A 143424-nucleotide genomic window follows, 5' to 3' on the forward strand; every position below is an offset into this window, starting at 1 on the left:
CATTCACATCGTCCAGCTTGTCTTCGGGTTTCCGGTGATTTGGCACTTCGGTGCTCCGGTGCGTGTGTGCGTTCCGGTTTGGGCACTTGGTGCTGAAAAGATTCGCCATCACTGGTGTAGGGTACCTTCGAGACCGACTTCTGCCACCAATAGCCTCCCACCGGTCAGTTCGCTCCCACAGAGAGGGTCTCCTCAGGGTGCCATCGGCCAAGTTATGTCGGCTGGCGACACCCAGGGGCAGGGCCTTCTCTGTGGGAGCCCCAGCCCTGTGGAATGAACTGCCCCCAGAAATGCGTAAGATCTCCGACCTCCGGGTGTTTCGCTGTGCACTCAAGACCCTGTTGTTCCGCCAGGCCGGGCTATCAACATAACAATTTTAAATTGGGTTTTAAATTCCTGGGGTTTTAAATTGAGCTGAATTCATTTAATAATTTTAAACTATTTTAACTGATGTTGTCTTGTGTTTTTAATAGGCTGTACACCGCCCTGAGTCCTTCGGGAGAAGGGCGGTATAGAAATAAAATTATTTATTTATTTATTTAGGGTGAGCTCCACCTACTTCACTAATTTACGGACTTGCTGTCAAAACCAGACTATCGTTGTATCTACTAACTAGGCTTAGCATGTATGAATGAAGCCCATGTCCGACTCTCTCCAGGCTCTAAATGAGTAGTTTTCAAACTTGGCATCTTTAAGATGTGTGGACTTCAACTCCCAGAATACCCCAGCCAGCATGCTTTGCAGCTCAGTGATGTTTAGAACTTGAAGGGTCCACTCAACAGTCTTGATGGGCTCACGTATCCCACTAACCCATGGCTAGACTCATACCCACTCCTATACAAAGTATTTGTACACTGTTGTGGTCTGCCAGCAGCCTGAGGAGCTGGCATCGGAGTCGGACAGCGATGAGGCTGAGGAAGAACATGGGCCAGTCCTGGAGGCTGGGGAAGGCCCGGATGAGGGCTCTGCGTCAGAGGCAGAGATGGGGCCAGGGCCATCGGGGAGTGATGTGCGGACTCCGGAGCCTCCAGAGGCTGACAGCAGAGAGGCACAGGAACAGAGGAGCCTGTTCCTAGTGCACGCATGAGAAGAGCTGCCAGAAGGCAGGAGCAGCTAAAGCAGAGAGGACGACTCGGGAGTAGGGCCAAGAGATGATTGGCCCCTCCCATAAGGCTTAAAAGACCAGCAATGGTTCTTGGCCTCTTTGCCTGAAAACAACCATTGAGAGAATTGCTTCTTGTTTGGCTGTAGTTATTTCTTCTGTTCCTGAACTTTTGCCAAGAAAAGCCTTTGGCAGTTTGCCTAATTATCCCAAGGTCAGAGATAAACTAAAGACTGGTGTTTTGAGGACTTTGCTTTCATTTCATTTGGAATACGCTGAGAATGAGTTAATTCTCAGCTGTTTTAATAAAATCTGTTTGTTTTTTGGAACTGTTTGGCATTTAATATCAACTACGTGGGCCTGGATCACAACATACACCTTCAAAAGCGAGCGCAGAGACTTCCGGTGATCGAGGCAACATCGTGTCACATTGCAGGTATGTAAAGCTCGTGTCCTGATCCACCCGGTACAGGATCATCTTGCTACCTGCTCCATCCTCGTGTCTTAGGTAGATGTGTGGGAGGGGAAGATTTTGCAGGATGTAGGTTCAGCTTAGATGAGTTTTTAATTCCTTCTCTCTCACTTTGGGCTTTTCAAACTTGGACAAACCACTGCATTGTGGATGCCAGAATGAGTGCAGGTATCTTACTCCTAGAACATAGCCCTAAAACACCTTTGTAATATTTTCTAAGCGAAATGGAAAACAGGTTTGGACCAGAGCATTAGTAGATCCGTGATTCATTTTGTTACCCTTGTTCCTATGTGGTTATATCCACCCCCCACTTTAATCTATTGAATTAAGTGATCCGCTCAGTACAAGGTATCAAGAAATACCGAAATGATTCTTCAGGTTTTATATTTTAATCCAAGTTACTAATTTGAAGTCAAATTATTGATTGATTTCAAGTATACTTTGGAATCTGGAACCCCTTCTGCATTTGAAGCTCAAAGCAATTGTCCTATGGTGAAGGTTATCCTGCCTGTCCTGGGAGAACCCCCATAATCCCCACTCTCTGTTAGCACTGATGGTGTTCCCTAGTTGGGTCATGAAATGTCTGCAAGAAAACAACCAACTTTAACAAGATCGCCAATGACTTCGCAGTTCAGTCCCGAGCTGCAAATATTCTCTTCTGTCAGTCTTCATCATTGTTTAGAAAGCAGAAAGGGTCAGAGTTCTTTGTAGCTCTTTACTGCCCTCTAGTGTGATTGTTGGGATTTTTCCAGCTACAATATAGCATGGTCACGGTCTGCCCTCCATTAAAAAAAAAAAGGAAGACTTCAATTGGAAGTGTTGATAAAATAGTCCAAGGACTGCATTAATTGCAAGTGCAGAAATTTATTAATCTGTTTATGTTAAAATTACAGGGGTTGGTAGCATTGAATTGAGACCTCTTGCAAAGTTTTCTTGTTAATCAATAGAAGGCAACCTGTGGCTCGTAGAAGGTCCCCATCTTCCCATTTACACCTCTCCCAGCACCCTGAGATCATGCCACTGGATATTGGCAGCAAAATAGTGACACTGCAGTGACAAGAAGGGTGCAGGGTACTGATCAAGGATCTGTGTGCCGAAAGGCAGGGCATTCACACTCAGTGACACACACACACATACAAACACACATACACATACAGATCCGGCTCCCTCATTCGCAAACCAGGATGCCTCAATGTCACACTTTACCTAAAATTTTAGGTATACAAAGTTTTCCCCCCTCCTTTGAAAGAAATCCTGAAAGCAGGGCTGAAAAGCCATCTGAATTAGCCTCCCTGAGTCTCCGGAGAAAGGCGGCATATAAATTGAACTAATAAATGAATTGATCAACAATTTTTTTGGGAGCGGGTGGGTGGGAAGAATGCAGAATTATCCAGTCCAGCCTCATTTCCCTCCCCGGCAAAGAGCTAGCTCAAATAAAAACAACGACAACAACCCTTATAGCATGAGATCCAACTCAGCTTTACTTCTTCAAGAAACAGATCCCTTCTGATTGGCTTCATCACTCTTCTTTCCAGGGCTGCTATGGCAACTTTATTTCAACTCCCAGAATTTCTGAGCCAACATAGACTTCTACTCCCAGAATTCCTGAACTAGCACAGATTTCAACTCCCAGAATTTCTGAACAAGCATGGACTTCTACTCCCAGAATTTCTGAGCTAGAATGGATTTCAACTCCCAGAATTTCTGAGCCAGGATGGATTTCAACTCCCAGAATTTCTGAGCCTGGATGGATTTCAACTCCCAGAATTTCTGAGCCTGGATGGATTTCAACTCCCAGAATTTCTGAGCCAACATAGACTTCTACTCCCAGAATTCCTGAACTAGCACGGATTTCAACTCCCAGAATTTCTGAGCAAGCATGGACTTCTACTCCCAGAATTCCTGAACTAGCACGGATTTCAACTCCCAGAATTTCTGAGCCAGGATGGATTTCAACTCCCAGAATTTCTGAGCCAGGATGGATTTCAACTCCCAGAATTTCTGAGCCAGGATGGATTTCAACTCCCAGAATTTCTGAGCCTGGATGGATTTCAACTCCCAGAATTTCTGAGCCAGGATGGATTTCAACTCCCAGAATTTCTGAGCCTGGATGGATTTCAAATCCCAGAATTTCTGAGCTAGAATGGATTTCAACTCCCAGAATTTCTGAGCTAGGATGAACTTAAACTCCCATAATTTCTGAGCCTGGATGGATTTCAACTCCCAGAATTTCTGAGCAAGCATGGACTTCTACTCCCAGAATTTCTGAGCTAGGATGGACTTAAACTCCCAGAATTTCTGAGCCAGGATGGATTTCAACTCCCAGAATTTCTGAGCCAGGATGGACTTCAACTCCCAGAATTTCTGAACCCGCATGAACTTCTACTCTCAGAATTTCTGAGCTAACATAGATATCAACTCCCAGAATTCCTGAGCAAGCCTGGCTGGGTCAGGAATTCTGGGAGTTGAAGTCCACAAATTGTAAAGTTGCCATCGTTGCCCACTCCTGATCTTCTCCACCACGTAGCACTGCAAAGCTTGGAAAGTGGAGGAACGCAACTGGAGCAGAGAGACGTGGCTCTAAATGAAGCCACACCTGGAGAATAAAGTTGAGTTCCTATCCCTCACAAAGGAAGTGGTGAAACTGACTGGACCGTTCGAGACATTTTTACCGTCCAGTCAACTGCAACTTCTCCTGGAAGTGTACTAAAAGAAAAAAAAAATGAAACCATAGGCAGCCCTTGACTTACAATCATTTAGCGACCGTTCAGAGTTATGACAGCATTGAAAAAACTGACCTATGACTAGTCCTCACACTTACAACCTCTGCAACATCTCCCATGATCAAAATCCGGGTGCTTGGCAGCCCGTAGGTATTTATGACGGTTGCCGGGTCCCAGGGTCGTGCCATCTGCAACCTTCCGTGTCAGTTTCCCTACAGGCAAAGTCAACAGGGGAAAGCAGGATTTGCTTAATGACTGCTCGATTCACTTAACGACCATGGCAAAAAGGCTTGTACAATCAGGCACAGCTCACTTACCAACCTCTCCTTGCTTAGCAACGGTCCCAATTATGACCGTAAGTCGAGGGCTATCTACATGCACCAGGAAGGAAGGAAGGAAGATGTCTATACGACGAGATTGAAGGCTGAGCCTCCATCCCTTCTCGCACCTAAAACAAATATTTCTGAAGCTTTTGCAAACAGCTTCTCAAGGGCTCTAGATAGGGAGCTTCTGAAGCGGTAAAACACGTGACTTCCTCAGGGCAATTGTCCCGGAGAAGCCCCGAGGCCAATTCTTAAATTTCCTCCTTGCATCTGAAGCATTGTGCATGAAAAGCCAGCCACCTAACTGGGATTTGCCGAGAAGCAAGGTGGAAGGCCTTTTGTGCAAGACCTATACACCCCCGAGTACAGCTTATTCTACAACCCCCATCCTCCCAGAACACTAGAAAAGCAAATGCTTTTGGTGGTGTGTGTGTGGGGTCTAAAACCTCCACATTCCTGCCCTGCAGGAATCCCAGAATCCCAATGGGCCATCCCTTGGAAGCCTAGAAGATGTCCCATCTGTTTGTTTCCACCCTGTTGCTTCTCAACCTCACCTGAGCTACGGATTCTCACCCTGATAGACCTGCAGAATGAACAATCCCTTCCCCCCGACCCATCCGGGGTGAAATCCAGCAGGTTCTGACAGGTTCTGGAGAACCGGTAGCAGAAATTTTGAATAGTTCAGAGAAATATACAGAGCAAATATTCGGAGCAAATACCACCTCTGGTTGGCCCCAGAGTGGGGTGGAAATGGAGATTTTTGCAGTATCCTTTCCCTGGAGTGGGCTGGGAATGGGGATTTTGCAATATCCTTCCCCTGGAGTTGGGTGGGAATGAAGATTTTGCAGTATCCTTCCCCTGGAGTGGGCTGGGAATGGGGATTTTGCAGTATCCTTCCCCTGCAGTGGGGAGGGAATGGGGATTTTGCAGTATCCTTCCCCTGCAGTGGGGAGGGAATGGGGATTTTGCAGTATCCTTCCCCTGGAGTGGGGAGGGAATGCAGATTTTGCAATATCCTTTCACTGGAGTGGGGAGGGAATGCAGATTTTGCAGCATCCTTCCCCTGCCACGCCCACCAAGCCATGCCTACAGAACCGGTAGTAAAAAAAAAAAAATCGGATTTCACCACTGCCCAGAATCCCAATGGGCCATCCTTTGGAAGCCTAGAAGATGTCCCATCCGTTTGTTTCCGTCCTGTTGCTTCTCAACCTCAACCTGAGCTACGGATTCTCACCCTGATAGACCTGCAGAACGAACAACCCCATACCCCCCACCCCCACCCCTTGCTAAAAAAAAAATGCACTTCAAAATGTTGAGTAGATAACATTAGATGCCACCTCACACTGACAAAGGGCCGTCATCGAAGAGGAACAAGGGGTTCCAAGAGGAACGTTCAATCCTTTCAAATGAAATAATTTGGCCAACCTTGGCTCAGATTAGGGAATCCTTGGACCAAAAGGGACATCTTTTCTGCAGAAGATGCTGGCAAGCTGGTGGGCTTTATACAAGGGACACCACACACCGCCCCCTCTCTTTCGGGCCGAGGGAGAGAGAGAGAGACCCGTTGTAGCTCAAGTCTCTTTGAGAGTTCGGTTTGCATCGGTCGACGGGAAAATTTGGCCTCGCCCAAAGTCATCTGTGCCAATGTGCCAAACGTTTGCTCTTAAGAAACATCTCCCGGAGGAGTCGTGCATGGAAAGAAGTGACGTCTCTCCCAATTTTTCTTTTCTTTTCTTTTTTTTTTCTTTTTGTCTAGAGAGGAAAAAAAAAAAAACAAACACAGGGAGCTCTGGATAGTCTTCCTGAGTGATGCTTTAATGGAGGTAAGTAGGCTGATTCCATCGGTACCATGATCTGAAAGACACAAAGGCAACAATAAATTGCAAAAAAAAGGAAAGAAAGGCAAAAATAAATATAACACATACATCCTGGACATAAGATGCTTCAGTTATTGTCCTTGTCTGCGTCATTACTCTGAAATCTTGTCTTGCTACCAACCTGCCTTCCATGGAGGACCTGTATCCTGCACGAGTCAAAAAGAGGGCTGTGAAAATATTTACAGACTCCTCGCATCCTGGACATCAACTGTCTCAACTCCTACCCTCAAAATGACGCTATAGAGCACTGCACACCAGAACAACTATTTATTTATTTATTTATTTTAATTTTTATTCATTTTTATATGCCGCCCTTCTCCGGAGACTCAGGGTGGCTTACAATGCGCTAAGTGATAGCCTTCATACTTTTGTATATTTTATACCAAGTCAGCTTATTGCCCCCACAAACCGGGTCCTCAATTTACCCACCTTAGAAAGGATGGAAGGCTGAGTCAACCTTGAGCCTGGTGAGAATTGAACTCGCAGTAATTGCAGGCAGCTGGATGTTAAATGCTGCCTTAGTAGGAGGCATTAGCCTCCTACGCCACTCAGGCTCCACTAGACACAAGGACAGTTTTTTCCCGAACGCCATCACTCTGCTAAACAAATAATCCCCACAACACTATCAAACTATTCACTAAGTCTGCACTACTATTACTATTAATCTTCTCATCATTCCTATCACCCATCTCCTCCCACTTATGACTGTATGACTGTAACCTTGTTGCTGGTATCTTTACGATTTATATTGATATTGATTGTTTCCTGATTGCTTATTTGTACCCTATGACTATCATTAAGTGTTTTACCTTATGACTCTTGATGAATGTATCTTTTCTTTTATGTACACTGAGAGGGTATGTACCAAGGACAAATTCCTTGTGTGTCCAATCACACTTGGCCAATAAAAAATTCTATTCTATTCTATTCTATTCTATTCTATTCTATTCTATTCTATTCTATTCTATTCTATTCTACTCAACCCTACTCAACCCTACCCAACCCAACCCTACCCTACCCTACATTCCAATATTCTATTCTATTCTATTCTATTCTATTCTATTCTATTCTATTCTATTCTATTCTATTCTATTCTATTCTATTCTATTCTATTCTTTGTTTTCTCAGGAAGGTGGGCACCTCAAGGGGCAAGATGGAAGAGAACTGAGTGGGCGATGATGCCTGCTGTGGGATGGTCAAGTGTTTTCCCCCTCAAGAAAAAACGTTAGTACTGAATCACTCAACGGCAGGGGAACGAATTCAGAAGGGTGAGCTATAATTTGTGCCTTCCTATTTATTGGTTTGCTTGGACAATGATCTCCTGATCTTCGTTCAAGGAAATATCAACATTCTTCTCCAAGACTCTGCAAATTTCCTCAGAGTGGGGGGGGGGGAGGATGAATTTAGCATTTCAGTGGTTGTCTATAGTAATCATAAACCTTAATATAATTATATATTAATTCCAATATATAATTAATATTGGAAGACTATTGCATTTTTTAAGAGGTAGCTGTCAGTTTGGTCTAGGTACCAGTCTAGAAACTGGAAGATGGTGAGTTCTAGTTCTGCCTTATATGTGAAAGCTGGCTGACTGACTTTGGGCCAATCACCAGGAGACTGGGAGTTCTAGTCCTGCCTTAGACATCTGCCACCTGGGTAACTGAGCCAATCACCAGGAGACTGGGAGTTCTAGTCCTGCCTTAGACATGGAAACTGGCTGGGTGACTTTGGGCCATTCACCAGGAGAGTGGGAGTTCTAGTCCTGCCTTAGACATGGAAGCCACCTGGGTGACTTTGGGCCATTCATCAGGAGACTGGGAGTTCTAGTCCTGTCTTAGACATGGAAGCCACCTGGGTGGCTTTGGGCCATTCACCAGGAGACTGGGAGTTCTAGTCCTGCCTTAGACATGGAAACTGGCTGGGTGACTTTGGGCCATTCACCAGGAGAGTGGGAGTTCTAGTCCTGCCTTAGACATGGAAGCCACCTGGGTGACTTTGGGCCATTCATCAGGAGACTGGGAGTTCTAGTCCTGCCTTAGACATGGAAGCCACCTGGGTGACTTTGGGCCGTTCATCAGGAAACTGGGAGTTCTAGTCCTGCCTTAGACATCTGCCACCTGGGTAACTGAGCCAATCACCAGGAGACTGGGAGTTCTAGTCCTGCCTTAGACATGGAAACTGGCTGGGTGACTTTGGGCCATTCACCAGGAGAGTGGGAGTTCTAGTCCTGCCTTAGACATGGAAACTGGCTGGGTGACTTTGGGCCATTCACCAGGAGAGTGGGAGTTCTAGTCCTGTCTTAGACATGGAAGCCACCTGGGTGACTTTGGACCGTTCATCAGGAGACTGGGAGTTCTAGTCCTGTTTTAGTCATGGAAACCAGCTGGGTGACTTTGGGCCGTTCACCAGGAGACTGGGAGTTCTAGTCCTGCCTTAGACATGGAAGCCACCTGGGTGACTTTGGGCCGTTCATCAGGAGACTGGGAGTTCTAGTCCTGTCTTAGACATGAAGTTGGGTGACCTTGGACCAGCTACCCTCTTGCAGCCTAACCCACCTCACAGTTATTGTTATGTGAAAAATAGGAGGAGGAAGGGCGGTTAAATATGTTCACTGCCTTGAGCTGTTTATAAAAATAATAAAAGTGGAATATAAATAAATAAATTTGAGATAAACATTGGACTGGACATTATCTTGGACGTGTTCCAGTGGTGGGCTGCTCCCGGTTCGGTCCGGTTCTATAGAACTGGTAGTAAAACTGGTGGGAGGCTCCGCCCACCCAGCACGATGTCATCATGGGTGATCTGTGCATGTGCAGAAGCTTCTGCACATGCACAGAAGCGCACACACATATGCGAGCAAAGCAAACATGCGTGCGCGGTCCCATTACAAACCAGTAGTAAAGGTAAGTAGAACCCACCCCTGATGTGTTCCCTGGGAGCAACTGGCAAGTTTCTTGCTCATCCCTCTTGTCTCTCTTGGTCTTACCGAGAATCCTCTTGTCCCACAGAATAACAAAATAACAACGTCCATCCTTACCCAGAAGAGTTGAAACTGGATGAATTGATGGCTACTTTAGAGTTACTCTGAGGCATGCTGGGATTGTTGGTGTGAAGTCCTGCGCCGGGCGATGAGGACCGGCTGGCATGGCCAGGAGAACAGGAGGAAGACACTAGGAAGTAGAGAAGAACATCAAGAAAAGTCAGGAAGCACAAGAGAGGTGGGCTGTGTGTCTGTGTATGTCAGTGGATGTTTGGAACTTTAAGATGTGAGTTTTCCCTCTCACACTCACTTTAATTTTGCACATGAAAAGTACATTTACTACTTTGGAGTCCTCATAACTGCTGAAGTCCTGCAGCCAGAGACTTATAATAGCTGTTTTAACTTCACAGGGGTCATTCATTCATTCATTCATTCATCCATCCATCCATCCATCCATCCATCCATCCATCCATCCATCCAATTCATATGTTGCCCATCTCACTATACAAAGCAAAATTTTGTTGGCAGGGTTAAGATGGCATCAAGATGGAGTTTGCAACTGCCTCACTTAGGCCCTGCCTCTTTTTTTGAAATTGTATGTCAAAAATAATTTGTCAAGGCTTTGATGATACAATCAGAATTGTCCTGTGGAGTTTTCAGTTCATGCCCCTGGTGTTTGATGCTAAATCAGTGAAGACCTCAGAATCTGGGGCTACTAAGATGTTGAGAGATACTGTTCTCCAAGCTCAAAATGCCTGAAGAATTCCAAGTGGTTTCTTTTGATGACACAGTGTACAGATGTTTTGAAAACAAAGATAGAAAACGACTCCAGGCTTACACAAATGCAGCAAAGCAAAAATAAATAAATAAACAAATAAAAATAGACCCATTCTTGGTAGAACTTACCTGCACCATGCATGGAACTGTGAGCAGAGAGGGGACCCAAAGATCCTGAGGTAGAAACCTGCAAAAGAGGTGGAGGTAAATCTGGTTGGTTGACTCTTAGAAGTTCTGGGCTCTAAAGGTTGCCCGGTCCTGAGCTTCACACATGGCCCTTGAGAAGAAGTCATGACTTCCTTGTCATCTAAGGCCAACCAGAGACTTGTAACCCAAACAGAACTGTTCTAGAGCAAACGTTTGAACCACATTATTGTGGTCCGCCAGCAGCCTGCGGAGCTGGCAGCGGAGTCGGACAGTGAGGAGGCTGCGGAGGACCATGGGCCAGTCCTGGAGTCTGGGGAAGGCTCGGACGAGGGCTCTGTGTTGGAGGCAGAGATGGGGCCAGGATCATCTGGGAGCAATGCGCGGACTCTGGAGTCTCCAGAGGCGGATAGCAGAGAGGCAGAGGAACAGGAGGAGCCTGTTCCTAGTGCACACATGCGAAGAGCTGCCAGAAGGCAAGAGCAGCTAAAGCAAAAAGGACGACTCAGGAGTAAGGCCAGGAGATGATTGGTCCCTCTCAGAAGGCTTAAAAGGCCAGCAACGGCTCTTGGGATTTTTGTAGGAAAGCAACATTGCTACATTTGTTTCTTGTCGGCATCTCGTGCTTCTGAACTTTTGCCAAGAAAAGCCTTTGGCAGGGTGCCAAAGAAGACAAAGGTTGGTGATAAGGCCGAAGGACTGTTTACTAAGGATTTGTTTTGGACTTAATTTGAACTAAGCTGAGAATGAAGTAATTCTCAGCTGTTCTAATAAAATATGTATGTTTAGGACTTATTCTGTCTGGTAATACCTACTGCATTGTTGACATTGAAGCTGGAACGGTTGGTTTTGCTTAGATGCCCAACTCTTAAACTCTTAGAAGACGGGACAGGAAGCATCAGGCATGAGTCACTGGAAGATGCCATTGCCAGTGACTCAGGAAAAAAAGGTTCCAGATCTTCTAGTGACTCAGAGCCAACATGGAGCCCTTCTTGCTGGCAACCTGTTGAGGAATCTAAGACAAGGAGCCATGCTGGCTGGGGAACTCATATCACACCTGGAACAGGTAAGGGGGGGGGGACAGGACAGGGGGAACTCCCTTCCGGTCTATCAAGTTCTGCTCTTGATCACAGTTTCACTTGGATGCCAGTCCTTTCCTTAAAGTCATCCTCATCGCCGCTGCACAATCTTTGGAACAGGAATGTTGCAGGTGGGATGAGTTCCTGGTTGGCTGGCTGGCTGGCTGGCGACAGATGTGGCCTCTCTCCCAGCTGTTTGGCTGAATGAAAACGCCGGGCATTTGTCCTAGAGGCTGCTGGGAATTGTAGTGTGACAGCTTGGAAGATGGGGAATCAGAGGTTTCCACCACTTCACGAGGAAAATGTACAGAATTGTTCCAACTACAAATGTCGAAGGGGAAGGGAAAAAATGATGGAGGGCTTTGTTTATGGGCGGTGTAGCTGATCAGGAACCTTCTGGTGTGAAGCATCTGCACTGACCATGGCAGAACCACAACTAAGAAGGAACATTCCCTCTTCTCCTTAAACCCCTGATGGGGGCCTTCATCTCATTCCCAGCTTATGATGAGTTAGGTTGAGATTGTCCTGAGCTGGTCTCTGATCTTGAACGGACTTCCTTCCTTCCTTCCTTCCTTCCTTCCTTCCTTCCTTCCTTCCTTCCTTTCTTCCTTCCTTCCTTCCTTCCTTCCTTCCTTCCTTCCTTCCTTCCTTCCCTCCCTCCCTCCCTCCCTCCCTCCCTCCCATTATCTTTCATTTTTCTTTCTTGCCTTCCCTTCCCTCCCCTCCCTCTCTTCCTCCCTCTCTCCTTCCATTATCTTTTTTCTTTCTTGCCTTCCTTCCCCTCCCTCCCCTCCCTTCCTCTCCCTCTCTTCCTCCCTCCCTCCTCCCTCTCTCCTTCCCTCCCATTATCTTTTCTTTTTCTTTCTTGCCTTTCCTTCCCTCCCTCTCTCTCTTCCTCCCTCTCTCCTTCCATTATCTTTTCTTTTTCTTTCTTCTTTCCCCTCCCTCCCCTCCCTCCCTCCTCCCTCTCTCCTTCCCTCCCATTATCTTTTCTTTTTCCTTTCTTGCCTCCCGTCCCTCCCTCCCTCTCTTCCTCCCTCCCATCTCCCTCTCTCCTTCCCTCCCATTATCTTTTCTCTTTCTTTCTTGCTTTCCCTTCCTCTCTCTCTTCCTCCCATCTCCCTCTCTCCTTCCCTCCCATTACCTTTTCTTTTTTTTCTTGCTTTTCTTTCCTCTCTCTCTCCCTTCCTCCCTCCCTCCTCCCTCCCTTCTTCCCTCCCATTATCTTTTCTTTTTCTTTCTTGTCTTCCCTCTCTCCTTCCTAGAGAAAAAGGAGCCTTCCTTACCAGTCTGGAGTTGTAGAGGGGTGACTTTATGGGGGAGGGCATCGGACAGCTGATTCTTTTTTCCTTCTGCCTTCGGTTGCAGAACCAAACACGGACCACTTCTTTCTCCATGGCCAACTGCTCTGCAATCAGGGCTATCTCCTCCGAGCTGGGCTTGGGGTTCTGCTGAGACAAAGTCATCAGTAAGAGAACTGATGGAAGGATAAAAGGTAAAGGTAAAGGTTCCCCTCACACATGTGCTAGTCGTTCCTGACTCTAGGGGGCAGTGCTCACCTCCATTTCAAAGCCGAAGAGCCAGCGCTGTCCGAAGACGTCTCCGTGGTCATGTGGCCGGCATGACTCAATGCCAAAGGTGCACGGAACGCTGTTCCCTTCCCACCAAAGGTGGTCCCTATTTTTCTACTTGCATTTTTTACGTGCTTTCGAACTGCTAGGTTGGCAGAAGCTGGGACAAGTCATGGGAACTCACTCCCTGTTACGCGGCACTAGGGATTCGAACCGCTGAACTGCCGACCTTTCGATCGACAAGCTCAGCGTCTTAATGGATAGCCATGCTTACGTCCTGGAACCGTTTCTCCAGCGTGGAGCGAATGTTGGTCTCGATGCTGGTTCGTTTTTTCCTCTTCCGCCCAAACATCTCGCTTACGGAGGGGTAGGAACTCGGGCTGCTGACGGAGGAGTCCAAGGGGGAGGATTCTGTGGGGAGGGGAGGGGAGAAGAGTTAAGCCAATTTTTATTTTTTTTGCAATTCACTTAAAACCTTGGCTAGGTGGCTCAGTGGCTAAGATGCTGAGCTTGTCGATCAGAAAGGTTGGCAGTTCAGTGGTTCGAATCCCTAGTATAGCTCTCCTGTGTGAGCAGGGGGTTGGATTAGATGGCCTCCAAAGTCCCTTCCAACTCTGTTACTGTTATATACTTGATGTAATTTTATTGGAAAGAGCCTCTCCGTTCCATCCAAATGTTATAAAGGGCAGATCTGAGTCTGTCATTGTGTATTTTTTTTCTGGACTGTTAAAACATGATATTTCAGCAAGAGTCCTAAAAATTACGAAAGCGGGCACCTTCTATGATTTTCTGGTTGAATATTCCCATATTTCCTTTCGTTTGTCTGTATTTTGGGACATAAGAGTGTATTTTCAACACTCTTTTCTGACCCCTAGTGGCTCATTATGTTCATCACAGTCACACAATCCAGTTTGCCTTAAACACAACTGCAAACTTTTCATTGTCCACTAGGAGACTTTGAATATTTACCCTGTTTCCCCAAAAATAAGACCTCCCCTGATAATAAGCCCAATCGGGCTTTTGAGTGCATGCGCTAAAATAAGCCCCCCTGAAAATAAGCCCTCCCCAAAAATAAGCCCTCCCTGAAAATATTTAAACACATGCACAGCCGGTCTCCACCATTTCCTCTGGTTAGGGTTAGGGAGACAGAGCTGGAAATCAGGTAAGATGGCAAGGGGAGCCCTGTCTTGCTCCATGAGCTCCAAAATAATAAGACATCCCCGAAAATAAGGCCAAACGCTTATTTCAGGGTTCAAAAAAATATAAGATAGGGTCTTATTTTTGGGGAAACACGGTAAGTGCATTGAATGGGAATGAGTTGATAAGGCAGTTCTGTAGGGCATTGAAAATATGCTTCCCTCCTCCCACTCCAACCCCCCCCCCCAAATATTTCAAAAATAATTGAAAATGTCCAATGAACAAAGAGTTAGAAATGGAAGAAGGAAGGCAGAACTTTTTCTTTCCTTTTAAAGACCCTGTAATCCCTTGCATTGGGGTGGAGTTGGGGGGCAACTGAATGGAGATGAGCATTTGCTGGCCGGATTCCCTTCCTGGCACCTATGTGGAGCTCACAGCAAATATATTCTCTTTGCTCCCAGAGGGAGAAATATCTACCACTACCTAGGATTGAACTCTGGGCCATATTTGCTGTGAGCTCTGCGTAGGTGTCAGGAAGGGCATCCGGCCAGTAAATGCCGCTCTGAAGAAGGTGGGACATTACTGACTCCCTTAAATATAATCGTACCTGCATCACTCAACCACTTCTCCAGGAGTGGTTTTAGCTTACACATGTTCTTGAAACTCAGGTTGAGAGCTTCGAAGCGAGAAATGGTGGTTTGGCTGAAGTCATTTCCGTAGAGTTTCCCCATAGCCAGACCCACATCGCCCTACGGAGAAGAGAAGATGTCAGAAACCTGAGAGCGTGAGACCATGGATTTATTGGCTGAATATTGCCCAGGGTTCTTCTCTGTGCTTATCCTGTTCCTTTTTGCAGGAGAATCGTCTTAAATCCATGGCCATCTCCATTTTGAGTACATTAAATATTAGTTATACTGTAACACATACGGTAATTGTAATAGAATGATGTAATAGGGTTAACTACGGTCTGCTAATTATACTCGCTATTATAATACTGTAAAGCCACAATTGTCTTTCTAAGGAGCATGTGGCTACAAATTAGAAAAAACAACTAAATCAGTGCAAAATTAATTAGAATTAACCAATTATATATTTGCTGTAAAAAAAAAAGCTCTTTGTTGATTAATCCACAGGTCGTTTACAAGAGCAAGGAAAGGAAGGAAGAAAAAGAGGAAGGAAGGAAAGAAAAGGAGGGAGGGAGTAAGGAAGGAAGGAAAGAAAAGATAGGCAAGAGAGAAAAGGAAGGAAGGAAGGAAGGAAGGAAGGAAGGAAGGAAGGAAGGAAGGAAGGAAGGAAAGAAAAGATAGGCAAGAGAGAAAAGGAAGGAAGGAAGGAAGGAAGGAAGGAAGGAAGGAAGGAAAGAAAAGATAGGCAAGAGAGAAAAGGAAGGAAGGAAGGAAGGAAGGAAGGAAGGAAGGAAGGAAGGAAGGAAGGAAGGAAGGAAATGTGCAGGACTCAATTCAAGCAGAGTCAAAGGCTTGGGCCAATGGCATCTACAGAGAAGTTCCAAAAAATCAAGATTGTGGGTGCACCTCTGTGAGTGGAACTTTGGCCCTCTTTTCCATGCCCTATACATGTGTGTTTTACTGGTATCGAATAGAATAGAATAGAATAGAATAGAATAGAATAGAATAGAATAGAATAGAATAGAATAGAATAGAATAGAATAGGATGGGATGGGATGGGATGGGATGGGATGGGATGGGATGGGATGGGATGGGATGGGATGGGATGGGATGGGATGGGATGGAAGAAGTGAGGAGAGGAGAGAGGAGAGGGGAAGAGGGAAGGGAAGAGAAGAGAAGAATAAGTAGAAGGGAAGGGAAGGGAAGGGAAGAGAAGAACAAGTAGAATGGAAGGGAAGAGAAGAGAGGAGAGGAGAGGAGAAGAGAAGAGAAGAATAAGTAGAATGGAAGGGAAGAGAAGAGGAGAAGAGAAGAGAAGAGAAGAGAAGAGAAGAGAAGAGAAGAGAAGAATAAGTAGAAGGGAAGGGAAGAGAAGAACAAGTAGAATGGAAGGGAAGAGAAGAGAGGAGAGGAGAAGAGAAGAGAAGAGAAGAATAAGTAGAAGGGAAGGGAAGAACAAGTAGAATGGAAGGGAAGAGAAGAGAGGAGAAGAGAAGAGAAGAATAAGTAGAAGGGAAAGGAAGAACAAGTAGAATGGAAGGGAAGAGAAGAGAGGAGAAGAGAAGAGAAGAATAAGTAGAAGGGAAAGGAAAGGAAGAGAAGAGAAGAGAAGAACAAGTAGAATGGAAGGGAAGGGAAGGGAAGGGAAGGGAAGGGAAGGGAAGAGAAGAGAAGAGAAGAGAAGAGAAGAGAAGAGAAGAGAAGAGAAGAGAAGAGAAGAGAGAATAACAGAGTTTATTCCTCTAAGAAAGGAACTGAAAGTCTTCCTCCTGGTGCCACTGCACTGCCTGAGTTGGGAGCAGAAAGGTTCCCCCCACCCCGTAGCTGAAGGTCCATGAATTGTCCAGCTGGTCTGAGATCCCTCTCACCTGCGTGAACCCCAGTTTGATGCGCCTCTGCTTAAAAGTCTTGGCAAATTTTTCCAGCTCTTCCAAATCATTGGCTTCATCTGTTGCCATGGAGGATGGCAAGTGTTTGGCCACTTGTAAGTGCTGTGGGGCTTCCAGGTGAGGCTCCAACGATGACCCAGGGTGTCCAGGACGTCCCACTGCCTGTTAAAATGCAAGCCGTGGTGGAATTGTCATCACATTGCAGCCCCATCTCATTCATCTCCAACCCCTTGACAACCTGTTCCAGAATTCCCAGCCGCATGCACCCAGCCACATCTGGAAGAGCACCCCATTAGCAGAGCATCATGGGATCTATAGTGGTAGGCCAAACCACAGAGACATAAAGCTTCTGATGTTCCCACAAACCAACTATTACTTTTCAGTCTCTCTTGTTCATAGATGATGCCATCATGGACATTCAGCAAGGCTGGATCTCAATAGGATTAGGAGATCTATGAAGATTCTCAATCATCCAGGTCATGGTTGTCCCAAAGGTCCTTTTTCCAAAATGCAACTGGACTTCCTTGGGTTTTTTTTCCTTGAAAGCATTTCACTTCTCATCCAAGAAGAACCGAAGAAGCTTCTTGGATGAGAAACTAAACATTTACAAAGAAAAAACCAAGAAAGTCCAATTGAATTTAGAAAAGCACCTTTGGAATAGAATTAGGAGGGCGTCTATCCTCCTTCCTGGGGAGGAAAGCTATGGCAAATCTAGATATCTTACTAAAAAGCAGAGACATCACCCTGCCAACAAAAGTGCGTATAGTCAAGGCTATGGTTTTCCCAGTTGCAATGTGTGGCTGTGAAAGTTGGACCATAAGGAAGGCTGAGGGCCAAAGAATGGAGGCCTTTGAACGTTGGTGCTGGAGAAGATTCCGGTGAGTCCCTTGGACTGCAAGGCCATCAAACCGGTCAGTCCTAGAGGAGACCAACCCTGACTGCTCTTTAGAAGGCCAGATCCTGAAGAGGAAACACAAATGCTTTGGCCACCTAATGAGGAGGAAGGACTCCCTGGAGAAGAGCCTAATTCTGGGAATGATTGAGGGCAAAAGAAGAAGGGGATGGCAGAGAACGAGGTGGCTGGATGGAGTCACTGAAGCAGTCGGCATGAGATTAAATGGACTCCAGAGGATGGTAGAGGACAAGAAGGCCTGGAGGAACGTTGTCCATGGGGTCGCGATGGGTCGGACACGACTTTGCAACTAACAACTATCAGGAAACCTCAGGTTAAGTAGGATAGATTGAACAGCTGAAAAAGATCCCAGAAAGAGTAAACCCATTTAAATAATATTGCCAAGAAAACTCCTTGAACGGCTGCCTACAGTCACCAGGCATCCAAGTTAAAGAAGACTTTTCTTTGAGTTCAATGATCTTAATCCTCCGGGCATTTTAATGAGCTCTGTGGAATTTCAGAAGCAGAGACAGACGCTGAGAGAGACAGAGCGAGGGAGACAGAGACAATGCCTTTAAACGGCGAGCAGGAAAGTGGTTGTGTCAACCCCGGCTTGGCAACACCAGGATTACGAACCTGCAAGGTGAAAGATTTCATCACGGGCAATTCTTCTAGGATTGGGGATACGCTTATTGAATTTTGAAATTTTGAAATCCCATACGGACCTCTTCAAAATACGGGCTGGAACTGCGGATTGAATTTGGTTTAGAATAGCTCTGGATAACAGGGGTGGAAGGATTTGGATACGGCTAGTCTAGATCAAAAAAGTACTAGGTGTTGAGTGTGTATATATTTACGAAGTTTTCTCTCTGGCAACGCTGTACTCCAAACTAGGGCGTATAAAGCCTCCAAGGTCCCTTCCAGCTTTATCCTGAATTTCAAATTTAGGAAAGGACATTGGAAGTCTTCTAGACTGACCACTTGCTCAAGCAGGAGACCCTGTTCCATTTCAGAAAAAATAGTCGTTCAATCTCTTCTTAAAAACCTCCAGTGATGGAGTACCCACAATGTCTGGAGACAACCCGTTCCATGGATTCGTTGTTCTCCCTTCAGGAAATTCCTCCTTAGTTCTAGGTCGGTTCTCAAGTTTAACGGAGTTTCAGCAAATGACAACTCATAGGTACTAAGACCACTCTATAAAGCCTTAGTAAGACCACACCTAGAAATACTGCATCCAGTTTTGGTCACCACACTATAAAAAAAGATGTTGAGACTCTAGAAAGAGTGCAGAGAAGAGCAACCAGGATGATGAGGGGACTGGAGACTAAAACATATGAGGAACGGTTGCAGAAACTGGGCATGGCTAGTCTAGTGAAGAGAAGGACCAGGGGAGGCATGATAGCATCTTCTAATATTTGAGGGTCTCCCACAGAGAGGAGGGGGTCAAGCTATTCTCCAGAGCACCTGAAGGCCAGACAAGGAATCATGGATGGAAACTGAACAAGGAGAGATTCAACCTGGAAATAAGGAGGAACTTTCTGACAATGAGAACAATCAACCCATGGAACAGAAGTTGCCTTCAGAAGTTGTGGGAGCTTCATCCCTGGAAGCTTTCAAGAAGAGACTGGACTGTCGTCTGTCAGAAATGGTGTAGGGTCTCCTGCTTGGGCAGGAGGTTGGACTAGATGACCTCCAAGGTCCCTTCCAACTCTGTTAATCTGCTAATATAATGACAACAGCAGCCAGTCAGTTGATGGGACTTACCTGAGATGCTAAGCCGTGTCCATGCTGTGGGAGGAGAAGTCCACTCTGCTGCTGAGGAAAGGAGAGAAGGTTTGATTGAAGAGCTGAAAGAGACGGAGAAAAATTCGGTCAGATACTTTGGTTCCACCGAGCCCAACGATGCCCAGATGCCGGTCGTTGACCCACATCCCAAATTTCACAGTCACCAAAGACACCCCCCCACCCCCACCCCCACTCTTCTCCCCCTATTCCATTCTCTTGGTGACAAGTTGTCTCTTGCCATCTCTTTCTCCATTGCAGCATTTCACAACTTGGTTAGTCATCTAGAGAGAGAGAGAGATGCAAATTAACCCGTCTTCCCCCAGATCACTAACGTGCTACAAGTAGGAATTGCTGGAAAAGGGGAAAGGGGGTGTGTGTGAATTTAGTAAAATGAAAAAGTAATTGAAAAGAAAGTAAAAATCGGGATTTCTCAAATACCACCTTGGAAAATACTAAATTGAAAATGAATTCAAGAATAGAGAGCGAATGGAGAGGGATAGAGGAGAGGAGAGAGGACGGACAGAGAAGGAAAGAAGAAAGGGAAAAGGAGAGGAAGAAAGAGAGGGGAAACAAGAGTAGGAGAGAAGGTTAGAAGGGAGGAAGAAGGGAGGTGTGGGGTTAAGGAAGGGGAAGGAGAGGAGGAAAGAAGAAAGTAGAAGAGTAGATGGAAGAAGGGAGGGAAAGGAAAGAGAGGAGAGGGAGAAGAAGGATTGTTTGTAAAACAAGGGAGATGAAATGGTAGAAGAGCAACCCCGAATTTAATTAAACTGTTTAGGATGAAGATTGTATTAGTATGAAAGTTAAAAGGAAATATGTACGTTAGATAAGAAATTGTACATTTAAGATATGTTTATGAGAAAAATAAAAAAACTTTTTCAAAGGAAGAAAGAAAGTAGGAATTGTTTGAAATGAAAAAAAAACAGAGCGAAGAGATCAGTTGTGATTCTGGGGGCCGGAAAACCTAAATGTCAGAACAGAGAATCACTCTTGACCTCCTGACCCCATCCCATCCCATTGTTTTAAATTCAGAAGTAAAGTTTGTTACGTCTTGACGAACTTAAGAACTTCGTCTTCGGAATATGACCTAGAATTACAGGCTAGTTCTCCACTTACGACAATCCATTTAGGGACCATCAGAAGTTGCAACGGCACTGAAAAAGGGACGCACGACCCCTTTTCACACTTACAACGGTGACAGCGTCCCCGTGGTCACGTCAACAAAATTCAGACGCTTGGAAACGGATTCATATTTATGACGGTCGCAGCGTCCCGGGGACACACAATTCCCTTTTGTGACCTTCTGACGAGCAAAGCCAACGGGCAAACAAGATTCATTTAACAACCCTGTGACTAGCTTAACAACAGCTGTGATGAGGTAGGTCATAAAATGGTGCAAAACTCAATGTCTCCCTTAGCGACAAAGATTTGGGGCTCCATTGAGGTTCTAAGTCAAGGACTACCTATGTATAGCATCTACCCACCCCACAGGTTGCATCACAATCTCCTATCCCTCTCAGCCAGGTTGGGGCAAGTCAAGTCAAATGCCGCCACCCTTGTCTTACAGGCGCGTGGCTGGGACAAGAAGACAATTCACTGGAGGCGACTCGACAACACAGGTGAGGCAACAGCTCCTGAAGTCATCCAGGCTTTGAATTGCCTGCCACCAAACAGACAAATGGTGTCCTCCTTCTCCTCTATTCAGGTCGGGAATTGTTGCGTGAGGTAAAAACAGGTTGGGTGATTTTTACCGAGATGCATTTTGTGTTTCGGGAGGCTCGTTCAATTTCATTGTACACATGTTGTGCGTTGAAGTTTGATTTGATTTGATTCAAACGAAAAAGGGCAGCACAGCAGAAACGTCAGCCAAGATTCTGAACCAGAGGTGAAGTGCTCCCGGTTTGGCAGAATCGGTAGCGATGGCGGCCGGTGATTCGGAAAACCGGTAGCGATAGTGGTGCGAGGCTTCACCCACCCGCTCGGTCGTTGTTACTTCCTGGTTTTAATCAGGAAGTAATCTGTTTTTTACCCTCTGCTCATGTGCAGAAGGGTTTGCGCATGTGCAAAGGATCCACGCGCGCACTTCCGAACCGGTTGGGAAGGTAAGTAGATTTCACCCCTGGCCTGAACTCTTCTGGTTGCACAACATGTCTGGCAAGTCGAGATGGTTGCAGACCCACATTTCAGCTGCGTTTCGGCAGGCGCCGTTGCTCGTACTTTTTCACCCAACTCATCTCCTTCAGAATAACAGAGTTGGAAGGGACCTTGGAGGTCTTCTAGTCCAACCCCCTGCTCAAGCAGAAGACCGGCCTATACCATTTCAGACAAAGGGCTGTCCAAACTCTCCTTAAACACTTCCAGTGATGCAGCACCCACGATGTCTGGAGACAAGTCGTTCCGCCGATTAATTGTTCTCACTGTTAGGAAATTTCTCCTTAGTTCTGGGTTACTTCTCTCCTTGATTGGGCTGAGACGCTTTCTCAAATTACGTTTCTGCCCTGGATTCCGTTTCTCTTATCCGACAGCTGTCTTGCTAGCAATTCTTCCTCCTGTTTCTCAAAGCTATTCCTTCTACCGTTTAGAGAGGTGAAAACCGAGCCAAGCATTATGCAATACACCGGTGTGTGGAAAGTGTATAACAGAGTAACAGAAGGGACCTTGGAGGTCTTCTAGTCCAACCTCCTGCTCAAGCCAGAGACCTTATACCAGTGATGGTTAACCTTTTCGGCACCGAATGCCAAAACCGGAGCACCTGCCAGCGCACCAGATCCCAGAAGACAGCCGCTGGCCAGTGTGCATGGGCCAGCTGCTCTTCCAGGTTTCTTCCTGCACATGTGTGCCACACCGATGCTCTCTTCCAGGTTCCGAAATTTGTGCAAAAACCAGTGCGCGCCGGAATCTGGAAGAGAGCAGCTGCCCGGTTTGCATGCGCACAACGGAACTTAGAAGACCAGCTGGCGATGGCACACATGCCCACAGAGAGGGCTCTGTGTGCCACCTCTGGCACTCGTGCCATAGGTTTGCCATCACGGCCCTATACCATTGCAGACAAATGGTTATCCAATCTCTTCTTAAAAACTTCCAGTGTTGGAGAATTCACAGCTTCTGGTGGCAAGTTGTTCCACTGGTTAATTGTTCTCACCGTCAGGAAATTCCTCCTTAGTTCTAAGTTGCTTTCTCTCCTTGATTAGTTTCCATCCATTGCTTCTTGTCCTGCTCTCAGGGGCTTTGGAGAATAACAGAGTTGGGAGGGACCTTGGAGGTCTTCTAGTCCAACCCCCTGCTTAGGTCAGGAAACCCTATACCATTTCCGACGAATGGTTATCCAATCTCTTCTTAAAAACTTCCAAAAACTTTACAACTTCTGGAGCCAAGTTGTTCCACTGATTAATTGTTCTCACTGTCAGGAAATTTCTCCTTAATTCCAGGTTGCTTCTCTCCTTGATTAGTTTCCACCCATTGCTTCTTGTCCTGCCTTCAGGTGCTTTGGAGAATAGCTTGACTCCCTCTTCTTTGTGGCAGCCCCTGAGATACTGGAAGTTAATTGCTCTCACTGTCAGGAAATTTCTCCTTAGCTCTAGGTTGCTTCTCTCCTTGTTTCTGCTCATGCCTGTCACCGAAAACTGAGTCACCACGAATTACCTTTGAGTTGCTACTCCTGGCCTGCGTAATCCCGATCTTGTGCTTCCTTCAGCAAAACCCTCACTTCGCTCCTCCTGATGTCACGTCTCCAGAGGGAAAGGAAACAAAACAGAACTGTTGAAAGCACCACAGGGCAGGAACTGGCTCGAGTTTCAGCTGCCTGGAAAGTTGCAAATCAGGGCCACGCTTGTCAACACAATTAGACTCGCACAAGCCCTGCGTGGCTCTGGAAAGGCTTGGCGACTGCCTCACACTGTGGTTTAATAATTTTACAACCTTCGAGCCAGATAAGATCTTAAATGAGCCAGACGTAAAAATAAAATAAAATAAAATTAGCCCCATGGCTTTGCTTCCTAGCTGTACGGAGGCTGATTCGGCCTACCTGGGTAACTTAAAAGGGTATTCAAAACCTTTGCCAGACCAATTCTTGAATACAGCTCGTCTGCCTGGAATCCACACTGTATATTGGACATTAATACGATTGAGCGGGTCCAGAGGTATTTCACGAGAAGAGTCCTCCACTCCTCTGCTCACAACAGAATCCCTTATGCCACCAGGTTCGAAATTTTGGACAATCTGGAACTGCACCGCCTGTGGTCTGATCTAAGCATAGTACGCAAAATTGTCTGCTACAACGTCCTACCTGTCAACGACTACTTCAGCTTCAACCTCAATAACACTCAGGCAAACAATAAATGCAAACTCAATGTAAACCGCTTCAACCTCGATTGCAGGAAATACGACTTCAGCAACAGAGTGGTCAACGCCTGGAATGCTCTACCTGAATCTGTTGTTACGTCCTCTAACCCAGCCAGCAGGTTCTGACAGGTTCTTGAGAACTGGTAGCGGAAATTTTGAGCACTTCGGAGAACCGGTAGCGGAAATTATGAGCAGTTCGCAGAACCGGCAAATACCACCTCTAGCTGGCTCCAGTGTGGGGTGGGAATGGAGATTTTGCAATATCCTTCCACCAGGAGTAAAGTGAGAAGGGATCTTTTGCAATATCCTTCCCCTGGAGTGGGGTGGAAATGGAGATTTTGCAATATCCTTTCCCTGGAGTGGGGAGGGAATGGGGATTTTGCAGTATCCTTCCCCTGGAGTGGGGAGGGAATGGAGATTTTGCAGTATCCTTCCCCTGGAGTGGGGTGGGAATGGAGATTTTGCAATATCCTTCCCCTGGAGTGGGGAGGGAATGGGGATTTTGCAGTATCCTTCCCCTGGAGTGGGGTGGGAATGGGGATTTTGCAGTATCCTTCCCCTGGAGTGGGGTTCGAATGGGGATTTTGCAGTATCCTTCCCCTGCCACGCCCAACAAGCCATGCCCACGAAGCCACGCCCACAGAACCAGTACTAAAAAAATTGGATTTCACCACTGCTCTAACCCCCACAGCTTCAACCTCAAACTGTCTACCGTGGACCTCACCCCATTCCTAAGAGGTCCGTAAAGGGGGCGTGCATAAGCGCACCAGCGTGCCTTCCGTCCCTGTCCTACTGTCCCCGTTTATTTGTACTCCTTTCCCATGTTCATGTCCATGTTTATACTTATACCTGTTATCTTGTACATGTTTGATAAGTAAATAAATACTAAAACCTCTTCCTGTGGGATGGGGAAGGTTTGGGCAGGAAAAGGTGAGTGCCGATATCATCCATTCCCCAAAGGAGAAGATTGACAGGTGGCTTATGGAACCGTGACTCCGTGGCTCCAGCCATCCCAGTAGACTTATTCTGAACTTTGACTCCGAAACCATTTCCTTTTTTCAAGTCATCGGAGATACCAGGAAGCAGAAGAAACAACCATGCTGAGCTGGCCACTCCAGGGTAGGACAAATGAGCTCTTTGCTGTCTCACCCAAGTTCTTGGTCTTGGTGAGCTGGATTGCTGGTGATCTTGGATTCCGAAATGCCAGATCTGTTCATGATAAGACCACGTTCATCCCTAACCTGATAGTGGATGAGCAAGTACAGCTGTTGTGTTATCAAACATCTGGTTGGCTAAGGGGGCCATGTTGTCCTCGTGGGAATAAGACCTCCTGAACTTCAGGTCCTTCGGTAGTCTTGAGATGAAGGTTGGGTAGAAGGTGTCCACCTGGGACCAAGAATTCTGCTGTTTAGGCACGAATTACAATAGTTTGTTGAGTTTTTTTTGAAGGGTGGATGGAACAAGCTGGTGTAGCTGTCTTGGTATCCAGAAGAATCCGTTGAGAGGTCTGAGCAAGAAGCTGCTAGCAACCATCACTGGAGCAGCCCCACTTTCTCCTTCCTGCTGCCAGGAAGCTCCTGGAAGGACCAAAAGGCTTTAGAAGCAAGAATTAAGAATCTCCTGGACAAGGTTGCTCAGCTGTTGTCTGGAGGAAACCTTGGACACTTAGACCTCTGAAAAAGGAGAAGGAGCTCAAAGAAGTAGTTCCTGACTTCAGGAACTCGTGGTATGTCTCAGGACTAGGGAACAACATCTACACCAGGGTTTCTCAACCTTGGCAACTCTAAGGTGCATGGACTTGAACTCTCAGACTTTAAGAAGTCCACACCTCTTAGTGGCCAAGGTTGAGAAACACTGACCTTATAAGACATCAGACACAGACATTATAGAAATCAACCAACATCTGGAGAACTTCACCTTACCTTGTTGTCCTGCTGGGCCTTGAGAAAGCAAGAACAGCGGGACAGACTGCATAGGCCCCGGGACTTGCACGAGTTGCTGCAAAGTATGAAGAGAATTCACATTCTGAAGGAGAAGAAGACAAGTCAGATACTAGGACACCTTTCCACAACCAGCCCATCACTGGGCAACTGTCCCTCTTCTGCTTCAGATGCACCCTCCTGATTTCTGCTTTCTCCTCTTTCCTAAATAATAACACATTTGCAAATGTGTGGCCATGGTCAGCTTTTAGCTTGAGGAGGAGGGCAGTGGTGGGTTTCAAATTTTTTTACTACCCGTTCTGTGGGTGTGACTTGATGGGCATGGCATGGCTTGGTGGGCATGGCTCAGTGGGCATGGCAGGAGAAGGATACTGTGAAATCTCCATTCCCTCCCCAATCCAGGGGAAGGTTACTGCAAAATCCCCATTTCCTCCCAATCAGCAGAGAATAGATGGGGGCGGGGCCAGTCAGAACTTTTACTACCAGTTCTCCGAACGACTCAAAATTTCCGCTACCGGTTCTCCAGAAATGGTCAGAACCTGCTGAAACCCAGCTCTGGAGCAGGGGTGAAATCCAGCAGGTTCTGACAGGTTCTGGAGAACCAGTAGCAGAAATTTTGAGTAGTTCAGAGAACCAGCAAATACCACCTCTGGCTGGCCCCAGAGTGGGGTGGGAATGGAGATTTTGCAGTATCCTTCCCCCAGGAGTGGGGAGGGAATGGGGATTTTGCAGTATCCTTCCCCCAAGAATGGGGAGGGAATGGAGATTTTGCAGTATCCTTTCCCCAGGAGTGGGGAGGGAATGGGGATTTTGCAGTATCCTTCCCCCAAGAATGGGGAGGGAATGGGGATTTTGCAGTATCCTTCCCCTAAGGATGGGAAGGGAATGGAGATTTTGCAGTATCCTTCCCCCAGGAGTGGGGAGGGAATGGCGATTTTGCAGTATCCTTCCCCCAGGAGTGGGGAGGGAATGGCGATTTTGCAGTATCCTTCCTCCAGGAGTGGGGAGGGAATGGGGATTTTGCAGTATCCTTCCCCCAGGAGTGGGATGGGAATGGGGATTTTGCAGTATTCTTCCCTTGCCGCTCCCACCAAGCCACACCACGCCCATCAAGCCACACCCACAGAATCGGTAGTAAAAAAAATTTGAATTCCACCACTGTTGAGGAGCAAGAGTGGAAGCCCAGGCCATACCGCCGTCATTGAATTAAGCCATTATTTGTTTAACCAAGGTCTTTTTCTTTTGGGATCACACCTTCTTCCCAATCCCCGACCAGGTTCAGACTAATACCCAAAATCCAATAAATAAATAAATAAATAAATAAATAAATAAATAAATAAATAAATAAATAAATAAATAAATAAATAAATAAATCAGCAATGCTCTTTGCATGAATGCCTGGGCTTCTCTATTGGTGTGGCTTTCTCCAAAAGGCGTGGCCCGAAGTGTGAGTCTTAATGTGACACAAGGAGTGGAAACATTAAGGCATCATTAAACATGACTGGAGAGTCATCATCTTTACTCGCTTGAATTTTAATTAAATTTAAATATAAATGAAAGCAGACTAAATTTAGTTCTCTGGTCCCGCCTTGTTTTGAGGGAGGGCGTCCCTTTGCCACACAAAAGCTCCTCAGGCAGTGAAGACCTTGGACCAGAAAAGGTGCTCCAGACTGCTCCAGAGTTAGGAAACTAACCAAGTTAGTTAGGTTCCCCTCGCACATGTGTGCTACTCGTTCCTGACTCTAGGGGGCGGTGCTCATCTCCGTTTCAAAGCCGAAGAGCCAGTGCTGTCCGAAGACGTCTCCGTGGTCATGTGGCCGGCATGACTCAATGCCAAAGGCGCACAGAACGCTGTTACCTTCCCACCAAAGGTGGTCCCTATTTTTCTACTCGCATTTTTTACGTGCTTTCGAACTGCTAGGTTGGCAGAAGCTGGGACAAGTCACGGGAGCTCACCCCGTTACTTGGCACTCGGGATTCGAACCGCTGAACTGCCAACCTTTCAATCGACAAGCTCAGCATCTTATTTACTGAGCCACCGTGCCATGCATATAACCCCCCCCCCCTTTAAGTACATAGCTAAATGTCTATGGAGATTCTCAGCCATCCAAGTCATGATTGTCCCAAATATTTTTTTTCCAAGAGGCAACTGGACTTTCTGGTTTTTCTTTGAAGATGTTTTGCTTTTCATCCAAGAAGCTTCTTCAGCTTTGACTGGATGGTGGGGAAGGAACGAAGGAAGTGAGAAAGAGAAGGAGGGAGGGAGGGGGGAAGGAAGGAAAGGTAGCTAGCTAGCTAGCTAGGAAGGAAGGAAGGAAGGAAGGAAGGAAGGAAGGAAGGAAGGACAAGAGGGAAGGAGAAGGAAAAGTGAGGGAGGGAGGGAAGAAGGAAGGAAGGACAAGAGGAAGGAAGAAAGGAAGGACAAGAGGGAAGGAGAAGGAAAAGTGAGAGGGAGGGAGGGAAGAAGGAAGGAAGGACAAGAGGAAGGAAGAAAGGAAGGACAAGAGGGAAGGAGAAGGAAAAGTGAGAGGGAGGGAGGGAAGAAGGAAGGAAGGACAAGAGGAAGGAAGAAAGGAAGGACAAGAGGGAAGGAGAAGGAAAAGTGAGAGGGAGGGAGGGAAGAAGGAAGGAAGGACAAGAGGAAGGAAGGAAGGACAAGAGGGAAGGAGAAGAAAAAGTGGGAGGGAGGGAGGGAAGAAGGAAGGAAGGACAAGAGGAAGGAAGGAAGGACAAGAGGGAAAGAGAAGGAAAAGTGAGAGGGAGGAAGGGAAGAAGGAAGGAAGGACAAGAAGAAGGAAGGAAGGACAAGAGGGAAGGAGAAGGAAAAGTGGGAGGGAGGGATGGAGGGAGGGAGGGAAGGAAGGAAGGAAGGAGAGGGAGAGGAAAGAAGGAAGAAACAGAAGTCTATGGAGATTCTTAGTCATCCAGGTTGTCCCAAAGATGCTTTTTCAAAAGGCAACTGGACTTTTTTGTTTCTCCTTGAAGACTTTTCACTTCTCATCCAAGAAGCTTCTTCAGCTCTGTTGAAAAAACACCCTTGAGACAATCCTTCTTAAGTGACAAATCCTCAAGAAAAGATTCCATCGCTAGGCATTTTCTTCTACTTATATAACTAGAATGTCCTTCCTGCCATCCATGTTAAGACGACACAACCGATTTTATTCCAACGTGGGTCAGAGTCGAAACTATCTTAGTCTGAAGTGCTCCAAGGGTCTCCAGAACAGACCCCCTAGAAAACGCCCCTCCTAGTCTCGAACTTGCCATCTGTGCTTGAATGTGTGAAGAGTGCCATCTCTTACCCCAGGAATTTGTCCTCCAGGCATCATGGAAGATCCCTGGGCTAAGTGACTTGATCTAGAAGAGAGGGACGTTTGCAAGGACTCGCTGAGGTCTTCTGTTTTAATCTGCAAGGGTGAACAAAAGAAGCCATGATGAAAAGAAACCAACATCGAACATCTCTCGAAAAGCATCCAGTTGGAGAATATTATCTGACGGCTTCAACTGACTTGCTGTGGGATTGCAGGATAGTCAAAGTGATTGGATTGAGCCAGTGCTGAAATCCAATTTTTTTTACTACCGGTTCTGTGGGCATGGCTTGGTGGACGTGGTGTGGCTTGGTGGGCGTGGCTTGGTGGGCATGGTAGGGGAAGGATACTGCAAAATCCCCATTCCCACCTCACTCTGGGGCCAGCCAGAGGTGGTATTTGCCGGTTCTCCGAACTACTCAAAATTTCTGCTACCGGTTCTCCAGAAACTGCTGGATTTCACCCCTGGATTGAGCCAGCTGTGTGCAGCGGCAGCCAAAAAAGCCAATGCAATCCTAAATTGCATGAACAGAGGGATACAATCAAGATCAAGGGAGGTACTAATGCCACTCTATAAAGCCTTAGTAAGACTACACCTAGAGTACTGCATCCAGTTTCGGTCACCACACTATAAAAAAAGATGTTGAGACTCTAGAAAGAGTGCAGAGAAGAGCAACCAGGATGATGAGGGGACTGGAGGCTAAAACATATGAAGAACGGTTACATGAACTGGGCATGGCTAGTCTAGTGAAGAGAAGGACCAGGGGAGACAGGATAGCAGTTTTCCAATATTTGAGGGTCTCCCACAGAGAGGAGGAGGTCAAGCTATTTCCCAAAGCACCTGAAGGCCAGACAAGGAATAATGGATGGAAACTGATCAAAGAGAGATTCAACCTAGAAATAAGGAGAAATTTTCTGACAGTGAGAACAATCAACTCATGGAACAGAAGTTGCCTTCGGAAGTTGTGGGAGCTTCATCACTTGAGACTTTCGAGAAAAGATTGGACTGCCATTTGTTAGAAATGGGGTAGGGTCTCCTGCTTGAGTGGGGGGTTGGACTAGATGACCTATAAGGTTCCTTCCAACTCTGTTAATCTGATTGCTCTTCAATTTACATCGGGACAATTTATAAAGCAGGAGAAAAAAAAACCACCAGGGAAGAGAGATTTTATGCCTACATTTTCATGGAGATCTTGTTTTTTTCCAGACTGTTTTCTAAGGAAATATTTGAACGTTCAACTCAAGAGATTCCCAGCCAACTCTCTTCACAGAACCACTCTTCTTATGAGAGACTTCAAATGCCATTTATGTCTTTATAAAAAAGCAATTCCAATATTTTGCTCCTTAAGCTAACATGAGTTGGAAGAGCACTTGCAATCCTGACTCCGAAGTAATATCCCGTCCATCAGGATGTCCTCCCGCCAATGACATGAATAGTCATAACATTTGAGTAATGACATCCTGATGCACATCATAGCTTGTGCCAGACAGGTCTGTATCAGCCACTTGGTATAATCTCTTTGGAAACAAAGTCAAATGTTTGTCTAATGATGAATGCATTGATAAACAGAGGAAGGAAAAGACAACAGTCGTCTGAAGCATTTGAGATGCCTCCAGAAATTGTGGGTGCTCCAACATTGGAGGTTTTTTTAAAGAAGAGATTGGACAACCATTTGTCTGCTTGAACAAGGGTCGGACTAGAAGACCTCCAAAGGTCCCTTCCAACTCTGTTATTCTGAGTTCGGTTGGGTTCAGATTCATGAGCCAAACACAAAACAACCTTCTCCCCATGTCCCCCATCCAACACGTTGGATGGAACATTTGCACATGGAAACCAAGCCCTAGGAATCCAGTTGTTTTGTCCTTGATATTGGATGATAAACTATGACTAATTATCATTGAACAATAGATGGAGAACCGAGGTAAATTGGAACCAGAAACTGTTTATGTACAACAAGAAGATTGGTGCAGTTTCTCAAACTGCCTTCCCCTGCGTTGGTTTTCTTCGACCACTCTCCTTACGTCCTACACGTTTTTCTTCGAAGAATCCATGTAGTTAAAATTTTACTCCTTCCAGATTCCTCTGGAGAAGGAAAAGAATGATCACAACTTAACTCTCTCCCAATAAGGGAGCAAGATGTCTCCAACTAGTATTATGGAAGAGAAGGTACTTCAACCTCCTTTGACCTACTCTAGCCTCGTTGACAAAGAATGACGCAAAGGAGGACAGGAGTTAGTCTCCTGCAGCAAAACCCAGCTAAGATGTTTGTGGTTGTGCCTTAAAGAATGAAAAGAACAAAGCAATTTTTTTAAAAAATTGGTGAGCCTTTAAGATGCCATCAAGCTTGTTTCTCTGTGTGTTTGGCTCACAGCGTTTTCTCTTGTCATCCTACCTAAGCATATGGTGCTCAAGGCGACCAGCAGTGAATCCGAAGACCAAACAAGCAAGTTGAAAGCTCAATTAAACAATCATCCACTTAAAACCTGAAACAATAATTATACAATAAAACCATCATCAAAACCACCTAAAAGGATAAACTGGCAAGGATTGCACCTCGATATCCTTTCTGAAGGTCTGGCCCGATGAAACAGTTGTTGATAAAAGCTTACAACTAATTCTGAATATAAGTGCGGTTACTTTGCTGGGGCATACTTCTCGTGGCCAAATAAGTGTTTCATATCTATATAATAAGTCTCCAAACGTCGTCTGATATTTTGAGGGAAACCTTTTTTTTTTTTAAATTTGATTTATATGCCGCCCTTCTCCGGAGACTCAGGGCGGCTTACAATGCGTTAAGCAATAGCCTTCATACTTTTGTATATTTATACAAAGTCAGCTTATTGCCCCCACAAACCGGGTCCTCAATTTACCTACCTTAGAAAGGATAGAAGGCTGAGTCAACATTGAGCCTGGCGAGATTTGAACCAGCAGTAATTGCAGGCAGCTGTGTTAATAACAGGGTGCTTAGACCACTGTACTATCAAGGCTCTTTGATTCAACCTTGATTCAAGTGAGAATATTCTGGCTATTTTATAGGATGTTATTTCTTTAGTATATCAAATTACATTCTGGAGCAAAATTTAAAAGCCCTTCGATTTAGTATTTTCAGTTGAAAGCTTGAGGAGCCCACTTAGAATTCCGTCAGTGGTATCTACCGTGTTTCCCCAAAAATAAGACCCTGTCTTATATTTTTTTTTGAACCCCGAAATAAGCGCTTGACCTTATTTTCGGGGAGGTCTTATTATTTTGGGGCGCATGAAGGAAACCAGAGGAAATGGTGGGGACCGTCTGTGCATGCGTTTAAATATTTTCGGGGAGGGCTTATTTTAGTGCATATGCTCAAAAGCCCGATTGGGCTTATTATCAGGGGATGTCTTATTTTCGGGGAAAGGGTATATGTATGTATATATAAATAGAATAGAATAGAATAGAATAATAGAGTTGGAAGGGACCTTGGAGGTCTTCTAGTCCAACCCCCTGCCCAGGCAGGAAACCCTACACCACTTCAGACAAATGGTTATCCAACATCTTCTTAAAACTTTCCAGTGTTGGAGCATTCACAACTTCTGCAGGCAAGTTGTTCCACTTATTAATTGTTCTGACTGTCAGGAAATTTCTCCTTAGTTCTAGGTTGCTTCTCTCCTTGCTTAGTTTCCATCCATTGCTTCTAGTCCTGCCTCAGGGGCTTTGGAGAATAGCTTGACTCCCTCTTCTTTGTGGCAACCCCTGAGATATTGGAAGACTGCCATCATGTCTCCCCTAGTCCTTCTTTTCATCAAACTAGACATACCCAGTTCCTGCAACCGTTCTTCATATGTTTTAGCCTCCAGTCCCCTAATCATCTTTCTTGTTCTTCTCTGCACTCTTTGTGTGTCTGTGTCTCTGTGTGTATAGATGTGTATGTGTGTCTGAATGTTTGCACACACTGTGTGTATAGACATGTGTGTGTGTGTATAGACATGTGTGTGTGTGTGTATAGACATGTGTGTGTGTGTGTGTGTATACACACAGACATATATACATATACACTAATTTTTAGGCTACTCTTTAGGAAGGCTTTCTTAAAAAATATCTATTTTCCCTCTCTACCCAACAGCGTTGGGTAAAAATAGCTAAAAGAATCAACACGCACAATCTACTTAAAATATCCAGAAACGTCAGAAATAAAAGACGCAAGATGATGGAGCAGGTTCTGCTAAGGAAATGGAGAACTTAAGTAAACACTGTTATTCAATCAAATCTTCAGCTCTTCTGAAGTGATTAATGAACCCCGCTTCATCCGAAAAGAAGCACGGAAGCATTGGATGGGATTAGAGGACTTCATGATCAGATACTTCAGCTCCCAAGGTCTTTCGCCTTGCCCCCCCTCCCCCCGGCCCAGATCATCATTTTGTTTTTTTCATCCCGTCATTAGTCTAGGATGATTTTCTTCAGTCGGTCTGAGTCAGCAGGACTCAGCAAGTTTATCCATCATTGCAAAACGATAAAAGATGAAATATGCAGCCCTCCTCCTTTTCAGCAAATTGCAAAGTCATCTTTCCTAGAGGGGATTGTTCGTTATATTCAGCTTTATTCTCAGTCCCGTATGAATGTATTTCATTTGTAATCGGCAGAAAGATTTTTTATTCACCTAAAATGACTGAAGCCTACCATTGCCCCAAATTGTCTTTCACTTGTTTTTTTTTTTTGGTAAATGATTTTTTTTTGGGTTATTATACAATTAATATTTAAGCTGGGTCAGCCACCTGGGAGAAGGCTCACATGCCCTTTAGATAAAATAATAATAATAATAATCCTATAATAGAGTGGAATGGAATGGAATGGAGTGGAGTGGAATGGAATGGAGTGAAAGAGAAGAGAAGAGAAGAGAAGAGAAGAGAAGAGAAGAGAAGAGAAGAGAAGAGAGATTGGAATAAATAAAGAATAAAATGGAATGGAACGAAATGGAATGGAACGGAACGGAACAGAACAGAACAGAATGGAACAGAACGGAACAGAATGGAACAGAATAATGAAATAAGAATAGAAGGGAAGGGAAGGGAAGGGAAGGGAAGGGGAGGGAAGGGGAGGGGAGAGGAGAGGGAGAGAGGAGAGGAGAGAAGAGAAAAGAAGAGAGGAGAGGAGAGGAGAAGAGAAGAGAAGAGAGATTGGAATAAATAGAGAATGGAATGGAACGGAACGGAACGGAACGGAACGGAACAGAACAGAACAGAACAGAACAGAACAGAACAGAACAGAGTAGAGTAGAGTAGAGTAGAGTAGAGTAGAGTAGAGTAGAGTAGAATAGAATAATGGATAGAATAGAATAGTGGATAGGATAAGATAAGATAGGATAAGATAGGATAGGATAGGATAGGATAGGATAGGATAGGATAGGATAGGATAGGATAGGATAGGATAGGATAGGATAGGATAGGATAGAATTCTATATTGGCCAAGTGTGATTGGACACACAAGGCCTTTGTCTTCAGTGTGCATAAAAAGTACATCCATCCTACTGCCAAGCATGCTTTCCAATGGCTTCCTTCCCCATTGTTGCAAGCTAACACACATTTGGAAACAAAGGATAAGTGTGCCTTTATCCAACCAACATTTGCAAAGTTATACTACTGTCAGAGAGAGAAAAAAGAAAAAAACTTATAGTTCAGATCAGAGGCTGACACCGAATAAAACAGCCCAACTGTGTAAGTATTATTTATTAGATTTCAAATCCCTCCAGTGACACATGTACTTGGGATGGATGATGCAAGGAAAAAAAAAATTGCTTGCTCAGATTCCAGGGCAGGCCTGCCTCCTGCCAGCTCCCTGAAAAAGCGTGCTGCGGACCCAGAAATCTGGCGCTCCAGAAAAGTAAAAAAACCTGACCCCCAAAACAGAGAAAAAGCATCATCCCATGCCATTAGTGCAATATACACCCTGAGGCCAGCAGAGGGCGAGAAGAGTTTTGATTGAGTCTAGAGTAGACCATTGGCAAAGAAAAGAGATAATTAAATTCTACCAGGGATTTGACTGTAGAATGTTCAGCATGCTAAAAAACAAAAAACAAAAAACAAAAAACCACCCTGTAAAACATGGAGAAAGGCACTTTTATGGCGGGGAGGATACATTGCAAGAGAAAAAGAGAAAGAAAGAGAAAGAGGAGAAAGAAAAAGAGAAAGAGGAAAAAGAAAGAGGAGAAAGAAAAAGAGGAGAAAAGAGAGAAAGAGGAGAAAGAAAAAGAGGAGAAAGAAAAAGAAAGAGGAGAAAGAAAAAGAAAGAGGAGAAAGAAAAAGAGAAAGGAGAAAGAAAGAGGAGAAAGAAAAAGAAAGGAGAAAGAAAGGAGAAAGAAAAAGAAAGGAGAAAGAAAGAAAGGAGAAAGAAAGAGAAAGAGGAGAAAGAAAGAAAGAGGAGAAAAAAGAAAGAAAGAGAAAGAGGAGAAAGAAAGAAAGAAAGAGGAGAAAAAAGAAAGAAAGAGAAAGAAAGAAAAAAGAAAGAAAGAGAAAGAGGAAATAAAAAGAGGAAAGAGGGAGCTCTATCACTGGAGGTTTCCAAAAAAAGATTGGACAGCCATTTGTTTGAAATGGAATAGGATTTCCTGCTTGAGTAGTGGGTTAGACTAGAAGACCTCCAAGGTCCCTTCCAACTCTGTTATCCTCTTACTCTGCCTACTGGTATAGAGTTGCTTGCAGCATTTTAACCTTCACGCACGGTCTCTGGATCAGGGCATGAATGCAAATTAAAACACCTCCGAGACAAGATTGTTACGATGAAAAGGAGCGTTCATCCCCTTTGCAACTGATTCTGCTGCCCAACTGCATGATCAGTCTGACATTTTCCTAACATTATGAGATCTTTTCTCGCCCAACCTTATGAGATCTTTCATTACCCATCAATGCAGCCGGGTATTTGAGAGGGGGAGGAGGAGGAGGAGGAGGAGGAGGAGGAGGAGGAGGAGGAGGAGGAGGAGGCCCTTTCCCTGGACTAAGGATAACAAGAAAAGTTATACCTCTTATCACTTGTTCTTTCTCAGCACGTTGCCAGCAGTGTTGTTGCATCACAAATAATTGGCCCTTCTCTGCGGCCACAACTCCTGAAGGACCAAAGAAGCCAGCTGGAGATACATGTGGTCTTTTCAAGGCCAGCTCCGTTAAACCAATACCCCCCAAAATATCCAGCAGGTAGAGAGAGAGAAAGAGAGAGAGAGAGAGAGAGAGAGAGAGAGAGTCCTAGAAAAGTACTTCTTTCTTTCCCTGTTGAACAAGAGAGGCCAATGGCCCGGAGTGTGGAAGGAACGCAAGACTTTTCCAAAGTGAAATCAATTTTTTGTCCCCTGCTGCCAAAAGAGAAGAAGAGTTTGGAAGCGCTCCAAGCAGAAATATGGGCGTGTTGAAACTCTGCTCTAAACAACATGGGAAAAATAAGGTAAGGTTGGCATGAGAAAGTCGAGTCAGATCAAGATGGGCACTTCAATGCCTTTGAAGTATTGAAGCGTTGCCCCCCTTTTCTTCAGGTCCAACGTGTCCATGGAGAACCTCAACACATCTGGAGAACTTCGCATGGGCTCCGCCTGGTTTCTGCATTTTCTCCCGAAGGTTTGCTCATCCCCTCTCACCGATCAGTTCCAAAGGCAACCAAACCATCCAAGCTGGGAATGCAGAGCCAAACTTTTAACAAAACCCCAGCTGCATATGCAGATCCATAAGAAAATCGGATGCAGATTAGCAAAACAAAGACCCAAATCGTGTTAGGCTTCTTGACATCCGAGACTGAAATGTGTTAGTCAGATGAACTGAGGTGTAAAAGGAGAAGAGGTGATTCAAACTTTCCTTCGGTGTCAGCCCTAGAAATATTTCGCAGGAGAAAAACACAGGGAACCAGGAAGTACGGTGATTGTAAGGTGGTCCTTGGCTTTTAACAAAATGTAGCTCTCAAAACAAATTTCCTCATCTTTGTGGCTGCTACAGGAGGAGGCAAACTAAATTCGTGGAATTTCTTCCTGGGATTCGACGTAATGTAGGACATTTCAGGATAAGCTTCAGGGGAATGGAAAGGAACACCCCAAGAACAAGGCCCACGAACAGAACTAGGAATCACAAATACAAAACGTTAGGCACACTGTGCACAGAGCATTAAAAGATTTGGCGGTGTAGAACCCAGTTGAGTTGAGATGATGGCACCGTCAGAGTCTAGTTTTGGAGAAGGAGGGTGGAACCTTACTCAATAGGGGAACAAAAAAAACAACAACAACCAAGAAATTCTCTGCCAGGTAGCAGAGCTGATTTAACACATCTGGAAGTAGCTGAAAGTCATGCACGATAGAGATTATTAATAATCCATAGGATTACTTATTCAAAAATCTGGGTAATGGAATTGTCCCCAGATTGAATGCAGATCTTCCTTCTCTGATGTACCTCAGGTGATGTATTTTTGCTCTCTCGATCTCTCTTGATCCCTTGCTCCTGTCCTGCAACCTCCTACCCCCAGCATTATCAGCTCTTAAACCTATTCCTTTCATTTTGGAGGAATGGCGTAAGTCCTTTTGTAAATGGATTTTCATGATGTTCATCTTACTTTACGGCCAAGTTTCCACCTTGCTAGCTACTGTCATGGAGAAAGAGAGAAGGAAGAGGAGGAGGAGAAGAAGAAGAGGAGGAGGAGATGATGATGAAGGAGGAGAAGGAGGAGGAGGAGGAGGAGGAGGAGGAGGAGGAGGAGAAGAAGAAGAAGAAGAAGAAGAAGAAGAAGAGGAGGAGGAGGAGGAGGAGGAGGAGGAGGAGGAGAGGAGGAGGAGGAGAAGAAGAAGAGGAGGAGGGGGAGGAGGAGGAGGAATAGATGATGATGATGAAGGAGGAGAAGGAGGAGGAGGAGGAGGAGGAGGAGGAGGAGGAGGAGGAGGAGAAGAAGAAGAAGAAGAAGAGGAGGAGGAGGAGGAGGAGGAGGAGGAGGAGAGGAGGAGGAGGAGAAGAAGAAGAGGAGGAGGGGGAGGAGGAGGAGGAATAGATGATGATGATGAAGGAGGAGAAGGAGGAGGAGGAGAAGACAGTTATATATCAATCATGCTAAGCCACTATGCTAAACACTATGCACGTGGTAAGAATACTGCCAATTGGGTGTGCCATAAATCACAATTAAAACAAGACTGGCTAGTTAGAAATTTTCCTAAATCGTGGTTTCAAAACTTGGGGTCAGTGGGACTTTCTCTGAAGCCCATCAACTGGAAGACTAAGGGGGCTTCCCAGTGCATTTCATTGGCCTCTGTGAGAATAGACTACTGGACTAGATAGGCCAGGATTTTGGCCCAGGTTACGTTCCTACATTCAAAAGACCCTCACGTTGCTTAGCCAGAGTTTGAGACTTATTTTAGATAGCAAACCTGACCCAATTAAAAATGGTGGCGTGTAGAAGAATTTGGTTTCAAATTCATGTTGACTTCTCATGTAACAAACTCATTAAAATGTAATTTGTGCTGTGGCTTATGAACCAGATAATCTTTTATAGTAATTAGTATATTATTATGAACCTAATTTACATCTCTTTAAATGTCTTGTTTTAGGAGGAAAAAAAAAATGTTTCCTATGCTTGATGTCGGAGGCTGGAGGAGAGTACTTCCTTTCCTAAGTGCTCACAAACCAGAATGGTTTGGTTTAAACAGCAGGATCAACCCAAACCGAAGGAAAGCAAGTGATGTAATTTCCACCAACAGATTTCTCCTCCAGTTGGACTGGAAAACTGTCACCTGGCGGACGATTGTCACATGCGATAGCAATTTCCATCAATTCATTCTATTCATCCATGTTAGGCTTCTATCTCTCCTCTAGGTCAGTGATGGCGAATCTTTTCGGCACCGAGTGCCCAAACTGGAATGCATATGCATATGTATGCGTGTGTATGTGCCGGAGCACTGGAAACCCAAAGATCAGCTGGCTGACGCACACATACCTGGGGTTTTTTGGCCGTTTTTTTGGCTGTTTTTCAGGCCTTTTTCAGAATGTTTTTCTGGCCGTTTTCCTGCTGTTTTTTGGGAAATGAAAAACAGCCTTGAAAATGGACCAAAAATGGCTCGGAAACACTGGAAAACAGCCCAAAAATGGCCCAAAAAAGGCCCTGAAAACACTCCAAAAAACAGCTGGGAAAACGGCCTGAGAAAGGCCTGAAAACAGCCCCCCAAATGGTCTGTTTTTTGGCCATTTTTTTTGGCTGTTTTTCAGGCCTTTTTCAGGTAATTTTTCGGGCTGTTTTCCCACTGTTTTTTGGGAAATGAAAAACAGCCCAGAAACAGCCCAGAAAACGGACCGAAAATGGCTTGGAAACACTGGAAAACAGCCCAAAAATGGCCCCAAAAAGGCCCTGAAAACAGTCTGAAAAACAGCCGGGAAAACGGCCTGAGTAAGGCCTGAGAAAGGCCAGAAAACAGCCCCCCAAATGGTCTGTTTTTTGGCCGTTTTTTGTGCTGTTTTTCAGGCCTTTTCCAGGCCATTTTTGGGCTGTTTTCCCACTGTTTTTTGGGAAATGAAAAACAGAAAACAGCCTGAAAAAGGCTATGAAACACTGGAAAACAGCCCAAAAATGGCCCAAAAAAAGGCCCTGAAAACAGTCTGGAAAACGACCTGAGAAAAGCCTGAGAAAGGCCAGAAAACAGCCCCCAAAATGGTCTGTTTTTTGGGCTGTTTTTTTGACTGTTTTTCAGGCCTTTTTCAGGCCATTTTTCAGGCTGTTTTCCCGCTGTTTTTTGGGAAATGAAAAACAGCCCAAAAACAGCCCAGAAAACAGACCGAAAATGGCTCAGAAACACTGGAAAACAGCCCAAAAATGGCCCGAAAAAGGCCCTGAAAACAGTCTGAAAAACAGCTGGGAAAATGGCCCGAGAAAGGCCTGAGAAAGGCCAGAAAACAGCCCCAAAAATGGTCTGTTTTTTGGCCGTTTTTTGGGCTGTTTTTCAGGCCTTTTCAGGCCATTTTTCAGGCTGTTTTCCCACTTTTTTGGGAAATGAAAAACAGCCCCAAAGCAGCCCAAAAAACAGCCTGGAAAATGGCCTGAGAAAGGACTGAGAAAGGCCAGAAAACAGCCAGAAAAAATGGTCTGTTTTCGGGCATTTTTCAGGCTGTTTTTCGGTGCTCCAGTGCCCGTGGAGACGAGCTGGCTGGCATGGATGTGCGTGCCAAAAACCCACTGGCGACTGTACGCGTGCCCACAGAGAGGGCTCTGCCTGCCACCTGTGCCATCACAGCTGTAGGTTATTCACCCTAAGAAACGATCTATTTCTTTTCATGATCTACATTTTTCTTAAATCTGGGGGGAAAAAATATTCCTCCTCTTGTCTGTGACCTCTTCTATTCCAGTGGAAGCCAATGAAGTTGCAATGACAGAGTTGATATCATCTTTGGGGAAAGCAATAGAGAGCTCTATGACTCCAGAAGAATAAATGCAGACATCTTAACAACGTACAAGCTCAATGAGTTAAGACTTATGGGAATATGTATAACTGTGTAATTGGATACATCACTATGAAACAGACGCTTCAAATGATTGAATATATATAACTGTTGTATTGTATAATGTACTTTTTGTTGTTGTTGTGCTTTGTTATATATGTTTTGTGTGTGTTTTATTTATTTGTTAATGAAGTTTATAAATTAAAAAAAAAAAAAAGCTCCCCCCACCACACACACGTTAAAACACAGACGGTGGCAGAGAGGTGTTAGTTGGGAATGATGGACGTTGAGGTCCCACGTACCTATGGAGGCTACCAAATCGGGAAGAGGCACGGAATTCCTTGGGTCACTCTATAAAATGTGTCCAAACGGATGGAAGAAAACAACAACCATCAACAGCGCCTCGAACAACAGATGGAGGGAGATGGAAGACGATCAAAGCCGACTTGCATAACTCGTTTGAGGAAGGTGTTTCATAAACATTTCACAAGAATTACGAAGGGAGAACATCTCCCAACCTGCCTGTAATTATCGCTCCAGCTCGTCCTTAGCAAAAAGGTGAAATCGACAGAATACAGCTAATCATAATCGGAGGAGAAGAGTCCTCTTTGTAACCGATCCATAAACTTTTGGCAGTCAGAAAGAACTCAGGAAGACATGGGATCAACCCAGCTGTGTGAAGTTCGGCTTCACCCTGAACCAATTACGGGAACAGGAGCGATGCCTGGCCAGGCCCGAATGGGAAGGGTTGAGGAGAACTACACTGATACAGGTGTAGATAGCCAGAAGTAGGCAGATGCCTCCAGACTTGTCAAACCAACTTGAGAACTCTTATTTACTCTGCCTTCTCGTCAACATGAAGCCAACTAACTCATCTTGCTTAACAATTTTTGGAAAAAGGAAGACCTGTTGAAATTCTGATTCAAATGCTTTGGAGAAAGTTACAAGTTCTCAACGGGAAGCTCCTTAAGTTGGTTAGTGGTGGACCTGCCTGATATGGTCTACACATGGTCTCACATCCCTAAGAAGATTCTCCCTTTCCTTTCTTTCCTTCTTCCTTCCTTTCCGACATTCACATTCATCTCCTTATTCATGATTTGAGGAGTCTCCAAAGCTTTGTCTACCTTGTCTTCATTTCTTCTTCTTTTTTTTGCATAAAACTTTCTCACTGGCCAACCTACTATCCCCCAAATCTTTCTTGATTTGTCTATGTTCCTCCAAAGCTTTCCCTCATATTAATTAATCAGAATAGAGTTGGAAGGGACCTTGGAGGTCTTCTAGTCCAAGCCCCTGCTCAAGCAGGAGATCCGTTACCATTTCAGACAGATGGCTGTCCAGTCTCTTCTTAAAAGCCTCCAGTGATGCAGCACCCCCAACTTCTGGAGGCAATTTCTGTTCCACTGGTTAATTGTTCTCACTGTTTGGAAGTTTCTCCTCAATTCCAGGTTGCTTCTCTCTTTGATTAGTTTCCATCCATTATTCCTTGTCTGGCCTTCAGGTGCTTTGGAGAATAGAGATCATTAAGGCCTTCCGGATGGTTCTCAGAAAATCAGGGCTCATCATATAGACACCATAACTTCAAACAGTCCTAGCTTATAAATACGAACAGCTACGCTATTGCCACTTGTTACGTGTGTCAACTTGCACAATGATCAAGGTTTAGCAAATGCCAAAAATAGATGATGGAAGAAGACCAGGTCAGGAGTAGAGAAATCCAACCATGCTATCTCGTAATCCGCAATCTGGTAGAAATAAGATGAAATTGCAACACAGGGGAATATTTCTGCCAATATTTCTGCCTCTTCATGCATTGTTTCTATTTGGAACAACTTGAAAAATGGGTTTAGGATGTTCCATTGAGCTAAGTTGTCAAGATATTGTCCTTGCCAGTGATGGGATTCAAATAATTTAACAACTGGTTCTCCCCTAATGACCAGCTGGGTAGGCGTGGCTCGGTGGTCATGTGACCATGTGGACGTGGCCAACTCAACATTACTCACGTCGATGGGCGCTTCACCTTAGCTGTTACAATGTAACAAGGGTTAAGCAGAGAGGCAGTTTCTGTAAGCAGGGCAATAAAGATTAGGTTAGAAATAACAGCAGAATGTTTCCTTCCTGCCTTCCTTACAGGATTAGCCCTGTAAAGTGGGAGAAAAACAAAATAAGATTTCTTCCAACAACCGGTTCTCCGAACTGCTTAGAAAGTTAACAACCGGTTCTCCCGAATAGGTGCGAACTGGCTGAAGCCCACCACTGGTCCTCGCTCTGATTTGACTTTGTGATTCTATACCACCAGAAAAGATTGCATACGACAGCGTTGTACAAGTAAAATTATCCCTAATTTGTCAAATGACATAGCAGAAGAGAATAGTGAATTGTGGGGTCCGTGGTGCTTTCTGAGCTTGGTTTTTTTTCTTTCAGGTGTTTCATTACCCAACTAGGTAACATCATCAGTGCTAGAAGGGAGTAGGACAGAGAGCCAACTCTATTCAAGCCAGGTTCTATTTACCTTTACTACTTGTTCACAATGGGGCCGTGCGCACATGTGCAGAAGTGTTGGGATGACGTCGAGGTCGGTGGGTGGAGCCTCCCACCGGTTTTACTACCGGTTCTATAGAACCGGTGCGAACTGGGGGCAATCCACCACTGATTCAAGCCCTGAAGAAGTTACCTAGTTCAGTAATAAAACATCTGCAAGAAAACAACCAAGCTCAGAGAGCACCAAGGAACCTAGAGTTCAAATCCGAGTTACAAATAATCTTTTCTGCTGGTACAATGAAAACATGACACAATTAAGGGGAATGAGTAACGATTTAGCTTCCTAACCAGCCTCCAAGGAGAAAGTATTTTGCATAAGTTATTTTTTTTTTATTTTGCTGTTAAATATTCAGTCAAGGAAATGTAGCAGAAGCCCAATGAAAATATTATGTCAACGTAACCAATATTCTCTTAGGACAATCTTCATCACAGGAGCCTTCCAGATGTAGGATGGGATTTTTATCCTGCACCATCTGAGAATGACGGATACCATAATACAGCCCAACTAGAGTCTCCAATGTTTTGTGGCAAATGTGATTTGTTTGCTTTATTTATGTCCAGCAACTCTCCATGTAGACTTATGGTGGGTCCTTCAACAGTGACATATTTTCCACTTTGTTTCTTCTAAAGTCTGGAGGTTCTAAGTGGACTTATGGACAAGGACAGGATGTGGCCCAAGACGAGAACTGAGAAGGAATGTATGGGGCAATTGAGAAGAAGGACTGAGAAGAAAAGAAGGACTAGGAGTGACATGATAGCGGTGTTCCAATATCTCAGGGGCTGCCACAAAGAAGAAGAGGGGGTCAATCTATTCTCCAAAGCCCCTGAAGGCAGGACAAGAAGCAACGGATGGAAACTAATCAAGGAGAGAAGCAACCTAGAACTAAAGAGAAAGTTCCTGACAGTCAGAACAATTAATCTGTGGAAGTTGTGATGCTTCATCATTGGAGGTTTTTAAGAAGAGATTGGACAACCATTTGTCTGAAATGATATAGAGTCTTCTGCTCAAGCAGGGGTTTGGACTAGAAGACCTCCAAGATCCCTTCCAACTCTGTTCTTCAGTTAAGTCTCTCAGTTTTAGCTTTGGGTGGCCCCAGTAGAAAGGTCTCCCCACTCTCACGCTCTTGATTAGCACATTCCCATGCACTTGGCTCTTTCCCTTGGGACATGGCAGCTGGCCTTTATCAGGAGATCTTTCCAAGCACAAGAACTGGAAGAGAGAGGTTGCTCTTTTCAACCCAACCCAACCCAACATCTTTGTTGTGTAGGCAATGAAATACACCATGGTTTGCGAAGACGATAGATGTGGGTTGTAGTTCGGTTTGGAGATGGAGCATCACGAGTTGTTAAAAGCAGTGTTGGGTGTGTGGTTTTTCTCACAGGGGACAGTGGGCAGCTGAATGACCCAATCCTTCAACAACGTTGTTTGCTTGCAGAGACTGAACTCGCTTCTGCTGCGATATCACCCTCTGGATTAAGTTTTGGACCTTGTAACCATCGCCTTAGGGATGCAACGGCTCAGTGGCTAAGACGCTGAGCTTGTCGATTGAAAGGTCGGCAATTCAGCGGTTCGAATCCCTAGTGCCGCGTGATGGGGTGAGCTCCCGTTACTTGTCCCAGCTTCTGCCAACCTAGCAGTTTGAAAGCACGTAAAAAAACGCAAGTAGAAAAATAGGGACCACCTTTGGTGGGAAGGGAACAGCATTCTGTGCGCCTTTGGCGTTGAGTCATGCCAGCCACATGACCACGGAGACGTCTTTGGACAGTGCTGGCTCTTCGGCTTTGAAACAGAGATGAGCACCGCCCCCTAGAATCGGAAACGACTAGCGAGGGGAACCTTTACCTTTACCTAACCATCGCCTTGTTCCGTTGAGAATCAGCAAGGCGTTCAACACCATCAAAGCGGAAACCAGCCAGAGCATAGAAAAGTTCAAAGAATCGGTGCAAGATTCGAGAGATGAGGAGAGACTTGGCCCAAGACTCAGATATCATCAAAATGTTTTTTAAAAAAACGAAACCCAGTAGCTTCAAAGGGAGCTTGACTCCTTTCCTTCGGAAGAGAGGTTTCAAAACAAATGCATTAACATTTTTGATGCCGCTGTAACAATTTTTTTCAACATCTCTTGGCATTTCTACCCTGGTATCACTTGCTGCGCATTTAGTTTCAAAGGAAAAGGAGGAGTCAGCTCGGAGATCCCGTCAGCAAATTCTTCAGCTTTGCTTACTAGATCTCTTTTTCCAAGAGAAACCCAAGTTGAAGATCCTTTGCTTCAACATCTGTTGCCTGTCCAACATCTGCCGCACGACCTATATAATTAAGACCTTCAGGTCACACTGACTTTGGATAACCTCTCCAATTCGGATTTTATTTTGCTTTTAAAGAGGAAGCCATCCCATTCGCTAAAGCAATATAGGGCACCAGTCAGGCAAGTTTTTACAGGCCCATCCCAGCTATCTTTGATCTCAGCCACTCTTTGGCATTCTTCATGGCAGGCTACATGTTACAGGAGAAATTGCCAATGGAAATGGAAGCAACCCTTCTTCAGGTTACCCCCTTAGGTAGGGACTCAAAACAGATCTATTCTCTCAGACCTTTCTGTCTTGGTGTGCCTACTTCATATCTCTAATATTCTTTTCAAAGAAGATCTTTACAACACCTTTGCAAACACCAGTTCTCAACCGGTGGATTGTGATGTCATCACAGAGGGTCAGCGAAGGCTTAAAGAAATGTTATGATGGTCCATGGCAACCAAAGGTATATAAAAGTGAGGTACTAACTCCACTCTATAAAGCCTTAGCAAGACCACACTTGAAATCCTGCATCCAGTTTTGGTCACCACACTATAAAAAAGAGGTTGAGATTCTAGAAAAAATGCTGAGAGGAGCAACCAGGATGATTAGGGGACTGGAGACTAAAACATGCGATGGATGGTTGCAGGAACTGGGCATGGCTAGTCTAGCGAAGAGGAGGACCAGGGGAGACAGGATAGCAGTCTTCCAATATTTGAGGGGCTGCCACACAGAGGAAGGGGGTCAAGCTATTTTCCAAAGCACCCGAAGGCCAGACAAGGAATCATGGATGGAAACTGAACAAGGAGAGATTCAACCTGGAAATAAGGAGGAATTTCCTGACAGTGAGAACAATCAACCGATGGAACAGAAGTTGCCTTCAGAAGGCTTTCAAGAAGAGATTGCACTGCCATTTGTCAGAAATGGGATAGGGTCTCCTGCTTGGGCGGGCGGTTGGACTAGATGACCTACAAGGTCCCTTCCAACTCTGTTAATCTGTTATCTGTTAAAAGGGGTCCAAGGGGAAGAATAGGTTGAGAACCACTGTTGTTTTATGGTACTTTGTTGAATTCTCCAGACCTACCATCCATGACACCTGTATTTTCTGAATGCATAAGAACAGCTGGCTGGTAAACATTTAAAAATATTGCATGTTCCCACCTGGTTATCCTCCCCTCTGACCTCTTTCCAGGTGTTGCTCCTGAGATCTTTCTTTATAGCCCACTAATTTCAGGTTTCTCCTCTTTCCCATCAAAGCTTGGCACAGCCACACCTCTTCCCACCTGAGCACTTATCTTTCACCTCCTCTCCCTGATCTGACTTTTCTCCTTATCACTTTTTTTTCCCCTGAAGGTCCTCACTGTTGTTGTTCCTGATGCTGGGACAGCCCTCTTTTTCTCCTTATCACATTCTTGTTGGCTTCTGCCGTGGTAAGACTCCAATGGACCATGTCCTCAGTTGGTTATTGGATTCTTCACCCAAGGAAGAGGATCAAAACCACTCCGAGAAAGCTAAGGCAGTTACTAAGGGGAAAAAAAGTCACCTAGCAGAACTTCAATTCGGTGCCCTCCAAGTCCCAGCAATCGGATAGGATCTTCACCCCAAGGAGAATCATCTGGAGGCACCTCTGCCAAGTCAACAGGTTCCATAGACTGTCCCTTTTTCCAAACATTGAAGCTGATTTGGAGGTTCTGTCATGCGGTGGTGCAGCCAACATGTTTATCCAATGTGTTGGACCGTATTGCCATGTCTTACGGCTTAGCGTACAATGTGAGTTCCTTATACCATGTGAGATCCATCCCTACTCTCTTGGCTTTCCAAAAGGTCTTGAAAAATCTGGTTTTGCCAACTGGCTTGGAACCCCAAAGGAGACATCCCATTCTGGACATGGCTAGTAGATTACGAGAAGGTCCCACCTCTACCCATCTACACTTGGCTCCTTTTTGTCCATTGTAATCTCTTCACTTTCCGTACCCAAGGTTGAATGTTTTTCACCTTCCGTTTTATACTGCTGCTAGCTGATAACCTGGCATTGCCCAGGTATTTATTTAATAGGAATTAAATTAGTTAAAAATGTTTTCCCTGTGCCCCCAGAAGTGTCAAGTAAACTGATACCACCTTGTTGTTCTGCTAGCTGATCCATGATCATTTGGTATGCTTTTTTTCTGATCTTGATTTAGAAGTGGCTTCTTGTCCGCGATAGATGCATTAAACTGTTCGACATTGTAGTTCTTTTCTCGTATGTAATCAGCTTGAAGTACGTTGTGCGTTGGTCTCGTAATGGTGCCATACATTTGTCCTCAAGAATAATCAAAGCCTTGTTGAAAATGTCCAGACCAAACGTAATTTCTAATGTTGGATTTTCCCCCTTACCAGAGGGAGCCCCCTTGTGGAGTACTGTGAAGCCGTTACCATGGCAACTCCACTGTGCTGCACAGTAGAAGCCATTTTAAGGCAGTACAGTAGAAGCCATTTTAAGGCACAACAGGCTGTATGTTAACAGAACATGCACCCCAAGGTGTTTTAGGGGTGTCTTACCCCCACAGTATTTTTTTCCAGAAAGTAAGTCATCTGTGTACCAAGTTTGGTTGAAATTGCTCGAGGCATTCCCGAGTTATGCTGGAACATAAACACACACAACCATTTATATATATATATATATAGACATATGTATTGTAAGCCACCTAGAGTCATCTCTTGATAGTGAGATGAGCAGCATATAAATTTAATCAATAAAGAAAAAAAAATGTTGGTTATTGATTGGTCACCACTGGTCTACATATGCCAAGCTGTTTCTAAAGAACAGTGGAGAAGGAGCTGGTTCTGGCATTACAAAGGGTGTAAACCAAACTTTTGAGAGGTTCCTACTAGGAACTGCCACCTAGTTGTCCTTCAGCTAACAAACCCTTTGCTGGATTCTTCTTTAGGTTGGAATCCCATTCATTTCCATGTAATTTCAGAGTGCCGTTTTTCCGATGAAAGTTTTCTGCCATGAGTCACAAAGTTCTAAGTATGAGATGAGATTGCGGTATGTGAGTAGGTGGGGGCGGGGGTTACCGCTTTGCTCTAGGCCCCGTCGAAAGAGTCTTCGAAGTTGTCCACCAACTTTCTCACACTACCAGGATCTGATGACTTCGCCCTTTCTTGTAATTGCAGGCAGACAATTCCCTTAACTGGGATCGATATTCTAACCGATTGCGTAATTCTTACATATGCTCTTCTGCATACAATCGGCATAGCAAAAGTCTCGTTTTGCTAGCCGGACTGGGGCACTAATCACTCCCAAATCTTTTCCGGTCAACCTTCCGTGATGCCAGCTGCTGTTTTTGTGGACAGCTGTTCTCACCCTTACAAGCCTATCGTTGCAGTCAGAAGGTTTAGGAACTCATAGATTTAAACATTAAATCATCATACCATTTTATGTTCTGGTTTTATTCCTGTGAAGTGACAGAAGGTGAGCAGTTTTCCCCCGAACGCCATCACTCTGCTAAACAAATAATTCCCTCAACACTGTCAATGATTTAGTAAGTCTGCACTACTATTAATCTTCTCATCTTCTCATTGTTCCCATCACCCATCTCCTCCCCCTTATGACTGTATGACTGTAACGTTGTTGCTGGTATACTTACGATTTATATTGATATTGATTGTTTCCTGATTGCTTATTTGTTCCCTATGACTATCATTAAGTGTTGTACCTTATGATTCTTGATGAACGTATCTTTTCTTTTATGTACACTGAGAGTTTATGCACCAAGACAAATTCCTTGTGTGTCCAATCACACTTGGCCAACAAAGAAATTCTATTCTATTCTATTCTATTCTATTCTATTCTATTCTATTCTATTCTATTCTATTCTATTCTATTCTATTCTATTCTATTCTATTCTACTCTACTCTACTCTACTCTACTCTACTCTACTCTACTCTACTCTACTCTATTCATGTCAAAACTGAACTCAACTCTTGCTAACCAACATAGATACATTCATGGAGTCTCCTTGGCAAAGCTACGGCAGGAATTCGTCCTTATCTTCCCTTGAGATTTTTTAAAAAATTTATTTTTACTTCTCAGTCTAGCCTCTAGCAACTCCGTCTCCTGATGGCTTCTCACATAAGGACCACCCAGATTTCAACTTGCTTAGTTTTTAAAGATCAGCCAAGATCTGCTTAGGGGGAAAAAAAAAGGGTGTTACTCATGAACCGATTTCGTCTTTCCTAGCAGTTTTTGCAAAATGAAAAATGACGAAAACGTAAGGATTGTAGAAACTTAGCACCCATTCCTCTCCTAGAAGAATGAAAAATTTTGAGAAATATTTTAAAAGGCAGAATATTATATTTCCCTGCATGAGAAATGGAGAAACATGCTCTTGGAAAGCAGCCCCCATCTTCCTTAATAGCCCACAACAGATGTCAGCACTTAAGAGATAAAGAGACAGATAGCTCTATTCATAAGCCAATACCCTCACCCAAGATCCAACAAAGATAGGATTAGCCCTCAGCCACAATAGGAATTGCCCAACAAGCCCCTTCACTGCATCATCCTCAGAAACTTCAACCAAACGTAGTTCAGACAAACTCCTAGGATTTGTACTTTGCCTATAGAGCCAGTTATGACCCCTACATGACCTCTACAGCTTCTACCCATGGACTGTCAGACTCCTAAACACAATCACAATAACTCCACGTACATACGGAAACATATGACTTCTTTCCTCCCCCCCCAATTACTTGTATAGGGATTATTCTCTATGCTATTCATGTTGTCTTGTATTTTCTGTTATGGATTGCACCAGTAGAGGTAAACCGATTTCGTTGTATACATGATGTACAATGACAATAAAGGCTGCTGCTATTATTATTATTATTATTATTATTATTATTATTATTATTATTATTATTATTATTATTATTATTATTTACTTTATTCATTAAACATGAAACTCAGTCAACTGAACATTTAAGAATACATCACAAATACCATTGACTGGTGCTAATGGTTGATACGGGTTGCTGCCAGCGTCCTAAGTATCAACCAAGTATCTTCTTAGAATATATGATGTTCCGAGTAGCGCAGTTTTTTGCAGTTCTGCTGGTGTTATTGCAGGAAGCTGCAATTTGCTGGTTTATGTTATAAAATTCTTGGACATGGTACCAAGTGCCCCAATGACAATGGGTATCACTCTTATATGTTTCATCCATAGCCGTGTAGTTTCGATGGCCAGGTTGCAATATTTCATGATTTTTTTCCAGTTCATTTTCTTCGACTCTGGCATCTCTTGGTACCGCGATGTCAATAAATTGTACGTTTTGGTTTTTGACAACTGTGATATCTGGCGCGTTGTGTTCCAAATGACGATCCGTCTGTATTCGAAAGTCCCACAAGATCTTCACCTTCTCATTTTCTATAACTTTTTCCACTTTATGTTCCCATGACTTTTTGGATACATCATCATCATCATCATCATCATCATCATCATCATCATCATCAGTTAATCTTTAGTGAGATTCACAGCCTTTGAGGCTGGTTAATAGCTCAGCAGCTCGAGTCCTAACCAAGGACCTAGGAACTGTTAAGGTATCATCGGAGGATGTAAGCTGTTCCGAGTAAGGTGGTTTTTTGTAGAGTCAAAATGTTCAAGTCCGGCAAATTTAGAATTTCTAAATAGCGGGGTAGCTCTTTGGGTATTGCTCCAAGGGCCCCAATTATTATTATTATTATTGGTTAATCTTTAGTGAGATTCACAGCCTTTGAGGCTGGTTAATAGCTCAGCAGCTCGAGTCCTAACCAAGGACCTAGGAACTGTTAAGGTATCGTCGGAGGATGTAAGCTGTTCCGAGTAAGGTGGTTTTTTGTAGAGTCAAAATGTTCAAGTCCGGCAAATTTAGAATTTCTAAATAGCGGGGTAGCCCTTTGGGTATTGCTCCAAGGGCTCCAATTACAATCAGGACAACCCACGATTTCTTTTTCCACAGTCGCTCAACTTCAATTTGCAAATCCCGGTACTTTTGATTTTTTCTTGCTGCTTATCTTCAATCCGTGCATCACCAGGTATTGCAATGTCAATGAACCATACTTTTTTCTTTTCAACTATTGTTATGTCAGGTGTGTTGTGGACCAAGTGCCTGTCAGTCTGAATCCTAAAGTCTCACAAGATTTTGAGTTTCTCATTCTCTAAAACTTTCTCAACCTGATGTTCCCAGTGGTTTTTGCTGTACTCAAATCCAAACTTCAAATCCAAAAAATATTATTATTATTATTATTATTATTATTATTATTATTATTATTATTATTATTATTATTATTATTATTATTACATGGCCCCATGGAAGTCTGACAACAGCTAATAGAATACATGTCCTTGCCACAGGAACAGGAAGCTCAACTGCAAAGCCCAAGAGAAGGTATAAAAAAACCATTCAACCATTTTTTCCAATCATCCTCCAGCCTCCATTTTGTCTCCAGTGCCTTTTTCCCGGCTTGGAACTGAAACCAGATAGATATTTCTTCCAACTGGATCGAGTAACTAAAGATAAAATAATCAGATCTCCACAAAATATGAAAGGCAGCGAGAAAGAAACTTCTACCTACTCAAATCTATCTTCTCTCCCAATGATACGGGAAATTTTAACTTCATATTTGTACACGTTTGTGTGTTACAACCCATCTGTGAATCCTACCTTGTTGGGGTGTCATATGACAAACGACCAGACAGCTTTTGCTCTCAGCCTTATCAAGAACATCTATTGCAATATTTTTCCCGCCTCCCCCTGCTAACAACATCTGCCAAATAAGTCATCGCCAGCGCAGGTGTGTTTCGGAACAACAATCCCTTCTATCAGAGGTGTGCGTGAATCAACAAATTGATACACGTTGAGATGGGAATACCAAAGGAAACTCAAGAAAAGTTTCATTGATGATCCATCTCAGCCAGACGACTGTCTAACAAATTGGCTCCCATTTTTTTTTTGGGGGGGGGGAAGAGATAGAATCCAGATTGGGATTGGTTAGAGTTTATTTTCCAAATTTAGCAGGGGGTCAAAAATCTAAGTTTAGGGGCAGGAAGTACAGGATAATGAAAGTCATAAAATGCCGAAAAGTAATAGAAAGGAGATCAAGTATCCAACCTTCTAAATTATAGGAATTCAAGGAACTTTGTTTGCAACCTGAATTTTAGGAGAGTCGGTTGGAAATAAGGCTTACATTTTCAAAACAATGTGTAGGGGATTATGCAAATCCCGTCGCTACCAGTTTGCTCGTGGGCGCATGGGCGCTCACACACAACACTTCTGCGCATGCCGCGGCGGCTACCGGTTCACTCAATCTGGGGTGAACCGGTAGCAACCCACCACTGGACCAGATGCTCCTTATATCCCTGAAAATAATGGAACATGTAAGAGAATTGTGGGGTCCTTAATACTCTCTGAGCTTCGTTATTTTCTTGCAGACATTTCATTACCCAACTAGGTAAGATCAGTGCTGGAAGGGAGTGGGGTTTGCTCTCTGATTAAATTCAATGAACAGATCCAGCTCTTGAGCTTCAGAAGGAAGCGGTATGATCCTTCATGGACTATTTTTTTTTCTTGAACGAGAAAAATAGCAGATCAGGAAGAAGAATGTAAAGTGGAGTGTTTTTTTTTTTGATTTTGGTTTTAACTTGAAGGCATTTTTTGTACGTGCCATATTTCGATTTAAACCTTATAAACATAACACCCATCTATATGAAATATCTTGGCTGATTGTGCAAAACTAGCTCAGTCTCTTATAAACTTACAACTCCATTCTCACGCTACAACTGGAAACTGGAACTGGAAAATTGGAGACATAAGAATAGAATAGAGTAGAGTAGAGTAGAGTAGAGTAGAGTAGAGTAGAATAGAATAGAATAGAATAGAATAGAATAGAATAGAATAGAATAGAATAGAATAGAATAGTTGGAAGGGACCTTGGAGGTCTTCTAGTCCAACCCCCTGCTTAGGCAGGAAACCCTACACCACTTCAGACAAACGGTTATCCAATCTCTTCTTAAAAACTTCCAGTGTTGGAACATTCACAACTTCTGGAGGCAAGTTGTTCCACTGATTAATTGTTCTAAAACAATTAATTGTAACTGTACATAAAACCAGGACAAGGTCAAATTTTGCCCCAAGACATTAGAAGTATTCAACTGCTTGTCCCAAATCCGGTTTTCCATCAAAACATTTGTGTATTCTTTTACCTCCTTTAATATAAACCATTTTCAACTCAAGTCAATCAAAAGCATTTTCGTAAGCTTTACCTGTCGGCTGAAGTCTAAGCCATTCCGTTCATTTCCTATAAACCAAAGAGAAAAATCAGGATTAGTATTTTAGTAAAAAAAAAAAAAAAGCAAATGATTACGTTCTCAATCAAAATGCTGCTAATTTCTCTCCCCTCGTGATCTGGGTATTTCAAAGGATGTTGATAGTTCAATTTCTTCATTGATTATTTCAAGAATATTTCGAATCCTTCTCCAAGCAAAAGCTTTGATCTTGCTGTAGCATTAAAGGGACCAGATTTTGGCCTTTGTGAGCCAAACTTTTTTAAAACATACTGTGTTTCCCCAAAAATAAGACCAGGTCTTATATTAATTTTTGCTCCAAAAGACGCATTAAGGCTTATTTTCTGGTTAGGTCTTATTTTGGGGGAAAAACGGTACTAAATGCATCCATCTGGTTGACAATCTTAACTGGGGCTTATGTTGGGAGGTAGGGCTTATATTAAGAACATCCTGAAAAACCATGCTAGGACTTATTTTGTGGTTAGGTCTTATTTTGGGGGAAATACGGTACTAAATGCATCCATCTGGTTGACAATCTTAACTGGGGCTTATTTTGGGGGGTAGGGCTTATATTACGAGCATCCTGAAAAATCATGCTAGGACTTATTTTCTGGTTGGGTCTTATTTTGGGGGGAATATGGTACTAAATGCACCCATCTGGCTGACAATCTTAACTGGGGCTTATTTGGGGGGTAGGGCTTATATTAAGAACATCCTGAAAAACATGCTAGGACTTATTTTCTGGTTAGGTCTTATTTTGGGGAAAATACGGTACTAAATGCATTCATCTGGTTGACAATCTTAACTGGGACTTATTTTGGTGGGTAGGGCGTATATTACGAGCATTCTGAAAAATCATGCTAGGACTTATTTTCTGGTTGGGTCCTATTTTTGGGGAAACAGGGTATTTTCAGTCATTTCGGATCCTAGAAAACACTGGTATATCACTGAACAGATTTTTTGAAAACCTCTTTTTTTTAACCTCGAGTATGGAATTTATTTTTAAAAGAAAAAGCATGTATTAACCTTATTGACCTTGAAAAATGAAAGATAGCTACTGTTTCCCTGTTTCCCCAAAAATAAGACATCCCCTGATAATAAGCCACATCAGGCTTTTAAAAATAAGTCCTCCCCGAAAATATTTAAACACATGCGCAACCAGTCCCAGCCATTTCCTCTGGTTAGGGTTAGGGAGACAGAGCTGGAAATCAGGTAAGACGGCAAGAGGAGTCCCGTCTTGCTCCATGTGCCCCAAAATAATAAGATCTCCCCTAAAATAAGGCCAAGCGCTTATTTCGGGGTTCAAAAAATATAAGACAGGGTCTTATTTTCAGGGAAACACAGTAGTTTTAGTGCTTTGACCAGCAAATCTTAAGAGCTTAAATCATCTTCCTCAAACCTTTAGAACTTGCTAGGTACAATTTATTTACTTATTCAATTTATTGGTCACCCAGGGCAACTCTGGGCAGCTACAATCACATGTAACTGTCTCCTTTCACTCAACATTTCAGCTGATAGTGAAAGGCCTTTTTGATGCTGATTTTGGGTTTTGATGGTCCTGTATTTTACAGAGATCAGTGCACTTGTATTTACACACTTAGAATAAGTGTGCATAGAACACTGTCTTCATTTTATTTCTTTATATTTGGCTGAGGAGGGGGAAGCTGAAGAAACCATCTATTATTATTCCAGTTAAGGATAAGGTAAAGATTCCCCTCGCACATGCAACCTTCTAACCATCTCCTTCACTCTTCCGTTGAGAATCAGTGAGACGTTCAACACCATCAAAGCGGACACTAGCCAGAGCATTGAAAAGTTCAAAGAATTGGTGCAAGATCGGGAGATGAGGAGAGATCTGGCCCAAGACTTAAAGGTAAAGGCAAAGGTTCCCCTCGCACATATGTGCTAGTCGTTCCTGACTCTAGGGGGTGGTGCTCATCTCCGTTTCAAAGCCGAAGAGCCAGCGCTGTCCGAAGACGTCTCCGTGGTCATGTGGCTGGCATGACTCAATGCCAAAGGCGCACGGAACGCTGTTCCCTTCCCACCAAAGGTGGTCCCTATTTTTCTACTTGCATTTTTTACGTGCTTTTGAACTGCTAGGTTGACAGAAGCTGGGACAAGTAACGGGAGCTCACCCCATTACGCAGCACTAGGGATTCGAACCGCTGAACTGCCGACCTTTCGATCGACAAGCTCAGCATCTTAGCCACTGAGCCACCGCATCTCTTGAGCTACCACATCCCTCGGTTATGGATACACATCGCTTAATAAGCTATAGCTTTTGGGAAGGCGAACATTTGCAAAGCTGGGCCATTAGAAATCAAGAAGTTAATGGGAAATTGGATTGAATTGTACTCCTTCCCTGAATAGTGGCTTTGTTTTTCATCGTCTCTGAAGAAAATCTGATTCCCACAGATACAATCAGTGGCAAAATAATGACTATTTATCCATTCTGCAAACACTCTAGGGAACGAAGTTCTTCCTAGCCTTTATCTCCTGACAGTTTGCCAAAACATGCTTGCAAGGTATATTCTGGAGAAAGTGACTGGTACACACAAATTCCTGAGAGGAGTGACATTTTGACAAAGGAAGAATTCGAACCGACGTCTCTGTTTACCCTGTGACTGCCTTTTTGTTTCGGCGGGAAAATATATATTTATATGGGTAATCCTCAACTACATTCATACAGGGAGTCCGTTTAGTGACTGTTTGAAGTTACAACAGCACTGAAAAAAATGATTTATGACCATTTTTTCACACTTACGACCTTCACAGCATCCCCATGGCCCCGTGATCCAAATCCAGCCACTTGGAAACTGACTTCTATTTATGACGGTTGCCGTGCCCCAAAGTCACATGATCCCGTTTTGTGACCTTCTAAGAAATAGAGGCAATGGGGAAGCCAGAGTCACTTAACAATTAATTCTTATTAATTCAGGAGTCAGCAACCTGCGGCTCTGGAGCCGGATGTGGCTCTTTCAACCCTCTGCTGCGGCTCCCTGTCACTCAAAACATGTGTCACAACTGCCAATGTGCGAGACACTCACCGACACGCAATTTATTGAGCTTTTCAACCCCCGGTAGGTTGCAGACCCCCGTACTAATTTAACAACTGCAGTGATCCACTTAGCAAATGTGGCAAGAAAATGTGGCAAGAAAAGTTGTGAAAGCTGTTAAAATTCATTTTTTAAAAAAATTTGATTTATATGTCGCCCTTCTCCGAAGACTCAGGGCGGCTTACAATGTGCTAAGCAATAGCCTTCATCCTTTTGTATATTTATACAAAGTCAGCTTATTGCCCCCACAAACTGGGTCCTCATTTCACCTACCTTAGAAAGGATGGAAGGCTGAGTCAACCTTGAGCCTTGGCGAGATTCGAACCCTGCAGTAATTGCAGGCAGCTGGTCTTAATAACCAGCTTAATAACAGGGTGCCTTAAACCCCTGTACTACCAAGGCTCTTTAACAGCTCTCTCGCTTAGCAACAAGAATTTTGGACATAGGTGGAGCATTATCCGTCCGGTATTTCCAACGCAGCTTTCCAACCCACACACAAATACACACAGAGAGGCATCCTTTGCTGGTTGCAATGATTAAATATGTAGAACAATCAGATTAGAAAGGAAGATGGACCAATACAATAATTGAGGCTAGATAAGAACAAGTGTAAGTTCATCACATCTGGACGGACACCTACACGTACACCTAATTATCTACCCATCGCACCATTTCCTTGGGAATCGAGCAACATTATGCGAAGTACGTAAACCAAGTAAGAAATGATAAAGGCCAGAAATGAGGGCATGAGAAGAGGAAAAAAAAATTTGGCCAAATCTGGTTAATGCCAACATCTCCCCAAATACATGTACACATCTGAACTAGACTGCGTTGTTTCTCGATGTCATATAATATACATGGGTATGTGCATAATTTTGTATTTATTTATTTCATTTGTCATGTTTATGTAGTCAACCCTTTGAGAGCTGCATGCAACGAAATTTCATTTTAATGCATGCCAATTAGTGTACATTCAAAGCAGGGGTGAAATCCAGCAGGTTCTGACAGGTTCTGGAGAACCGGTAGCGGAAATTTTGAGTAGTTTGGAGAACTGGCAAATACCACCTCTGGCTGGCCCCAGAGTGGGGTGGGAATGGAGATTTTGCAATATCCTTCCCCCAGAAGTGGGGAGGGAATGGTGATTTTGCAATATCCTTCCCCCTGGAGTGGGGTGGGAATGGGGATTTTGCAATATCCTTCCCCTGCCATGCCCACCAAGCCACGCCCACCAAGCCACGCCCACAGAACCGGTAGTAAAAAAAATTGGATTTCACCACTGATTCAAAGTGACAATAAAAGTTATTCTAAGTTCTAATCATTCACTAAACTAGCCCAACTTTTCTAGCTGTACAAACCTTCCTTGCTTCCATCACATTCATAATTTCAGGTCAAGGACAGGCAAACTTCTAGGGAATTGACTCTTCTGGCAATCCAAGGTAGCAAAAAAAAAAGGGGGGCATATTTAGGTAGACCTATCTCAGTGTCGCCGGACGGAAATATTTTGTTCCTCCTTGCGTTTGGGGATGAGTAGGAATTGTGGGATTTTGCTGGACACGTGCAACTCTTTGATCCCTGGAACCCAAATTGTACTGGTTATCCTGAATTGTCGTAAATCTCAGCGTGAGTTGCACAGTTGATATTAGCCTTAGAGCAGTTGCCAAGACCAATAGTAGGTGTAGCGGTGGATTGGTGCTTTCTCCTTCCTTCCTTCCTTCCTTCCTTCCTTCCTTCCTTCCTTCCTTCCTTCCTTCCTTCCTTCCTTCCCTCCCCCTCCCTCCCTTATCTCTCCTTCCTTCCCTCCCTCCCTTCCTCCCTTCTTTCTTCCTTCCATCCCTCCCTCCCTCCCTCTCTCCCTTCCTTATCATTCTTTCCTTTCCTTCCTTCCCTCCCTCCCTGCCTTCTGCCTTCCTTCCTTTCCTTGCTCCCTCTCTCCCTTCCTTCCTTCCTTCCCACCCTTCCTCCCTTCTTTCTTCCTTCCATCCCTCCCTCCTTCCCTCCCTCTCTCCCTTCCTTATCTCTCCTTCTTTCCTTCCTTCCCTCCCTCCCTGCCTTCTTCCTTCCTTTCCTCTCTCCCTCTCTCCCTCCCTTCCTTCCACCAATATTCAGTTGATATATTTTTCTGCTTTAAAATCCATGAACCTAACCAAACACTGAGCCAGGTCTGTCCAGTCTCTTCTTGAGAGTGATGGAGCCCCCACAACTTCTGAAGGCAAGTCATTCCACTGCTTTATTGTTCTCACTGTCAGGACATTTCTTCTTAATTCAAGGTTGGTTCTCTACCTAATTCATTCCCACCCGTTGCTTCTTGACCTGCCTTCAGGTGCTTTGGAGAATAGGTTGACCTCCTCTTCTTTGTGGCAGCCCCTTAAATATTAAAATAACAGAGTTGGAAGAGAACTTTGAGGTCTTCTAATCAAATCCCCTGCTTAAGCAGAAGATCCTATTCCATTTTACAGAAGTTGCTGCTAAGTCTCTTCTCCAAAGTCCACACTGAGCATCCACAACTTCTGGAGGCAAGTTGTTTCACTGGTTAATTGTTCTCAATGTCAGGAAATTTCTCCTTAATTCCAGGTTGCGTCTCTCCTTGATCAATTTCCATCCGTCACTATGTCTGAAGTGGTGTAGGGTTTCCTGCCTGGGCAGGGGGTTGGACTAGAAGACCTCCAAGGTCCCTTCCAACTCTGTTATTCTCTTCTCTTCTCTTCTCTTCTCTTCTCTTCTCTTCTCTTCTCTTCTCTTCTCTTCTCTTCTCTTCTCTTCTCTTCTCTTCTCTTCTCTTCTCTTCTCTTCTCTTCTCTTCTCTTCTCTCTTCTTATCCTGCCTTCTGGTGCTTTGGAGAATAGCTTGACTCGCTCGTCTTTTTTTTTTTTTAATTTGATTTATATGCCGCCCTTCTCCGGAGACTCAGGGCGGCTTACAATGCGTTAAGCAATAGCCTTCATCCTTTTGTATATTTATACAAAGTCAGCTTATTGCCCCCACAAACTGGGTCCTCATTTCACCTACCTTAAAAAGGATGGAAGGCTGAGTCAACCTTGAGCCTTGGAGAGATTCGAACCAGCAGTAAATTGCAGGCAGCTGTGTTAATAACAGGGTACGTAGACCACTGTACTATCAAGGCTCTTGTCTTTGCAACAATCCCTCAAATATTGAAACCCTGCTATCATGTCAGTAGTGGCCCCTGCTGCTCTTGAAACCTTGGCACGCCCAAAAGGTGAGGCACACCTGTGCACCTTGTGAAAGGCAACAAGACCAGTAGCATGGCAGAAGCTGCCTTCTCATTCTCTTATCTATAAGGCATGGTCCAATCTACCACAAGTTTATAATTGCACGGTGTATATTTGTGGCGAAAACAGGCTACAGAGGTGATTTCTATATTCAGTGCTTGGTGTGTGATTCTCGGGCTCGGTTGCCCCATTGTGCAGAGCAGCAAAGGAGGGGGGGGAAATCCTGGTAAAGCAGCATTTTACTATGCCACCACATCTTCTCTCTTCTTTTCCAGTTTTCTTTTCACATAGTGCTGCTTGATGAAGCTGTCCTGCAGATTTTGTCGGTATGTTGATAGTATTTCGCTCTGAGAACTTCTGGCTGTAGGCAACTGATGGACATTATAAGGTAAAGGTTCCCCTTGCACATATGTGCTAGTCGTTCCCGATTCTAGGGGGTGGTGCTCATCTCTGTTTCAAAGCCAAAGAGCCAGCACTGTCCGAAGATGTCTCCGTGGTCATGTGGCTGGCATGACTCAATGCCAAAGGCCTTGAGTCCCAACAACTTGGTGGGAAGTTGTTACCTTCCCACCAAAGGTGGTCCCTGTTTTTCTACTTGCATTTTTTTTACGTGCTTTCGAACTGCTAGGTTGGCAGAAGCTGGGACAAGTAACGGGAGCTCACCCCATTATGCGGCACTAGGGATTTGAACCACTGAACTGCCAACATTTCAATAAACAAGCTCGGTGTCTTAGCCACTGAGCCACCACGTCCCATGAATGACATTATACAAATGGCTAAATAAACAGCACCTCTTCGGCTCACCTGGTTTGGAAAGAGGAATTTGGGGTAGATCCACAAATCTATCTCTTGGTGGACCATGTAGGTGGTAAGGAGAGAAGGAGGACATGGAGTTGACCCACACAGAAGAATGCAGAAAGATCTCCTTCAGCTTTCCCTAAGGATGTCTCTGGAGCTTCCAAGGTTCATGGATTCTCATGCCAGCTTGGAATGCTGGGAGTTGTAGTCCCTCAACCAAAGCTGCTTTTTCAAGAGGCAACTGAACTTTTTCTTTGTTTTTTCCTTGAAGGTGTTGCACTTCTAATCCAAGAAGGCTTCTTGAGTTCTGACTGAACATCTCAGACACTCACTTCCAGATGGTCAGTCTCTTTCGTCCAGCTTGCTTCTCATAGAACCAAGTTGGATGTAGCTAGCAGATTGTAAAATGGATGAACACTTGTCCACATCCTTCTGATATCTACTGAAGCCAAAGACATTCTTGGATATGTAGATCTCTTAGACCTAAAAAGGGTTCCTTCCCAAAATTACACAGTATGTCAACCAAACAAGAATTCTGTTCTTCTGGATTTGAGTAAAATGCTGCCTTCTCTTCAAACTAACACTGAGATTTGATTTCCTAAGAGAATTATTGTCGGGTGTCCAAGTAATAGACCCATAGCAAGCAAAACTCTGAGGCAGGTAGATTCCTCAAAGAATAGCTTTATTGGATAGATCATATTGGCACAGATCTGGTGAAAACTGACGGGAATCTTCAGAGTCAGTTTTCACTTAATTAAAAGTAAAAGTTTGTCACTTTCTCAAAACAATCAGTCACACTGTCCAATCACGGCTCTGTCTGGTTGCCTGGTGACATCACTCCTCCTTCCTCTGACCAGGTGTGAGAATGTCCTTGGTTCTCAAGAGAAAGTATTTTGTTTTGGCTACAAAATCCCAGCTATCTCAAATCCCCCCTCCCAGGGGTGAAATGCTACTGGTTCACTCCGGTTTGGGCAAACCTGTAGTGATAAAAACTACCGGTTTGGTCAAACCGGTAGTAAAAAAAAAGCTACTGGTTCGGGCAAACCGGTAGTTTAAAAAAGCTACCGGTTCAGGCAAACCGGTATTTCCAATGATCAGTTGTGCCGCACAGTTTGGCTTTGCTAGAAAGCAGGAAATCCTGCTTTCTAGCGAAGCTAAATCGCGCGGCACAGCTGATCCCTCCCCCCTCGCTCTCCTACTTACCTTCCCAAGCCTCCTTTTGGCGCCTACTGTGTATGCACACACGCAGCATGTGTTTGGTGTGTGCTGCACATACGTACGCAGTGCATGTTTGGCACACAGTGTGCATCTGCGGCCAACGAACCAGTAGCAAACCGGTTCGGATTTCACTACTGCCCCCTCCCTATCCCTCAGCTCCCGTGTGGCAGCACTGAAGCTTCTAAAATAGCTTTGGCCAGGTCAGTTTCAGGGTTGGATCATTATGTATCCTGTGGGATCCAGCGATGCTCCCAAAGGCATGTTTTCCCCTAACAGCAGCAGCTGTAAAATTCTACCTCGATTTCTTCCTTACCTTCTTCATAGAATGAGCATAGCCCAATGCCGAGTGCCATGTCTAGTCTTGCCCAGCTTCAGGCTGTCAGGTGCCTACAGCAGGATACATCGATGTGCTCTGGAAGGAGTCTTTGTTATTTGCAAGTCTCCAGGATTCACGAAAGCCAATGCCAGCGGCTTCTGGAGTTCATTAGAGGCCAACCTGATGGATCTCCTTTGAGCCAAAGCAACCGATGCAAGAGAAGATTTGTAGCTTAGGGTTGCACTGTGGGATCCTTGGTGCTCTCTGAGCTTGGTTGTTTTCTTGCAGATGTTTCATGACCCAACTAAGTAACACAATCAGTGTTAGAAGCGAGTGGGGTTTGAAGAGAGGAGGAGGAGGAGGAGGAGGAGGAGGAGGAGGAGGAGGAGGAGGAGGAGGAGAAGGATATCTATGGTGTCTTGGTGCTCTCTGAGCTTGGTTGTTTTCTTGCAGATGTTTCATGACCCAACTAGGTCACATCATCAGTGCTAGAAGGGAGAGGGGTGTGGGAGGAGGAGGAGAAGGAGAAGGACATCTATGGGGTCCTTGGTGCTCTCTGAGCTTGGTTGTTTTCCTGCAGATGTTTCATGACCCAACTAGGTCACATCATCAGTGCTAGAAGGGAGGGGAGTTTGCTCTCTACACCAGAGGTCTCCAACCTTGGCAACTTTAAGCCTGGAGGACTTCAACTCCCAGAATTCCCCAGCCAGCAAGTTCTCCAAGCTTAAAGTTGCCAAGATTGGAGACACCTGCTGTACACCATTCCCCCCCACCCACAAAAAAAAAGAAAAGACAATCAAAAAGCTAAAAAGGAAACAAAAGGACCAAAGCATCTCCTCGGCATGAATCAACATCCCTATAAGCATAAATTAAGACTAAGATTCATAACTCGGTATCAGGTATTAGCTCAGAGGGCACAAAGGACCCCATCGATCTGAAGCAAGACTAAAAGTAGGGGCTGAGAGCACGTATGTATGCAGTTCACCAAAAGAGAAAGGAGAAAAGGAATCTATTCCATGCACAATGCCAGTTATAAAGGAAGGCAAGTCAACTTTTGCTGAAATGGGGAAATACGCCTAACTATCAAGCTAGGATGATCATCTGGTCCAGGGGTCAGCAACCTGCGGCTCTGGAGCCTCATGTGGCTCTTTCATCCCTCTGCTGTGGCTCCCTGTTGCTGGTCGGCTCCACAATTGATAGGGCTTTTGATTAGGACAGGTGGAGGAAAAAGATGCCACGCTAGGAGGAGACTCTATGGTGGAGGAACTGGACTTCTGGTCAGCAGAGGAAAAAGGACGCTGCACTAGGAGGAGACTGATGTGGGAACCAGACTTCCAGTCAGCTCCAGAATTGAATGAGAGCTTCCAGTTAGGACCTTTGTGGCTCTTTGAGTGTTTAAGGTTGCCGACCTCGGATCTGGTCAAATCTGCCCGTCTTCTAGCTGTGGACACCAGCTTCTGCCAGATATTTTGCAGCTGTTGTTAGGAATCAAAATGGACCCATATCCCCAGGGAAATTCTGGCTGCCCAACCAGCCCAATCTGACGTCTCCAAATGAAGTCCCATTGGCTTCCATGGATTTAATCCCTTCTAAACATACTTCAGCTTGCCACTTTGATAGGGCTGGAATTTCAACAGTGAAACCTCATCTTGCTCAATGGTTGAGACCACAATTTTTTTGGGGAGAGGGTTTCATCCCTCTTGGAAGAGAGCCAGGGTTCGATGTGGCTTTCTTTGGGGCCGACCTCTTTCCAACACGAGAAGAGACACGAGGTCGAAAGGACGTCTCTTGGGGAGAGGGCTCCCGATATATCCAACCGAACTGGATCCACCACAATTCCAGGCGCGAGGCAGGAGATGTTTGGGAGGAGAGCCGAGTCCCAGCAAGCTGTTGAGAGAGGCGCTGGCTTCCTCCCCTCCCTCGGAGAGCTGGCAACAACCAGCCATGAGTCAATTTTACACAGCCTTGGCAAGAGCTCTGCGACTTCGCCTGGGGACTTTTCCCTGAAGTGGAGAAAATGTGCCCCGATTCTGGATGGAATTTGTGGGGTTTGTCAAGCAAGTATTGTTGTTTGCTGCTCAGGAGCAAACAGCAAACTTAACCATAAATCCATCAGGGAACGTTGAGCGAAAAGGCTGGTACCATGATTGATGAAATTTGTTTGCTGCCCATCTCACCACCAAGTGACTCGTGGGATCCATCAAACTCTCATCAGGAGTTTGGGAGAGTGGGGCTCCTCTCTGAAGCACCCAAGAACCCATTCACTTTTCAATTTTGTAAAGTAGACGTTCCTGAGTTGGCATAGTATTGGTCAATACTATGCCACTTCCTAACAACTAATTCCCACAACACTGTCAAATAATTTACTAAGACTGTATTACTATTATTCTTCTCTTCCTTACTAGTATCTATCTCTTCCCACTTACTCTATTACTATAACCTTGTTGCTTGTATCTTTCAGTTATATTGTTTTTTATTTGTTTCCTAGTATGATTTGATAGCTTATTAGTAACCTTGACTATCACTAAGTGTTGTATCTTTTTATTCTTGATGAATGTATTTTATTCTCCTTATGTACACTGAGAGCATATGCACCAAAGACAAGTTCCTTGTGTGTCCAATCACACTTGTCTAATAAAGAATTCTATTCTATTCTATACTCTATTCTAGTCTACTCTACTCTATTCTCTATTCTCTATTCTACTCTACTCTACTCTATTTTCTATAGAGTCTACTCTACTCTATTTTCTATAGAGTCTACTCTACTCTATTCTCTATTCTATTCTCTATTCTATTCTCTACTCTACTCTACTCTACTCTACTCTACTCTACTCTACTCTACTCTACTCTACTCTACTCTACTCTACTCTACTCTACTCTACTCTACTCTACTCTACTCACTAGCTAAACCCAAATCCTGCAGCAGTTCTTCATATGTTTTGGTCTCCAGGACTTAGTTGCTCTTCTCTGTACTTTTTCTGAAGTCTCAACATCCTTTTTGTAACGTTGTGACCAAAACTGGATGTGGCATTCCAGATGTGGCCTTACCAAAGCTTTATAAACCGGTACTAATACTTCACATGATTTTGATTCTATGCCTCTGTTTATACAACCAAGGATTGCATTCGCTTTTTTGGTGGCAGCTGCACAACTGGTATGTAGAAGGAAAGATGTACATATAGAAGGAAAGATGAGTTTATTGATTTATTCTCACATTTGGTATATTGCTTTAGCCATTATAAATTGTCTGTGGGGATCACGATATGCAAAAAGTCTGTTTGGGAATGGACAGAAGGTCCTAAGTGAAGGTTTGGTACCGTCAATGAGCCGGTATCTCCATCCTTGTCTCTTCTGTGTCTGGTCCTTCTTCATCGCTTCCTCCTCCTCTTCCTCCTTCTCCCCTTTCTGATGCCCAGTCCCACTCCCTATTGTCTTCTTTCCAGGATGTCTCCTCATTTGATATTCAAATCTTCACCCTCCCGTAAACCTCCACCTCAATGGACTTCTTCTTCATGAAGAGCTGGCCCCGTATGGAAATTTTACGCTTGTCTGGCTCAGAGCTCCGTTATGGAAATCAGCTGCTTTATGCAAATGTTCTACAGACCAGGATTACCATAGCAACCGACTGCTCCGTAATTGGCATAAAGATCCCAGCTGGGATGTGCTACCCAAGCCTTGTTAGATGGTTTGTTTTGGGTATGTGTACATTGGGAAGAGCACGCAGAGTCCATGTGTATTTGGTGGCCCTTTAGCTTATGCACAGATCTCATATTGGCCCAACAAATCATAGTTAAATAAACCTTGGATTAATGTTACTAGGCACCTGATCATTGTGATCCGATCAGCAGGTTACCACAAGGCAGTGGTGAAATCCCATTTTTTTTTACTATCGGTTCTGTGGGCGTGGCTTGGTGGGCATGGTGTTGCTTGGTGGATGTGGCAGGGGAAGGATAATGCAAAATCCCCATTCCCTCCCCACTCCTGGGGAAAGGATATTACAAAATCTCAATTCCCACCCCACTCTGGGGCCAGCCAGAGATGGCATTTGCCAGTTCTCTGAACTATTTAAAATTTCCACTACCGGTTCTCTGAACTACTCAAAATTTCCACTACCGGTTCTCTGAACTACTCAAAATTTCCGCTACCGGTTCTCTGAACTACTTAAAATTTCCACTATCGGTTCTCTGAACTACTCAAAATTTCCGCTACCGGTTCTCTGAACTAATTAAATTTTCCACTACCGGTTTTCCGAACTACTCAAAATTTCCACTACCGGTTCTCCGAACTACTCAAAATCTCCGCTACCGGTTCTCCGAACTACTCAAAATTTCCGCTACCGGTTCTCCGAACTACTCAAAATTTCCACTACCGGTTCTCTAGAACCTGTCAGAACCTTCTGGATTTCACCCCTGCCACAAGGTATAAAAATCCCATCTTGGAGTATATCTGACTTTAGATAATATAGGTGTCAGCGTTCCAGAAAAAACCCCCAACTCCAAGTAAAAACTCTGAAGCAAGCATTTTTCAAAGTTCTATTTACTAGAATAGGTAAACTGGCACATCTGGGAAAACCTGAATCTGAGAGGTCCGGGTTTTCCCTCAGTAAATCAAAACCCCCAAAACCATCCCCTTTCTCCCCGCCCCAATCACCATCCGTCCCGTCTTGAGATCTCACTCCGACCACTCCTTCTCCAGATGCTGGATCACCTTGACCTTGACCGACAGGAAGAATGCTATTATGTCTAAAGACAACCCCTTTACTAAATCCCCCCTCCTACTTTCCCACACATGAGAAGGTGGCAGAATGGAAGCTTCCGGCCTAATATGGCTTCCGAAGCTGACAATAGGATTATATATGAGATGATTTATAGACAAAAGTCAGAATTGGAGTTTATCTTGAGCATTGCTGATTTCAGTTGGTAGATTTAGAGAAGTGCGTGGATGTGCAAGAGGTAAGGGAAACGAAAGCCTAAATATTTTGGACGCTTGATACTTTGGACTTCTGACACAGTCACTCCAGGAAAGAGTGATTGGAAAAGATTGGGACACTTGGAAAAATAAACACAATGGAAACAGAGGTCAACAAAAGACGAGGTAGCTGAAATTCCAAAGCAAGAGCTTTCAAGAATTCATGGAACCAGTTAAGCCGTGAGAGACAATCTGGAAGAAATGAGGTCCAGGGAGGATCAGAGAAAATGGGACAACAGAACGACCACCAAAATCTAGAGACGGTGGGCACCTGAACTGGGGTTCTTCTGCATGTAAAGAACTGACACGACAGGTGACATGATAGCAGTGTTCCAACATCTCAGGGGCTCCCACAAAGAAGAGGGAGTCAAGCGATTCTCCAAAGCACCTGAGGTCAGGACAAGAAGCAACGGATGGAAACTAATCAAGGAGAGAAGCAACTTAGAACTAAGGAGACATTTCCTGAACAATTAACCAGTTTTAATTTAATCCAGAAGTTGTGAATGCTCCAACACTGGATGTTTCTAAGAAGATGTTGGATAACCATTTGTCTGAAGTAGTGTAGGGTTTCCTGCCTGAGCAGGGGGTTGGACTAGAAGCCCTCCAAGGTCCCTTCCAACTCTGTTATTCTATTCTATTCTATTCTATTCTATTCTATTCTATTCTATTCTATTCTATTCTATTCTATTCTATTCTAGTCTAGTCTAGTCTAGTCTAGTCTAGTCTAGTCTAGTCTAGTCTAGTCTAGTCTATTCCATTCCATTCCATTCCATTCCATTCCATTCCATTCCATTCCATTCTCCTCTTTATTTGAGGAGTACAGTATGACTTCTCCAAAAGTGAGCTAGCACTCATCACTGTCTTGGCTCATCTGGTCCAGTGGGAACACAGAAATGATCATCCCCAGAAGTTTGTTTGTCTGTTTTGTTTGTTTTATTAGATTTATATACCGCCCTACTCCCGAAGGACTCAGGGCGGCGAACAGGCACAAAATAAAATACATAGATACAAAAGTTAAAAGACATAATTTAAAACCAGATTAAATAATTTAGCCCGAGACAATTAAAAATCCCAATAATTTAAAACAGATTAAAATTTTGATTTAAAAGAATTTTTTTTAATTGAAAAAGTTTTACAAATACCAATTTTTCCCCATTTCCCCCCCATCCCTCCCTAACCCCCCCAAACCTTCCCCTCTTCCCATGACTTCCCCAAGGTGAAATCCATCCACATTATATTATATCATACTTTACCACCCCTCTATTCTCCCCCCTGTGCACTATACATTTCTACATAACAATAAGCTATTTTGCCCCCTATATACTATACATTTCTACACAACATTCAGCTAAAAGCTATCTGATACTTCCCAGTTTGATATTTATTCTGCACATAATCTATCCATTTCTTCCACTCCCATGCATAAGTCTCCTGAGTCCGGTCTTTTAAATATGCTGATATCTTCACCATTTCTGCAAAACTGGCCACCTTCAAAGTCCATTCTTGAATTGTAGGCATATCATCCCTTTTCCAATATTGACCAATCAGTAACCTAGCTGCTGTCACCATATACAATATCAATTTTGTTTCACCCACTGAAAAATCCTTAACTATACCCAGTAAAAACAATTCATTTCATTTATTCGAATTTCTATACCGCCCTTGAGGATTGAATTGAAAATTGAATTTTTTTCTTCAAGACATGTCTTAAAGATTTAAAAGAATTTTAAAACAGGGGAGAAAATTAGGCAAGGCCGGCTTGCTGGAATAGGATAAGTTCCATCTTTTCCTTTGTGGCAGCTGAGAAAAAGTCACTCTGCTTTTGCTCAGGGTCATACAGGTGACGAATTGAAGAAGGCATTTCATTCCAAAGACTTTGACAGGAACGAGCAGATTCCCGGAGATGGTGGGGGGCCTGAACTTCCTAGTGAAATTGTCTTCTGCTTGAAAGCCTTCCCTTGTTTCTCTAACGCTGCTTCCATTTCTTTCCCCTCCTCGTGACAGCCAACGCCTCAAGGAAGAAAAAGAAATCCCAAGAGCAGAAGGATCTACATTTACCAACAAAACAGCAGAGAAGAGGTAAACAAGTCCTGAGCGTCACACTGGAAGGGAAAACATGCAACGGCCTTCCTCAGCTGTGGAAAACACGAGGCTGGCAGAAGGATCCTAGTTTTGCGCTTTCCCTAATATGTCCATTTCCTACATGCAAAGAACCGGGTGTCGAACTGCGGGCGAGGGAACAAACACTGTTGTTTTCCCACCTGCACGGTGAAATGGTCCAGATCTCACCTGTGCAAACTAGCCCCAAACCCAGAGGTGGAATTCAAATTTTTTTTTTACTACTGGTTCTGTGGGCGTGGCTTGGTAGGCATGGCAGGGGAAGGATACTGCAAAATCTCCATTCCCTCCCCACTCCAGGGGAAGGATGCTGCAAAATCCCCATTCCCACCCCATTCCAGGGGAAGGATATTGCAAAATCCCCATTCCCTCCCCACTCCAAGGGAAGGATACTGCAAAATCCCCATTCCCACCCCACTCCAGGGGGAAGGATACTGCAAAATCCCCATTCCCTCCCCACTCCAGGGGAAGGATACTGCAAAATCCCCATTCCCACCCCATTCCAGGGGAAGGATATTGCAAAATTCCCATTCCCACCCCGCTCCAGGGGAAGGATACTGCAAAATCCCCATTCCCTCCCCACTCCAGGGGAAGGATACTGCAAAATCCCCATTCCCTCCCCACTCCAGGGGAAGGATACTGCAAAATCCCCATTCCCTCCCCACTCCTGGCAGAAGGATACTGCAAAATCCCCATTCCCACCCCACTCCAGGGGAATGATACTGCAAAATCTCCATTCCCTCCCCACTCCAGGGGAAGGATACTGCAAAATCCCCATTCCCACCCCGCTCCAGGGGGAAGGATACTGCAAAATCCCCATTCCCACCCCACTCCTGGGCCCAGTCAGAGGTGGTATTTGCTGGTTCTCCGAACTACTCAAAATTTCCGCTACCGGTTCTCCAGAACCTGTCAGAACCTGCTGAATAGCACCCCTGCCCCCCAAAACCCCTTGCTTCCTTTATAAGCGAGATTTGACACAGGGTGTGTGGATTTCATCCATCTGAGCGCAGCGGGGTTGCCCAAATGTATTGCAGAAGATCCTGGAACGGTTCCCCGTTTGTCCGGTGGAAGAGAGGGCGGGGGAATGAGAGAAGCATGCTTCCCCATGGCCTACAGCCATTCAGTTACGGACAGGTGTGCTGGAGCTGCCTTCCCCTCTTCCACAGTATTCTTTTCTTTTCTTTTTTTAAAAAAGGCCTTGCCTCACTCCCATCCTCCCCTTCAACCGCACCCCGTTTCCAAAGGGAAGTCTGTGTATCTGGGCTGTTGCAATCAAGGGAGATAGAGAGAGACCTACTGCTCGCCACAAATAAACAAAGATACGGGTCTACTACCCTGCCTACTCATCCTGGCACCTCAAGAAGGTAGGGAGGAGTTCCATCTGCCAGAGGTTGGTTTGGTTTTTTGTCTTTTTTTTTTGGAAAAAGAAATCCATTAAAACAAATCAATTGAAAAGAAGAGAGAGGAGGTCAAAGGCTCCTTCGATGCCTGCCTTCCGTTGGAAAGAAGTTTTGGCCGCTTCTTCCAAATCCATAGTGAGCTTTTGATGGACTGGTGGGAGTTGGTTCTTTCCCCCCCATTTTCCCAGGCCTGTGGATTTGGGCTGAACCCTTTTGCAGGCAGACAAAGAAACAGCAGGCTGCAGAAACCCTGAAGGTATCAGCTGCCTTCCCTCCCTCTCGCTGGCATGGGGGTGGGGGAGCACAGGGAATTCTCTCCTGGCACCCCCCTCCTCCACAGAAGGTCTTTGGAAGATTGCAAGGAGAGCTGAATTATTCTTCATGGGATTTTATGGCGTTCCAGGTTTCACTCAGGATGTTGTCCAACCAGGAGAGAACAAGCTGGATCAACCATTGAGTAGCCAAAGGAGACCATGGCAGGTGGCCAGTGGAGGGGGAGAGATAAGGCACAGTAATCGGAGGGGGCAATGAAGATGTCTTTTGACTACAATACAGTAAAGGACAAAAAAAAGGACAAAAAGCCAATGCAATCCTAAAGTGCATTAACAGAGGGTTACAATCAAGATCAAGGGAAGTACTAATACCACTCTATAAAGCCTTAGTAAGACCACACCTAGAGTACTGCATCCAGTTTTGGTCACCACACTATAAAAAAGATGTTGAGACTCTAGAAAGAGTGCAGAGAAGAGCAACCAGGATGATGAGGGGACTGGAGACTAAAACATATGAGGAACGGTTGCAGAAACTGGGCATGGCTAGTCTAGTGAAGAGAAGGACCAGGGGAGGCATGATAACAGCCTTCCAATATTTGAGGGGCTGCCACAGAGAGGAGGGGGTCAAGCTATTTTCCAAGGCACCTGAAGGCCAGACAAGGAATAATGGATGGAAACTGACCAAGGAGAGATTCAACTTGGAAATAAGGAGGAATTTTCTGATAATGAGAACAATCAACCGATGGAACCGAAGTTGCCTTTGAAAGTTGTGGGAGCTTCATCCCTGGAAGCTTTCAAGAAGAGATTGGACTGCCATCTGTCAGAAATGGTGTAGGATCTCCTGCTTGGGTTGGGGGTTGGACTAGATGACTTACAAATTCCCTTCCAACTCTGTCAATCTGTCTCTGTCTCTAGATTGAGCCAAGGGTTAACCAGATTTGGACTCGGTCTCTGGGCCCAAAAGTAGACTGTGTTCTCCAACTTGGAATCTCATAGGCAGGCAGAGGGAAATCATCTCTCCAGCTGAAGTCTCATGAGAAGGGAAGAATAAGACACTTGTTGAGTCAATCCTAAAGATCTAAGATCTCGATCTTGTAATAGAACCAGTTCTGACAGTTCAGATCTTGTGGCTCTGGACTCACAACCTTGATGACATCTTAAGGCCTCTAAAGTTGGAGAAGGTAATGAAGGTAGTAGGTTGAGAGTCAAAAGATCCCCCCCAAAGACAAAAGGGTGGAGGAACATCAAATTTCAAGGAAGGATGACCTCGTCAGGAGCTTCTTCGGAGTAGTTCTACATCCTACTTCTTGACCATTTGAGGATGAACTTCCTTCCTTTAAAGGTTTTCTCCCAACATCAACCCCAACTCTGCCTTGTGTTCCCCAAACCCTGAACCTTGCAGCTGATTTTCTAGTTGACCATTGCCATCTAGATGCACATGGGCATCCCAATCAACTGTAGGCCAACACGATTTTGCTATTGAAATTTTGTTACGAAAAAAGTGAAATGTAGTTCCATTTTAAAAAATAAATTAAGGGCAAGGATGGGAAGGGGAAGATGCTCCAGGAAGCTTCCCACTTTACCTTCAAATTTTTTTAGGGGTCTATTGGAGTAAAGAGCCTTGGTGGTGCAGCAGATTAAAGTGCTATTAAGTAGCACCAGCTGCCTGCAATTACTGCGAGTTCAAATCTCACCAGGCTCAAGGTTGACTCAGCCTGCCATCCTTTTGAGGTAGGTAAAATGAGGACCCGGATTGTGGGGGAAATAAGCTGACTTTGTATAAAAAAGAACACTGCTTGGGACGGGGGGGAGGGGCGAAAGCCCTACTAAGCAGGTATATACAAAAGTATGAAGGCTATTGCTTAACGCATTGTAAGCCGCCCTGAGTCTCCGGGGAAGGGTGGCATATAAATCTAACAGATAGATAGATAGATAGATAGATAGATAGATAGATAGATAGATAGATAGATAGATAGATAAATAAACAAATAAAAAGATGGGAGAGAGGAACTGTTGACTTCCATTCCTTTCCCCAATTTTAACCCATTGAACACAGGCTGAATTATTCAACCATGCCTTTTTCTAGTGGCATCACTGGACCCTCCTTGGACAAAACAGATGATTAGGGGGCTGGGGGCTAACACATACGAAGAATGGTTGCTGGAATTGGATATGTCTAGTTTAATGAACTAGGTGGCTCAGTGGCTAAGACGCTGAGCTTATTGATCGAAAGGTCGGCAGTTCAGCGGTTCGAATCCCCAGTGCTGCATAACGGGGTGAGCTCCCGTGACTTGTCCCAGCTTCTGCCAACCTAGCAGTTTGAAAGCAGGTAAAAAATGCAAGTAGAAAAATAGGGACCACCTTTGGTGGGAAGGGAACAGCGTTCCGTGCGCCTTTGGCGTTGAGTCATGCTGGCCACATGACCACTTTACTTTGGAAACTCGTAGCTGGAAGTGTAGCACCAATCCAGAATCCCTCTCTTGGCCACACCGACTTGGCTAATCTCGAAGTTGCAGGGACTGTGTGTGCCAAAGTTGTTGTAACCGCTGTTGCTCATGCACATTCCTGCTGAGCCTTGGGACATCGCCTTCTCATATCACTGTTGAAGTTCTCATCTCTCAGGAAAACACATTCTTCCCACTTTAAGCCACATTCAAGTCCTCCAATGAGCATGAGATAATTGGCGTGGAAGCTACAGTTCTTAAGTTCCCACAGTGTTTTTAATGAGTGGCAACCTGGGCTATTGTGGAATATTAAGCTATATTTTGTGGAATGCCCTTTGAGACGTCTCTGTATTGGTTGCCCCAGGAAAGTCCTACATCTAGGAGCTTCCAAGCCAATCTTTTATCCCAGGGGCCTCCAACCTTGGCAACTTTATGACTTGTGGACTTCAACTCCCAGGATTCCCCAGCCAGATTTGCTTCCCTGCCTGGGGAATGCTGGGAGTTGAAGTCCAGAAGTTACCAAGGTTGGAGACCAAGATGGGAGATCCTTTAGACCAAGGATGATTTTTCTCCAACCACCAAAGAGAGCTCTTCCACAAACATGCTGGCAAGACGTGATGGGAATTGTAGTCAAATTTAGCAATCAACATTAAACACCAATGCTTCCATTTTTCTCTTATCAGAGCTAATGAAACATTTATTTGATTTTTAATGTAGATTTAGGTACTTTCAAGTCTACTCTTCAGGGAGAATGGTTTTGAGTACCCGAATACAAAGTTTTATTGATACAGGTAGTCCTCGACTTACGACCACAATTGAGCCCAAAATTTCTGCTGCTAAGTGAGACATTTGTAAAATTGAGTTTAACGACTTTACTGGCCACGGTTGTTAAGTTAGTGATGTGGTTGTTAAGTGAATCTGATTTCCTCGTGGACTTTGCTTGTCAGAAGGTTGCAAAAGTGGATCACATGACCCCTGGGACTTTGAAACCATCATAAGTAAGAGTCAGTTGCTAAATGTCTATGGAGATTCTCAATCATCTAGGTCGTGGTTGTCCCAAAAGTGCTTTTTTCGAGAGGTAGCTGGACTTTCTTGGTTTTTCTTTGAAGATGTTTCACTTCTCTTCCAAGAAGCTTCTTCAGCTCTGACTGGATGATGAGTCAGAAGAGCCAGAAACTACTTGGATGAGAAGCGAAACCAGGGTTGAAATGCTCCCAGTTCAGACCGGATCACCCGATCCAGTAGCGATGGCGGCAGGTGGTTCAGAGAACCGGTAGCAAAAATCCCTGCGCCCCCCACCCCCCACCATGCTCAGCTGAGTCACACGATCATCAGAGGCTTTTTTTTTTACTTTTAAAAGCATTTTTTCTACAACCTCTTTCGACGAAAAAATGCTTTTAAAAGTAAAAAAAAAAAAAAAACCTCTGATGATCAGGCGGCTCAGCTGGGATCCTCAGAGGCTTTTCAAAGCATTTTTTTCTGCAACCTCTTGGCCGAAGAGGTGGTAAAAAAATTGCTTTGAAAAGTCTCTGTTGATCCCAGCTGAGTTGCCTGATCGGCAGAGAGGCTTTTCAAAGCATTAGAAAAAATGCTTTGAAAAGTTAAAAAAAAAAAGAAGTTGGCCACGCCCACCCAGTCACATTACCCCCCCCCCACACACAAGCCACGCCCACAGAACCGGTAGTAACACATTTTACATTTCACCCCTGCGATTTTTTAAAAAGCCTCTCTGTCGATCCCAGCTGAGTTGCCTGATCAGCAGAGAGGCTTTTCAAAGCATTAGAAAAAATGCTTTGAAAAGTTAAAAAAAAAAAGAAGTTGGCCACGCCCACCCAGTCACATTACTTCTCCCACCAAGCCACGCCCACAGAACCGGTAGTAACACATTTTACATTTCACCCCTGAGTGAAATGTCTTCAAAGAAAAACCCAAAGTCTTGAAAAGAAGCACCTTTGGGAGAGAATCAGCTGTTAAGCATGTGAATTTTCATCACATGGCCATGGGGAAGCTCCAATAGTTGTAGGTGTGAAAAAACGGTTGTAAGTCCCTTTTTCCAGGGCTGTTGTAACTTTGCATGGTCACTAACTCAACTGTTGTAACTCCAGGACTACTATATTTGAAAGAGCGTGCTATGGTCACCGTTAAAGTCAAACCCAAACATCAGTGCTTGGAAGTGCAGTCACATGAATGGAGATGGCCAGAGGATGCCTCATTTTGCAAAACAAAATCCTTAAATTAATTAGGGGCTGATAACAACAACGTTCAAATTCTAGATGTTAAAAGATTTGGCCTTTAAGCTCTTTCGGAGGTATCATTTATTCATTCTGGAGGAAATTACTCTAATAATTCCTTTGAACTACACAACCACAAGCGTTTTTTCTCTCCTTCCTGTTACCAGGAGCGTAAGATGGACTAATTTATGCTTTATTAACACAGTTTACACATGTGTCAGGATAATCTCGTCTTTCCCAGATTGCTGATAATTAAGATGGCAACAACGCAAAGGCCAAAAATCACCGTGAAGAAAGCAAATTCGGCAGAAGGACTTTTTGAATCGTTCTGCCTCTAAGATAAATTTTCGACCTTTACGGAGAACTTCAGTAGACTAGCCCTGACGTATCATACTTCAGGGCTGTGATCACTTCACAGCCAGAAGTATGAAGCAATGAGACAGTCGCATCAATTCGTCATTAACCAGAGATTTCTCGTTGGCTGCAGCGCCATCTTAAAAGTGCTCAGCAAAGCTGTAGTAGACCAGACACCAATGTCACAAGCGAGCGGCAAACACCCACCGACTCCTTCTCTATAACCTCTTTCTTTGTGAAGTCCTTGATGCTCTCTGAGCTTGCTTGTTTCCTTGTAGACGTCTCATCACCCAACTTGGTAACATCATCAGTGTTCCTTAGTTAGGGAATGAGATATCTGCAACCAAGCTCAGAGAGCATCAAGGACTCCATAGTTCAACCTCGATCTATCAAGATTCTCTTCTATTAGTAAATTCTTGTTTTTTTGGGTCACCAAAGCCATAACCATCCTAGTAAATTTAAGAGGATGAAGAAACAGTAAAAAAAAAGTGGCTTCCTAGAATGGAAATTTGTTTCTAGTTTCCCAAACCTGGAGACAAAGCATGAGAATCTGAGGATGGGCTTCAATCTCCAGCCAGGAGCTTCCTCTCGGAACATGGGCTGTTGTTGGAAGGCATGAAAAGACACCAGAAAAGGTGAGGAGAACTGTTTCCTTACCAGGATCTCGGTGACTGCCGTCATTCCTCATTTCTGTGGAATCCGCCACATCACCGTTCATTTTCATTTCTGAAAAGGGAACACAAGCCAATGTTAATGACCTGACACAATCCAATCCCATGTCTTCCAGTCCAACGGAATAAGCAACGGAGTATCATTAGAATAATCTGTCTTCAGACTTTCAAATTTCTAATACCTACCTAAGCAACCTCTAGAATATTCATAAAGTCATAAACTCTCCTCGTGTTTATGCTCCTCTCTTCTCTCCTCCTACTCTCATTGAGCTTTGAGCTTTCCTCCATCCTCAGTCTCCCAGGTTCAGGGCAGGGAGATGACCAAAAAAAAAAAAAAAAGAAGAAGAAGAAAACGAGGAGACATTTCCCGAATTTGTTGGGGGGAGACAAAAACAGCTCCAGAATTGACTTTGGTTTCTTACAGATTAACCGAGTTGGAAGGGACCTTGTAGGTTATCTAGTCCAATCCCCTGCTCAAGCAGGAGACCCTACCCCATTTCTGACAGATGGCAATCCAATCCTTTCTTGAAAGCTTCCAGTGATGAAGCTCCCACAACTTCTGAAGGCAACTTCTGTTCCACTGGTTGCTTGTTCTCACTGTCAGAAAATTTCTCCTTATTTCTAGGTTGAATCTCTCCTTGATCAGTTTCCATCCATTATTCCTTGTCTGGCCTTCAGGTGCCTTGGAGAATAGCTCGACCCACTCCTCTCTGTGGCAGCCCCTCAAATATTGGAAGAGTGCTATTCTGTCTCCCCTGGTCCTTCTCTTCTCTTCATGTCTTTTATGTTTTTGATCATATGCTGGTGGTCACTACTGGTAGATATTGACTTTTTGGCTACTCTATAGACACCTGTAGGGATGCGGTGGCTCAGTGGCTAAGATGCTGAGTTTGTCAATCAAAAGGTTGGCAGTTCAGCGGTTCGAATCCCTAGCGCCACGTAATGGGGTGAACTCCCGTTACTTGTCCCAGCTTCTGCCAACCTAGCAGTTCGAAAGCACATACAAAATGCAAGTAGAAAAATAGGGACCATCTTTGCTGGGAAGGGAACAGCGTTCCGTGTGCCTTTGGCATTGCGTCATGCCGGCCACATGACCACGGAGACGTCTTCGGACAGCACTGGCTCTTTGGCTTTGAAACGGAGATGAGCACTGCCCCCTAGAGTCAGGAACGACTAGCACATATGTGCGAGGGGAACCTTTACCTTTACTTATAGACACCTGTCTATAAACCAACCACAAGTCCTACAACCAAAGTATAAACTCTTTGCTACCAAACTGGATAGAAACATCACAAAATACAAAATTCGCGTAGTCCCTGACTTAGGATCGCAATTGAGCCCAAAATTTATGTTGCTAAATTGAGAAAATTTGTTAAGTCAGTTTTGCCCCATTTTAACGACTTTTCTCACCACATTTGTTAAGGGAGACCCTGCAGTTTTTAAATTAGCAGCAGAGTTGGGAAGTGAATATGGTTTCCTCCATGAACTTTGCTTGTCAGAAGGTTGCCAAAGGGGATTGAGTAACTCAGGAACATGGCAATCGTCATAAATGTGAGTCAGTTATCAAGCATTCGAATGTCAATCAGGTGACCATGGGGATGTTGCAACGGTCGTAAGTGTGAAAAATGGTCATAAGTCCAGGGGTGGGTTCTACTTACCTTTACTACTGGTTCACAATGGGAGCGCGTGTGATCACTTGCTTTGCTCATGCACGCACTTCTGTGCATGCACAGATTGTCCATTATGACATCTAGATGGGTGGGCGGAGTCTCCCGCCACTTTTACTACCGGTTCGCAAGAACCGGACAAAACCGGGAGCAACCCACCACTGCCCAAGTCCCTTTTTTCAATGTTGCTGTAACTTCGAATGGTCACTAAACAAACTATTGTAAGTTGTGGACTACCTGTCCAAATAGAAGTAGAACAACTGTGGCAAAAGAAAGCAAAAATAGAAGTACCGATAGCAATAAGCGCCTTGGGTACAATCCCAAAACATTTGTCGGCATTGACCAAATCCCCACCAGTCAATTGCAAAAGGCAGCTTTACTTGGAACAGCTGACATCCTGGGACAAGCCTTTGAATGCCATCAAAGTACAGCACCTGCCTATCCCAGGTTCTTGGGAAGGACTCGGTAGGTGGACAAAAATGACACAACCAGACTGAACATCTGGCTGACTGTGCAACGATTCTTAATTTGCATAAACGTCTATTAGTTGATCCCTCTTTTTTTTTGTTTCAAAGAGAGAGAGAAAGTAAACACAGAAGGGCAATTTGCATCGCTGAGTGACACACTTTTTTCTTTTGATAGCAAAACGCTCTGTTTGCGTTATCTGTGGTTTGGCCAGGTGAGGTTTCCTTTGAAAAAAGACAAGGCTACCAGTTAAGCCAAGTTCCACAACACACAATTGTTCTTTTTTTCAGCAGGCTGAAGAAGGAAATGGTACAGCTTCTGCGCCTTACGGGCTCAAATCACACAGTGGAACCAGCAATAGTGAAAGATAATGCAAGAGTTTAGGGGTGGAACAAAAGATGCCCAGAGATGCTCCAAAGAAATACAGGTAGCCTTTGACTTGTGTGACCATTCATTGAGCAACTGTTTGAAGTAAATAATAATAATAACATCTGCTTGGTCCTGCCCTGGAGAACTGGGAACAAACCACCAAGTTTACGATTTTTTTTTAATTTGATTTATATGCCACCCTTCTCCGGAGACTCAGGGCAGCTTACAATGTGCTCAGCAATAGCCTTCATCCTTTTGTATATTTATACAAAGTCAGCTTATTGCCCCCACAACTGGGTCCTCAATTTACCTACCTTAGAAAGGATGGAAGGCTGAGTCAACCTTGAGCCTTGGCGAGATTCGAACCTGCAGTAATTGCAGGCAGCTGGTTTTAATAACCAGCTTAATAACAGGGTGCCTTAGACCACTGTACTACCAAGGCTCTTTTCATGTTGGATTGGCTTTATCACAAATGTTAAACAATTTTAAACAAACTTGCCAAAGGGGGAAACTCTGCTTTAAGATGGTGGGCCTTAGGGACAGGACAGTGGTGAAATCCAAATTTTTTTACTATGGGTTCTGTGGGCGTGGCTTGGTGGGCGTGGTGTGGCTTGGTGGGCATGGCTTGGTGGGCATGGCAGGGGAAGGATATTGCAAAATCTCCATTCCCACCCCACACCAGGGGAAGGACACTGCAAAATCCCCATTCCCTCCCCACTCCTGGGGGAAGGATATTGCAAAATCTCCATTCCCACCCTACTCTGGGGCCAGCCAGAGGTGGTATTTGCCAGTTCTTGGAACTACTCAAAATTTCCGCTACCGGTTTTCTGAACTACTCAAAATTTCCGCTACCAGTTCTCTGAACTACTCAAAATTTCTGCTACCTGTTCTCCGAACTACTCAAAATTTCCACTACCGGTTCTCTGAACTACTCAAAATTTCTGCTACCGGTTCTCCGAATTACTCAAAATTTCCGCTACCGGTTCTCCAGAACGTGTCAGAACCTGCTGGATTTTACCCCTGGGACAGGATAACATTTTCAGTCTAAAAAAATTATGTTAAGAGTCCTGGGATTGGTCCCAAAATTCCAATAAACTGCTATTCTTAATCCCAAAACAAGACTTGGCTGGGATATTTTCAGACTATCCTGGTTTGTAGAAGCAGATTGGCGCTGGGTCAACTCACAAGGCCATCCTATTTGCCTATTTCTCAGTAGGGTTTAGGTTACTTGGGAATTCTACTTTTTAGGGCCCTGGGTAGAAAGTGGATTGAAACTTCTCCTGCATAGGTGGAGCTGCACCCGAATGAAACAGTACCATAAGAACCTACTGCATTGAAAGAAAACACCCCATGCATGATCAGAGATTGTGGATCCACCAAGACATGAGCTTTCTGAGGTGAACGGAACAAACAGTGCTCAACCCAACTCCGCCTTGGCGCACGTTTCCATCCCTTGCCATCTGCCGTGGCACGGAGGGGCAACCTTTTGTTTTGGAGTGCCCCATCCCGATCGAATGCCAATCCCGATAGAACCCCAGCTTGGAACAGCTAAGTTCTAAGAACACCTGTTCCCAGTTTTCTTCGATTCTTGGCTCCGGCACAAAGAAACCGAACGGAGATTCCAGATGAGGCTGCTCGGAGCAATTGCCAACTTGCCAGTTATAATTAAATTGGATTTAACATCAAACGGGCTGGTTACGGGAACAGAATCTCGTCACAGGTAGCATCAGCAGCTAACCGCCTTGTGAATTCCTTGGGTGAGTACACCTTCAGGCTCGCAACCGAGCACATGATTGGCAATGTCATGTAGGAAATGTGTTTGGCACGAGGTTGTCTCTCTAGAAGGGTGCCTTCTTCACATTTGGAGTGGTTTTTTTTTTTGCACGGGGGGAAAGAAATTTAGGCTGCTCGGCTACTTCTCTTCGATGTCACGGTCATCGTTGCGTGCCCTAGTTCACCAGAACTGATGTCCTGGTCTCTGGAAGGGGAAACTTGGATTAATTAGCTAACTAACGAGGATCAAGCCTTTCAAACCTTGTGCAACGCAGCCAGACTTGTTGGTTTCATTACCCCACAAAGCAAGTTTCACCCGTCAGCTTTCCCACACAGCTTCGTTGCTTCAGTTGGACGGCGAGAAGGAAAGCTTGCACCCAAGCCAACGTGTTGCAGAAGAGAAGAGGGCTTTGAAGTTTTCCATGGCAGGCGTCAGCTCTACCAAGGTGGCGAGTAGCATTTTGAAACCCCGAAATGAGTTGCCTCTTCAGCAGAAAGCCGAACGAAACGGGTCCGTGCTCGGTTCAGCATTTCTCTGTCCTCGTTTTTTGGCTGTGGTCTCTGGAGCTGCTGTTCGAGGTTCCTTAAAGAGGACGAGTAATTCCTAGGACCGTGTTGGCGAACCTTAAGCAGGTGTGCTGGAAGTGGCACGCAGAGCCATTTTTCCGGGCACGCGAGCCGTCGCCAAGCTCACCTGCGCCTCTGATGCGCATGAGTGCAATTCAGGGGACCCAGCTGGTCTTTGGAGCTCTCCTGTGCATGCGTGTGTGTTTGCGCATGTGTGCAAGATTGTGCGTGCATGCGCAGACAGTGTTTGTCCACGTGCATTGCACGTGTGAAAGCTGTGTGCATGCACATATGATGAAATTGCACACACATTGTGTGCTAGTGCGCAGGCGCAAAAGATGTGCACATGCGCAGATGGTGCGGGAGGAGCCACACGTTACCCCAGATGGCAAGCGAGCACATGCAGGGCGCAAAGCACATTCCTGTTCGTCACTCGGTAAGCGAAAGGTTCGCCATCACTGTCCTAGGATGTCGTGCGAGCAGATCGCTTGTCAAATTGTTAACTGTCGTGCAAGGAATTGGATAAGCGTCCACTGCAATCATTCGGCTGGTCCCATTATTAAACTGAGAAACAGAAACGAACAAGCAAAAAACCCCAGTATGCGTCCCGAAGCAATTGTGATTCTCATTCTGGCCAGCATGTGACTGACTCATCTGTCAACTCTTCCCTACTTCTGAACCATCATTACAAAAATGCAATCTTTCCTGCCATCACACTAAAGATATCCCACCGTTCATTCAATAAATGAATAAATAAATAACTTTATTGTCCATGGCTTAAGACCTGGATATTTACGAGACCGCCTCCTGCCGTCGAGAGCCTCCCACCGGCCAGTACACTCCCACAGAGAGGGGCTCCTCGCGGTGCCATTGGTCAAACAATGTCAACTGGTGGCCCCCAGGGGGAGAGCTTTATCTGTGCCACCTGCCCTCTGGAATGAGCTCCCCCCGGAGATACGGACGATCCTGGATTTACGTATCTTCCGCCAGGCCCTCAAGACTTTTTTATTTCAACAAGCTGGGCTCGCCTAACTTTTTCAATTGTTTAATTTTAATTTGAATTTTAAATGGGGTATTCAAATTGTTTAATATATTTTAAATTGCTTTTAAATTTTGTATTTTATGTTTTTTACCTTTGGCTGTTCACCGCCCTGAGTCCTTCAGGAGAAGGGCGGTATATAAATTTAAATATAAATAAATAAATAAATAAAAATAAATTGTACGTGTATACACAGTATACCCATACAACGAAATTCACTTAACACCCAAAGACCAGGTCCAACACACATAACAATCCCCAAACACACTCCCACCTACCACAATTCTCCACCCCTAAATCACCCAAACATCTGCACAACAGACCAAGTAATGCTGTCCAACAGCTCACTGATGGTGGCCCATTCAGATAACAAAGTTGGAAGGGACCTTGGAGGTCTTCTAGTCCAACCTCCTGCTCAAGGCAGGAGCTCTGCCCTCTCCCAGTCAAATCTCTTCTTAAAAACCTCCAGTGATGGAGCTCCCACAACGTCTGGAGGCAAGTCGTTCCACTGATTAATTGTTTCCACTGTCAGGAAATTTCTCCTTAGTTCTAGGCTGCTTCTCTCCTTGATGAGTTTCCCTCTGTTGCTTCTCCTTCTACTTATAATGTACATCAAAATGACACTTAATGTACAGAAGCAACAAGACTGTTTAGACTCTCTTTCTTTAGTCTGAAGGCCAGGTGCAACATAAAATGCTTTACTTTCTGCCCTACATTCACATGAAAAGAATAACTGCCTCCAGAAGTTGTGAATGCTCCAACACTGGAAGTTTTTAAGAAGATGTTGATAACTGTTTGTCTGAAGTGATGTAGGGTTTCCTGCCTGGGAAGGGGGTTGGACTAGAAGACCTCCAAGGTCCCTTCCAATTCTATTCTATTCTATTCTATTCTATTCTATTCTATTCTATTCTATTCTATTCTACTCTACTCTACTCTACTCTTTTCTATTCTACTCTACTCTACTCTACTCTACTCTACTCTACTCTACTCTACTCTACTCTACTCTACTCTACTCTACTCTACTCTTCATTCCAATATTCTCTTCTCTTCTCTTCTCTTCTCTTCTCTTCTCTTCTCTTCTCTTCTCTTCTCTTCTCTTCTCTTCTCTTCTCTTCTCTTCTCTTCTCTTCTCTTCTCCTCTCCTCTCCTCTCCTCTCCTCTCCTCTCCTCTCCTCTTCATTCCAATATTCTATTCTATTCTATTCTATTCTATTCTATTCTATTCTATTCTACTCTACTCTACTCTACTCTACTCTACTCTACTCTACTCTACTCTACTCTACTCTACTCTACTCTATTCTACTCTACTCTTCATTCCGATATTCTATTCTATTCTATTCTATTCTATTCTATTCTATTCTATTCTATTCTATTCTATTCTATTCTATTCTATTCTATTCTATCTGCGAAAGAGAAGACCCAACGCAGTGAAAGCTGTCAGAGATGATGACGCATCGCTCACACCATTACACAACTTGGTTTGAAACAAAAGAGAACATCTGGGGATTACTACTGTCTGGAGGTGATCTTGAAAGCAGTTTCCATTTGCTCAGAAATTTGGGATAAAAGAGGAAAGGAGGGTCCAGAGAAATTAGAAGATTCTAATAGCCAGTTTCGTGGCCAAGGTGAGACTTCTTCATCTTAAAACGTATCTCCTAAAATCTATCATTTCTAACAATGGTGTTGTGGTTAATTAATCACAATAACAGTTTTGGGATAGTTTGCAAAAGTGAATCTAAAGATAAAGGTAAAGATTCCCCTCGCACATATGTGCTAGTCGTTCCCGACTCTAGGGGGCGGTGCTCATCTCCTTTTCAAAGCCGAAGAGCCAGCACTGTCCGAAGACGTCTCCGTGGTTGTGTGGCCGGCATGACTCAACGCCAAAGGCGCACGGAAAACGCTGTTCCCTTCCCACCAAAAGTGGTCCCTATTTTTCTACTTGCATTTTTTACGTGCTTTCGAACTGCTAGGTTGGCAGAAGCTGGGACAAGTAATGGGAGCTCACCCTGTTACGCGGCGCTAGGGATTCGAACCACTGAACTGCCGACCTTTCGATCGACAAGCTCAGCATCTTAGCCACTGAGCCACTGCATCCCTTCAAAAAAGTGAATCTACAGGGCAACAAATGTGCAAATAAGCCAACAAGCAAAAATACTCCCGTTGTTCCAACTTCAAACTATCTAGCCTTCAGTCTTCCTAATCCCTTTTGCTTGGCTAAATAGTAAACAGGATTTTAATTTTCTCACTCTTTTTCTTTCTGGATTTCCAAAACTTCAGCACAAACTTTCTACAGGAACAAGATAATCCATCGCTTCTACACTTTGTTAATCAGCATAATTACATCAACACAAATTGGTAACAGATACTAACTCTCATGTTCTGAATTTTTTCCCCTCCTAATGTCGTCATTAGGGTAGAAATATCCAGGTTAAAACCTTGAACATGGTCTGTGTTAACCCATGAAAGTAGATCAGACTAAAAAAAAAAATATCAGTGCCACATAAACCAGGATTATGTTCTTGTAACAGCTCTAATAATGGAATTTCGCATGGTCTGAATGAGTTTCCCTCTGCACGTTTTCTTTGAACTAGAGGAGGGTTTGTCTGAGATGGTTTTTCAAGTTACTTTTTTTAGCCAGGATCAAATTCTGCTTATCTGACCATGGATGGTGAATCTTCCTCTCGTTCTTCAAGGCCATTCCATAGGTCCTCTACCAGTGATGAAATCCAAATTTTTTTACTACCGGTTCTGTGGGCATGGCTTGGTGGGCGTGGTGTGGCTTGGTGGGCGTGGCTTGGTGGGCCTGGCAGGGGAAGGATACTGCAAAATCCCCATTCCCACCCCACTCTGGGGCCAGTCAGAGGTGGTATTTGCTGGTTTTCCAAACTATTCAAAATTTCCGCTATCAGTTTTCTGAACTGCTCAAAATTTCCGCTACCGGTTCTCCAGAACCTGTCAGAACCTGCTGGATTTCATCCCTGTCCTCTACCAATTCAACTCCCTAACTGCTTCTTTGGGGACTGTAACAAAGTTGGTTTAAATGTTTTATTCTGCAGGTTGTCCAGAACTGTGTTGAAATTTGGTGGCCTGTATGTTTAATCATGCATAACCATAAATGGTTTTCCCAGTTGCAATGGATGGCTGTGAAAGTTGGACCATAAGGAAGGCTGAGCGCCAAAGAATGGAGGCCTTTGAACTCTGGTGCTGGAGAAGACTTCCACGAGTCCCTTGGACTGCAAGGTGATCAAACCGGTCAGTCCTAGAGGAGATCAACCCTGACTGCTCTTTAGAAGGGCAGATCCTGAAGACGAAACTCAAATACTTTGGCCACCTAATGAGAAGGAAGGAAGGACTCACTGGAGAAGAGCCTAATGATGGGACTGATGGAGGGCAAAAGAAGAAGGGGACGGCAGAGAACGAGGTGGCTGGATGGAGTCACTGAAGCAGTCGGCATGAGCTTAAATGGACTCCAGAGGATGGTAGAGGACAGGAAGGCCTGGAGGAATGTTGTCCATGGGATCGCAATGGGTTGGACATGACTTCGCAACTAACAGCAATGTGTTTAATCAATATGCAAGTTGGAACTTGAACTCTTGGCTATCCCAACTTGCAACAGTCTCTCTGAGAGAGAAAAACTGAGCATTAAAATAGATACGGAAGGTTCTGCTTACGTTTGCCTAGCTAGACATATTTATTCATGAAGGACTAATCTACAAAAGGGATGTCTACTCTGAATGATTAGCTGATCCAAAGATAGAGCCGGGGACTACTGTTTTGCTAATCAGGTCATTGTTATGGATACATTTGTTAAACAACGTCTGAACAAACTCAAGCTGAGACTCCTGCCATTATTTTTATGATTATCATCATCATTATTAATATGGCACATTGCATAGTCAGACAGATGTTTAGACTGGATTTGGTATTTTAATTCACCGATCGAGTCCTTTCCAAAGAGTTGGGATAGGCAAATGTTTGTTGTTGAATGGTGTTGAAGGTTTCGGCACAGGATGTAAGCTGTTCCAAGTCAAACTGCCTTTTGCAATTGACCGATAGTGAGGATGTTCAAGGGATGGTCCATATGTTTTTGGATTGCACCCAAGGCGCCTATTTCTACTGGTATTTCCTTTGCTTTCTTTTGCCACAGTCATTCTATTTCTATTTCCAGGTCTTTGTATTATTATTATTATTATTATTCCTGAAGCTATGCGTGGCTCTCTACGAGGCTTACAATGTTTACAATTCTTCAATGAAAAACAAGATTATAGCAAGCGTCAGATTAATATGGAACTCAATTCAGCCATCACCTTAGACTGAAGTCCAGGTAAACATCAAAGTGGCGCCTACGATTTACCAGAGAAGCTGCTGAGTGAACAGATGTAGTGAAGGAGACAGGAAAAGTGACCCCCCCCCATGAAGAAATCCACAGGATTTGAACTCCTCCTGGTCTTCTGGACAAGTAGGCGATCATAAATTCGATGGGATAGGAAGTTCTCAATAACTAGACCGTTTTCTACAAAAGAAAGGATCCTTCAGGTAGCCTAGCTGCAGGGGTGAAATCCAGCAGGTTCTGGAGAACCGGTAGCAGAAATTTTGAGCAGTTCGGAGAACCGGTAGTGGAAATTTTGAGTATTTTGGAGAATCGGCAAATACCGCTTCTGGCTGGCCCCAGAGTGGGGTGGGAATGGAGATTTTGCAATATCCTTCCCCCAGGAGTGGGGAGGGAATGAGGATTTTTTTAAAAAAATTTTTTAAATTAGATTTATATGCCGCCCTTCTCCGGAGACTCAGGGCTGCTTACAATGCGTTAAGCAATAGCCTTCATACTTCTGTATATTTATACAAAGTCAGCTTATTGCCCCCACAAACTGGGTCCTCATTTCACCTACCTTAGAAAGGATGGAAGGCTGAGTCAACCTTGAGCCTTGGAGAGATTCGAACCAGCAGTAAATTGCAGGCAGCTGTGTTAATAACAGGGTGCGTAGACCACTGTACTATTTTGCAGTATCCTTCCCCTGCCACGGCCACCAAGCCACACCATGTCCACCAAGCCATGCCCACAGAACTGGTAGTAACAAAATTTGGATTTCACCACTGCCTAGCTGGGATTTCATACATCAAAACCATCACTCTGAATCTTTGCTTTGCAAATCTTTAAGTCCTGGCAAAATTCGGAACTTGACACTGTTTTCAAGAAGTTCTCAAGAACAATGAAAATGCATTGAGCCATCTCTCCTAGATGTTAGCAGAACTATGAAGGACTTTGTTTGCCCCGTGTCTTTCCTGCACTTTGCATGGCCATTCCTTGTGGGATGCTTGTTATAGATTAGCATCCCGCACAGGTTAAAAAGGATGAAAATATTATTTTTGGAACTACGGACACACAAAATGCAATTACTTTCATTGCCATTAATGAGCTAGCTCAGGGGTCTCCAACCTTGGCAAGTTTATGACTTGTGGACTTCAACTCCCAGAAGGAGTTGAAGTCCACAAGTCGTAAACTTGCCAAGGTTGGAGACCCCTGAGCTAGAGAACTATGCTCTTTTTTGGGAGAGTCAAGGAGAAACACTATGCAAAGAAGACAATATGGAATAATAACACCAGAGGTTGCAAATCTTGGACCTGCCACTCAGTTCTTGCTGTAAATCAGAATCCGGAATACTTTGGATACCAACAAGAGATACAATGCTTCATCCTGTCTGAGGTTCCCGGTGCTGTCCCCAAGAAAGGAGATTTGGGGCCAATGTAAGCAATTTTTTTGGGGGGGTGGGTGGGAGATTGCATTAGGTTTCCATTTAAATTTAAAAATGAAGTAGAATTGTTTCATGGGCATCTGGTTTTCTAGCTATTAGTTTTCTTTTTCTGCTACTATAAGCATTTCTTTCTTTCTCTCTCTCTCTCTTTCTCTCTTTCTCTCTCCTCCTTCTCCTTCGCTTTCTCTCTCACACACACTATATAATCTTTCTCTCTCTCTAATCTCTCTTTAATCTCTTTTTCCCTCTCTCCTCCTTTCTCTCTCTCTCTCTCTCTTCTCCTTTGCTTTCTCTCTCTCTCACTATATAATCTCTCTCTCTCTAATCTCTCTCTTTCTCTCTCTCCTTCTTTCTCTCTCTCTCCCTCTCTCCCTGTCCTCCTTCTCTTTCTCTCTGTCCTTCTCTCTCTCTCTCATCTCTCTCTCTCTCTATAATCTCTCTCTCCCCTCTCTCTCCTTCTCTCTCCCTCTCTCATCTATCTATCTATCTATCTATCTATCTATCTATCTATCTATCTATCTATCTATCTATCTATCATCTATCATCACTATAATCTTTCTCCTATCTCTCTCTCTACTCTCTCTTTCTCTCCTATCTATCTCTCTATCTATCTCTCTATCTATCTCTCTATCTCTCTATCTCTCTATCTATCTCTCTATCATCTATCTACTATAATCTCTCCCTCTCCTATTTCTCTCTTTCCTATCTATCTATCTATCTATCTATCTATCTATCTATCTATCTATCTATCTATCTATCTATCTATCTATCTCTACATCTATTTATCATCTCTCTCTCTCTCTCTCTCTCTCTCTCTCTCTCTCCCTCTCCTCTCTCTTTCTCGCCTATCTATCTATCTATCTATCTATCTATCTATCTATCTATCTATCTATCTATCTCTATATAATTTCTCTCTCTCTTTCTCTCCTCTCTCCCCCACTAGCTATCATCTATCTTAGAACATTACCAAATGCCAAAAGTCTCACGGAAAACTTACTTTAATGCTACATTTCCACAATGCCATGTCTTTACTAGACATCAATTCCCTTTCACTCCTGACTGGACACACTGGCATTTCTGTGGGACAAGAAACGTTCTGAAGGATTTTCTGATGGCTACCCTGAAGAAGTTCCCTACAAGCCCCAAAGTCCTCCAAGTATCATGTCCTCCAAAGCCCAGTGACCTCTTTCCTCATATTGTAGAAGAGAGAGAATGAAAGAAAGAAAGAGAGAGAGAGAGAGATTAGAGAGAGATTAGAGAGAGAGAAAGATTATATAGCGAGAGAGAGAGAAATAAAGGTGAAGGAGAAGGAGGAGGAAAGAGGAGGAGAAGTTGAAAGAGGAGAAGAAGAAGAAGGAGGAGGAAAGAATGAAGGAGAAGGAGGATGAAAAAGAAAAGACAGAAGAGAAAGATTTAGGGGAGGGTGAGAAAGAAAAGATGAAGGAGGAGGAGAAGATAGTTAATGAGCAGGAAAAGCAGAAGGTGGTAGAAAAAACTTTGTATTGTTCTTTCAGTCTATTTAATTCTGTTAATCTCTTATGGAATTGCTAACCAGGAATAGATGCCAGGAAAAGAGGGGTCTGGAATTCAGATCCTGCCATTTACTTTGTTCCGAACAGAATGGGATCCATTGCTAGTCTCAGGTTGAATGTTGAGATCTTTAAAAAAAAATAATAATAATTCACCTTTCCCCTCTGATCCTCTGCATTCATGAATTCACACACTCACAACTTAGTGCAAAGTAAGCAATCCACCCCACAAGACACGCTCCATCATTTCACTATTTAAATCCACGAGGCTTAAATAGCCAGACGCCTCACCGCTTAACCCGAATCCCAGTTCCCTAAGCCAAGATGCTCTCAATAGAGCTGTTACTACCGGTAATAATCCCATGAGTAGCCTTGTTATGGATTCTCCAGGGCCAGAGCTGGCAACCGAGAGAGATTTCCTGAGCATGTACAAAGGGCAACTGCTTTCTTTCAGGACAGAGCTAACCCAACGCTGACTCTTCACTATCCAACCCAGAGAGAAAACTGGCACAATACACAGGTGAAACGGAGCTTCCCCACCTGCCGGGAGGCTTGCGATGATACCTGGAGGGGACGATTTCACCTTCCCCCTTTAGGCCCCCCTCCCCAATCTTTCAACCCCCCTCCCACCCTGATGGCTTTGAGAGCTCCTCAGCAACCCTACCCAACTCTCTTGGCTCATGTCAACGTTCAATCTGTATCACTAATGGCTCAGTGGCAAAGACATTGAGCTTGTCGATCAGAAAGCTCGGAAGTTTGGCGGTTCGAATCCTTAGTTTCCTGCGAGAGCAGGGGTATGGACTAGATGACCTCCAAGGTCCCTTCCAACTTTGTTACTGTAAAGCACGATGCTCCTCAAATATCCCAGGGAGAAGAAAGCAATTTGGCAGCCGGATCGGGGCACCACTGATATCTTAGGTTGTCTTACCTGTGTGCGTTAAGTCCAGATTCACCATTCTGCTGGTGGGAAAATACCTGCTGCACCCCGGCCAGCCCCCACCCACCGAGGTGGCCCGTGGGGCTGCCAGCTTCCCCCCTCTGCCGAGTTCTTCCTCAGCCTCTTTGCCAGCCGTCCAGCTGCGGCTCGCACCTCTGGCTCGGCCGGTGTTCCTGACTGCACTGAAGGCAGGTGAGAACATTACCTGAGTTGCAGCCACACCCCCGTGACACTTCTCATCCCGGGCAATCTTTCTTTCCTTTTTTTTTTTTTCCATCTATTTTTTTTTTTTTAAAAAAAATATTATTATGCATCCTGGCCGGAGTCCCATGCAAATTGGGCCATTTGCATATTAGTAGCTTCATTTGGGCTGAGTCCCAACAGCCCTGGAGAAAAAGGGTGGGGTAGAGCAGGAGGGAGGGAGGGAAGCTTCGGTGTGTGTTTGTGTGTTTGTGCAGTGTGTTGTGTTCGTGTGCAAGGGTGGGTGGTGGGGAAGAAGCAGCCAGACCCACCAAGGTCTGTTTACCTGGTGGAGCAGGAGGCGTTGAATCTTAAACCTGCCCTTTCCAGAAACAGGATAGCTTCCCTTTCCTTCTTGCATGCATAACTTAGAAGGAAACGTCCACAGTGGGAGATGTTTTTAGCCAAACTTCCAATGGGGGGGGGGGGGGGCTCTGGTTCTGGGAGACCCCCGAAACCCACCCAGTCCTGGAGGCCTGACCGAGCTGATATAGATGCCCACCTGCTCTGGGGCAGGAGGACTGTGTGGGCTCAGAACGACGTGGTGGGGCGAAATGCGTTTTGGATTGCGCCACAGGGTGAATAAGATTTTGTGATAGCGATCTCTCCACAAACAGAAAAAGGGCCAGGGAGAAAGGATGGGAGGAGACTGCCTTACCAATAGATCTAGGGAGACTTACCGGCAGAGGAAGAAGTATTATTATTATTATTATTATTATTATTATTATTATTATTATTATTATTATTAGTTAATCTTTAGTGAGATTCACAGCCTTTGAGGCTGGTTAATAGCTCAGCAGCTCGAGTCCTAACCAAGGACCTAGGAACTGTTAAGGTATCGTCGGAGGATGTAAGCTGTTATTATTATTATTATTATTATTATTATTATTATTATTATTATTATTATTATTATTATTATTATTATTATTATTATTATTATTATTATTTATTGGTTAATCTTTAGTGAGATTCACAGCCTTTGAGGCTGGTTAATAGCTCAGCAGCTCGAGTCCTAACCAAGGACCTAGGAACTGTTAAGGTATCGTCGGAGGATGTAATTATTATTATTATTATTATTATTATTATTATTATTATTATTATTATTATTATTATTATTATTATTATTATTATTTAATCTTTAGTGAGATCCACAGCCTTTGAGGCTGGTTAATAGCTCAGCAACTCGAGTCCTAACCAAGGACCTAGGAACTGTTAAGGTATCGTCGGAGGATGTAAGCTGTTCTGAGTAAGGTGGTTTTTTGGAGAGTCAAAATGTTCAAGTCTGGCAGCCCTTTGGGTATTGCTCCAAGGGCTCCAATTACATTATTGTAATTGCTCCAAGAGCTCCAATAATAATAATAATAATAATAATAATAATAATAATAATAATAATAATAATAATAATAATAATAATAATAATAATAATAATAATAATTGCAATACCTGGTGATGCACGAATTGAAGATAAGCAGCAAGAAAAAATCACAAAGTACCGGGACTTGCAAATTGAAGTTGAGCGACTGTGGAAAAAGAAATCGTGTGTTGTCCCGATTGTAATTGGAGCCCTTGGAGCAACACCCAAAGGGCTACCCCGCTATTTAGAAATTCTAAATTTGCCGGACTTGAACATTTTGACTCTACAAAAGACCACCTTACTCGGAACAGCTTACATCCTCCGACGATACTTTAACAGTTCCTAGGTCCTTGGTTAGGACTCAAGCTGCTGAGCTATTAACCAGCCTCAAAGGCTGTGAATCTCACTAAAGATTAACCAATAAATAATAATAATAATAATAATAATAATAATAATAATAATAATAATAATAATAATAATAATAATAATAATAATAATAACAACAACAACAACAACAACAACAACAACAACAATAATATTTAAATTTAAATTTATATACCCGCCTATCTCACTGTAAGGCGACTCTGGGCAGCTTACGGCCTCGTAAAAGCAAACGTAGCAAATATTTATTATTTATTCATCTATTAATTCAATTTTTATGCTGCCCCTCTCTGAAGACTCAGGGCGACTCACAATGCATTTAAAATCATTATAAAAAAACATTTAAACTGTATCACAACTGTATTGATTGAAGAACCACTACGAAATACTGCTTTAAGAAGAAAATTTACTTATACGTTGTATGTTTTGTAAATGTGTTTTATATATGTTTTATATGTGTTTTAATAAAGTTTATAAATTTTAAAAAAAACATTTAAAAATTAAAAACATATTAAAACTCATTCACACCCATTCATGGCCAGATCTCGCCGGATCGCAAGAGCGATATTAAAACATTAAGTCGTAAACATAAACGAACAATAGAAAATCATCCTTCGCTCTGCTGGGTCTTGGTGTAATCCAGAAAAGCGAAAGATTCGATTGCCTTTAAATCAATATTTTTCAACATTGGCCGCTTGAACAAGTGTGGACTTCCTCCTCCATCCATGGGAAATTTCCCAGCCACATTCACCTCCTTTTAATGGGAGTTACTGGTCTCGTATGGTTGTGGTTAAAGAGTTGAAAAGCGAGCTCACGCTTTGGATCCAGTCTTGTTTCTGCCTCTTTTGATCAGGGGTCAGCAACCTGTGGCTCTAGAGCCGCATGTGGCTCTTCCATCCCTCTGCTGCGGCTCCCTGTTGCTGGTCAGCTCCACAATTGATTGGGCTTTCGGTTAGGTCAGGTAGAGGAAAAAGGATGCCACACGAGGAGGATGCTCTCCTCCTCCGCTCCGCACACCCCACTCCCTTCTAACACTGATGATGTTAGTTAGTTGGGTAATGAAACATCTGTAAGAAAATAATCCAACTCAGAGAATACCAAAGACCCCACAGTCTTTTTCTCCTCCTCCTCCTCCTCCTCCTCCTCCTCCTCCTCCTCCTCCTCCTCCTCCTCCTCCTCCTCCTCCTCCTCCTCCACTCTGCACACCCCACTCCCTTCTAACACTGATGATGTTAGCTAGTTGGGTAATGAAACATCTGTAAGAAAATAATCCAACTCAGAGAATACCAAGGACCCCACAATCTTTTTTCTCCACCTCCTCCTCCTCCGCTCCGCACACCCCACTCCTTTCTAACACTGATGATATTACCTAGTAGGGTAATGAAACATCTATAAGAAAATAACCCAGCCCAGAGAGCACCAAGGACCCCACAGTTCAACCGTGAGCTACACATATTCTCTTCTATCAGTTACCTAAGTCAACCCCAGGCTACAAATATCGGTGCCTTATATTGTTTTAGGAAGAACAGGAAACGCACATTAGACTTTCCAGGTTAACCCGTGACTTGGTGATTTTAACACTATTTTCTTTGTCCCTTTTGAGATTCAATAGTATATAATGTGCTTTCATTCATGTTTGCAGAAACACTTAGTGTATCTCCCACTCCTTGTCCTGAGCTGAAAAGGCTCAGCAGCCTTTCTGCTCTGGATTTTTTAACGGATTCCTGAAAAGTGCTTAAAACTGATTATCTTGTCTTTGCCCAGTGAGGAAACCGAGGCACTACATTTCCCCCCCACCCGCACGTTTCTTTGAGGGACAGTTCGCAACTGACGTACTCTGAAAAGTTGCTGTGGATCAAAGGATTATAAAGCACAGAGGGAGCTGCCTAAACGATATTCAAATTATGCAAAGCCGTCTATTTGGGTGAGCTTTATGCAAATCGCCAGGGACCTTCATTTTTGAAATTGGAGATTTCAACATTTATTTCCTCTAAAGTCGTAGGGTGTTTAGGCTATTTGGGGGTTGGGGGGGGATCAATTCTGCCTTTTGTGTTCGAGAGTTCCACCTGAAGGTCCATTGTAAGAATATGCAAACTTTAGAGGCCAAAACCTTAAATTGCAACAGCTCCCTAAGCTTTTTGACAGAATAACAGAGTTAGAACGGACCTTGGAGTTCTTCCAGCTCAAGCAAAAGAACCTATACTTATGATGGCGAACCTATGGCACGCGTGCCACAGGAGGCACGCGTAACCATATCAGTTGGCATACGAGCTCAGCTTCCGGTAAGACTGGAAGTTGTCAAACGGACCATTTTTGGCCTCCGAAGGGTCTCCGGAGGGGTGGGGAAGGCTGTTTTTGCCCTCCCCAGACGCCTAGAGAGGTCCTGGAGCCAGGTGAGAAAGAAAAAACGGACCTACCAGGCCATTGTGTGCCAGGAGTGGGGTGAGCAGGCGGTGGGTGGGTCGCATAGAATTATAGGTATGAGCACGCATGTGCGCGACCCTCCCTGCCCCCCCTTCCTGGCACGTGATGGCAAAAAGGTTAGCCATCACTGCCCTATACCATTTCAGACAAGTGGTTGTCCAGTCTCTTCTTAAAAGCCTCCAGTGTTGGAGCACTTACAACTTCTAGAGGCAGGCAGTTCCACTGGTTAATTGTTCTCGCTGTCGGGAAATTTCTCTTTAGTTCTAGGTTGCTTCTCTCCTTATTTGGTTTTCATCCGTTGTTTCTTGAAAACTGGATGTGTTTTGGCAGGAAAGCAATCCATTGCATAACTTTTGCCTTTTATCACCTCTTAGTAAGGAAAAGACGAGGAATCTGAATAGGTAGATTTATGTTTCATGCAACTTTCCCTTTTTCCCCCAAGTGGCTAGGTAGGACTTCCTTACTGTAGGATGGATGTAGGGTGTCCCCTTGTGGTCTTTTGCAGAATCGCTCCAGGTCAATCGCTTTAATCATTCGACAAATTTTCAACAGAATAACAGAGTTGGAAGGGACCTTGGAGGTCTTGTAGTCCAACCCCCTGCCCAGGCAGGAAACCCTACACCACTTCAGACAAATGGTTGTCCAATCTCTTCTTAAAAACTTCCAGTGTTGGAGCATTCACAACTTCTGGTGGCAAGTTGTTCCACTGATTAATTGCTCTAACTGTCAGGAAATCTCTCCTTAGTTCTAGGTTGCTTCTCTCCTTGATTCGTTTCCACCCATTGCTTCTTGTCCTGCCATCAGGTGCTTTGGAGAATAGCTTGACTCCCTCTTCTTTGTGGCAGCCCCTCAAATGTTGAAACACTGCTATCATGTCACCCCTAGAAGCTTTTATCCCTTGGTTATTTTCATGACATGTTGGGTAATTCCTCTGAGAATCTTTAAACACTGGAAGATTAAAAAAAATCTCTGTTGGTTTCACATTCATCCTGCTTTAAAGTGAATTTCTTTGTGCTGCCGTAGGATCCAGAGTGATGCTAGTGAGAGCAAGTAGAAATTAGATGAAGAAAGATTATTGTTATAAGTAAGTAAAATATGAATGTTTATAATTATAAGTATGCTAGTACAATTAATATGATCATAAATAATCTAATATAATTATAAATATGGTTGTAATTATTACATGTATTATCATTATTACTATAAGTATATCTGTTATTTTTTCCTTTTTTTTTGTAAAATGAAATGTCTGGACAATACTGTCTTCAAAATATTTATATATAAATAAGAAACGTGACTTTAAAAAAAAGAATGTAGAGAATGGCATGCAAAAGAAGCGGTGACAGGCAAATAAAGAAAAGGTATTTAATGGGCCATATTCTAACCCCAGATTGATGTTTTGATGTATCTCAAACCTACTATATGCAGTTGCCACGTTGGAGCACTTAACCAGAAACATATCATGAGATGACATAAGAAATAATAGGTGATTTCTTCTCCTTTATTGGAAAACTTATTTATGCTTTTAGTGGCTCACTGAATCAAGCGCTCAATTGCAAACATTTCTATAAGGCTTAGCACTTGATGCAAAGAAATAGACTTACTGGATAAACTCTTGAATTTATTTCTTTCATTGTCGTGAGTCACCCAGAACTCCTGAGAATCAGGCAGTATATAGTACAATTTGATAAATTATTATCATCATAAAGCCAAAATAAAATAAATAAAAAAAAATAAAACCCTTCCTCTAATTACCTTCCCAGGGACCAAAGGAACAATAAACTCACTCAGTCATAAAACATTGAGAAAGCCAAGGGGAAAAAAAAAACTCGGTGAAACCAGGAGAAAATACAAGGAGCCACTGGAAACCAAGACCAGTTAAAGATAAACCCCATAATTAAGAAGCAACTATGTACATAGAATACCCCCTTTGTTCTCTCAGTGGACGGTTATTTCTGGAGTTCCACCTCATTATCCCCAAGAATTCACCCCATATTTGACCTTTGCTGACTCATAGGATGCTGCTCTTACCAATCCATTTCCCCGCTGCAACCAATTAGAGGTACATCTTCATTTGCATGACATTATAGAGAGGGATTGGATGCTGGCCTTGTTTTTTTTTTTTAGGTTAGGGTCAGCTGCCTCCGGTACCGCAGTACTACGTTTCAACTGGTCTCCAACCTAAAGAAACTTTTATAAGGAAAAAAGGATGAGATATGTTCCTTCTCTCCGACTTCTAAAGGAGCAATTAATTTATGACAGTAGGGTATCTATCACCTATCACCTAATCTTTCTAATCTATCACCTATCATCTAATCACCAAGATGATGAGGGGACTGGAGGCTAAAACATACGAAGAACGGTTGCAGGAACTGGACATGGCTAGTCTAGGGAAGAGAAGGACCAGGGGAGACATGAGAGCAGTCTTCCGATATCTCAGGGGCTGCCACAAAGAAGAGGGAGTCAAGCTATTCTCCAAAGCACCTGAAGGCCAGACAAGGAATAATGGATGGAAACTGACCAAGGAGAGATTCAACCTAGAAATGAGGAGGAACTTTCTGACACTGAGAACAATCAACTAATGGGACAGAAGTTGCCTTCGGAAGTTGTGGCAGCTTCATCACTGGAGGCTTTCAAGAAGAGACTGGACTGCCATCTGTCAGAAATGGAGTAGGGTTTCCTGCTTGGGGAGAGGGGGTTGGACTAGATGACCTACAAGGTCCCTTCCAACTCTGGTAATCTGTATCTATATAATCTGTATCTTTACCTGTGGCATTCAATTGACACCAGCCAGATGGAAAGGTGCATTCAAACAGGCCTTGAAAGAAATTGGGCATCCCCCCCCATGCAAAAGACACCGGTGTTTCAACATACAGGTAAAATTCAACTGTTCGTTTAGTGACAATTCAAAGTTACCACAACATTGAAAAAAGTGAATTATGACCGTTTCTCCACACTTGCAACCCTTGTGGCAACCTCTTGGTCACATGACCAAAATTCAGACACTTGTCCACTGAAGAAGCTTCTTCAGTTCTTCTTGGATCATCATCATCATCATCATCTCCTTTTAATGACACCCGTAATCCCTTGCATCGGGGTGGAGTCTGGGCAACTGAATGGAGATGAGTGTTTAATGGACGGATGCCCTTCCTGTCGCCAATGCGGAGTTTTGTTCGGCAGATATAATTCTCATTGCGCCCAGAGAGAGAGAAATATCTGCCTCTACCTAGGATCGAACTCACAGCCTCCTGATTGTGAGGCCAGAGCTCCACCTCTAAGCCACCGCACCCACTCCTTCAGTTCTTCATGGATGAGAAGCGAAATGTTTTCAGGAAAAAAAAAAAAATAATAAGTCCAGTTGCCTTTTGAAAAGCAGTTTGGAACAACCACGATCTGGAGGATTGAGAACCTCCATAGACCTCTTGGCAGTGATTTTGACTTGACTTTTATCGATGGATGTGAAGGAGGATGCGTGAGTGACATTTCATCATTCTGGACCTTCTCCGATTCTCCAGTCAGTTAATTAAGAGCCGTGGGTGGAGTTCGGGCATAGCATATTCCCTTGATAGGTATCTGAAGCCTAGGAGGCTGTTGAGTAGATGATGCAACGAAATTCACCTTTATTTAGCAACCTTTAAATCAAGGTTTCTCAATGTTGGCCACTTTAAGACCTGTGGACGTCAATTCCCAGAATTCCCCAGCCAGCCATTCTGGGAATCGAAGTCCACAAATTCCCAAAATGGCTGGCAGAAGGGAAGTCCAATTAAAGCAGCCAAGACTGGAAAAAACAAACAAACAAACACTGTAATTTAGGCACTTTTATCAATAAATCAACCCTTTGTTCCTTTCCAACGGAATTCCTCCTTCGGAAAGAAAAACTGAAAGCTAATATCCTTTCCCCAATTCGAATATCAACTAGAAGAGGAGGAAAGGAATTGGCAAGGAGCTAGCTCTCAAGTGTTCTGATTTTTTATTATTATTATTATTTATTATTTTGTCATATTTGTATACCGCCCTACTCCCGAAGGACTCAGGGCGGTGAACAGCCAAGATAAAATACAAAGACATACAAAAGTTTAAAAACTATTAAAAACAGATTAAATAATTTAGGCTCAAAAAAACAAATTTAAGACATCCAATTTATCTAAAAAAACATTTAAAACCCAATTTAAAAGGGAGAGTTAGGCCAGACCAGCCTGTTGGAATAAAAACGATTTACTTTTGCGGCGGTAAAGATTGCACCGCAAAGCTCTGGAGGTAACAACTTGGCTCACAGTTTTTCATACAAGAAGCCCGCAATTTCACCTTCCCAATGCTTGCCAATGACAACTTCTATCAACACAACGGGAGAACAGGAATTCTCTTTAAAAAAACCCTCATTTTTAGTCTTAAACAGCAACGATTGAAAGTAAAAAAAAATCCATGGACCAACTCAGAGTTAAAGTTGTATTTAGCCTGCTGCATAACGAAAGAAGTCGATTTAATTTTATCTAACAGAAATAAAGGAAAATTAGCGAGCTGCAAAGCTAACTCTTTGATTCTGAAATCTACACTGGCAAAAGGATTTTGGGTATATTAATCTTCCCACTTTGTAGTTCTTTCCGAAACGACGTCGTTCGATTTTTCTGAAACTTTCAGGACATTTAACAGGCGTAAAAACCAATTTTGAAAATCAAAACGGCGGGATCCAATTTTCAATTTGAGCACCTCATTGTGATTCAGTGAATCAGGATACGGATGAAAGCTTAGTTAAGAGGCACAGAAACTCCGCAGTGGATTTACAGAAGTGCCTCTTTCTGGAATATTCTTAGAAAAAGTCATGTTTCTGTTATCCCAAGAAGTGAGAATTTTATGAAACGGGCCTTTTCCTGGCCTTCCCAAACTTCCGGAAGGCCTATTTTTCACCCTCTGTGACCCTCCGTGCGTGCCTTGCATCCAAAACGGGCCACGTGGGGACTCCTGGGAGGGGCAGGGCGGGGTGGACGGGGCCAGGCAGGAGTGGGATTTGGGGGTTCTCCGAACTGCACAGAATCTTAGCTAGAGGTTCTCCCAGGGGTGAAATCCAGCAGGTTCTGGAGAACCAGTAGCGGAAATTTTGAGTCGTTCGAAGAACTGGCAAATACCACCTCTGGCTGGCCCCAGAGTGGGGTGGGAATGGAGATTTTGCAATATTCTTCTCCCAGGAGTGGGGAGGGAATGGAGATTTTGCAGTATCCTTCCCCTGATATGCCTACCAAGCCACGCCCAAGCCACACCATGCCCACCAAGCCACACCCACAGAACCGGTTGTAAAAAAAATTGGATTTCACCACTGGGTTCTCCCGAACCCCTCCGAACCCCCAGCAGCCCACCCCCGATTTTAGATAAATGCCTGTCCAATCTCTTCTTAAAAACTTCCAGTGGTAGACCACTCACAACTTCTGGAGGCGAGCAGTTCCACTGTTTGATTGTTCTTACCATCAGGAAACTTCTCCTAAATTCCAAGTTGGATCTCTCCTTGATTAGTTTCCATCCATTGCTTCTTGTCCTGCTTTCTGATGTTTTGGAGAATAGCTTGACCTCTCTCTTCTTTGGGGCAGCCCCTCAAATATTGGAATACGGCTATCATGTCACCCCTAGTCCTTCTTTTCCTTAAACTGCAACCTGCAAAAGAGCCTGGTGGCGCAGCAGACTAATAGCCTGTTATTAACATTCAGCTGCCTGCAATTACCGCAAGTTCGAATCTCCCCAGGCTCCAGGTTGACTCAGCCTTCCATCCTTTCTAAGGTAGGTAAATTGAGGACCCAGTTTGTGGGGGCAATAAGCTGACTTTGTATAAAATATACAAAAGTATGAAGGCTATTGCTTAGCACATTGTAAGCCGCCCTGAGTCTCCGGAGAAGGGCGGCATATAAATCAAATTGAAAAAAAAAAACCCCAACAACCTTAAACAGTCAAAGAGCCACAAAGGTCCTAACCGGAAGTCCCCCATTTAATTCTGGAGCCGACCGGATGTCCAGTTTCCCCACCATAGAGTCTCCTAGCACCGCGTCTTTTTTCCTCTACTTGCCCGAAAGCTCGATCAATTGTGGAGCTGACCAGCGACAGGGAGCCGCAGCAGAGGGATGAAAGAGCCACATGCGGCTCCAGGGCCGCAGGTTGCTGACCCCTGAACTAAGACATACCCAGTTCCTGCCACCATTCTTCATATATTTTAACCTCCAGTCCCGTAATCATCCTAATTCCTCTTCTCCGCACTCTTTAGAGATATAATGTCAGTTTCTTAGTGAACTGCGTAGACCTGCTTTCTCCAGTATTCCTCATTGGTAAGAAATCATGTAAATATGACACATTCTTAACACCAACAGAAGTGATGCTTGATTTCCTATTCATGCTGAGATACAGCTATAAAAATAATGAACGTATCACAGTCAGAAACGGACACATTTCAGAATTCTGGGCAATGTTAGGGAAACTCCTTTGTCAAACTCATAAACTCCATTTTTTTTTTGAAAATCAGTTTATTCAGTTTACATATCATAAATAATTTGTTCGGTGGGAAAAAAATAAAGCGCACCTTTCATTCACATTTATTTCATTTCCAGCGGTCTTTTTATTTTTTTAAGCGCGCCAAAGGAACGCCAATCCAAAACGCAAATCGCAGCGGCCCAGCTCACTCGCTCTCACACCCACACAATTCTAGGAAATAGACAGATAAATATTATCTTTTAAAATGAAATTCTTAAAGGCGCGAAAGTCAGCGGTCTGAAATGCCCAGATTACAGAGAGAAGGTAGCTGGCAGAAATGGAAGGAAGCTAAGAAAGCATAACAGATCTACAGTTGATCTGAAATAAATCTCTTTAAAAGAAAAAGATGCAGCTGCAAGGTAGGTAGAAATCCAACAGGGAACGTTCTCTGCATCACTGCAAATGTATGGTGACAACAGGGCTGGGTTCTACTTTCCTTTACTACTGGTTTGAAACGGGATCGCGCTCGCGCATACGCAGATCGCTACTGACAACGTCAGGGTCAGTGGACGGAGTCTTCCACTAGTTTTACTACCGGTTCTATAGAACCGGCCCGAACCGGGGGCAACCCACCACTGGGTGACAAGAACGGGCTGTTCTTGAATTTCTGCACGTCCAAAGGTATGTGGGAACCTGTGACTGTTCTCTGGGAAGCGACAACTTTCCGTCGCATTTCATTGTGTTGCTTTGCAGCACAATTACGGAACTAACCAACTCAACTGATGGGCTCCACAATACATTAAGCACAAGTCAGCAAAAGGAGGAACAAAACAAACAAATAAACCTCAATGCAAGGTCTGAACCCCAATGTGAATGTCATGCTTGGCGGTGATCCCACAACACAATGACTCACAACAAACCGAAGCCTAGTTTATTGCATTGTAGAAACATACAATCCTGATGTCCTGGTTTGCCACCATTTTTCTGCATTTTGTTGATAGCACCAATGGAGGCACGGAGCTGGTTGGCCCTTAGTGTTGATAAGGGTTTGTGTATCATGGCTTCTTCCAGGGGTGAAATGCTACTGGTTCGTTCTGGTTCGGACGAATCGGTGGTGATAAAAACTACCAGTTTGGGTGAACCTTAAAAAGCTTTAAAAAGGTAAAAAAAGGGTTCTGATGATAACGTGGCACAGCTGATTAACAATCAGCTGTGCCACTCAATCGTCAGAACCTTTTTTTTTTTTTTTTACTTTTTTAAAGCATTTTTTACTACCTATTTGCTGGAGCCGGTAGTAAAAAAATCTTAAAAAAAAAAAAAGGTACCAAGGATCGCGCAAGCACAGCTGATTGTCAATCAGCTGTTGTCAATCAGCTGTGCCGCTTGAGCATCGGAACCTTTTTTTTCTTTTTTAAAGATTTTTTTTTACTACCGGTTCCAGCGAATAGGTAGTAAAAAATGCTTTAAAAAAGTAAAAAAAAAAAAAAAGTTGGCCACGCCCACCCAGTCATATGACCCACCACCACCAAGCCACGCCCACCAAGCCATGTCCACAGAACTGGTAGGAACAATTTTTTCCATTTCACCACTGGCTTCTTCGATGGGTCTTCAAAGGATGCTACTTTCAGTCTTAACTGAGGGACAAAGAGCCAGGTGTGAACTGACCGTACGCAACATCACACTTCTGCTGCTTTCCCATATCGTATCTGGGTATCTCGTCCATTCCTGTAACCCAAACATTCTGCTACTTTTTCTGCAATATTTGGGGCATTCATACTTGGACATATTGTGGCTCCCCTTAGTTTAATATTTTCTCTTTCTCTCTCTCTCTCTCTCTCTCTCTCTCTCTCTCTCTCTCTCCCTCCCTCCCTCTCTCTCTCTCTCTCTCACACACACACACACAGACACACACTGCATTGCTCTGTCCAATCACAATTTTGTGGGAGAGGAGGTACAGAAAGAGATTAGAAAGTAAGCAGTTGACTTTCCAATCAGAAGAAAAGGAAGGTCCTGGGGACGTCCTGGCTTGGAAGGGCTTAGGGATCCCTCTTTAAAATGGATCTGATTGTCTGCAATCTTCGGTCCCTGGAAGTGAGGTGGGTACAATCTCTTATTAAGGCAGAGTGATGAGCGATTGGCACCCTTAAGAGGCCAGAGATCTACATTCCCACCTCCTCTGGCATTAAGGAGCCAATCGAGACCAAGAGCTGGGCTCGGTGATCCACCCAGATGATTACGCAGCATATATACATCAGAGGCATTTTGGCAAACTGCCGTCGTCAAAGCTGTCCAGGGATGGCATAATCCCTTGGATACTGGTCACTGGAAGCACATGGCATAGTGGTAACTGACAGTCGGTTGTAGGAGACCAGCCGTCCTACAGCCTTCTCGAATAATCTCTTATTCTTGCATAAAATGATGTAGGATATCAGTGTGATGTCCTTCCAGATTCCGACGTCATCATGGCTTTAAGTTTCCTCCTTCTGGGGGCTCCAGGTAGCAACTGTAGAACATTCTGGAAGCTCACAAGCTTTGTCTGGAAGGTCCTCTATCCATTCTGCTACCTACTTGGTGTCTAATCCTTTCTAGGAGGTTGTCCAGGAAGGACATCTATCCCCTTTGTCTTCATTTTTTTTTAAAAAAACGAAAAAGCAGGCACAAATCTCATTGTGATCCAGAAGCTTCAAAAGTCAAGTTAAGATGGAGAACAGTCTTCATTTTGTTGTTCTCCATCTTTTGACAACATTACATTGATTGTAGTCTCTGCCTGTAAATCTGAAGATGCCTCCTTCTACAGGCGAAGATGGAGAGACTCACTCCAAAACATGCTTAGGAGGCATCTCACAGGGGTTCTCCCTCCCTCCCTCCATGCCGTACCCCTTCCTTTTTTTCAGTCCCAGGTGGCCACCTTGGTAGTCCTACCCAGAGCTCCAGGAAGGAAGGTTGAAGACAAGTTCTCCCAGTCCAAAAAACAAGATGGCTGCTCAGCTGTCCTGCTAAGTCTCTTCATCCCACAGGCAGAGCTGCTTCTGGGGCACGTAGTAATCAAAACTGTAGGCCTTCTGGCAGCTGCGGATGCCACACTTGTAAGAGGTTGTCTTTCCAGCTGCATCTCGGCTCTTGCAATACTTCAGCATGCAGGGATACCACTCAATGTTCAAGGCGTAGCTGCAGATGCAAGGTTTCCAACGGTCTGGGCAGACCCGGCAATGTTGCAGGCCAGGTAGGTCGGCAGACTGAGGCAGGACCTCAAACATGGAGCCGTCCACCCCTGCAGGAGAGACAGGCAGAAGAGAGGGGAAAAAAGGGTCAATTCCTCTAGTTAGGTCCTTCCTCCTTGGTCATCTTGTCAGATTATTTATGAACTGGCAGAGACATGGTATCAAGGTCAGTCAATGAATAGGCATAGCAACTAAATAAGCCAAATGGGAGCTGAGACAGACTGGAGCCAGGGTGTATCTTAGTCTGCAGCTTCTGAGTCTGTGCTGAGAAACGAAACTGAAACCAGTGTGTGTGTGCTTGTCTGCTCTGCTGAAATGAAACTAACTGTTCTCTCCTGCCTTGTGTTCTGCCTGTAATTTTTACCACATTGAAAGAACTCTGCTATTGGTATTGTAAAATTTACTTCATGTTATTATGTATATAAAGAAAAGTTAATGAATCCTGCTGAATCAGTTATCTGTGTGTGCCTCTGGATTTAATTTTTGCAAGAAACTCTAACACATCTTCCACCAGAAGTCCTCCTTTTCTCATTAACTATTCTGTCCTTCTCCTGCAGAAGCTGGGAAGTGCCTTCGCCAGACTCCTCTCGCTACTAATTGTATGCCTGAACTGCAGAAAATCTCACTCCAAAGTTAGGCTGTTCCATCCTCGAAATGGACCAGCAATAATATTCTGGAATGGTCCAGTCTCAAATGGACGCAAGATCTATTTCTACTAGCAAAACTGGCTTTTTCAACTGGGCTTTCTGGTTTTTCTTGGAAGATGTTTCGCTTCTCATCCAAGATGCTTCTTCAGCTCTGACTTTCACTTCTCCATCCAAGCTTCTTGGATGAGAAGTGAAACGTCTTCCAAGAAAAACCAGAAAGTCCAAGTTGCCTCTTGAAAAAAAGCATCTTTAAGGACAACCATGACCTGGATGACTGAGAATCTCCATAGATCTTCAGAATGGTCTGTCTTACAGTCAGGTGGCTTCCTAAATGGAACATTTTGCACACTTAATCCTTAAGGAAAGCTCACCTATTTCCACGAAAGCTTTGAATTAGCTCTTCTATCCTAACCCTTCAGTTGACTTTCATCTCCCATTTTCCATACCTACAAAGCAGTATTGTGTCAGCGTCTCAGCGCTGACATAGAAAAGGGAGATAAGCCCTGAATTTTTGCCTGCTGAATCCCTTTGAAGCCCGGTCTCCGTGGAAATGAAGAGGGGGGGAACATTCCTGTGAAATGACGAGACAAGAAGTCAGGAGAGTGACTTGGAAGATAGCCAATGAGAAGCAGATAATTGGGGATCGGAAAGGGAGGGATTGGGGGGCAAAAGGTGAGTCTTGTCCGCATCGAGTCGTGATCCAGTTGCTGTGCTCGAATAAAGAGAAGATTTCCTTAAAGATTGGCAGTTTGGAAATTCATTTATTTTGAGATAGCATCAAAGTCTGACAATTTGTTTCAAAAGGGAAAATATAGCAGACAATCAAATATTTGATTGTCAGCTGGCATTGAGCCACGGTGGCGCAGTGGTTAGAGTGCAGTACTGCAGGCTACTTCTACTGACTGCCGGCTGCCTGAAATTCGGCAGTTCGAATCACACCAGGCTCAAGGTTGACTCAGCCTTCCGTCCTTCCAAGGTAGGTAAAATGAGGATGCAGATTGTTGGGGGCAAGAGGCTCACTCTGTAAACTGCTTAGAGAGGACTGTAAAAGCACTGTGAAGTGGTATATAAGTGCTATTGTTATCTTCCTTCCTTCCTTCCTTCCTTCCTTCCTTCCTTCCTTCCTTCCTTCCTTCCTTCCTTCCTTCCTTCCTTCCTTCCTTCCTCCCTCCCTTCCCTTCCCTTCCCTTCCCTTCCCTTCCCTTCACAGTGGTTAGAATGCAATATTGCAAGCTAACTCTGCCAACTGCCATCACTTCCATCCTGATGGGCTCAAGGTTGACTCAGCCTTCCATCCTTCCGAGCTGAGTAAAATGAGGACCCTGATTGTAGTGGGCAAGATGCTGACTATGTAAACCGCTTAGAGAGGACTGTAAAGCACTGTGAAGCAGTATATAAGTCTAAGTGCTGTTGCTATTATCCCCGTGCGGGAGGCATTACGAGATGGAGGGACCATCAACTCCGTCTCCTGACGGTTGAAGTGCCTCCTACCTTTCTCCATCCAGAACTTCACATCTTCTTCTCGGCTGTAGATGGTCTCCTTGGCCTCCGAACAGATGTTGTAGATGTGAGAGCTCAACTGGGCCCCTTTGCTGAAGTTGACAGCTACATCCATGCTGAGGTGCTCGAGCGCACGGACCTCCTCTGCCTGCCGCACCGTCTGTGGGTTTTTCTGGCAAGGAGAAAAAAAAATGGAGGGACATCAGCATTTCCATCCCTGATATCGATCTTAAACTTAGTGGCTGATGATCCTTGTTTTCTTGCAGATGTTTCATGACCCAACTAGGTAACGTTATCAGTGCTAGAGGGAAGTGGGGTTTGCTCTCAGTTTACGTAGAAGTGGCTTGTCCTGTTGGTGGGAGTGTTGGCTTTTTGTGGCGTCCTCTCTGAGCTTTGGTTGTTTTCTTGTAGACATTTCATTACCCAACTGGTAACATCATCAATGCTAGAGGGGAGTGCCACAGACACAAACCCCACTCCCTTCTAACACTGATGAAGTTATCTAGTTGGGTAATGAAACGTCTTCTTGAGAAAAAACAACAAGCTCAGAGTTTCACCATGGAACTCACAGTCCAACCCTGAGCTACAAATATTCTCTTCAATCAGATAATTAACTTTATTTTTTCCTGTCACCAGATGACGAGGGATTGGGGACCTAACTTAACTAAACAAGAATTTTGGACCACTTCATTCATTTCTGCCCTCCGTTTTTGCAGGACTTTCAAATAGAAAAACCAGGGGAAAGAATGGCAAAAATTGTTTAAAGACGAATGGAGGGGAACGTTCATTTGAATTAAAAGCATGAGATGGCTAAGATTTTTTCCCCCCCAAATGACCCATAAGATGCTCTCTTCCTAGGGTGGCTCTTTTTACAGAGGCTGTTTTTTTTTCCCCCTGTACCGATAATGTTGGACGATGCAACTTTGCAAGACGACCCAAGTCATTCCAGGAAGTTTCGCACAGAAGGCGAGAGAGGCTTCCCGAAGGATTCGTGACCACTGGAAGCACAAGATGCATTTAAAACATCACAAGAATAATAAAAGGGACTTCCAACGTCCACTGAAAACATTTTTTCCTAAAAGGAAAAAGATGCACGTCGGTCAAACATTTGCTTTGGGATCCACCAGAGGGCCCCTATTCTTATATACCTCCTCATTTACAAATATGAATAACCAGACTGATTTGTCATAAATAAATAAATTTAAAAAAAAGGAAATGATGACAAACAGTCAGGTCTGGAGACAGCTTGACACATCTTTGTTTCTGCGGAAACCTGACTAAGAGATCCAGAGAATAACAAGGAACGCAGACTGTGGGGTTGAAAAGGAAATTAATCTCAGCCAAGTTGCGACACTCATGCAACCTTCTTACCTGTCGTAGTTTGGACATGGACTCGCTGGGAATGATTTCGTTGCGATGCAACCTGGTGACAAAGCAAAGAGCTTGGAACTGGCTCTGTCCCCGTTCCAATTCCCCGAGGATCAGGGCTCGGAAGATCTTTACCTCCTACGAGAGGGGAAAAAAAAACAAAAAACCACACCGATAAGTTTTTGGATTCAGGAGACAAGGAAAGCTAAGCGCTTTGACCCGCCTCAAGGTCTTCCCATCGTGGCAGTGAAGAAGCCGGCGTGGAAATCTGGACCGTTACGTAGCATGGAAAAATGCCAGGTGGCGATCCTATCCCAGAAACCCATTTGCCAAACTTGGCATCTGACGAGAGCCTAAGAGGAAGCTGGCAACTGGTGCTTCTTCCTTTTGGGCTTTCTGGTCAAGAGGAGTCTATCTGCAGCTGTAGCAGGAAGTAGCTGGTAGATGAACAGGACAAGTTACTGCTAAATGAAAGGAAGGGAGGGAGGGAGGGAGGAAAGAAAGAAAGAAAGAAAGAGAGAGAAGAGAGAGAGAAAGAAAAAGAAAGAAAGAAAGAAAGAAAGAAAGAAAGAAAGAAAGAAAGAAAGAAAGAAAGAAGGCTGATGGATAGGAGGAAGGAAGGAAGGGTAAATGATTAATAGGAGGAAGGAAGGAATAAAGAAAGAAAGAAGGCTGATGGATAGGAGGAAGGAAGGAAGGAAGAGTAAATGATTAATAGGAGGAAGGAAGGAAGGAAGAAAGAAAAAGGAAGAAAGAAAGGCTGATAGATAGAAGGAAGGAAGGAAGGATGAATAAATGATTAATGGAAGGAAGGAAAGAAGGCTGATGGATAGAAGGAAGGAAGGAATGGTAAATGATTAATAGGAGGAAGGAAGGAAGGAAGGAAGGAAGGAAGGAAGGAAAGAAAGAAAGAAAGAAAGAAAGAAAGAAAGAAAGAAAGAAAGAAGGGCTGATAGATAGGAGGAAGGAAGGAAGGACGAATAAATGATTAAGGAAGGAAGGAAGGAAGGAAGGAAGGAAGGAAGGAAGCAAGGAAGGAAGGAAGGAAGGAAGGGACTATGATGGAAGAAAAGAAAAGTAAATGTAATTTTCCCTTGCCTAGACTTCCTCACTCAACCCTGAAAGACACCGTCAAACACAATGCAAAGTCACAACATTAATTTTTTAAAATAAATAAATAAATAAATTTTTTTCCCCCAAACACCAATTAAATCGAAGCAAAGTCTCTGGAACTGTCAGCCCTTCAATTTTCCTGTTTCTTCCTCCAGCTCTGGGTTTGCCAGACTGCAAGGCAAGAAAGAAATCTCAAAGGCGAACGAAGCCCTGCTCCCTCCGATGTCCACGAGAGCCCCATCGTGACAACAAGCCCTCGCGTTGTGTTATGATGACACGTCCTTTCTCAGCTGTTGCGTCCCTCACAAATTCAGACTCTCGGGCGCTTGACTTGTCCCAGGCCAGTGATTCAGAATCTAGTAGACCTTCTACCTGCTATCTTGTACATCAGAGGTCTTCAAACTTGGCAGCTTTAAGACTTGTGGACTTCAACTCCCAGAATTCTCCAGCCAGCTGGAGAATTCTGGGAGTTGAAGTCCACAAGTCTTAAAGCTGCCAAGTTTGAAGACCTCTTTTGTACATGTTTGACAAACTAATAAATAAATAAATATATCAATAAACCCTCCTCAATGTTGACTAAGCCCTTCCTGGAGATGAATCCTCCTCCCTTCCAGACATTTGTGTCCCAGGGATGAGTCACTGCCTCCGTTCCCGTCAATCGCTCCGAGGAGCCACACAAAAGAGGAAACATCTGGACACCTCGCAGCTGAGATCTGGCAGGCTTGAAGAAGAGACGCGGGAGGCCAAGAGCTTCCAAGAGACACACTCACCCAAAAGATCCGCAAAGCTCCTCTGGCGAGCTAAGCTGAAAAAAAAAGGCAACATGGATGAACCACCGAGTCCTACGCTTGCAACTTTTCACTCAGTCTCTCCATTCGAGGAAAACTCGTCCTTGTCCCGTTTCTGCAGGTAGTCCTCGATTTACGACAGTTCTCTTAGTGACCGTTCGAAGGTACAACTTTGGCAATCTTCTGACAAGCAAAATCCACAGATTCACTTAACAACCAGGTTGCTAACTGCAGTGTCTCACCTTAACAATTGTGGCAAGGAAGGTGGCAAACTGGAGCAAAACTCACCTAACAAATGTCTCACTTAGCGACATAAATGTAGGGCTCAATTGTGGCCCTACGTCGTACGGGCAACCTGTGCTTTCCTGCTAGACCTGGTGGCCCCTGAAGTCCCCTGTGGGTGGAAGACTTCAGGGAGGAAACGTTGCGTTAACACACCGCTGTGGAAATTTGGAGCTTAGCCCTCTATTCAACTCTGGTATTTCCAGGAAGGGAGAGAAATCATATTCAGGGACTGCCAATCTTCTCCGGGAACGTCCTCCGGAGACACCACATGCCTGCATTGCAAGGGAGGCCTGGATGCAGTGAAACAAAGCTCAACAGACAACGCTACGCTCTGCCTTTTCCACCCCACCCTCCTAGGATATCTACAGGCAGTCCTTGACTTCCAAAGCATTTGTTTAGCAAACAATAAAGAAAAAAATATATATTTGCAGCTCAGGGGTTGAGGTGAAGGGGTCCTTGGTGCTCTCTGAGCCTTGGTGGGTTCCTTGAAGACGTTTCATGACCCAGCTTGGTAACATTATCAGTGCTAGAAGGGAGTGGGGTTGAGAGGAGAAGGAGGAGATCTGTAGGATCCTTGGTGCTCCCTGAGGTTGGTGGGTTCCTTGAAGACGTTTCATGACCCAGCTTGGTAACATTATCAGTGCTAGAAGGGAGTGGGGTTGAGAGGAGAAGGAGGAGATTTGTAGGATCCTTGGTGCTCCCTGAGGTTGGTGGTTTCCTTGAAGACGTTTCATGACCCAGCTTGGTGACATTATCAGTGCTAGAAGGGAGTGGGGTTGAGAGGAGAAGGAGGAGATCTGTAGGGTCCTTGGTGCTCTCTGAGGTTGGTGGTTTCCTTGAAGACGTTTCATGACCCAGCTTGGTAATATTATCAGTGCTAGAAGGGAGTGGGGTTGAGAGGAGGAGGAGGAGGAGGAAGAGGAAGAGGAAGAAGAGATATGTGGGATCCTTGGTGGTCTCTGAGCTTGGTGGTTTCCTTGTAGACATTTCATGACCCAACTAGGTATCATTATCAGTGCTAGAAGGGAGGGGAGTTTACAGAAAGGAGGAGGAGGAGGAGGAAGAGGAGACGGTGAAAATCCAGACTCCGACTAGCAAGTCATGTCCTGCAAGAGACTGTAACTTTGGTGCGCACACATAGACAAATAACTACACCACTCCTCTTTTTACACAGAGTTGTAATTCTGCAATCCTAATTGCACGTTTCGGAATCAAAGCTTGCCCGCTCTTTAGCTGGGATGGGCACATCAACCCCAAACCTGGAAGCGAAAGTCCGGCTTTTCCAACTGACCCTCCCGTTCCTTCGCCTGGAAAGAATTCGCAGCAGCAACCTAATTCCATCTGACATGTGTCAGGAAGGATGAAGCGCAGTGAACGTACAATATAGGGGGGGGGGAAGTTTCTTTGCTTGTCCTCACCCCTCCCGACAGATGTCCCAGGCTGATAATTGATCAATTGGGAATGCAATCAAATCATAATTGGATGTCTTCCCCCCTTCCTCCCCAGTGGGTATTTCTGATGGACAAGTGGTCCCTTATTAAGTCACAGTCACAGACACACTCAAAAGAGGCTTCTTTCCAAGCAAACAAGTATAAAAAATTAGGCGCACATAGTACCTAAGGAAATAAGGAAGTCAGCCACTAAAAAAAAATAAAAATGAATAAATGGAAGCATTTGTTGGAATGTTAAAAAGCTCAGCTCAGTGGCTCTTTTGCACTTTTTTTTTTTTTTAAAAAAAATTTGATTTATATGCCGCCCTTCTCCGGAGACTCAGGGCGGCTTACAATGCGCTAAGCAATAGCCTTCATCCTTTTGTATATTTATACAAAGTCAGCTTATTGCCCCCACAAACTGGGTCCTCATTTAACCTACCTTAGAAAAGATGGAAGGCTGAGTCAACCTTGAGCCTGGCGAGATTCGAACCTGCAGAAATTGCAGGCAGCTGTGTTAATAACAGGGTGCTTTAGACCACTGTACTACCAAGGCCCCTTATCGGAGTTCACCAGGAAACCCTGGTTAGTTTGGGAAGTTGAAAAAAAAAAACTTGGAAGAAAGAAATAGGTAGATAAGTGTTTCGCTGGCTGGGGAATTCTGGGAGTTAACGTCCATGCAGCTCAAAATTGTCAAGGTGGAGAAACACTGCTCCACCACTAAGAGAGATGCATGGACCTATCGCTGAAATCTGAAATGGTGTAGGGCCATGACGGTGAATCGATGGCACGAGTGCCACCGATGGCACCCAGAGTCCTCTCTGCAGACACGCAGGCCATCACCCAGCTCAACTCCACCCTGCATGTGTGTGCACCTCCCACCAGCAGGCTGAAACCATTAGCGTTGCCCATACAGCTGTCAAGAGTCCCGTCTGATCCAAGAGCACCTCATTAATCCTTCAAAGAGGACTTAAGGGGAGAGGGAAACCCCATGTTTCCTATATTTCTGGTGTCTCTCCCATGTTCAAGATGTCGTTGAAGGTTCCACCAAAAGTGAGATCCAGAGAGGGCATGGAAAGCCCTTTGCTAATGTCTTGTAAATGAACTGGTGCAATTTAATCCTGAAAAATCTAGAAAGAGTGCAGAGAAGAGCAACGAAGAGGATTAGGGGACTGGAGGCTAAAACGTATGAAGAACGGTTGCAGGAACTGGGCATGGCTAGTTTAATGAAAAGAAGGACCAGGGGAGACATGAGAGCAGTCTTCCAATATCTCAGGAGCTGCCCCAAAGAAGAGGGAGTCAAGCTATTCTCTAAAGCACCTGAAGGCAGGAGAAGAAGCAACGGGTGGAAACTAAGCAAGGAGAGAAGCAACCTAGAACTAAGGAGAAACTTCCTAACGGTGAGAACAATCAATCAATGGAACAACTTGCCTTCAGAAGTGGTGATCGTTCCATCACTGGAGGCTTTTAAGAAGAGACTGGATAGCTGTTTGTCTGGAATGGTAATAAGGTTTCCTGCCTAAGCAGGGGGTTGGACTAGAAGACCTCCAAGGGCCCTTCCCACTCTGCTATTCTAAACCTCCAATCCTCGCGAGAAGACCAAGAGCAGAGAGTGAAGAAGACAATCTGCTTCTCCCACCCGGCGCTAATGTCCCTGAGGATTACTTGAAACTATTCTTGCCTTAAAAGGACAAGGAAGGATCCATAAAATGTGTCCCTTTTGGATCCCTCACATATATGAGGGACATAACGTTCTCCTTTTCCTCCCCTCTCCATGGGACACGCCTCCTTTCCCACCCACTGTGACTCTGCTTTCTTTGCACTGCCAAAAGTGGGGGGTGGGATCCATGCGGCATGGCCAACCAACCCAATTTTAAATATTTACAGATTTCTCTGCGTGTGGAGAGATTTATAGGCTGCAGGCATCTGGGCTGGTCCTGGAGTAAACAGGAAGGCTGCAGAGAAATTCTTTGCATGTGGGTGGCTGCTAGCATCTTGTGGAACATGTGTGTCTTTGTGTGTGTCTGTGTGTGTGGGAGAGGCCAGGAGCATCACAATAATCCAGAAGGAAGGTATATTACCGGAAAAAAAAAATACGATAAAGGGAAAATATATCTAAGATTACATGTCTTGACAGCAGTGAGAATTGTATTTGCACAACACTGGGAAAATGAGGAAACTCCTACCGATGAGAATATAATTAAAAAAAAAAAATTAGACTGTGTGGAAATGGATAGGTTAACGCTAAAGATAAAGGATAAAGAAGACACAAAATATTTCTTAACATAGGATTTGTTCTAGATATTAGAGGTATAAATTAGAAGCTGGAAGAATGCCACTATGTACATGTAAATAATATTATTCTTACTATTATTATGCATATGTAAATTGACCCAGGCAATACACTGTTGACTAAGCACTTAAAGATAAAGGTTCCCCTTGCACATATGTGCTAGTTGTTCCTGACTCTAGGGGGCGGTACTCATCTCCGTTTCAAAGCTGAAGAGCCAGCGCTGTCCGAAGGTGTCTCCGTGGTCATGTGGCCGGCATGACTCAACGCCAAAGGCGCACGGAACACTGTTCTCTTCCCACCAAAGGTGGTCCCTATTTTTCTACTTGCATTTTTTTACGTGCTTTCGAACTGTTAGGTTGGCAGAAGCTGGGACAAGTAACGGGAGCTCACCCTGTTATGCGGCACTAGGGATTCGAACCGCTGAACTGCCGACCTTTCGATCGACAAGCTCAGCGTCTTAGCCACTGAGCCACTGCGTCCCTGTACGCAGGGGGTAGAATTTATATTAGGCACAAACGGAAAAAGCATGTTAGGGCTTATTTTCGGGATAGGTCTTATTTTCAGGGAAACAGGATACTGGTTTGCAGAGAGGGAAAAAACAACCATCGATACCGCGGAACTAAGCGGCTCACGGCTTCGCATCCGGCGGGAATCCAGATTCGGCCACAGAGAGCAGTTTATGCAAGTTAGGAATGAGAACAAGTGGAAGATTGCACAACGGGTGTCTAATTTTTACCCTCTGGGTTTTTCAACTTAGCAGTATATATATGTGTGTGCATTTTGGTGAATGAAGTCAGAAAGATTTTGAACATGCTTGCAAAAGGGTGCGTGGGCGTGTACAAGGTCTCAGAGAGACAGAATAAAATGTATTTCGCGTGGGCAGAAGAGGAATCAACTCCATCCTAAGGGCTACTTAGTAAGCAGATTAAATTCCCTGCCGTATTATAGGTAGTCCTTGATTTAACAATCACAGCTGGAACGAGAATTCCCACCGTTAAGCAAAGCAGCTCTTAAGGGAGCCGTGTCCAATTTTACAACCTTTTCGCTGCAGCTGTTAAGTTTAGAATTTAGAATAACAAGAGTTGGTAGGGACTTCGGAGGTCTTCTAGACCAACCCCCTGCTTAGGCAGGAAACCCTACACCTAATCGTTAAGTGAATCCAGCTCTTCCACCCCACCCCATTGAATTGTGTGGTCAGAAGCCAACCGGGAAAGGTTACAAATGACGATCGTAGAATCCTGGTTTGTTGCAACCATCGTAAATACATGCTGGTTAACAAGCGCCCAAATTCTGATCATATGACTGGGGGGGGGGACATGGTCATAAGTATGAGGATTGGTCATCAGTCCCTTTTTTCAGTGCTGCTGTGACTTTGAATGGTCACTAAATGAATGGTTATAAATTGACAACTATCTTTTAGGCAGGGGGTTCGCAGGGGTTCGGGAGAACCTCTAGCTAAAATTCTGTGCTGTTCGGAGAACCCCCAAATCCCACTCCTGGCTGGCCCCACCCACCCCACCCTGCCCCTCCCAGGGTTCCCCACGTGACCTGTGTCAGCACCTCAGCACTGACATAGAAAGGGAGATAAGCCCTGAACTTTTGCCTGCTAAATCCCTTTGAAGCCTGGTCTCCGTGGAAATGAAGAGGGGGGGAACATTCCTGTGAAATGACGAGACAAGAAGTCAGGAGAGTGACTTGGAAGATAGCCAATGAGAAGCAGAGATTTGGGGATCGGAAAGGGAGGGATTGGGGGGCAAAAGGTCAGTCTTGTCCGCATCGAGTCATGATCCGGTTGCTGTGCTCGAATAAAGAGAAGATTTCCTTAAAGATTGGCAGTTTGGAAATTCATTTATTTCGAGAGAGCATCGAAGTCTGACAACCTGTTTTGGATGCAGGCAAGTGCAGGGCATGCACAGAGGCTCAGGGAGAGCGAAAAATGGGCTACTGGAAATTCGGGAAGGCCTGTTTCTGGCCTCCAGAGGGCCTCCGGAGCCTGGGGAGGGTTAAAACACCTCCCCCCCATCGTGGTGCAGAAGGGCAACTAGGCCACGCCTACCCAGCAACCGGGCAGAGAAGCCCTTACTAAAATTTTTGAAGCCGACCTCTGTGTAGAGGTGTTTTGCATGAAAGTTGCCATAGAACCATAATTTCAACAAGCAACATTTTTTGTTTGTTTGTTTGTTTTTGCTTTGGCTTTCTGGTTCCCTGGAACACCTCATTTCCCAAAGGTTTTTTTTTTCCATGTTTCCCCCTCTTCAGAAAGATGTGCTTAATTAAAATGCAAGCTCTCCACGGAGCCGCTGCAGGGTAACAAAAGCCACATTTTTTCCCCCCAAAGTGCAGAGGGCAACAGGAAACCCAGCCTTTAATAGCCTCGTGATAAATTCGCTAATGTTTAACGTGGCTGAGATATTCCTGCGGAGAGAGACGGCCTTACAACGTCCAGAGTACATTCCGAGTACAATGTTTAGAAGGCCTCCATCTTTTGGGAAAAGGCCAGGAATTCGGGAACGTCAAAATAAGTCTTTGAAAAAAACGGAACTGGCTTGGTATTGTCAATTCTTTGGGGTGAGGAGTCTGCGATTGTCCGGGGGAAGTGGGGTGGACAGAAACCTGGTTGATATCAGAAACTGTTAAGCAGGGAATGGCCTGATTAATACTTACATGGAAAGATGGATAGAGATAGATAGATAGATAGATAGATAGATAGATAGATAGATAGATAGATAGATAGATACCGTGTTTCTCGAAAATAAGACCCTGTCTTATATTTTTTTGAACCCTGAAATAAGTACTTGGCCTTATTGCCATGTGCTCAAAAGCCCGATTGGGCTTATTATCAGGGGATGTCTTATTTTGGGGGAAACAGGGTAGATGATAGATAGATAGATAGATAGATAGATAGATAGATAGATAGATAGATAGATAGATAGATAGATAGATAGATAGATGATAGCAATAGCACTTAGACTTATATACCACTTCACAGTGCTTTACAGCCCTCTCTAAGCAGTTTACAGAGTCAGCATATTTGCTCCGAACAATCTGTGTCCTCATTTTACCCACCTCAGAAGGATGGAAGGCTGAGTCAACTTTGAGCTGGTCAGGATCGAACTGCTAAACTGCAGGCAGCCGGCAGTTAGCAGAAGTAGCCTGCAGTATTGCAATCTAACCACTGTGCCACCACAGCTCTAACCCTAACCCTAATTCTAACCCTGATGATAGAAAGAAAGAAAGAAAGAAAGAAAGAAAGAAAGAAAGAAAGAAAGATAGATAGATAGATAGATAGATAGATAGATAGATAGATAGATAGATGATGGATAGATAGATAGGTAGATGTTAGATGATGGATGGATGGATGGATGGATAGATAGAAAGATAGATAGAGATATAGAGATAGATGATAGATGGATGGATGGATGGATGGATGAATGGATGGATAGATAGATAAGATAGACAGATAGATGGTAGAGATATAGAGAGATAGATGATAGATGGATGGATGGATAGATGGATGGATGGATGGATAGATAGATGATAGAGATATAGAGAGATACTGTAGAGGATGGATGGATAGAGAGATAGACAGATAGATGATAGAGATATAGAGATATAGATGATGGATGGATGGATGGATGGATGGATACATAGATAGATAAGATAGACAGATGGTAGAGATATAGAGAGATAGATGATAGATGGATGGATGGATAGATGGATGGATGGATGGATAGATAGATGATAGAGATATAGAGAGATACTGTAGAGAATGGATGGATGGATGGATGGATGGATGGATGGATGGATAGAGAGATAGACAGATAGATGATAGAGATATAGAGAGATAGATGATAGATGGATGGATGGATAGATGGATGGATGGATGGATAGATAGATGATAGAGATATAGAGAGATACTGTAGAGAATGGATGGATGGATGGATGGATGGATGGATGGATAGAGAGATAGACAGATAGATGATAGAGATATAGAGAGATAGATGATAGATGGATGGATGGATGGATGGATGGATGGATGGAGAGAGAGAGAGAGAGAGAGAGAGAGAGAGAAATTTTTTTAGATTGTACTCTTTCTTTACTGAATAAAATCTAAAATCCAAAATCTAAAATCCAAAATCTAAAATCCAAAATCTAAAATCCAAAATCCAAAATCCATCTGACCCTAACCCTAACCCAAATCCATCAGATGGATTTATTCATTGTTACCCTCTTTCTGTGTGATTGCCCCACCCAAGGAGCACTGCAGGGACCTTCCCTTTTAGCAGCCATCCGAAGTTGAGCGGTGAAAAGCTGCTGTTCTGTTTACACCCACCTAACTCAACAAAGAACAACCGCTTGTGTTTAACGAGTAGCGCCAGCCACAGGTCTCCGGGAAACTCGCCCAATCTACCTCCACAATCTGTTCCCAGGCGTGAGATACTCGAGGGTGGACGAGTCCACTCCACTTTCACTTTCTGTCCTCAGCAGCTTCTCAACGATGAAGCGGGCTCCACCGTTGAAGCCGGCCATAAATAACCACCCTTGTTATGGATGTGGGTGCCCACTGGGCCTAAAGAATCGGGGATGCCAAGCCACCTGAATTTTGATCCCGTCATCACGGGAATGCTGCAATGCTCGTAAGTAAGAGGAACAGTCGTAAGTCTTTTTCTTCAATGCTGTTGTAACAATTGCTGAAGGACCGATAGTAAGTCGAAGGCAGCAGAAAGTTCCTCGAATAACTAAACACAATATTTGACAGCATCCTGTCATTCCACACCCTTAGACTAAGCTCTGGCTTGTTTTTAACCCTGACTTGTTGAAAGGAGTGGATGTTTTCCGCAACCACATCCCGGGTGTTCAAAGCCCTTTATGCTCGTCACTCTTGTCTAAATGGTATCTTCAAGCATCCTGATGCCTATCACTGGTATTGCCAGCGGACGTGGTTAAAATCCCGTGCCAACTGGGAATTCCTACACCTGAAGTCAAACCATTTGGAGAAAGGGCAGTTATCCCTGTAACAAACCTCATTCCACCTTCTTACGGGATAGTATTTTAGGGGGGTCCTTTCAAGGCACCTTGGATAATATACAGAATAACAGAATTGGAAGGGACCTTGTAGATCATCTAGTCCAAGCAGGAGACCCTACACCATTTCTAACATGGCAGTTCAGTCTCTTCTTGAAAGCCTCCAGTGATGAAGCTCTCACAACTTCTGAAGGCAACTTCTGTTCTACTGGTTGATTGTTCTCACCGTCAGGAAATTCCTCCTTATTTCCAGGTTGAATCTCTCCTTGGTCAGTTTCCATCCATTATTCCTTGTCTGGTTGCTTTGGAAAATAGCTTGACCCCCTTCCTCTGTGTGGCAGCCCCTCAAATATTGGAAGATGGTCTCCTGTCTCCCCTGGTCCTTCTCTTCACTAGACTAGCCATGCCCAGTTCCTGCAACCGTTCATCGTATGTTTTAGCCTCCAGTCCCCTCATCATCCTGGTTGCTCTCCTCTGCACTCTTTCTAGAGTCTCAACATCTTTTTTCTAGTGTGGTGACCAAAACTGGATGCAGTACTCTAGGTGTGGTCTTACTAAGGCTTTATATCTGCAGTGTTGTGTAGAACCATCCAAACTGTTGCGCGTTAATGGACATTAAAAGTTGTGCATTTGGCAGAAATGGCAAAAATTTCATCATACCTTAAAGACCATTCAAATGAGAGCTATATATTGGAATGGAGAAAATGGATCGATTACATACATACAGAAGAAGTATCCGAATAAGAAGATTCATATAGCTTATGAATGAAATAATATTAAGTAGTTTGTGTTTGTTTTTTCTGAGTTATAAGGAGTTAAGGACCTAGGGAGAATATGAAATGTAATAATTTGTTAGCACATTTTAGTTTTTGGTTTGTGAATGCTATACCCTGTGCTCATTCTGGGAAGTCTAGGGAGGGGGGTGGGGGGAGGGAGGGTGGGAAGGGGAGGGTGGGGTTGAGGGGGGAAGGGTGGGGTGGGTGAAAATGTTTGTATTTTTCATAAAACTTTTCAATAAAAAAACAAACAAACAAACTGTTGCACGTTGCACAAAGATTAATCCCAGCGGAGGCCTTAGGCTAAAAAAATGCAGGAAAGTGTGACCCCGTGCTTTGGAATTTTAACTACCACTCAAGAGACAGTTTCTACATTTCCCGGCACTTCAGCTGGGGTGTATTAAGGGGAGGGGGGGGTTGTCTCTCTCTCCTCCAGATGAATGGAGAAGTGCGAGCCCAACGCAATGTAAACAGAGACCGAAAATCTCAGGATGTTTTCAGACATTCTTTCACTTTCCCTGCTTTGACTCAGATCGACCCCCGACCACCCACCCCCATAAAAAGAGCAAACTTCTACCTAACAATCCACCGGCCTTCCTCATTTCATGGAGTTGGGAAATGTATTATTTATTTATTGGATTTTAATCCTGTCTTTATTGCTTTATAAGTAACTCAAGGTGGTGAGCATACACAATTCCCTCCTATTTTCCCCACAACAATAATCCTGTGAGGTAGGTTGGGCTGAGTTGCCTTTCACACCTAACGTAGGACTAGAACTCACTGTCTCATCATCTCCGGGCGATTGGCCCAAAGTCACCCAGTTGGCTTTCATGTCTAAGACAGGACTAGAATTCACTGTCTCCTGGTGATTGGCCCAAAGTCACCTAACTAGCTTTCATGTCTAAGACAGGACTAGAACTCACTGTCTCCTGGTGACTGGCCCAAAGTCACCTAGCTAGCTTTCATGACTAAGACAGGACTAGAACTCACTGTCTCCTGGTGAGCGGCCCAAAATCACCCAGTTGGCTTTCATGTCTAAGACAGGACTAGAACTCACTGTCTCCTGGTGATTGGCCCAAAGTCACCTAACTAGCTTTTATGACTAAGACAGGACTAGAACTCACTGTCTCCTGGCGATTGGCCCAAAGTCACCTAGCTGGCTTTCATGCCTAAAGTAAAACTAGAACTCCCAAACCCCAGGCGATTGTCCCAAAGTCACCTAGCTGGCTTTCATGCCTAAAGGCAAGACCAGAACTCACCTTTCCAGGTGACACCCTTTATCTACCTCTCTTTTCAAGGAAGGGTGCCTCTTTGTCTGTCTGTCTGTGTGCATAATGCTAATCAAAGGACTGGTTACCCCAGCCTGGATTGCTGGCTGGGAACCACAGGCATTGTAGTCTCATCACATCTGCCTAGCACAAGGTCAGGGAATTCAGCTCAGCTCAATCCTGACCAGTCGGGAAGCGGCTTCAGGTGTTTTTAACCTGGAAGTTGGGTGTAGAATTTTTCCAAAAGCAAAAATTTTATTCTTTTCCGTTAAGAGCCAGTCCTTCTACTACAGCTTTCCCATGACTTAAGTAAGAGAATTAACCGCTTACAGTCCCCCGTCTGCGTGCAGTGAGCAAATAAACAGGGCTTTAGGGACAGAGATAAGAATTGCTAACTGATCGTTGTATTTTCCAACCGTCTCTCTCTCTTTGTGTTTCAAAGAGCAGATTAACTGGGAAAATGTTCTATATCTGCATGGCTCTCTTGAAAAGGGCCTTTTTTTTAAAAAAATATTCTTATCACCTCTTCCAGGAAAGGGAGGAGGAGGAGGAGGAGGAGAAAAAAACGATAATACTGAAGTAATTAATGATTCGTCATGGGGCAGCTGATTCTCAACATCGTGAGAATCGTGGTTAAGACGCACTCAGTCCTTAACATGGTTTAACAATGTTAGAAAAGAGGGTTTTCTATGCTTCAAAGACCTTCTTCCCGTCGGCTCCACATTCTTCTCATCACCTTGCGGGATTTCTGTAGGTATTCCTCAGCCCCGAGTTGCTTTCCCGGATGATTCCTAGGATGCGTCAGTCCCAAAATCAATAGCGCTTCGAAGCTGGCGCATCCGTGCTGTGGAATTCAAGACAGTTGTGTGTGCAAACTGGGGGGGGAGGGTCAGGAATGGAAATATGAAACATCTGGAAAGGCTACAACTTCTCCAGTTCTTCCCAAAGGCGCCCTTCCCCTCTTTGGTCTCTCTGCTGAAAGTCAAGATTTGGGGTGGTTTGCTCCTGCTTGAATAAAGGCCTTATAGAAGTCGGGGAAATCCATTGTGGTCACCAGATCTTCAGAAGACGCATTCCATCTCTGATTTGGCCATGCTCTCTGGGGCAGTTTGGGAAGAATATAATTTATACCCACAATAGCCTGTCTCAAGAAGAGTGTCTTCTAGATAGCTTGGACTTCAAATCCCAGAATTCCTAGCTTGGATGGACATGCTAGAGATGGAGCGAATGGAAATACAACACATGGTAATACCTTTGTGTATTAAGGGGCAGCTTATACTCTTTAACGGGGAGGTAGTGGCTCAGTGGCTAAGACGCTGAGCTTGTCGATCGAAAGGTCGGCAGTTCAGAGGTTCGAATCCCTAGTGCCGTGTGATGGGGTGAGCTCCCGTGACTTGTCCCAGCTTCTGCCAACCTAGCAGTTCGAAAGCACTTAAAAAAAATGCAAGTAGAAAAATAGGGACCACCTTTGGTGGGAAGGGAACAGCGTTCCGTGCGCCTTTGGCGTTGAGTCATGCCGGCCACATGACCACGGAGACGTCTTCGGACAGCGCTGGCTCTTCGGCTTTGAAACGGAGATGAGCACCGCCCCCTAGAGTCAGGAATGAGTAGCACATATGTGCGAGGGGAACGTTTACCTTTATACCCTTTAATAACACGGTCAGAAAAGGGTCTGATTTGTCTGCACCATAGACTAGCAAGGTTCTCCTCTTCCAATGACCAATTTAGGCTAGACTTCATATTTTTGATTTAGTCTTTATCCTAATTGGCTCTGCAGTCATAGGGACTAGCTGCTTTTGGGTTACTTTGGTACCTGTCCTCTTATAGATTAATCCCTGGGTATGGTGGAGGATGAGGGATGAACCGTCACCTAAATTCTTCTCCAGTGTTCATAGTGCATCACAGGAGGTGCAAATGGAATATGAGTTTTTCTCAAGATTGCCTCATCAAGAATTGGGTCCTTCCTTCCTTCCTTCCATTTTTTCTTCCTTCCATTTTCCTTCCTTCCTTCCTTCCTTCCATTTTTCTTCCATTTTCCTTCCTTCCTTCTTTCCATTTTCCTTCCTTGCTTTCTTCCTCCTTTTTTCCTTCCTTCCTTCCTTCCATTTTTCTTCCTTCCTTCCTTCCTTCCTTCCTTCCTTCCTTCCTTCCATTTTCTTCCATTTTCCTTCCTTCCTTCTTTCCATTTTCCTTCCTTCCTTCCTTCCTTCCTTTCCTTCCTTCCTTCCTCCTTTCTTTCCTTCCTTCTTTTCATTTTTTCTTCCTTCTATTTTCCTTCTTTCCTTCCTTCCATTTTTCTTCCATTTTCCTTCCTTCCTTCTTTCCATTTTCCTTCCTTGCTTTCTTCCTCTTTTTTCCTTCCTTCCTTCTTTCCATTTTTTCTTCCTTCCATTTTCTTTCCTTCCCTCCTTCCTTCCTTCCTTCCTTCCTTCCTTCCTTCCTTCCATTTTCCTTCCTTCCTTCCTTCCTTCCATTTTCTTCCATTTTCCTTCCTTCCTTCTTTCCTTCCTTCCTTCCTTCCATTTTCTTCCATTTTCCTTCCTTCCTTCTTTCCATTTTCCTTCCTTCCTTCCTTCCTTCCTTCCTTCCTTCCTTCCTTCCTTCCTCCCTCCCTCCCTCCCTCCCTCCCTCCCTTCTTTCCTTCCTTCCTTCTTTTCATTTTTTCTTCCTTCCATTTTCCTTCCTTCCTTCCTTTCTTACTCACTCACTCACTCCTCCCTCCCTCCCTCCCTCTCCTCTTTTAGAAGTTGCTTTGCAGGTAACAAAAAAATGAGAAAAACTTTCTCAAGACCCCTCCCCCCTTCTGTAAAGAAAGAGAAAGTGCGTGGGAGGGGAAGGGGAAGGGTAGAGGCCAGGGCACATCAAAGTTTGCCCTGACACAAATTCTTCCTGAATAGTAATTTCTCCACATTTTGCTACTTAGTAAGATCTCACCAGGATCTTCCTCCAACCTCCTCCTCCCACAAGGACCTTTGTTCTTGGCTCTAAAAGACAGAAGTCACCTCCTGGTTAAGTCCAAAAACGGAACCCCAAATGTCGTATCCGAACTCACTTTCGCCTTAATGGGTGTGTCCTCAGGCACTTTGTCCTTCGTCGCAAATCAACTTCTGGCCAGAGGTTAAGGCCATAAAAAAAGTAAAGGGAACAACTCAGTGCTTAAAGAGTTACTACAGGACGTTTTCATGCGAGACTGAAGAACAAGGAAAAGAGGAAGAGAAACCAACCATGTGATTCCTTATGAGGAGTTCAGATGAACAGACTTCAGGAAGGGACCTCGTAGGTCATCTAGTCCAACCTGCATCACCCAGGCAGGAGACCCTACACCATTTCTGACAGAGGGCAGTCCAGTCTCTACTCAAAAGCTTCCAGTGATGGAGCTCCCACAACTTCTGAAGGCAACTTCTGTTCCACCAAGATCTACAGTAGAGGCAGTGGTGGGACTCAAATAATTTAACAACCGGTTCTCTTACCCTAATGATTTCTTCCAACAACCAGTTCACCAAACTGCTCAGAAGGTTAACAACCGGTTCTCCCGGAGTGGAGCGAACCGGCTGAATCCCATTACTTGAGGGCTAGCCCCATAACTGACAAGGGAGGCTTCTGGGAACTTGACCCCCTTGAACTGAAGGAACCAGAAGAAGCATGCAGATTTGGGGTTGGGCTGCATAAGCCTATTGCCCAAGAGTGGTTTATGGTTTTCCCGATTCCCAGAGTCCAGCCCAGCTATCTTGGCTTCTGGTTGCGGTTACTGCAACATGTGACTCAAGTTAATTAGGCAGATATACCTCCAGGCGACTCCCATGTCCTAAACTGTCTGATGTCCCAACTTTTTTAAAGAGAACACAAGATATGGGAGCCATGCAGAGGGTTTTTTTTTTTTAAAAAAATATTTCATTTTTAAAATGAAACTTTTGAAGTTTTGCTTGTGAAGCCGACTGCAAAGGGGAGAAAAATGCTGTGATCTAAGCAGATCTGAAAGTCGAAGATGCAATTTTGGAAGAAGCCTGGAGGCTGGGGGGGAGGAGGAGGAGAGGAGGAGGAGGAGGAGGAGGAGGATGGAATCTCCCTGTCAGCCAGTTGAGTTTTCTCAACGGGGATGGTGTGGCAAAGGAAGCATGAGAACAGGGGGAAAATGGGAAGATTAAAAAAAAACGGCTCAGCCTGGAAAGAGAGACAATTTGCAAAGTTCCAGCGGCTCTTTTGATGCCAAACGTGGGAAGAACATCAGAGCAACCTCGCTTTTCTTGAAGGAAAGGCCCTCCCCGCCCCACTTCTCTCCCCCACCCCCCACTCTTCCTCTTCCACGTCTGGAAGTCCCCATTTGTGCAAAAAACGAGCCATCCGGGATCCCAGCCTTTCAAGATTCCTCTTTCCCAGACTCTACACAAGCTGCATCGCGGGGACTCAAACCCAACTGGCGCGAGTTGCCTTCCCACAACCTGGCAAATTCAGGGTTTATCGTTCCTGGGGCGAAGTCGAGAGACCCAAGCTGAGCTCGTCGATCAGAAAGCTTGTCGGCAGTTCGGCGGTTCGAATCCCTAGTACTGGTCTCCTGTGTGAGCAGAGGGTTGGACTAGATGACCTCTAAAGTCCCTTCCAACTCTGTTACTGTCTCTTGTCTCTCTGACCCCCCCCATACACACCCCCAAAGCCCAAACGGAAGAAGAAACCACCTTTTAGTCCCGGCCGGGGTGCTTTGCAGCCAAGCTAGTCTCTTTTCAGCCTAAGCCTACCTCGCAGGGTTGTTAGGAGCATCGCACGCAGGAGGAGAAAATAACCCCGCCCGGATCCCTCTTCCTGGATGAAAAGCTAAAACTGAACCAAGCAGCTTTATTTTTCCCCTTTACCGGGGAGTAAAAGGCTTCCTCGCCACGGGGAGAGGCTCAGAGGAAGGGGAGGTAACCCCACTTCTTCCCGCTGGCTCCCCGCCCGTTTCTTGAATGGGACCCCTCCAATTCCTCCCTCTCCCTCCCCCCCCAGGGCGTCTGGGACCCCCCCTCCAGCCCCCCCCTTTCCCAACCCCCGCCCCTTGCCTTTCCTAGGTGGCTCAGTGGCTAAGACGCTGAGTTCGAATCCCTAGTATACCGTGAGCAGCGGGGTGGACTAGATGACCTCCGAGGAGGACCCTTCCAACTCCGTTGCTGTTTACCTGCTTGAAGTCGGCAGCCAGGGTGACGAGGGTCCCGTCGCTCTTGCGGAGCTCCAGGCTGACGCTGTCGGCGCCGCTGTCCGCCTGCAGGCTCTCCTCCGTCACCTGCCCGTCGGGGAGCCGCACTCGAACCCGCAGCTCCGTCGGCGCCCCCGCCGCCCCGCTCAGCCCCAGCAGCAGCCAGCAGAGGAACGGGGCGACCAGCCGACCCTCCCCGCCGCCGACCCGAGAGAGCATCCCCGGCCGGAGCTCACAACAAGGCGGCTCTGGGCAGCCAGAGGACGGGACTCGAACGCTGCTCCTCCGGCCGCCGCAGCTTAGAGGGGAGGGGAAAAAAAAAACTTTTCCCAAAGTTTCTGGCTTGCCGGCGGGACTGGGCAGGAGGGAAGGCGGGCCGCTCTGGGGACCCGCCCGGGCTGCGGAGGAGACCCGCCTCCTTCGGCTCCCAGCTGCGGGGCTCCCCCCCTCTCCGGTCCCCTTCTAGGGACGCCCCTGGCCCCCTTTCCCCGCTTCTCCCTTTAAGGAGCGCAGCCCTTAAAACAGTAGGCGACCCTCGGCTGGGTCGGAGAGAGGTGGGAGCTGCAAGGGGGTCGCCCCGGAGCTGGAGAGAATACCCGCCCTCGCCTCTTGGGAGAGGAGGGGAGAGCAGAGTTGGAAAGGGAGGGGTGGGGAGGGGAGGGGGGCTTCCCACGTGGCGCTCAGCCTGCGTGGAGCTTGGGGTGGGGGTCTTTTCTTTTTTTTTTTGGGCAGGGTGGGCTTGCTTTCACCAGGCACCAGGCGCTCTGCGTCCCGGTTTTTTGTCTTGCCAGCCTGCGTGGCTGGAAAAGTTGGGGTGGGTGGGTGGGTGGGTGGGTGGGGAAAGGATGGGGAGGGGAGGGGCGGTGGTGTGAACTGTAGGAAACGGGCGGAGCGTGGACGCCCCCCACCCCCCAGTTTCGAGGAAGGAAGAAGAGATCCCTTTCTCTTTCATTCAAGCCATTCTGGGTCTGTTGCTCCCTTCTTTTTTTTTTTAGTGGGGAGTGGGATTCCCGCTGGCTAACCGGAAGCAGGAGAGAGAGAGAGGCGGGGGTCCGTTTGTTTCTCCGGGAACCGTAAGAAACAGAAGTTGACAAAACTTCAACTTAGGACCAGTTTGGCTCCCGGGAAAAAAAAAGAAAAAGAAAGAAAAAGGAGTGAGGTGAACTAGGAAAAGCCCCTGGTTGAATTGTCCCCAATTTGGATGGGGGGGCGGATGCTCCCAATGGGGAAGCCGTTGGTTTGTCTTGGAGACCTGGCTAGGTGGCTCGGTGGCTAAGACGCTGAGCTTGTGGATCAGAAAAGTTGGCAGTTCGAATCCCTAATATAGGTCTCCTGCGGGAGCAAGGGGCACTGGTGAAATCTAAAATTTGTTACTATGATTCTGTGGGCGTGGCTTGGTGTGTGTGGGGGTGGCCAATTTTTTTTTTTTTACTTTTAAAACCATTTTTTCTACATTTTCTACATTTTTCTACATGTGTAAAAAAATGCTTTCAAAAGGCTCTGACAATCCCAGCTGAGTTGCCTGATGGGCAGAGGCTTTTTTCTTTTAAACGCCTCTGACGATCCCAGCTGAGTTGCCTGATCGGCAGAGGCTTTTTTTTCTTTTAAATGCCTCTGACGATCCCAGCTGAGTTGCCTGATCGGCAGAGGCTTTTTTTTCTTTTAAATGCCTCTGACGATCCCAGCTGAGTTGCCTGATCGGCAGAGGCTTTTTTTTCTTTTAAATGCCTCTGACGATCCAAGCTGAGTTGCCTGATCGGCAGAGGCTTTTTTTTCTTTTAAATGCCTCTGACGATCCCAGCTGAGTTGCCTGATCGGCAGAGGCTTTTTTTTTCTTTTAAATGCCTCTGACGATCCCAGCTGAGTTGCCTGATCGGCAGAGGCTTTTTTTTCTTTTAAATGCCTCTCTGCCGATCAGGCAACTCAGCTGGGATCGTCAGAGCCTTTTGAAAGCATTTTTTTTACAACCTCTTCCAGGTTGTAAGAAAAAATGCTTTTAAAAGCCTTTGACGATCCCAGCTGAGCGAACATCAGAGGCTTTTTTTTTTAACTTTTAAAAGCATTTTTTCGTCGGAAGAGGTTGTAGAAAAAATGCTTTTAAAAGTAAAAACAAAAAAAAAGCCTCTGATGATCCTGCGACTCAGCTGAGCATGGTGGAGGGTGGGGGGGGGTGCAGGGATTTTTGCTACTGGTTATCCGAACCACCCGCCGCCATCACTACCGGATCGGGCGATCCGGTCCCAACCAGGAGCATTTCACGCCCTGCTTGATTGTTGTTGTGTTTTTTTGCAGACGTTTCCTGACCCAACTAGGTCACATCATCAGGGCTAAGAGGAATGAGCTTTCAGCTTGAGATTTCTCTCGCTGCTTCCAAGAAGTGCTTGAGGGACAAATCCTGCTTACTGCAGAGAACAGGAAGAGGGATGCTTCTGGGAGCCCAAACGACCTTGTTCCTTGACACCCTTTTCAAACTTGGTTAGCATTTGATAGAAGGTTTGATAGTATTCCTCTCAAACCAGAATGCTGGTTGGGTGATGGGCTCTGCTCTCGCGACCATCTAGAATGGCCTTAATCTGACTTTTGGTGCTGGGTTGAGATCAGTGGTGAAATCCAAATTTTTTTTACTACCAGTTCTGTGGGCGTGGCTTGGTGGGCATGGCAGGGGAAGGATACTGTAAAATCTCCATTCCTTCCCCACTCCAGTGGAAGGTTACTGCAAAATCCCCATTTCCTCCCGATCAGCTGGGACTCGGGAGGCAGAGAGTAGATGGGGGCGGGGCCAGTCAGAATTTTTACTACCGGTTCTCGGAACTACTCAAAATTTCCACTACCGGTTCTCCAGAATTGGTCAGAACCTGCTGAAACCCACTTCTGATTCAAAGTAACAGTGAAGTTATTCTCTCTATCTACTGGGTGAACAGACTTGAGTTATGGTGCGAACCCAGTAAGAAAGGATCAATTTAGCAGCTAAGTTAAGCATGTTTAGGAACAAAATTTCTGAAATGATGGATTATTTCCCTTCCGGCTCTCGGTTACACAAACATCAAGGCAACCACGATCAGCTGGGACTCGGGAGGCAGAGAATAGATGGGGGCGGGGCCAGTCAGAATTTTTACTACCGGTTCTCCGAACTACTCAAAATTTCCGCTACTAGTCAGTGGTGGGTTTCAAATTTTTTTTACTACCGGTTCTGTGGGTGTGGCTTGGTGGGCGTGGCATGGCTTGGTGGGCGTGGCAAGGGAAGGATACTGCAAAATCTCCATTCCTTCCATACTCCGGGGGAAGGTTACTGCAAAATCCCCGTTTCCTCCCGATCAGCTGGGACTCGGGAGGCAGAGAATAGATGGGGACCGGGCCACTCAGAATTTTTACTACTGGTTCTCCGAACTACTCAAAATTTCTGCAGCCGGTTCTTCAGAACCTGCTGAAACCCAGCTCTGACTCCGGCCCACCTCAAGTTTTCTCCTCTTGAAATGAAATTTCCTAGATTTCAGCTGGCTTCCAGAGCAACACCCCCAACTGAGCACCCCCTACTCTCTTCTCCCTCTGGATGGTATCCTTGGAGACCTTATCAGCCTTGTGTGTGTATCTGGATGATTAAAACCAGAACTTGAGATTGTCTCCTTTCATGCTTTTCCCAGGCTCTTCTCAGCAGGCCACCTACAGATAGCGCATGGCGTCCAATGGCTGCTTTGCTGGAGAACATGTGGCCCGGAATCTCCTTGCTGTATTATGTTTTGGGGGAGTCCCCCCCCCATCTCAACATCTGGATCCAACTAGCAGCAGCCAATGCGGTTGTGACTGGAAGGGAGGGGGCTGCTTTCCTTCGTCCTGGCATCCAACAAGGTAAATGCCTTTCCAGCTTCTAGGAGACCAAGATGGGCTCCGTGGCAGATGCTTTCATGGCTGCCGGGGAGGGCAAAACAAGAGGAGGTGGGGGGAAATACATTTTTTTGGGGGGGTCACCCAAAATGCAGATGACACGCAATAGAGAAACAGTGCGTTTTGCTCTGGTTATTCCAGCCAAATCACACATCACACATTTATAACCAGCTGTGAAGGGGGTGCCTTGAGCCACAATGGCAGTTTTGAATGCCACCATCCATGAAGTTAGCTAGTTTGGTCTAGTTGTTAAGGCACCAGGCTAGAAGCCAGGAGTTGGTGAGTTCTAGTGCCAGTTTAGGCATGAAAGCCAGCTGGGTGACTTTGGGCCAATCACCAGGAGATGGGGAGTTCTAGTCCTGTTTTAGCCATGAAAGCCATCTGGGTGACTGTGGATCAATCACCAGGAGATGGTGAATTCTAGTTCTGCCTTCGGCTTTGAGCCAATCACCAGGAGATGGTGAGTTCTAGTTCTGCCTTCGGCTTTGAGCCAATCACCAGGAAACGGTGAATTCTAGTTGTGCCTTAGGCTTTGAGCCAATCACTAGGAGACGGTGAATTCTAGTTCTGCCTTCGGCTTTGAGCCAATCACTAGGAGACGGTGAATTCTAGTTCTGCCTTCGGTTTTCAGCCAATCACTAGGAGACGGTGAATTCTAGTTCTGCCTTCGGCTTTGAGCCAATCACCAGGAAACGGTGAATTCTAGTTCTGCCTTAGGCTTTGAGCCAATCACTAGGAGACGGTGAATTCTAGTTCTGCCGTCGGTTTTGAGCCAATCACTAGGAGACGGTGAATTTTAGTTCTGCCTTAGGCATTGAGCCAATCACTAGGAGACGGTGAGTTCTAGTTCTGCCTTCGGCTTTGAGCCAATCACCAGGAGACGGTGAATTCTAGTTCTGCCTTAGCCATGAAAGCCAGCTGGGTGACTTTGGGCCAATCACCAAGAGACGGTGACTTCTAGTTCTGCCTTAGGCTTTGAGCCAATCACCAGGAGATGGTGAATTCTAGTTCTGCCTTAGGCATGAAAGCCAGCTGGGTGACTTTGGGCCAATCACCAGGCGACGGTGACTTCTAATTCTGTCTTAGGCTTTGAGCCAATCACCAGGAGATGGTGAATTCTAGTTCTGCTTTAGGTACAAAAGCCAGCAGGGTGACTTTGGGCCAATCATTGCTGCCCTGGAAGGTGGGAGTGAGGCTTTTTATGGGTTTTTATTATGGGGTGGATTATAATTATAATACATTACATTTTTAATGTTGTTAGCCACCCAGAATCAGCGATGTGTGAGTTGGACGTCTGTATAAATTTGTTTAATAAAAATAAACAATTGGTGCTTACAACGAATACATTCCATTCCATTCCATTCCATTCTGCAACAAGATTTCATTTTAATGCATGCCGATTAGTGTACATTCCAAGCAGTGATGGGATTCAAAATTTTTTACTACTGGTTCTGTGGGTGTGGTGTGGCTCGGTGGGTGTGGCTCGGCTCGGTGGGTGTGGCAGGGAAAGGATACCGTAAAATCTCCATTCCCACTCCAGGGGAAGGTTACTGCAAAATCCCCATTTCCTCCCGATCAGCTGGGACTTGGGAGGCAGAGAATAGATGGGGGCTGGGCCAGTCAGAACTTTTACTACCGGTTCTCCGAACTACTCAAAATTTCCACTACCGGTTCTCCGAACTACTCAAAATTTCCACTACCAGTTCTCCAGAACTACTCAAAATTTCCGCTACCGGTTCTCCAAACTACTCAAAATTTCCACTACCGGTTCTCCGAACTACTCAAAATTTCCACTACCGGTTCTCCGAACTACTCAAAATTTCCACTATCGGTTCTCCAGAACTACTCAAAATTTCCACTACCGGTTCTCCAAACTACTCAAAATTTCCACTACCAGTTCTCCAGAACTACTCAAAATTTCCGCTACCGGTTCTCCGAACTACTCAAAATTTCCACTACCGGTTCTCCAGAACTACTCAAAATATCCGCTACCGGTTCTCCGAACTACTCAAAATTTCCACTACCGGTTCTCCGAACTACTCAAAATTTCCACTATCGGTTCTCCAGAACTACTCAAAATTTCCACTACCGGTTCTCCGAACTACTCAAAATTTCCACTACCGGTTCTCCGAACTACTCAAAATTTCCACTACCAGTTCTCCAGAATTGGTCAGAACCGGCTGAAACCCATCTCTGATTCAAAGTAACAGTAAAGTTATTCTCTCTATCTACTGGGTGAACAGACTTGAGTTATGGTGCGAACCCGGTAAGAAAGGATCAATTTAGCAGCTAAGTTAAGCATGTTTAGGAACAAAAATCTCTGAAATGATGGATTATTTCCCTTCCGGCTCTTGGTTACACAAACATCAAGGCCACCACGATGAGCAACTCACAATCTACTCTCACCTTTGAGCCAGCTCATCTCCCGTTTATTTTTGCTCTTGGTGGGGCCCCAATAATTCTCCCAGGAGAAAACAATTTGCAAATATTTAAACTGCTTTTTCTAACCCAGCAGCCTGCAAACTATCCAACCAGTTGCTTGTTGCAAAGCCCTTTTTCCAGACGGAGAAGCAGTGAGGCGTTGCAGCCGGGGATCAAGAACAGAAACGCGTCCATTGCAACCCTCACGAAGAAGCCGTAATCTCCCCTGAGCTAGCTCAGGGGAAAAAAATGGTTATAAATGGATGTTGACATCCTGGGTTGGTCTTGGCTACGAGCTCGTGATTTGCAGATTGACCGTTTTGGCACCGGCATCTAATCTGTGCCCCAATGTTTATCTGAGAGGCGCAACAGCCCACGATGGAATCATCATCTGTCACTGAAAAGGGAGGGGAGAGGGGACGTTTGTCTCCCAGGATTCAGGACCGGCTGTAACTAGTCTCAGTGCTGGTGTTGTAACTTTGAACAGTCGCTAAATGAATGGTGTAAGTCAAGGACTATGATTGAAATCCTCCGTCCCTCCCTCTGTCCCTCCCTCCCTTCTATTTTCTTTTCCTTCCTTCCTTCCTTCCTTCCTTCCTTCCTTCCTTCCTTCCTTCCTTCCTTCCTTCCTTCCTTTCATTTTCCCTCCCTCCCCTCCCCTTCCTCCCTTCCTCCCTTCTTTTCCTTCCTTCCTTCTTTACTTCCTTCCTTCCTTTCTTCCTTCCTCCCTTCCTCCCTTCTTTTCCTTCCTTCCTTCCTCCCTCCCTCCCTCTCTCCCTCCTCCCTCCGCCTCCCTCCCTCCCTCCTTCCTTCCTTTCATTTTCCCTCCCTCCCTTCCCTCCCTCCCTCCATTCCTTCCTTCCTTCCTTCCTTCCTCTCTTCTTTTCCTTCCTTCCTTCCTCCCTCCCCCCTCCTCCTCCTCCTTCCTTCCTTCCTTCCTTTCATTTTCCCTCCTTCCCTCCCTCCCTCCCTTCATTCTTTCCTTCCTTCCTTTCTTCCTTCCTTCCTCCCTCCCTTCTTTTCCTCCCTCCCTCCCTCCTCCTTCCTTCCTTCCTTCCAGTTTCCTTCTCTCCCTTCCTTCCTTCCCTCCCTCCCTCCCTCCCTTCCCTTCCCTTCCCTTCCCTTCCCTTCCCTTCCCTCCCCAGCCACTCCAGCCCAGGTTGCTCTGCAGATCTTCTCGGCTGAGCTCGGCAGGGTTAAGTTTTCTGCGAGTGGGCGGCCCTCCCTCTGCTTCACTTCCAGCTGGACCTTCTGCTTTCCCCGCCTGGTCCCAGATCTGAGTCCCCGTTTCCCCCTCCAGCGCATCCCCACCCCTCCCGCCTCCTCCAGGTTATCCACTCTGCCCAGCGAGCGCTTCCAAGACCCGATCCGGGTAGCGATGACACACAAACAACCTCAAATCAAACAGGGAGGCAAGCGGGGGTGTCCTTGCGCCTCTCGGCTGGCTTTGGACCTCTGCCCATCTCTCGGATTTGCCAGGGGCACATGCTGATGCTGTGGCAGATGTTTCCCCTCCCCCCACCCCAAACCACAGCAGCCTCCTCTTCTCTTCTGCATCCGAAGCCCTGAGGACGAGCCCTGGATCTTGGCCAGCGCACCACGCGCTTGCCCCATTACTCCTCACCGGCCAGCTTGGCGGCTCGTGGCCCTCGCTCTGCTTCTGCCTCGGCTGCTGCTGATGTGGCAGTTCGGAGCTGGCGCCCGGAGGCCACTTCGCTGCCATTCGCTCGGCCCGCGTGCCAAGTCTCCCATCCAGGGCCTGATCAAAATATAAGGCAGGGCAGGAAAGCACCAGCAGCCAGGATCTCCCCATCTGCTCCCTCCACCCCGCTGAGCCGAAAGCTAGGAATAACAACATTTTGCAACAATATTTTTCTCTCTGGTTATTTTTTTTTTTTTCCTTCCCTCTCCCAAGGTTCATAACACAGCGGGGGAGTGCATGAACTGTTCTAATTTTCTCTGCTGGTTTCCCAAGATATGCCTGCCTCAAATCAGTATTCGTTCTTTGGCCGTTTTTCCGTAGAGAACAAAAATGGACGTTCCTCCTTTGGTAACTCAGAAGCCATCTTAAAACCCCGGCTGATAGAATAACACAGTTGAAAGGAACCCTGGAGGTCTTCTAGCCCAACCCCCTGCTTAAGGCGGAAACCGTATATTTATTTATTTATTTATTTATTTATTTATTTATTTATTTATTTATTTATTTATTTATTTATTTATTTATTTATTTATTTATTTATTTATGGGTTCGATTTATATGCCGCCCTTCTCCGGAGACTCAGGGCGGATTACAATGCGTTAAGCAATAGCCTTCATCCTTTTGTATATACCTGCTTAGTAGGGCTTTCGTCTAAGCAGTGTTCCTTTTTATACAAAGTCAGCTTATTGCCCCTACAATCCGGGTCCTCATTTTACCTACCTCGGAAGGATGGAAGGCTGAGTCAACCTTGAGCCTGGTGAGATTCGAACTCGCAGTAATTGCAGGCAGCTGGTGCTACTTAACAGCGCTTTAGTCTGCTGCGCCACCAAGGCTCTTGGTATACCAGTGATGGCTAACCTTTTCGGCAGTGAATGCTGAAAGTATGCATGTGTGCATGCACGCACACACCCATAATGCAATGTGCATGCACCCCGGTGCATGCCCATGTGACCCCCCCCACATGCACCCAGCACCCACACATGCGCGGCAGAGACCCGAAAACCAGCTGGCTGGCGGGAGGCATGCAAGCATGCACGATGGAGCTGAGCTGGGCAACGGCTTACGTGCCAGCAGAGAGGGCACGTGTGCCATAGGTTTCCCATCACGAGGTTATACCATTTCAGAGAAGTGGTTGTCCAATCTCTTCTTAAAAATCTCAACTAAAATATACGATGAACGGTTGCAGGAACTGGGCCTGGATAGTCTAGTGAAGAGAAGGACCAGGAGGGACAGGAGAGCAGTCTTCCAATATTTGAGGGGCTGCTACAGAGAGGAGGGGGTCAAACTATTTTCCAAGGCACCTGAAGGCCAGACAAGGAATCATGGATGGAAACTGATCAAGGAGAGATTCAACCTGGAAATAAGGTGGAATTTCCTGATGGTGAGAACAATCAACTGATGGAACAGAAGTTGCCTTTGGAAGTTGTGGGAGCTTCATCACTGGAGGCTTTCAAGAAGAGACTAGATTGTCATTGTCAAAAATGGTGTAGGATCTCCTGCTTGGGCAGGGGGTTGGACTACATGACCTACAAGGTCCCTTCCAACTCTCTGTAACTTCTGGAGGCAAGTCCTGCCATTGGTTAATTGTTCTAACTGCCAGGAAATTCCTCCTTAGTTCTAAGTTGCTTCTCTCCTTGATTAGTTTCCACCCGTTGCTTCTTGTCCTGCCTTCAGGTGCTTTGGAGAATAGCTTGACTCCTTCTTCTTTGGGGCAGCCCCTCAAATATTGGAATCGAACTAGAACCACATGGGTGGCATCCGTCCCCTTTCTATGCTATCATCTTTGTTGCTCTTCTTTGCACTCTTTCTAAAAAAGTCTCAACATCTTTTTTTCCGTATGGTTGCAACCAAAACTGGAGGCAATATTCCAAGTGTCGTCTTGATAGAACATCCCTAAGGTTGAGGTTGCCCTTTCCCATGAAACTGTCACCATCTTCTCCCAGGACCTCCGAACCAGTGGTGGGTTCCTCCCGGTTCGGTCCGGTTCGGCCGAGCCGGTAGCGGTGACGATATGACGTCACCGAACCGGTTCTCCCCCCAAGCGCCCTCCCACACCCCCCACCCCACCACGTTATTCTTACCTTTTATTTGGCCTCACCCCCAATCTATTGCTGCCTCCTGAGTCCCAGCTGATGACTAGAGGGGAAAAAAAAACTGTTTAAACTCTTGCCGCGGGGCTTCAAAGGGCCGCCCTACAGCTGATCAGTGTTAAAAGCAAACAAATGAGTCGGGTCGTAAGTGCGAGGACTGGTCGTAAGTGCGAGGGCCTTCCAGAAATGACTCTGACCAGCTAGCCACGCCCACCTAGTCACATGACCTCCGAGCCACACCCACAAAATAAGCCACGCCCGCAGAACCGGTAGTAAAAAAAAAATAGAACCCACCCCTGCTCCCAACTCAGCCCTGACCAGGGGGTGTCCAGATGAAGCTGGGGGAGGCTAAGGCACTGCTGTCGTTGGGTGGCTTCAGTCCCTTCAGCTCCCTTTCTCTCTCCTGCAGCTTTGCAAAGTCACGTTTGCTGCCTGGGAGGACAATCCCAGAGACAAAGTCCAGGAGTTTCTCATTAACCAGGAATGAGAATAGCTGGCCAGATCCAGCTGCAAAGATGCTGGGGAACAGGAAAGGGGGGGGACGGACGGAGGTAGCCTCAGAATCAAACAGCTGTTCTGGAAGACAGATGGACGGGGTCAGACTGAGCTTGGAAGAGAGGTCCTCTTTCCTTGCCAGCTTGGTGGCCCTGATAGGATTCCTCTTCAGGTTCCATGGAACGTGTGCCGTTTTCTCAATCCAACGGCATCAGGAGTTTTCCAGCAGGGATGGAAATTCTCCATCCAGGGCTGATCCAGACAAAACCTTCTGATCCTATCTTCCAGACAAAATACTTTTCCATCCCACTAAATGAAAAACCAGATCCTGAACTTTGGGGGGGGGGGGAGAGAGAGAGAGAGAGAGAGAGAGATTTGCTCTAATCTGAAAGGTGCTGCAGATGAGACCTCTCTTGGAATACGGTGCCCAGTTTTGTTTTATTTATTTTTTTGCTTTAATTTATATGCCGCCCTTCTCCGGAGACTCAGGGCGGCTTACAATGCGTTAAGCAATAGCCTTCATACTTTTGTATATTTATACAAAGTCAGCTTATTGCCCCCACAATCTGGGTCCTCATTTTACCTACCTTTGAAAGGATGGAAGGCTGAGTCAACCTTGAGCCTGGTGAGATTTGAACTTGCAGTAATTGCAAGCAGCAGTTGTTAATAACAGTGCTTTAGTCCACTGTACTACAGTTTTGATCAACACAATATAAAAAAAGATACAGACTCTGGAAAGAGTGCGGAAAAGAGCAAAAAAAAAAAAAGATGATTATGGGTCTGGAGGCTAATGTCAACTCGCAAAGCATCCCTGGTCTGCTCTTGAGTTGCCATAGGCTGGGGGTGGGGGTGGGGGGGTATGGGAAACCAGCAAAACGGCACGGCAGCCAAAGACAGATACACATTCCATGCTTATCTCTCTCAAGGCTATATCCCAGGGTTACCTACAGCAGCCGGAGGGGGGGTGAACATATGAAGAATTGTGGTAGGTATTAGGTAGTGAAAAGAAGAACTGGAGGAGTTATGATAGCAGTCTTCCAATACTTGAGGGGCTGCCATAAAAATGAGGGGGGGTCAATCTGTTTTCCATAGCACCTGAAGAAGCGACGGATGGAAACTAATCAAGGAGAGAAGCAACCTAGAACTAAGGAGAAACTTCCTAACGGTGAAAACAATCGATCAGTGGAACAGCTTGTCTCCAGAAGTTGTGGTTGCTCCATCACTGGAGGCTTTGAAGAAGAGGTTGGACAGCCATTTGTCTGAAATGGTATAGGTTCTTCTCCTGGAGCAGGGGGTTGGACTCTAAGACCTCCAAGGTCCCTTCTAACTCTGTTAGTGTATGTAATTCATTGGTTAGCTGGACGTGTTTTGGATGCCTACACCCAAGTTGAATAAATTGGGGGGGGGAGGGGGGAAGTGGTTACTGATTTTCTTGAAATCTGGTCCTTCACTTGGTGCCCTTTGAGATGACTGCTTAGAAGGCAGGAAAGTAACTTCCTCCTAAGCCAGGGGTCGGCAACCTTAAACACTCAAAGAGCCACAAAGGTCCTAACAGGAAGCCCCCCTCCCATTCAATTGTGGAGCCGACCGGAAGTCCAGTTCCCCCATCATAGAGTCTCCTCCTAGTGTGGCATCCTTTTTCCTCTGCCGGCTGGAAGTCCGGTCTGGTTCCCGCACCATAGAGTCTCCTCCTAGTGCGGCATCTTTTTTCCTCTACCTGAACTAACTGAAAGCCCTATCAATTGTGGAGCCGACCAGAAGTCCAGTTCCCCCATCATAGAGTCTCCTCCTAGCGTGGCGTCCTTTTTCCTCTGCCGGCTGGAAGTCCGGTCCGGTTCCCACACCATAGAGTCTCCTCCTAGCGCGGCATCCTTTTTCCTCTACCTGAACTAACTAAAAGCCCTATCAATTGTGGAGCTGACCAATGACAGGGAGCCGCAGCGGAGGGATGAAAGAGCCACATGCGGCTCCAGAGCCGCAGGTTGCTGACTTCTGTCCTAAGCAAAGCTTGACTGCCCTTTGTAAATAGCTTTCTGCTCATCATCTTAAGGAAGAAGGTTGGGTTTTGACATTTACACGGAGCCCAACTGAGGAGAGTTGGTTTTGGCTCACTACGGTGCCGGGAAATTGCTACAGATAGTCTGCAATTTAAGGAGGAGTTCCATTCCAAGGTCTGTCCCTAACTCGAAGTTATACGTAAGCCAGAACAGCATAATTGTATAATACTGTGTAAGTAGGATTGTGTAATAAACTCAAACCCTTGTGCGTTTGACCTGAATCATTGTGTATTTAACTCAAATTTTGCTATAATAGGCTGAATTCTTAACTATGAGTTGTCCTTAAACCCGAAGGTTTCTTAAAGCTGGGATTTGCTGTACTGCAACTCATAAATTATAGTTTCTCAAGGCAGCTGCAAACTTTTTTTTGCTGTCCAAAACTTGTCTGCAAATGGTCATAAAGATGATGGGAAGAGGGAAATTATTAAATAGCGGGGAGTTGTCATGTTCAGCTAATTAGTTATGTTGAAATGGAGCCTGGTTTCGTTTCGTTTTTTCCAAGAGTTGGGCTGAGAGAGAATGACTGGCTCAGAGTCACCCAGCTGCCTTTCATGCCTAATGCAGGACTAGAACTCCCAGTCTCCTGGTGATTGGCTCAAAGTCACCCAGCCAGCTTTCATGCCTAAGGCAGGACTAGAACTCACCGTCTCCAGGTGATTGGCCCAAAGTCACCCAGCCAGCTTTCATGCCTAATGCAGGACTAGAACTCCCAGTCTCCAGGTGATTGGCCCAAAGTCACCCAGCCAGCTTTCATGCTTAAGATGGGACTAGAACTCCCAGTCTCCTGGTGATTGGCCCAAAGTCACCCAGCCAGCTTTCGTGCCTAATGCAGGACTAGAACTCCAGTCTCCTGGTGATTGGCCCAAGGTCACCCAGCTGGCTTCATGCCTAATGCAGGACTAGAACTCCCAGTCTCCTGGTGATTGGCCCAAAGTCACCCAGCCAGCTTTCATGCTTAAGATGGGACTAGAACTCCCAGTCTCCTGGTGATTGGCCCAAAGTCACCCAGCCAGCTTTCATGCCTAATGAAGGGCTAAAACTCCCAGTCTCCTGGTGATTGGCCCAAAGTCACCCAGCCAGCTTTCATGCTTAAGATGGGACTAGAACTCCCAGTCTCCTGGTGATTGGCCCAAAGTCACCCAGCCAGCTTTCATGCCTAATGAAGGGCTAAAACTCCCAGTCTCCTGGTGATTGGCCCAAAGTCACTCAGCCAGCTTTCATGCTTAAGATGGGACTAGAACTCCCAGTCTCCTGGTGATTGGCCCAAAGTCACCCAGCCAGCTTTCATGCCTAATGAAGGGCTAAAACTCCCAGTCTCCTGGTGATTGGCCCAAAGTCACCCAGCCAGCTTTCATGCTTAAGATGGGACTAGAACTCCCAGTCTCCTGGTGATTGGCCCAAAGTCACCCAGCCAGCTTTCATGCCTAATGAAGGGCTAAAACTCCCAGTCTCCTGGTGATTGGCCCAAAGTCACCCAGCCAGCTTTCATGCCTAATGCAGGACTAGAACTCCCAGTCTCCTGCTTTGCAGCCTGGTGCCTCCACCGCTAGACCAAACTGGTTCTAATGCATTACTAAGTCAGCGACGATGGTGTAAATGAATCCAGAGTTTAGCGCAACGTGTAAACCTGGCACTTTCCCAGAACCGATAACGTCGAAAGAAGAAGATGGGAGACGGATCAAGGCTGGAGGTTGACAACTTCTCAGGAAAAAAAAAAAAATAAAAATCACAAGACCTCACAATGTTCCAGGGCAGGGATCGGCATGCCAAAGTACAGACTTTTCCCCTTCCCCCTGCTTGAAAGTCTAGGTCTGGTTACATAGACTGGGGAGAGGAGGGAGGGGAGAAAAATCCCACATATTGTTGCCGACGGTCAGAGCCTACAAGGAGTGGGAGAAACGCATGAAAGGGAATGAACCGAGTCCTTTATTTGAAGATTATTTATTCCAGAGCTCGGAGAGGTGGGGAGGGGAAACGCTGGCTTTAAAAAAAAAAAAAAAAAAGGAGGAGGGGGGCTGTAGCGATTAGCCGAAGCGGGGAAGACCATGTCTGAAGGGGACAACAACCCAGCCTCTTATGACGACAACGACGGTCGATGTCAGAAGTTGGAATGTGGTTGTGGGTTGGGATTGAACGGAGGGAAAACATGGTCTCCACATTTTAACCAAGGCCAAGTAAGGGAGCCGAGATGAACACGGGAGGGCCTCATACCCTCTATACAGCTAGTCCTTGACTTACAACACTTTGTTTACTGACCGTTTGAAGTTACGACGGTACTGAAAAAACAGGACGTAAGGCTGTTTTTCACACTTAGAGATCATTGCCGCATCTCCATGATCACGTCATCCAAATTCGGATGCAATGTCCCGGGGATCACACAATCCCCTTTTGTGACCTTCAGACAAGTCCACGGGGAAAGCCGGATTCACACTTCTCAAGTGTGGATGAACTAACTTCTCCACTGGAAAGCGATTCACTTAACCACTGTGTCAAGCAAGGTCGTAAAAGAGGCATGCATAAGTGCACCAGCGTACTTACCGTCCCTGTCCTAATATTCCTTTTTACCAGGGGTGAAATGCTCCCAGTTCGGACCGGATCACCCGATCCGGAAGCGATGGAGGCGGGTGATTCGGAGAACCGGTAGCAAAAATCCCTGCCTCCCCCATGTCCAGCTGAGCAGCGTGATCATCAGAGGCTTTTTTTTCCTTTTAAATGCCTCTGACGATCCCATCTGAGTTGCCTGATCGTCAGAGGCTTTTTTTCTTTTAAAAGCCTCTGACGATCCAAGCTGAGTTGCCCGATCGTCAAGCTGAGTTTGATGATCCAAGCTGACGATCCAAGACGATGCCTGACGATCCAAGCTGAGTTTCCTGATAGGCAGAGACTTTTTTTCTTTTAAATGCCTCTGACGATCCAAGCTGAGTTGCCTGATCGTCAGAGGCATTTAAAAGAAAAAAAGCCTCTGCCGATCAGGCAACTCAGCTGGGATCGTCAGAGCCTTTTGAAAGCATTTTTTTTACAACCTCTTCGCCGAAGAGGTTGTAGAAAAAATGGTTTTAAAAGTAAAAATAAATAAATAAATTGGCCACGCCCACCCAGTCACATTACCCCCCCCCACCAAGCCACACCCACAGAAACGGTAGTAACAAATTTTAGATTTCACCATTGCTTTTTACTTAACTCTTTTCATGTATTCAAATTATGTTTATACTTTTACCTGTTATCTTATATATGCTTGGCAAATAAATAAACTAAACTAAACTAAAATGGGTTCAAAGCCTCTTTAACAAACGTCTGACTCAGCCACAGAAATGCTGGGCTCCCTTGGAGGTCGTAGGTCGAGGAGTAAGTTTGGCCCCTTCAATTTAGCTTTTTCGTTTCTGCAACGGGAGAGAGCAATTTAGACCGACGGCAATTAAATTGCTGGGCAAAGTTCACCGTCTTGAATCTTCAACCTTTGTCCACCTCAAGTTTTTCTCAGCCCGAGCTTAACTTGTTCAAGGTGCAGGGCCCTTCCCCCCTGCCTTTTTTCTCCCCCTCCCCAGCCCCTCCACCCCAAATCTCTTGGGTGGGGGAAGGCAAAGAGCAGCTCAGGGAAGACAAAACTGCTGACCCATTGCCATGGAGACATTAATTCAAGGCGAGTTCAAAGAAATTCACTTCCCAGTTGAAGCTAACAAGCTGAAATTGGAGCTTGGCCTAGGCAGGAGAGAGAGAGAGAAAGAGAGAGAAATGGGGGTTTCCTTGGATGAAGAGGACCCAATCTTTGTAGGTCAGGGAGGGAGGGTAAAGAGGAGGAGGAGGAGGAAGAAGAAGAAGGAGGAGGAGGAGGAGGAGGAGGAGGAGGAGAAGGAGAAGAAGGAGGAGGAAGAAGAAAAAGAAGAAGGAGGAGGAGGAGGAGGAGGAAGAGAAGGAGGAAGAAGAGGAAGAGGAGGAGGAGGAGGAGGAAAAAGAAGAAGGAATATTTGAAGGGTGGATCAGTGGAGCGAATCCAGAGCAGCGTTCACATGATCTGCTTAAGAAAGTTCATGAATGAACCTATTTTCTAGATTCATACAATACCCGGATTGTAACCTAACCAGGAGGGTGCACGTCCCACAAAGCTACAACAGGAGAACTCAGCTTGACGCTAATTAAACGTAGTATGTTGGGTGAATGTAACTGCTGATTCTTGACCTGATCTGGGTCAAGGTGATGTGTGACCTCCACCCTAGAGTTGAGAGAGGGACCAGGGAGGCCACAAGAATCTAGTCTAAACAGCAGCATCTGACCAACCACTGTTGACCTAGCAGATTCGATCGAATTTGTTGGTCATCTGGAAAACGAGCCAACTTCTTTCAACTTCAACTTCTGACGTCGTCATTTTAAACTCATTGAAATCA

The 143424-nt window shown here is 44.9% G+C and overlaps 3 protein-coding genes across 4 annotated transcripts in view; 1 reads left to right on the forward strand and 2 right to left on the reverse strand.

Annotated features, from left to right (window-relative positions):
* Window positions 1–6381: 6381 nt before the first annotated feature.
* Window positions 6382–90873, reverse strand: POU2F3 (POU class 2 homeobox 3). The gene is made up of 13 exons (XM_087875702.1): window positions 90663–90873; window positions 76559–76627; window positions 53479–53513; window positions 28955–29059; window positions 25638–25740; window positions 19357–19439; window positions 16680–16862; window positions 14793–14934; window positions 13323–13459; window positions 12764–12925; window positions 10384–10441; window positions 9535–9667; window positions 6382–6474 (listed from the first exon to the last, which is right to left on the reverse strand). The coding sequence occupies exons 1-13, from the start codon at window positions 90871–90873 to the stop codon at window positions 6435–6437; spliced, it is 1461 nt and encodes a 486-aa protein (XP_087731828.1). The 3' UTR covers window positions 6382–6434.
* Window positions 90874–101550: 10677 nt separating this feature from the next.
* Window positions 101551–126704, reverse strand: OAF (out at first homolog). The gene is made up of 4 exons (XM_087875704.1): window positions 126381–126704; window positions 108257–108391; window positions 106877–107057; window positions 101551–104788 (listed from the first exon to the last, which is right to left on the reverse strand). The coding sequence occupies exons 1-4, from the start codon at window positions 126615–126617 to the stop codon at window positions 104514–104516; spliced, it is 828 nt and encodes a 275-aa protein (XP_087731830.1). The 5' UTR covers window positions 126618–126704; the 3' UTR covers window positions 101551–104513.
* Window positions 119794–143424, forward strand: part of LOC117673227 (uncharacterized) — a 24551-nt gene continuing 920 nt past the window's right edge. Inside the window, exons 1-3 of one of the 2 annotated variants that reach the window (XM_087875703.1) lie at window positions 119794–126952; window positions 128691–128873; window positions 130040–130244. In XM_087875703.1, the coding sequence (XP_087731829.1) occupies window positions 123090–124004 (915 nt within the window). In that variant the 5' untranslated portion in view covers window positions 119794–123089 and the 3' untranslated portion in view covers window positions 124005–126952; window positions 128691–128873; window positions 130040–130244. Of the gene's footprint in view, window positions 126953–128273; window positions 128874–130039; window positions 130245–138077; window positions 139256–143424 lie in introns of those variants that run through there. The other variant, XR_015729361.1, reaches the window with a different exon arrangement.

Source organism: Pantherophis guttatus, chromosome 9 (genome assembly GCF_059756535.1).
Source record: "Pantherophis guttatus breed Tessera chromosome 9, ASM5975653v1, whole genome shotgun sequence".
In the NCBI taxonomy this organism is placed as follows: Eukaryota; Metazoa; Chordata; class Lepidosauria; order Squamata; family Colubridae; genus Pantherophis; species Pantherophis guttatus.

Bases quoted from the DNA above. Each gene is read 5' to 3' on its own strand.
- POU2F3 (XM_087875702.1), bottom strand. From the start codon at position 90,873: ATGTTCTCACCTGCCTTCAGTGCAGTCAGGAACACCGGCCGAGCCAGA. The intron at 25,741-28,954 runs GTAAGAGATGGC...CTTCTCCTTCAG, and splicing joins CTGGAGGACAAATTCCTGGG to AATGTGAATTCTCTTCATAC. The intron at 12,926-13,322 runs GTAAGCATGGCT...TTGTCTCAGCAG, and splicing joins TGGAGAAACGGTTCCAGGAC to AACCCCAAGCCCAGCTCGGA.
- OAF (XM_087875704.1), bottom strand. From the start codon at position 126,617: ATGCTCTCTCGGGTCGGCGGCGGGGAGGGTCGGCTGGTCGCCCCGTTC. The intron at 108,392-126,380 runs GTAAACAGCAAC...CCCCTCTCGTAG, and splicing joins TGGCTGCCGACTTCAAGCAG to GAGGTAAAGATCTTCCGAGC. The intron at 107,058-108,256 runs GTAAGAAGGTTG...TCTCCTTGCCAG, and splicing joins CCATGTCCAAACTACGACAG to AAAAACCCACAGACGGTGCG.